The 126,703-nt window shown below is 49.7% G+C and overlaps 5 protein-coding genes across 10 annotated transcripts; 3 read left to right on the top strand and 2 right to left on the bottom strand.

Annotated features, from left to right (window-relative positions):
• Nucleotides 1–7,384: 7,384 nt before the first annotated feature.
• Nucleotides 7,385–15,093, top strand: VPS72 (vacuolar protein sorting 72 homolog). The gene is made up of 6 exons (XM_084823712.1): nucleotides 7,385–7,544; nucleotides 8,421–8,573; nucleotides 8,833–8,944; nucleotides 9,924–10,106; nucleotides 10,978–11,122; nucleotides 13,216–15,093. Exons 1-6 carry the CDS (start codon nucleotides 7,407–7,409, stop codon nucleotides 13,604–13,606), a joined length of 1,122 nt encoding a protein of 373 aa, XP_084679838.1. The 5' UTR covers nucleotides 7,385–7,406; the 3' UTR covers nucleotides 13,607–15,093.
• Nucleotides 15,094–19,098: 4,005 nt separating this feature from the next.
• On the top strand, nucleotides 19,099–53,495 carry TMOD4 (tropomodulin 4). Of its 4 annotated transcripts, none has more exons than XM_084823710.1 (10): nucleotides 19,099–19,219; nucleotides 29,567–29,753; nucleotides 31,816–31,972; nucleotides 41,354–41,476; nucleotides 43,981–44,070; nucleotides 46,223–46,353; nucleotides 48,082–48,189; nucleotides 48,661–48,804; nucleotides 50,047–50,191; nucleotides 52,331–53,495. In XM_084823710.1, exons 2-10 carry the CDS (start codon nucleotides 29,628–29,630, stop codon nucleotides 52,351–52,353), a joined length of 1,047 nt encoding a protein of 348 aa, XP_084679836.1. In that variant the 5' UTR covers nucleotides 19,099–19,219; nucleotides 29,567–29,627; the 3' UTR covers nucleotides 52,354–53,495. The 4 variants fall into 4 exon arrangements, with proteins under 4 accessions (XP_084679836.1, XP_084679834.1, XP_084679837.1 ...); XM_084823711.1 differs by lacking the exon at nucleotides 19,099–19,219 and adding an exon at nucleotides 28,611–28,916; XM_084823708.1 differs by lacking the exon at nucleotides 52,331–53,495 and having other exon boundaries at nucleotides 19,128–19,219; nucleotides 50,047–50,397.
• A 5,375-nt stretch (nucleotides 53,496–58,870) lies between these two features.
• On the bottom strand, nucleotides 58,871–67,695 carry SCNM1 (sodium channel modifier 1). 3 transcript variants are annotated; one of them, XM_084823713.1, is made up of 8 exons: nucleotides 67,410–67,546; nucleotides 66,357–66,427; nucleotides 65,508–65,596; nucleotides 63,976–64,073; nucleotides 63,400–63,500; nucleotides 62,073–62,248; nucleotides 60,797–60,935; nucleotides 58,871–59,812 (listed from the first exon to the last, which is right to left on the bottom strand). In XM_084823713.1, exons 1-8 carry the CDS (start codon nucleotides 67,458–67,460, stop codon nucleotides 59,713–59,715), a joined length of 825 nt encoding a protein of 274 aa, XP_084679839.1. In that variant the 5' UTR covers nucleotides 67,461–67,546; the 3' UTR covers nucleotides 58,871–59,712. The 3 variants fall into 3 exon arrangements, with proteins under 3 accessions (XP_084679839.1, XP_084679842.1, XP_084679841.1); XM_084823716.1 differs by lacking the exon at nucleotides 67,410–67,546 and adding an exon at nucleotides 67,579–67,695 and having other exon boundaries at nucleotides 58,872–59,812; XM_084823715.1 differs by lacking the exon at nucleotides 67,410–67,546 and having other exon boundaries at nucleotides 58,872–59,812; nucleotides 66,357–66,675.
• A 2,540-nt stretch (nucleotides 67,696–70,235) lies between these two features.
• Nucleotides 70,236–79,017, top strand: LYSMD1 (LysM domain containing 1). Its single transcript, XM_084824486.1, has 3 exons — nucleotides 70,236–70,509; nucleotides 75,924–76,237; nucleotides 78,041–79,017. The coding sequence occupies exons 1-3, from the start codon at nucleotides 70,330–70,332 to the stop codon at nucleotides 78,207–78,209; spliced, it is 663 nt and encodes a 220-aa protein (XP_084680612.1). The 5' UTR covers nucleotides 70,236–70,329; the 3' UTR covers nucleotides 78,210–79,017.
• Nucleotides 79,018–80,005: 988 nt separating this feature from the next.
• On the bottom strand, nucleotides 80,006–90,280 carry TIPE2 (TNF alpha induced protein 8 like 2). Its single transcript, XM_084824485.1, has 2 exons — nucleotides 90,123–90,280; nucleotides 80,006–81,604 (listed from the first exon to the last, which is right to left on the bottom strand). The coding sequence occupies exon 2, from the start codon at nucleotides 81,597–81,599 to the stop codon at nucleotides 81,039–81,041; it is 561 nt and encodes a 186-aa protein (XP_084680611.1). The 5' UTR covers nucleotides 81,600–81,604; nucleotides 90,123–90,280; the 3' UTR covers nucleotides 80,006–81,038.
• Nucleotides 90,281–126,703: the final 36,423 nt, after the last annotated feature.

Raw genomic sequence — 126,703 nt, 5'->3', positions numbered from 1 at the left:
AAGGTAAATCCACATCTCCCAGTTTCCCGTTTTCAATGGCAGACAGCCATATGCCTCCGGAAAGCTCGCAAGCAAAGTATGCTGGCAACAGTACCTGGTGTTTTGCTCATGAACCTAGAGGTTCCACTGAGCAATCATGGCTTAGTGGGACAATGAAAAAATGCTCAATTTACCATGAGTGCTCACAATACAAGGGGCTGGAGAAACACAGGCTCTTGTGCTGTGCCTATTGGGTGGCGGAACTGTCAGGGTTGATAAAAATCAGTGATTAAAAAAAAATCAATTGGATTTTTAAAATTTAAATCAGACTTTGAAATTTTCTTAAAGCAATTAGTTAAAAAAAAAACACCCTAGGCCAGAGACATCACATGAATACTAATTACACAACTTCTAATTATATTCTATGGATATGTTAACAGCAGTTTATGGAGATGGGCCCCTTCATGGATCACTGCCTTGTTGTGGCGAAGGGGTTTGCGTAACTCAGTGAAGCCATAAGCTATGTCGTGCAGGGCCACCCAAGACGGACAGGTCATGGCAGAGAGTTCTGACAAAATGTGGTCCACTGGAGAAGGAAATGGCAACCCACTCCAGTATTCTTGCCAAGAAAACCCCATGGAACGTATCACAAGGCTAAAAGATATGACGCTGGAAGATGAGCCCCTCAGATCGGAAGGTGTCCAATATACTACTGGGGAAGAGCAGAGGGTATTTCCAAGTAGCGCCAGAAAGAGTGAAGCGGCTGGGCCAAAGCCGAAAGGACACTCAGCTGTGGATGTGTCTGGTGGTGAAAAGAAAATCCGATGCTGTAAAGAACAATATTGTTTAGGAACCTGGAATGTCAGATCAATGAATCAAGGTAAGCTGGAGGTGGTCAAACATGAGATGGCAAGATTGAACGTCGACATCTTGGGAATCAGCGAACTCAAATGGACAAGCATGGGCGAATTTAATTCAGGTGACCATCATATCTACTATTGTGGGCAAGAATCCCTTAGAAGAAATGGAGTAGCACTCATAGTCAACAAAAGGGTGGGAAAAGCAGTACTGGGGTACAATCTTAAAAACGACAAAATGATCTCAGTACGAATCCAAGGCAAACCATTCAACATCACAGTAATTCAAGTCTATGCCCCAACCACTGATGCTGAAGAAGCGGAGGTTGATCGGTTCTATGAAGACCTACAACACCTTCTAAAACTAACACCAAAAAAAGATGTCCTCTTCATCATAGGGGATTGGAATGCTAAAGTAGGAAGTCAAGAAATCACTGGGATAACAGGCAGGCATGGCCTTGGTGTACAAAATGAAGCAGGACAAAAGCTAATAGAGATTTGCCAAGAGAACACGCTGATCATAGCAAACACTCTTTTCCAACAGCACAGGAGGCGACTCTACACATGGACATCACCAGATGGTCAGTATCAAAATCAGATTGATTATGTCCTTTGCAGCCAAAGATGGAGAAGCTCTATACAGTCAGTCAAAACAAGACCTGGAGCTGACTGTGGCTCAGATCATGAGCTTCTTGTTGCAAAATTTCGGCTTAAATTGAAGAACGTAGGGAAACCACTAAACCATTCAGGTATGACCTAAATCATAACCCTTATGAATATACAGTGGAGGTGAGGAATAGATTTCAGGGATTAGACCTGATAGACAGAGTGCCTGAGAAACTATGGACGGAGGTCCGTAACATTGTTCAGGAGGCAGCAACGAAATCCATCCCAAAGAAAAAGAAATGCAAGAAAGCAAAGTGGCTGTCTGATGAGGCTTTACAAGTAGCTCACGAAAGAAGGGAAGCGAAAAGCAAGGGAGAAAGGGGAAGCTATATCCAACTGAATGCAGAGTTCCAGAGAATAGCAAGGAGAGACAAGAAGGCCTTCTTAAATGAACAATGCAAAGAAATCGAGGAAAACAACAGAATGGGAAAGACTAAAGATCTCTTCAAGAAAATCGGAGATCTCAAGGGAACGTTTTGTGCAAAGACGGGCATGATAAAGGAAAAGAAGGCAGGGACCTAACAGATGCAGATGAGATTAAGAAGAGGTGGCAAGAATACACAGAAGAACTATACAGGAAAGATCTGAATGTCCCTGATAGCCATGATAGTGCGGTCCCTGAACTTGAGCTGGACATCCTAGAGAGTGAAGTCAAGTGGGCCTTAGGAAGCATTACTAACAACAAAGCTAGCTGAGATGACAGTATTCCAGCTGAGCTATTTAAAATCCTAAAAGATGATGCTGTTAAAGTGCTGCATTCAGTATGCCAACAAATTTGGAACACTCAACAATGGCCGCAAGACTGGAAAAGGTCAGTTTACATTCCAATTCCAAAGAAGGGCAACGCCAAAGAGTGTTCAAACTATCGTACAATTGCGCTCATTTCACATGCCAGCAAGGTGATGCTGAAAATCCTACAAGCTAGGCTTCAGCAGTATGCGAACCGAGAACTACCGGAAGTACAAGCTGGGTTTCGAAGAGGCAGAGGAACTTGAGATCAAATCGCCAACATTCATTGGATCATGGAGAAAGCAAGAGAATTCCAGAAAATAGAATTCTATTTCTGCTTCACTGACTACGCTAAAGCCTTTGATTGTGTGGATCACAACAAACTGTGGCAAATTCTTAAAGTGATGGGAGTACCAGACCACCTTACCTGTCTCCTGAGAAACCTGTACCAGGGTCAAGAAGCAACAGTAAGAACCAGACATGGAACAACCGAGTGGTTCAAAATTGGGAAAGGAGTACGACAAGGCTGCATATTGTCACCCTGCTTATTTAACTTATATGCAGAGTACATCATGAGAAACGCCGGGTTGGATGAATCACAGATCGGAATTAAGATTGCTGGGAGAATTATCAACAACCTCCGATATGCAGACGATACCACCCTAATGGCAGAAAGCAAAGAGGATCTAAAGAGCCTCTTGTTGAGAATGAAAGAGGAGAGTGCAAAAGCTGGTTTGAAACTCAACATTAAAAAAACGAAGATCATGGCATCTGGCCCCATCACTTCCTGGCATATAGAAGGGGAAGAAATGGAAGCAGTGACAGATTTTACTTTCTTGGGCTCCAAGATCACTGCAGACGGTGACTGTAGCCATGAAATTAAAAGACGCTTGCTCCTTGGGAGGAAAGCTATGGCATACCTAGACAGCATAGTAAGAAGCAGAGACATCACCTTGCCGACAAAGGTCCGTCTAATCAAAGCTATGGTTTTCCCAGTAGTAATGTATGGCTGTGAGAGCTGGACTATAAGGAAGGCTGAGCGCCGAAGAATTGATGCTTTCGAACTGTGGTGCTGGAGAAGACTCTTACGAGTCCCCTGGACTGCAAGGAGGTCAAATCAGGCAATCCTAAAGGAAATCAACCCTGAGTGCTCATTGGAAGGACAGAGACTGAAGCTGAAGCTCAAATATTTTGGCCACCTAATGCGAAGAGAAAACTCCCTGGAAAAGACCCTGATGCTGGGAAAGACTGAAGGCCAAAGGAGAAGGGGACGGCAGAGGATGAGATGGCTAGATAGCATCACCGATGCAATGAATATGAACTTGAGCACGCTCCGGGAGAGAGCGCAGGACAGGAAGGCCTGGTGTGCTATGGTCTATTGGGTCACGAAGAGTCGGACACGACTGAACGACTGAACAACAACAACAAATGGAGATGGGAAATAACTTGATCAGTCCTATTCTATACACCACTGCAGGTGGTGTACAGAAGTGTATGCTCTTTCACTCTCTCAGGCCTTGCCTCTCTCTATGTGCAAAGATAGAAAAGGTCAATGAACGGAGAATTTGGGGAGATGGTGTAGATCTGAACGAGGAGGAGGAGTCTGGATATAAATGCAAGGGATAAGGGAGGGGAACAGAAAGTGAAAAAAAAGTGAACGGAACTTATTCATGCAGTCCAGACTTCTGCTGCATGTGTCCTCAAAAACCCATGCGTGTGTTTTGTTAATGTTCTTGTTTGTTGAAGAAGAAAACTAACCAGAAGAATAAACAAACTTATTAGTGCAGTTTAAAAGCCTGTTTAGTAGTGGTGATTCTGGCACATCAGGACAAAAATATCATGATTAATTGAATAGTTGGAGCTGGTTCCTCTCCTGAATGACTTCACAAGTTCATTCTTTATTACTAAAACGACCAAATTATCATCCCATTTTTGATGAAAATTAATCTGAAAACAACTCAGAATTGCTTAGTGTGTACCTACCTTCTAATGAAACCCACATCTCTGAATATGTATTAAGGTTATATGAGGCTGCTGGACAACCCATAGGATGTGTTGCACTGGCATTTCTGCCTTCCCCGCCCCAGAATGCCCCCCGGAACGCCCTGTTTTGACTGCTCCACGCTCCTCTTCCGAGCACGGGGCTGTTCTGTGCAGCCTGCGAGGCAGCGCAGAAGGTGGGGAAGATCAGTTCTCTGGGAACTGACCTCAGAGTTCAGGCTCCGAGGTTGGTTCCCAGAAAACCACATATCCTATGGCTGTCTAGGTGCTGACTAGCGGCCATAGGATTGCTCCCTCCAATAATGATTTAAATCAAATCAACCCTGGCCTGTGGCCAATCCAGATTCATGGTGCACTGACCTAAAGAAGCCCTACCACCCCAAGAAAGTGACTGTCCCCTCCATGCCCTGCCTGGGGGTGCCATAAGTCTCTAGCTTTCCACTGCAGGGAACAGAAGGCTGGACCTTGATTGGATCGTGAGAGGCAGTTCTCTACTGCAGATCCTATTCGAAGCCAGGCACTCATTGATTCCAATGGGTCTGGAGGGCTGTGCGTTCTCTACCTTTGGAGGGCTGTGCGTTCTTCTGTTCAAATCATCCGGGTGGAAGGGCACCAGTTCCTCTTTCTTCCCAGATGCAATTCTGAAGAACCCACTGACGCACCCCAGGAGAGGAAGACTCGCATCGCTTCCGTGAAGCGGCTCCCGTTTCAGTTGCAGCTGTTGTCAGGAAGATAACAATCAAAAGGCAAAGTCTGCAGCAACAACGGACAAAGCTGACCGCAGCAGGTCACACAAGTGCGGTCAGGATAATTAGGCAGCAGGCCAAGATCACTTTCGATAAAAGCGTGGAAAAAAACCCAGCTTCCGTTGGCCAGAGTCCCACAGAGGGTGCAAAGTTCAGGCAAACCTAAGCAGAGTTCCCTGCTCCCTGCTCGCCAGTTTTCAGAGCCCTGGAGCCAGAAGCGTGATCATCTTAAAACACAGAGGTCACCAGCAAATAAGTACATAAACACAAATACAATCAAATGCTAAATATTGTATTTGGGGAAGTTACAATGAACGTGGCTGGAGCTTTGGATTGCGCTACTAAGATGGTTCTTCAGTTCTGTTTGATTGGCTAGAAACACGATAAAAATGACAGAACCACAGAAGGGAAATGGATCACAAAAGCTCCAGAGTTGGACCGTTGATCTAGCCTCGCACAGACCACACAGTGACATCCAGAGCACAAATAATGGCTTCTACTTCTCAGATTCACTGCCATTATCTTCTTGTTGTTGTTGTTCAGTCGTTAAGTCGTGTCCGACTCTTCGTGACCTCATGGACCATAGCACACCAGGCCCTCCTGTCCTCCACTCTCTCCTGGAGTGTGCTCAAGTCCACATTCATTGCATCGGTGATGCTATCTAGCCATCTCATCCTCTGCCGTCCCCTTCTCCTTTTGCATTCAATCTTTCCCAGCATCAGGGTCTTTTCCAGGGAGTTTTCTCTTCGCATTAAGTGGCCAAAATATTTGAGCTTCAGCTTCAGTATCTGTCCTTCCAATGAGATGTTTTTTAAAAAACGGTTCAGACGTATTCAGAGACTAGGAGAGGTCTATCAACAGCTATTAGACAGTCTGATGTAGAGGTTAGAGGGTTGGACTGGGGAAACCTGGGTTCAAGTCATGAAGCTCTTTGGGCAACTTTGGGTCAGTCACCGACTCTCAGCCTAACCTACCTCATAGGATTGTTGTGAGGATAAAATGGAGAGGAGGATCATGTGTGTTGCCTCGGGCTCCTTGGAGGAAAAGTTGGGTATAAATGAAACAAATCAATCAATTAGCCCTCTAAAGCTAAACGGAACTTCCAAACACAGGGGAAGTTAAATCTCTAGATAGCAGCCACTGGGAAGCAACCAGTGGGAAGAGGAAGCTGCCTTCCATGCCATTTGTAAGCTTCCCAAAAGCATCTGGTTGGCCACTGTTGGAAACAAGATGGTGGATCAGAATTATTTATTGATTTATTGAAAGTGTTTTTATCCTGCTCCTCAGCAAAAGTCTCCTAAACAAAACCGTCCATGCCCACAGGCGTACACTCTTAAAAGACATGACACACAAGGAAAAGGGGAAAGGGAGGGCAGAGGGGAAAAGCAAGTGGTCTTTCAAGAGGGCTGCTGCAATGGTTCTACTTCCCCACTCACCTTCTACTGTGCAGCTTGCTGGAACAGCTGCTGGTGGGGTGACAGTTGAGGGAAGAACTTTCTTTTAGAATCTAGACCTTTTAAATCTGGTATACTTCCATGGATTCACCAGCAAATTTTAGCCATGAAAAGTAAATGAAACCTCCATGTAGAGAAGCAGTGTACCTTTGAGTACTAGGTGAGACAAAGAAAGAGAGGAGAGCTGTTTCCTTCAAACCTTGCATGTGGGCTCCCTAGAAGCATAGGAACATTGGGGGCCACCCAAGTCGGATCTTTGGTCCATCTAGTCCAGTATTGCCGGCGGTGACTGGCAGCAATGGCTCATAGGGGTTTTTCCAGCACTACCTGGAGATGCTGGGGACTGAACTTGGGGTCTTCTGCACGCAAGCAGGGGCTCAACCACCAAGCTACAGCCCCTCTCACTGGCTGTGTTGCAAACAGGATGCTGGATTGGACGGACCTTTGGTCTGATACATCAAAGATCCTCTTATATATTGTTGTTATTATGGCACCATCTGTACACACTGTTTTGCAAAGAACAGGCCTGGCATGTTAAAAGCGGATTAGACAAATTCATGGAGGGCAGGTCTCTCAGCACACGACAGCTAAGTGAAACCTCCATGTCCAGAGGCAGCCTATCTCTAAACTGCGGTTTCTACGGGGCACTAATAAACGAGGCACTGTTTGTAGCGGCCCCCTGGAAGCACCTCGTCGTCCGCTGCTGGAAACAGGAGGGTTGCCGCTGCATCCTTTGGCCTTGATGCAGGAAGGACTCGGCTTTCTCGGCGTTCGACCCGCTCCCTCCCACTCGCCACGTCGGCGCTCGATCGATGGCGCCTAGCCACCCTCGGCATCCGTTTGCTCGGCGCTCGATTGCTTCGGCGCTCCTCCCTCCCCAGCAAAGGCCGCTCGGCGCGTCTGCGAGCAGCCTCCGCCTAGGTCGCGCGGTTGCGCGCTGAGCGCATCGATCGCCGCTCCCCGGAGAAACAAACATGGCGTCGGCGGCGTCCGCTTCGACGGGGCTGGCCGGAGGCCGAGCGCCGCGGCGCACGGCGGGGAACCGGCTCTCGGGGCTGCTCGAGGCGGAGGAGGACGAGTTTTACCAGACTACGTACGGGGGCTTCACCGAGGTAGGGGGCGGGGCCGGGCTGAGGGGGAAACCGGCGGGGGCGGGGCCAGGCCCGGGGCGGGGCTTCGAGCGCACCGCCGGGGTGGAGCTTGCCGCCGATTGGTCGGAAGAAGTGGGCGGGGCCACAAAGGACTGCGCCGGTTAACCAGCGGCCTCCAACCTAGTGGCAGTTCGGACTACAGCCCCCATCATCCCCTCGGGGTAGTGGATGATGGGAAGTGTAGTCCAAAGCATCTTGGGGGCGCTAGGTTAGGGAAGTCTGGGTAAGCTAGCGACCTTCTCCAATCTGGGGCCCTCTGGATGTGTTGGACTACAACCCCCATCATCCAACCGCCATTTATTTGTTGCATTTATATCCCCGTGTTTTCCTCTTGCAAGGAACCCAAGGCGGCTTAAACATCCTCCTCGCCTCCATTCTATGCTCACAACCACCCTGTGAGGTAGGTTAGGCTGAGAGTCAGTACCTGGCCCAAAGTTACCTAGTGAGCGTCATGTCCGAGTGTGGGCTTGGACCCGGGTCTCCCCAGTTCCAGTCTAACCGCTTCACCACACCGGGTCTCTTTTTGGAGAAGCGAGATTTGAAAGAGAGGCTGCCGGAGCAAAGGTGTTTTCCTCAACCTGGTGCAATAGGAGCCTCTTTTGGCTGAAGAGTGGGGTGAAAATACTGTAAACAAAGAAATGCAGTTGTAGTTCAACACATCTGGATGGCACCAGGTTGGTCTACAGAGTGTGGCGTGGGAATGGGGTGAACCTTGGAGAAGGGTGGATCCCAACAGAACCTTCCCTTGTGTGGCTGATGATTTGAGCCTCTGTCACTGAGGTTTGGAAGGATGGCCACCCCCCCCCCCATCTAACAGTTTTCTTGGGTGGTTTGCAGGAATCGGGAGATGACGAATACAAAGGTGACCAGTCGGACAGTGACGACGAAGTGGATTCAGACTTTGATATTGATGAGGGAGATGAGCCCAGCAGCGATCAGGATGATGATGAGCCCAAGAGGAAGCGCAGGGTCGTCACCAAAGCCTACAAGGTAAGAGGCAGAGCTCAACACCTGCATGCACTCGGGTAAATCTTTGATATCCTAGAATACTAGTGGATCTTGGACTTGTTCGATCTTTTTTTTTTTTTTGAAGTCATGCGGGCTGTGACATGTTACTATAATTGTTTGATCATGTATCAGTATTTTAAGATCCCCAAATTGGATGATTGGCAAAATGTGAAAGTTGGGTTTTTTGTCCTTTTAGTGACCCATAGTCCTTCCTGGATTCCGTTGTTTGATTTTTCTGTAGGAGCCCATCAAGAGCCTGAGGCCCAAGAAACCGGATGCTCCAGCCAGTGGCTCTCAGAAAGCGAGAGAGGAAAGATTGGTACCGGCAGAGCTCCTGGATGACGTGGTAGACAGTAAGCATCAGTACAGGGGCTTGTGAACGTGACCAGCATCCAGGGGCGGCATGGTCAGGCAACTGCCAAGGGTCCCCGCACTAGTAGAGTCCCACTGACAAGAGCTCCCCAGACTTACTGGTCTTCCCCTTCGCAACCTGCTCGTTCCCCTGCCTCTTGGTCTGGCCCTGACAATGGTGTGGTGGGAAGGAGGAGCAGGAGATGCCACGGCCTCCTTGCTCCCTGCCTCCAAGCAACTAGGTTGTAGCAACAACGAGGAAGAGGATGAAGAGCAAGAGCAGCTGGTCACAGTGGGAGTGAGAAAGTAGACTCCCTGAGGGCCCTCAAAAATCTGGAGCTAGGACTGTGAGTAAAGTAAACAAATAAAGGCAGCCATGTTGGCTATAAGAGAAATCTCAATATCTTTGTTGAGCAAAGATCACAAAAATGTGTAGACTTTCGAGATCTCCAGATCTCTTTGTCTGGTAAGATGTTACAAAAAGCAGGTGGTCAGTATGGGAGGGAAGAAAAGGCTGGGTGGATATTGGGATGTCCGCATAGTCAGAGCCTTGAAGCGATATGGAGGAGGAGGGTTTGCGGACATTCAGATTGAGCTCTGCCAGGTGATAGGATGGTTTCACTGCTGCCAGGACCACTGGGAAAAAGAAGGTAGCAGGCAATTGTTGGCCCTCCAACTTTAAAAATATAAAATCCAGCTGTTAACTCAAAACTGTTTATCCTGGGAAAACCAGACACGTTTCTTGGTTGGTGGAAAACAGAAGTAGAGATCGACTAGGCAGCCTTCATATTAACAAAGCTTGAGATCAATTTAGATGAAGTGCTAGGTTAAAATAAAGGATGGTGGAAGGGAGTCAGTAGAAGCCAAATTGTGTAGTTTTACCTATTAGTTGGAAGTTGCTATTCTTTTTAAAGCCTTAATTGGAGACTCCCTCCTGCCCCCCACTTCAAATACTTTTGTCCTCGTGCTCCCACTGTCCAGGCCGCAAGCACATGCGCCAGTCAACGACAGAGCACACCCGCCAGACCTTTCTGCGTGTTCAGGAGCGCCAGGTTCAGTCGAAACGCAAGAAAGGGGCAGGTCCCAGCTACGAGAGGCCACTGACCCAGGAAGAGCTGCTGAAGGAGGCCAAGATAACAGAGGAGCTCAACCTGCGCTCTCTGGGTGAGTTAGCCTTACAAATGTGTTGCCTTGCAAAGGAGTCTAAGAAAGTGAGTAGTCCACAAGAAAGTGTGGACTACGTTTCTTCTTTCTTTAAAGAAAAAGATAGATTATTAATCAACTTAAAATTCTTTAACGTTAACAGTTTTTCATGGATTTTATTGGATGGGGCGGGTTGTGTATTGTCTGTGTTACAGGTTGGTGTTTTATGGAGAAAAGTTGTGCTGAGGCTTATGGGAACATGGGAGATGTAAATGGAAAGGCACAAATGGCTTAGGCTCGCCAGTATGTTTCCCATGAGGATGATCGTGTTTGGGGCCGGCCCTCTCGCGATTTGACTAATGTGTTCGACCGCTCTGCTTTCCAAGGGAGGGGCTTGGCTGAAAGATGGTGCTGGGCAAGTGGGAACACCTTGGTGGCATGGGGCTCCACATGCCTGGGTTTTATGTGGGCACCAGCACCTACGTGTGCAGCATAGGTACACCAGCAGGGCATAATCACAGCCACCAGATCCCTGGGGTGCTAACATGGCGCACAGAGGCAGGCCTGAGGTGGCGCAAATGTGGCCCCTCTCCATGTCGCAGGGGCAGAAAAGGGCATCCAAAGTGATCTGGAGGCTGAACTGTTTGGGGCTTCTTGGTTTAGAACAGCCTTCTCCAACCTTGCAGAATCCTCCAGCCATACTGCAAGTCGTGGAAAGGCTGCTATCCTCTCATACAACCGTCACAGTTCTGGGGTGTTTCTCTGTGAAGCCCCCCCCATGCCCCCCCTTAGAAAATGGAGCCCCCCTCATGTCCCCCGCCTTGTAGGGGGCAGCACACCTCTGTCGAAATACTGGCTGGTCAGGAGCTTGGCTTCCCTCCTTTCTCTGCAGAGACCTACGAGCGTTTAGAAGCAGACAAGAAGCGCCAGGTGCAAAAGAAGCGGAAGTGTGTGGGGCCGACAATCCGCTACTATTCTGGGACCATGCCCCTCATCTCTGACCTGGGCTTCAAGGAAGAGAATGTGGATGTTGAGGGGTAAGTTCCATCTGCTGCTGGGTTGGATTAAGCTAGATGCTGATTTTTTTCATTAAAAAATTGGCCAACATTATTAATGCATAAGAATTTTTCAGAGGAACCCACCATCCGACACGTGACCACTCATGTTGTTTATGGTATGCTGGTGGGCTAAACCAGGGGGTTCCCCTACCTTTTTGATCTGGAATTTTGAAAGTGTGTCATGGGTGCTTTCACAAAATGTCTGCCACAGGTGAAGTGGGGTGCTTGCCCATTCATAAAATGGCTGCCATAGTGGGCATGACTGGCCACAAAGCACTTGTTTCCCAGAAGGCAACTGGTAAGATGAAAAGAAAAGTAACTTGCCCAGGAGCCTGAGGACAAGGCAGAGGCAGGGTCTGAGCTCTAAAACACAAAAGCGCTTCTTTGGAACCCAAATAAAGATGGTGCTGAAGGGCAACACTTTGCTTTGCAGCATGCCAGCCTCCCCATTAAAAGAATTGTTTAACATTTTTTTAAAAAATCTTAAATAAAATAAAAATCAGGAGAGGTAGGGAGTCTGGCAGGCACTGAGAGGTGTCTGCAGGCACCACATTGGAGATCTCAGACCTAAAACTACCAGCTGGAATGGAAACCATTTGGGTAGCCCGATGGAATGGCTGCTGGCTAGGTGAAGAGGGAGAGCCAAGGGCAACCGGTGTCTCAGCAGAGGCAATGGAACGGCTGCGCCTCTGTTCTCTCTCTCTCTACTTTGTGTTTTGATGGAATGACCACCACTAGGCGACCGTGAGCCCCTGTGATGTTAGCACCAGCGCCGTGCACTTCGATGGCACTGTCTAAATAATAGGACTAGATTGCTAGCTAGCTGCCTGGGCCTGCCTCCCTTTCTGGATCTCCTCTGTCATTTTCCAGCTCTTAGATGACTGGCTGTAGCAGTTGACCCAACAACTTAAGTTAAGAATCTTGACGGTTCAGTCCTAGGCTTATTTACTCAGAAGTACCTTCTGCTGTGTTCAGTGGGAATTACTTCTGGAGAGGTGCACGTAGGGTTTCAGCCATGCTCCCCAAAGTGCTCTGGGTCTCCGGTGACCAGTCCACATTGTATTTTTCTCTCTGTTGTGCTACTATCTATCTCAAGCTGTCTGAAATAATTTCTAGGCCGCCTTTAAGAATGGAACCTTCTGCCGCCTTTCCCAACCTGGAGCTCTTCAGATGTGTGGGACAGCAACTTTCATTGCAATGGGACTGCAGCTCTCGTTGGCCATGCTGGCTGGGAATGATGGGACTTGCAGTCCCAACACATTTGGAGGGATCCAGGTTGGGAAAGGCTCTGGTACCGAACACTGTTTTGAGACAGAAATATGTCCCAAGATGGCAATCTGGGATGGATAAGGGGGAGAAGTTGTTTGATGGTTGTTTTCATCTTGCATATTCTGAAGCCGCTTCCCTGCTCTATATTGTGTCCCTATGGGATTGGTACTGTGTCTTTACCATCCTCTACTTCTGATAGAGTCAAGCAGATGCTTAAAAGAAAAAAAATCTTTTCTCTAAGTGGTTGGATCTGGTGACAATCTCACAGATATCTTATTCTTGTTGGTACCCATTATATAAGATGTCATTAGGTCTGGAGAGCTACTTTATAACTCTTACTGTGGTCCCCTTAAGAAAATCTTTCACAGCATTACACTTTCAGTGTATGCCTTCAGCCTTTCTGGAGGGAAGATTTGATCATACTCCAGTCCATCAAATATTCTGTATTTGTGGGTCTGAGGAGGTTGAGGATATTTCCCTCTGTTTACGAACATGTTCCCTCTATGACCACCCTAGGCATAAATTTCTTGCTATTCTCTGGTCCCTGTCAAACAGACCCCTCTTAGACCAGATATGTGCTCTTCTTATGTTTTTCCCACTGTCCAGGTAGCAAAATTTGCCTTGGCAGCAAGGAAAATACATGCCAAATCTCAAACAGCTTAGTGGGGAGCTTTCTGTTGGCTGTGTGTGTGTGTGTGTGTGTATATGTGGTTGTACTGTTCCTTTTCTTTTTATGTATATTGTGGTGGCCTATGGCTCCAAGCAATAAGGTGGACCATAACGCTCCCCTGCTCTGTCCTCAGTTTGGACCAGGAAATGCAGCTGCCCACAGAGGCCCTGCCGGCCTCTTCCACCCCGGTCGCCAAATGCTCCCGCACCTTCCTCACCTTCAGCGACGATGAGACCTTTGAGCGTGTCTTCCCGAGGTCCCGGGCCCCCAAGCTCCCCGTGAAGGAGATCTGTCCTGTCACCCACAAGGCTGCCATTTACCGGGACCCCATCACCGACATCCCCTACTCCAACATCCGGGCCTTCAAGATCATCCGCGAGGCCTACAAGAAGTACATCACAGCTCACGGCCTTCCCAACGCCGCTGCCTCGGCCGCTCTCGTCGCTGGCTCACCCGCAGCTGACTCCGGTGTCCGAGCCGCCAGGCAGAAGATTATCATCAAACAGAGTGTCCCTGCCATGTAGGCCGCGGGCCTGTCCCCCCCTTCCCGCCCTGTTGACACTGCTCCCGTTTCTATTTTCAGAAGCATGTTTGCGATGCTTGCAAATATGGAAAATAAGGAGACGTGACTTTAAGACAAGATCTCGAGAGATGAAAGGAGAGCTTTTTACAAGAACCGTGTGCACGTTTTCTTGATTTCTCACAGGGACCAGTTTCTGTTCAGTTCAGCGTTGGGCACCAGCTAAAATGTCCAGGCAAATCTTGTCATGGTGGCATAATTCCAGTCCAATGATGTATGCAAGAATCTCTTGTGTCAGACGATTCATTTTTGCCTTCCCAGAGGTAAACAGAATAAGGGCGCTGTCCCATGTGTGTTTAGACAGGAAAGTGGCCTACAACTCCCATCATGTCCTGGCCGTCATAGCTGGCTGGGCCATGCTGGGAGTTGTAGGATACTTTTCTATCTAAGCATGCATAGAATGGCACCCTAAATTGAAAGTCTGTGGAAGTTTCCCTTCAGTTGTTGGCAAGTCAAATTCTTCCTGCAATGAACAAATGGGAGTTGGAATCCAGCAACTTCTGGAGGGCAAACAACTTCCTCATCCCAGCTTTGCAGCAATTTTACGAGAGTGGCCCTATTTTAAGGTGCTCAGTTTGAGGATCTCTGGCTGGTAAACCTTTTCAAAAGTACCGATGGCACAAATGGGAGGTGGTTATGCACCCAGCCGGACGCAAAATAGAGCTGGGGGTGGGGGGAGAGTCTGGCACACAGTTTGCTGCAGTAGAATGAGGTTTTTCGGAGCCCCCCCCCCCCCCAATCAGGGCACGGCAGATGCCCCCTTTTTCACATTTGGGGCTCTTTCTGTTTGAGTGGAAAAGCTTTGCGTTTGAGGGATGCTACGCATCGGGGCCGTAATCTGCCCCGGGCACAGGCACTCGGACGCAGGGGCTTGCTTCAGCTCAGCGGCCAGTGACATTTTGAGGCGAAGGTAGCCGAGGTGGGTGCCAATTTATGTGTTTTCCTTTCCTTTCCTTTTTTTTTTTTTTTTACAGTTTAAATCAGGCTTTTCAAAATGTCGTTTGAGTTACAAGTCAGTCTCTTGATGAATAAATGGCTTTTAAAATGAAATCTGCATTCTCAGTAGAAGCCAACACACAAAAGCTTTGAAGGATCCCTCCCCTTGAATCTGTTGCTCTCGGTCATACACACTGACATGGCAATCTGACACGGCAATCTTATGTGTGTTTCTTCGGAAGCAAATCCCATTCAGTGGGACTTACTTTGAGGGAACTGGGGATAGGATTGTAGCCTAAGTTAAAGACTGATTTGTTATATATTGGAAGAGAAAGTACAGTGGGGAGAAACGTCTGATTTTTCAAAATATTTTTGTTTTTTGAAGGGTTTTAAAAATATATCTGAGGCAAAGGAAGTTAAATAAGGCTTTGGGGAGTAACTCCTTGACTTAGTGTCACAAGAAAAGGGAGAATAAAAACTAATTGGGATATTCGTAATAAACATAATTGGTCCCCTGTTTCTGTCCTGGGTTTCAGATGGAAGATAGTAAAAAGGACAGTGTGACCGCATGGCAATTTGGTGGACTTTGTATGCCTTTCCAGGCAAGGGTGGTGAATTTGATTGCAAACGCTACAGACAAAAATACGTTTGCATTGTGGTGTATTACATGTTCCGTCTGGAGAATAGTGACAAAAGCAGGACCAAGAAACGCTTGGTGGTTTGCGAGGCCTAGCAAGACAATATATGAACCACTGTTAAAGGGAGGTAGTCACTCCCTCTGTTTCTGATGTTCAGAGGTGAGTGCCGTTGATTTTATGTAGCCAAAACATCCCCGTTTGCAAGAAGGAGCTATCGGCAGGGCTGGGGAAGGTCCAAACTATGGGGAAGTTTTTTGTTGTTTTAAAGGGCCAAATCCTGTCCAAGTGCACATTTCATAAGACTGTGCTTGCGATGAAGGAGAGGGAAGGAAGACTGTAGAATGAAGAAAGGGTGGTGGATTTCTTCACAGCTCTACTTGTGTGGACTGAATCAATTTAGGGCACAGTCCTATGCGTGTTTAGACAGAAAAAAAGTCCTACACTTCCCAGCGTGGCTGGCTGGGGAATGCTGGGAGGTGCAGGACTTTTTTGAGCATGGCTTTTTTTTGGTAGGACTTTTTTGAGCATGGCTAGCTGGGGAATGCTGGGGGTTGTAGGACTTTTTTCTCTCTAAACAGGCATAGGGCTGTGCCCTAAATCACCTGTCATGCGACGCCTTGAGCACAGTTTCTTAACAGGGGACAAGAGGCCAGGGCCTTTTCTTTCCCGCACTTTTTAACGTTCCCCTCGAGAGATCTACTGGAGGGTGGGGTGAGAGATACTTGGAATCTTGTGGGGAGATGTTCTGTTCACTCCTCAGGTATGGGGCAGAAGCTCAAGGGTCCTAGGTATGGGATGAAAATTGTGGCTCCTGAGCACAAGGGGGTGAAACGGCGGCCAAGACTTGGGCTGTTTGCAAGGGAAGAAGTGGCCGGCCATGGGGGTTTTGGGAACCCACAGGTGCACCTGGGTGGATAAAGCAACCTCAAGCCTGACCCCTTGCAGTCCTCAATTGAAGAACCCTGTGGGATGTCCCTCCCAACCACCCTGACATCTGGGATTCAAAGTGGCCCCTGAGTGATCACGTCTGTTCACCACAGCCCAGCAAGGTGCAGCCTTCCCCCAACCTCGTGCCCTCCAGAGGTGTGGGACTGCAACTCCCATCATTCCCAGCCAGGTTGCGGGGGGAGGGAGCAGGGAGCTGTTCTCGCAGAACTGCCTGTAGGTTTCAGTTTTGCATGTTCTGTATCAGTGGGCGAGAGAGATGGCCGAGGCGAAGTAGCAGGCCTCCATTGTGGGCAGCCTGTGGCCATCCCAAAGTTTTGGCCTGCAAGTCCCACGATGCCTCACTTTTAGCTACGCTGGCTCGGGCTGATGGGAGTTGTAGGCCAAAACCTGGGGAGGGCCCACCTCTGGTGGAAAGGTACCAGGGCTGTGTCACTGTAGGCTCGGAGAGGCTAAGTCTATGCAGTCCTCTCTTTCTCACTCCATGGCCTCTCTGCTTCCACTGACCGCATGTAGGCCCAGTTGCTCCATCTTCCTTCCCATCTCCCAGTGACCTCAAGGTGACCATGACCAGTTCCAGGGGGTGGGGGGAGAAGCCCCCTCCGCAAAGGCATCTCTGGAATCGGTGCTCACTGAAGCAGTGGATTAATCCCTAGCCAGGTGTGCCTAACTTCGCCACCACCGAGCAGGCCTGGAAGATGCAGAAGGAGCATTTCATGCCCCAGAGCACGCACAGAGTGCTTTTTCCTGGATGCAGACCAACCCTAACCAGCTCATGCGCAGCAGGGGCCGGGTAGGAGAAAGATCTTTCCGGGGCATGCTCAGGGGCACTCTTCATACCAAGGCAGATGATACCGAATTTGGGCATGGCTTTCAAAACGTGGTCTAACTCTTGGTGCAATCTTCCAGCTGATGCTGACATCACCATCATTATTATTTCATGTGTAGCCTACATTTTAAACAAAAAGTACACAAGGCAGCTTACATAAAATCAGCATAATACAACAGAAGATTAAAAAATGCAACCTAAAACCAACAACAAACTAACAAGCAAAGCCAAGACGGTTGTCGAGGTTTTTCTCAGGGGCTGGAGAGTTCTCCCACAGTTTGACTACGTGCTGTGTAAAGAGTCCTTTCTGGCTGTCCGGAACAGGTTGGCCATGTGTCCTGCTTTACAGAGGACCACCCTCCACTAGAAATAGGTCAGTCCTGTATGAGAAGGGTGTTCAAGTGCAAGCCCAGTTTATTGATCGAAAACCCTAAAAATGGAGCGCAGGGGTGCTTTCCCTGAAGGGTGACCCAGCCAGCAGGGTGTGCAGTTTCACTGTTGACTGATATTGTATTGTGCTGTTTTCTTGCTATATTTATTGCCATTTGGATGCTGTTGCGTTTTATGTTCACCGCATTGATGCCTTTGCGGAAAGCGGTGTATCAATTTTGAGTAATGAATAAAATAAAGAATAAATAACAGGGCCACCGCATTGCACACCGCAAACTCCAGATCGTGGATGAACGAGTTGGCAATGCTCAAATGGCCATTCAGACACGGAGTAAACATGCTTTGGATTGTCATGTTAGTCAATTAGGAGATTGTTTGCATGGTGCTGTTTTTTTGTCTGTAACCCAAAACATTAAAACTGGATTGCAGCTCTCCCCTGCCTGGTGCCTTCCAGATGTGTTGGACTACAAATCCCATGAGCCCCAGTGGCTTGAGGCCACCAGGTTGGGGAAGTTGTATTCAGTGGAATGTACCTCCCCCTCCCCCAAAATGTTTTCTTTTGCCTCCATGGGCGCACAGACATTCATTTTTGTCTTCAAGGGCCTTGGAGAGTAAGTCTGTCAATGGCTACTAGAGTCCTGATGGCTGTGTGGAACTTCCAGGATCAGAAGCAGTTTACTTGTGGGTGCCAAGTGCTGGGGACAAGCGACAGGTACAGGCTGTTACCAGGTGTGGTGCCAGGGTCTTTGGTGCCCCTCCTAACACCAACCGGGCCAAAATTTAAAGGGAAAAACCATCTGTGCCTTGGCTTCTTCCATCATGTAGCTGCTGCAGACCAGGAAGGAACTCCCAGCATCTGAGTGTCATTTCCAAAATTGCACATCTGCAAAGCTTTTCCCCTGTGGGATGGCTCCGCCCCCTGGTGACCCCTTGGCTCTGCCCCCTGGTGACCTGTCCCCTGCCCCACAAGCCACAGTGGCCACCAGCCGCCACTGGCTGTTACCTTCCTGTCCCTCTTGCGGGCATCTGCTTGACCGCTGGGGAGACGGAGTTGGCAGGGTAGACACTCGCGCGTAGCCGAAAAAGGAGGACACCGATTTGCATCACCTTTGCATATGTTAATATACTGCTATGGATGCAAATTTAGAAAGAGTAGTAGAAATGCAAGTAGAAATAGCGGCGAAGGCTGATGAGGCGAGCTGTGTATCTGTTCAGGTGCCAATCGTGGGCGGGCGAAACTTCCAGGTTCTGCCTTCCCTTCTTCGGGTTCTTTGACTTCAAACCAGGCTTGGACCGAACAGCCTTTCGAATGGAGGACGCCTTGGTCAATCAGACGTTTGTCCTCTGACAGCTGTCCAAAGAGAGGACCACCCTCTGTAAAGTTGGCCACCTGCCCACCCTGGATGCAAAAAGGCTTTGCTCTGAGCCAGCACAGCACTTCTTAAGCTCTTCCATGTTTAAAACAATGGCCTTCAAATGAAGGCCTGGATCGGTGACTTCAAGTATTTGTTTGCTTGTTTATTTAAAAGAGAAGCATCTTCCCAATTCCACCGGTCCTTTTGGGCTGGCAATTCTCCATTGCAGCCACTGGAGGTCTAGGCAGGTTTGCAGAGTGACTGATAGCGGAGTCTGTATATGTGATCTCTCTCTCTCTCCCTCTCCCTCTCCCTCCTCCCCACCCCGCCTGTCTGCCCGGCTGGAAAGCTAAAATAATAAAATGCTGATCTCACACACTTCTCCGGCTGCCTTGCCACTACCCCGCCTGCTGGGTTCACACCGCTCGGGAAAACAGGCGGAGGCCGACGCAGCCCGCCCAAAGGTAAGCCCAGGTTCTTTTGCTTCTCTCTCTCTTTTGTGGGCGCAGCCTCTGGATTTTTTGAGCCAAGGAGATGGTGAGAATATTGTACTAACCAGGGTGTAAGGCGGGGTGATTGTGGATGTCTGTGTCTGAGCTAAGTCCTTGTGTGGGGTGGGAAGCGTTACTGAAGGTAAGCGAACAGCTGTTGTACTATATATATATAGTACACGTACAAACCCAAACAGAGGCCCAGTTTCTATATGCAGCAAAACGAGATGGTATAATCCCGATGTGTTAGAGAGGGCTGTATCGCCATTTGGGAGAGCGGTATGGGCTGTGCCATTTGGGAAAGCTCCCTCGGGTCAAATAAAATAAATCCCTCTGTAAGTAGCAAACTAGGACCTCAGGATGAAAGGCTCCCTCCTAAGCCCAGGCCTTTTAGGGTTCAGCTAGTTTTCGACTGGAAAGGATTTGGTTTCGTGAACTCTTCCCCAGCTGCTGTAGACTGAAGCGGTATAGTTCATTCTACCACGCAGGACTATACCACCTCATTCAGCTGCGTGTGTAGAGCAGGCCACACCCATGACTGGAGGAGGGGGCATAGGTGTCCCAAGATTGGGTTGTCCCTTGCTACTAAAGATTTGGGAGAGTGGAGGGGGTGGGAATGACATAAGATCCCTTTATGGGATTAGTTTATGCTTTAACCCTGGATAGAGCACTTCAACATAGGATATTGGGACTAGCGTGAAGATGGTCTAATCCAGGTGCAGGCAGACTGCAGACTGTTTTTTTGTCTTTTTCTAGAACCTTAAGGTCCACCAGCAGGAGCCAGGCACAAAATAGTGTCTCGAGTGTATGTGTGGGGGTGACCTCCTCCTCGTAGAATTAAGGAACAAGGGTGCCTCTGAGCACATGCTCATCCCAAGAAAACTCAGTTTTCAGTACCAGAACTGAGCTCACACCCCAAAATCCGCTCCTGCTTCCCCCCCCCAAGTTTTCTTCGCATCTCAGTAGCATAATTTAGAAGGCGGGGGGGGGGGTCTTTTTTTTTTTGGTCATTGCTGTTAAAACAATTGGGAGTCAGAAACTCTTGCAAATCACCCAGAGATCTCTCGGTGGGTCTCGACCTACTGTCTGCTGCTCATCCCAGCCATCATCCACAGGAAGCAAGTGTGAGAATGGAAGGAAGGGTGGGTGGATGTCGAGTTAATTCAGAATAAAAGGAGCAGAGGGTTGTGGTATTCGGTTGCCCTTTGACCCTCCAAACATTTGTTCCACGGCCCCCTCCCCAATACGCTGCAGGAAACTATGCCTTGGATCCATGGCTGTTCTCACTGATATAATGTAGGCAGCCCTTGACAGGGTGATGTAGCAAAAGCGCACGAGAAAGGTTACCTGCCCCGAGGCGCTTACAGTAGAAGGAAGCAATAGAGGGATCAGTTGGGCCTACTCTGGTTCCGTTTGAGTGGTGGGTGAAGGCCAAGGTGTCACGCCATGGAGAAGGGCGGACTGAAAGGAAGCGGGGAGAGGGCACGGATTTGGGGAGGGGACTGCAGGCAGAGGGGGCAGCCAAGGAGAAAGGGAGGAGTGATTTACGGAGGAGATTTGGGTGGGTGGGGATGATGGTGGCTGAGAGTGGCAGAACTGGAGGAGCTGAGGTTTCAGCCGTCTAAGACATCCTCGCTCACAGAGGTCTGTTGGAAGGAGCGTTCTCCTGTGTTCCCCCCAGACTGGAACATGCTCCCCTTTGGGGTTGTGACTGCTCCCCTTCGGAGCTGGGACTGCTGTCTTTCTCTCCCTCTGCGTTCAAGAAGAGGGTCTTTTACGTGGCGTTTAAAACTCTTATTTCGGTTTTTAAGATGGTTGGTTTGGGTTTTTTAAAACGTTTTGCTATGTTTTTGTTTGATCCTGGTTGTTATTTTCTGACCTTTTTGTCAGCCGCCTTGGCTGCTTTCGGAAAGGTGGTATCTGCACAAAGAAACAAACAAACGAAGCTGGACTTGAGTGCAAATCAGACAAGGAGGGGTGAATTCCTGGTAAAAGACGGCAATGGCGGGTGGGGCAGTGCCTGCTTGACTGCTTGATTGATCTGCTGGACATTTGTGCATTGGGTGATCCCTCTTCCTGCGGCCGTTTGCACCCTGTGAAATTGCGTACCCCCTGTGGTGTCCTCAGTCCAGCGCCAAGTCAGTTTACTCTGGAGTATGTCACACCGATTTCAAGGGAGCTGCCCAGCATGTCTGCCCGCCTCACTTGCACCCAGTTCTAGGTGCATTCACCGCACGGCGTTGCATTTTAGCAGGATTTACGCTGAAACTCACAAGGGTAGCTCAGTGGTAGAGCATTTCCTTTGCATGTAGAAGGTCCCAGGTTCAATCCCCAGAATCTCCAGGTAGGGCTGGAAAAACTGCTGCCTGAAACCCTGGAGGGTCACTGCTGCCAGTCAGTGTCGACAATACTGGGCTAGATGGACCAAGGCTCTGACTCAGTATAAGGCAGCTTCCAATGTTCCTATTTAAATCAACCCTTTATTCAAAACCATGAGGACTAGAATCTTCATTTTGATGGAAAAGGCATTGCTGCCAGTCAGCGTCGACAATACTGGGCTAGATGGACCAAGGGTCTGACTCAATATAAGGCAGCTGCCAATGTTCCTTCTTAAATCAACCCTTTATTTAAAACCATGAGGACTAGAATCTTCATTTTGCTGGAAAAGGCATTGCTGCCAGTCAGTGTCGACAGTACTGGGCTAGATGGACCAAGGCTCTGACTCAGTATAAGGCAGCTTCCAATGTTCCTATTTAAATCAACCCTTTATTCAAAACCGTGAGGACTAGAATCTTCATTTGCTGGAAAAGGCATTGCTGCCAGTCAGTGTCGACAATACTGGGCTAGATGGACCAAGGCTCTGACTGAGTATAAGGTAGCTTCTAATGTTCCTATTTAAATCAACTATTCAGAACCACGAGGGCTAGAATCTTAATTTTTCGGGAAAGGGCATCACTGCCAGTTAGTGTTAACAATACCGGGTTAGATGGACCAAGGGTCTGACCTGGTAGATGGCAGCTTCTCAGGTTCCTATTTAAATCAACCATTTATTCAGAACCATGAGGACTGGAATCTTTACTTTGAGGAAAAGGGCCTTACCTGAATGGTAGAGCATTTGCTTTATATGCAGAAGGTTCCAGGCTCAATCCCCAGCAGGTTCAGTACTGGCCTAGATGGAGCAGTGGCCCAACTTAGAATGAGGCAGTTCTGCATGTTCATGTGATGGATCATGCAACCTTATTGTCACAACAACCTTGCAAGGTTGCATAGGTGAGTAGGGATTCTAATCCGGCTCTCTTGACCTCACATTGTCTCTAAACTGCTGTTGAGATCATTTAGCAAGGGATTTCATTTGTTGTAGATCTAAGATTGTTGTGGAAACAGCCCGGGAAATCAAAATGCAGACGCACACCGTAATGAAAAGAGAGGCGAATGAATAAAGTCATCAAGAATATCTGCAGTTTAACAGAAGAACGAGCCCATTTTGCTATCTCAGAAACGTGGGAGGGGTGGGATGTTTTTGTTTTCTTTACAAACCTATTTGTCCAACTGACTCAGTATCGATCACGGTTGGTTCCAAGCAGCCATTTGCTTTTTTGTTTTCCAGTCTTTCCTTGCACTGCCTGCCCAGACACTCCGTTGCGACTGCTTCTGAGGCGCAGTGCAATTGCTGATTGACACTTAACCCCCCCCCGGGGCTTAGGGCAGGGAGAGAAGCCGGTGGGGAAGTTCCGAGCCGGCGAAGGGAACCATGATTTGGCCAGGGCTTAGGGCCTTTCCCTCACCCGTTGGCATGCCTCTATTGACAGCATCTGGAATGCCTTCTTAACAATGTACCGGGTGCCTTACAATTTGGAAGGGTGTCCCCTCGCTCAATGACAGCGGCAGCGTAACGCCCTCTGGTACCGCATTAGAGACAGGCTCCGTTGACAGCAGAGGGGGAGAAACAGTGCCGCACCGAACGCAGCCGTGATGTGGCTGGTGTCCCGGAGTGCTCTGAGTGGCCGTGCCCTTGCTTTCTACTTGGAAATCCAGCTAAGCTCTCCTTCCCATTAATGGCCGGACAATGACGCTGGAGCAAATTCCCCAAACTCGGATGGGTGTGAAGCGTGTAAACCTTCCCTACCCCAAATGCTGAAAGAGGTTGGGCTTTTTTGGTTTCGGGGAAAAAGGAAAGATGACTAAGGGTGCAACCATATGCACGTTTAGACAGAAAAAAGTCTTACAACTCCCAGCATTCCCCAGCCAGCACAGCTCACTGGGGAATGCTGTGTTTTAGGGCTTTTTTCTGTCTAAACATGCATAGGATTCCATCCTAAGGGACGTCTGGATAAAGATCCGTTTCAGCCTTCCCCAGCCGGGTGCTCTCCAGATCTTTGGGACAACAACTCCCAACATTCCTGCTCATTGGCCATGCTGCCTGAGGCTGCTGGGAGTTGAAGTCCAAAACATCTGGAGGGCACCAGGTTGGGGAAGGCTGATCTAGCAAATCAATGCCAAGAGAGCGAAACTTATTCGCCACCTCTCTCATATAATGCTAGAATTATGCCGTCTGCTTTCTTGGAAGGCTGTGTGTTTTGTAAACCTGTTACTGAGGGTATTGGCCATTTTGTCACCCAGCGTCCTCTTTATAAGGATCCACGTGAAAAGCATTCCTCTTGAGTTTAGGCTCAGGAAGAATTTTGTTACACTTAGTTGAAATCTCTTCTCAGTCATCCCAGACACGGAATGGGCTCAAGTGAAAGGAAGCCAGATTCCGGCTGAACATTAGGGAAAACCTCCTGACTGTTAGAGCAATATGACAGTGGAACCAGTGACCTAGGGAGGCGGTGGGCTCTCCCACACCGGAGGCATTCAAGAGGAGGCTGGACAGCCATCTGTCGGGGATGCTCTGACTTGGATTCCTGCATTAAGCAGGGGGTTGGACTCGACGGTCTTGTAGGCCCCTTCCAACCCTACTATTCTAGGAGTCTGTGATTCTATGAAATGTGTTCTGTTTTCTGTTGTTTGAGAATCAAAAGGATGTCCCCTCTGTGCGTGTCCTGATTTGTGCTGGCAGCCAAGTAATGGAGGGCTTGATTCGTTGCTCAACGTCCCTCTGTTTTTGTCAGGTCTTACAGCTAAGCAATAAAATGTTCACTACTATTCAGTACTAGAATTTGGGGTCAATTGGTGAGATGGAATGGCAGGACAGATGAAAGACCTTCTCACAACATGGCAAATTAGATAAATTTGGCAGAACAGAGAAATCATGCAGATGTGCATCATAAACTTATAAAATGTTGTGTGGTGGCACACAGACCTTTAAAAAAATAACCTCTTGATTTTGCCAGTCGCCCATTTAATCAACATCAGTTGGCCATTTAATCAGCATCAATTGGCCATGTGAATTTGCAGGTTCCGCTGCATTTCCAGGGAGTTTGGCCACACTTTGAATCAGACCTCAGATATGATCTTGAAGTCATGAGAGGGCAGATATGGGAAACAGCTCCAGGACGGTGACGATAATGATGATGAAGAACAAAAAGCAGTGCCCGTAGGCATGTTTAGAGTGCATTTCTCTCTGCACTGAATAATCAGAACCTGGCTTAAAAAAATATATATATATATGGCATGTTTTCAAGGACAGGGGGTTAACCAGAGACCCTTTTTAGAAAATAACTGTTATATATGCAAAAATAATTTTGAAAATTAGATGTTTCACCTAACAGCTTGCTCAGTCGTTACAGTGAATATCAGTAAGAGTTACATGGTCAACTCCTTTAGACAGGCAGAATGGAAAAGGCAGTCATCATCATGACTTGATCCCTGATACGGGATGCTTCCTGTGGCAGTTCAGTGCTGGATCCTATCACTGGATTTGCCCCTTACCAGAAAAGGCCCAGCTGGAGTGTACCACTTTGTTCCCCAGGAAAAGAGGCGGTGAGGGCAATTCATGGGTAAAATTCCGTTGGTCCTCCTGGGTAGAAAAAAAATTGCCCAAAGCGGCTTTAGTTTTTGGAAAAAGGTCTCATCTCCCATCTTCCTTCACTCGGTGCAAGGGTGTATGGGCGGCTTTGGGGCCATGCAAAGACGAATGGTGGTAGTTTAATTTCCTTCATCGTGGTCTTTACATGAACGGTGCACATCTCAAACCCTTGCCTGGTGAAGTTAAGAGAAGCACAGCTGTTTGGACAGGTTTGGACTTCACGCTTGTTCACATTGGCACTTTTCTTTGCCTGGCATCGTTCCTCTGTTTTTCAACAGCTGGACACCCCTTCTTTTCACCGCAAACAGCTCCGCCTGTTGAATATTCACCCGCTAGGCGATGGCTAATACAGAGGCAGGAAATGGAGCAAGTGAAAAGATGCCAACCCAAGCTTCTCCAGTTCAATGTGTTTCCTGGTCACAGCGCAAGACACTAGCCGGAAAAATTAATATGGCCGACCTGCACAACAGGCAGAAATTCAGTCAGTAAAGCTTTCCCGCATGGTTGAGTTTCTACCTGTTGGTGGCTGTGAAATACACAAGAAGGTTGGGGGAGTGGGAGGAAGAAGCTGCAATTTGACACTAACCTAACCCATTTCGGGGACACAAATAAGTTCATTTAGTTTAGCCCAGAAAAAGTCTGGCGAAGCTCCTTTCTCTTATCTCTACCCACACAGGCCTTCTTTTTGCGCTAAGGCCTCCTGAATGCCGAGAGCAAACAAGAACTCTTTTATTCCAAAGATGTGGAGTCTAGATAGCAGAGCAGGAGGGTCCCCGCCCTCTACAAAAACTTCTGTTTCAGAAAGCATCTTATCTCCAGGGGAAATGTCAGGAGGACATAAGGGGGAGAAGAGCAGCTCAGATCGCCAAAGTAGGTCAGGCCAGGAAGCCTACTTATTTGAACGAGACGGGATAGTGTGTTGTAGTGGTTACTGCTGGGCTAGCGGTGGAGAGGTCTGTATTCAAATCCTCACTCAGCTGCAGCGCTCCCTGGCTGTTCACCTTGGGCCATCACTCACACTCCCTTTCTCCTTCTCAGTCTGACAGCCTCACAGGATTGGCGTGAAGTTAAAATGGGAGTGACGGAACCAAGTACTTGGCTTGAGCTCTTGGGAGGAAAGGCGGGAAAAAAACAAAACAATAAACAAAATAATCAGTCCGTCAAATAAAAGCGGGGGTCTTCTGGGCAATTCTTTTTTAACCAGGAATGTACAGGACAACCAGTAATTTTGGTTTACTGGGAATTTTGGTTAAACCAGGAACCAGTAATTTTCATTTAGCATTTGTTTGTTTGGAAATTTGTACCCTATCCTTCAGTGCTTCCACTCCCAGGACAGCTAGAAGATAATACTGAGATAATACTGGATCTGTAGCTCTGTGGTGGAGTCCCTGCTTTGCACGTAGAAGGTCCCAGGTTCAGTCCCCGTTGTCTCCAAGTAGGGCTGGAGAAAGACCCCCTGCCTGAAACCCTGGAGAGCCACTGCTGCCAGATGGTGCTGGCAAAACTGAGCTAGATGGACCAGGGGTCTCACTCGGAATAGGGCAGCTTCCTATGATCCTATTTAAATCAATCCTTTATTCAGCACCATGAGGACTAGAATCTTTATTTTTAAGGAAAGACCCATAGCTCGTGGCAGAGCCTCTGCTTTGCATGCAGAAGGTCCCACATTCAAACTCCGGCATCTCCAGGCAAGGTGAGGAACGCGCCTCAGTCTGAAGCCTTGCAGAGCCTCTGCCAGCCAGTATAAATGGGAGTATGAGCCTTTATAGACGAGGCTTTTATTGGACGCTCGTGATTGCTCACTCATGGTAGTTTGTAGGTCCTCCATATGACGTTGTCATCCCCAGGGCCCCTCCTGCTCTTTGGAACCGATTCCCCCAACTTGTTTTAGATCGAGGAAAGGGTGGTAGTATTTAGAAATGGTGGAATGAGACTGCATGTAATTGTGCAATTCTGCTATGCCACAGCGCCATCTAGTGGTTGTGTAATGGAACATATAGGAAGGCAGAGAAAGAAACCCCCGGGGAAAAAAAACCACGTGTAAAGGAGCCAATCTTAATCCTGCGAAGAATCCGGAAGCAGAAGCTTCGGTAAAGGTGCTAGTTAAAAGCCTCCTGTAGAAGAGCCCTGAATGGGAGTTGCAGTCCAACAACGTCTAGAGGGTTTACACTCATCCCTGGCGTAAACATTACTGAGCTAGATGGACCAAGAGTCTGACTTGGTATAAGGTGGCTTCCCATGGTCCTAGAGAAATAAACGGAGGCAACCCCCCCCCCCCGAAAATCAGCATCAAAACAGCACATTGAAACATATTAAAAGGTAAAAACAAAATGCAGCAGCAGCATAACTTAAATGAACGCACCATATAACCCAACTCAATATTTAAAAGTGTCTATTAAGGGTTTTGAGTGTTTGGAGCAACACCCATCATTCCCAAGCTGGATGAGGAATGATGGGAGTTGTAGTCCCAACACTTCCGGAGGGCGCCAGCCTGGGATGGTTTTCAAAGCGTTTTCAGTTTTAAAAAGTGCCCCCTTGAGCAGCTTTAAATGGGAAACATTTCATTTCCGTGTCATTTGTGTGCCGCCTTTCTGCAAATGGTGCTCAAAGCGGCTCACAACGCCAGAGCAATGCAAACACAAGGATGCCTGCCAGTCTATCAATTGCAATAGTTCATCATTACGACAATAAAGAACGCAAATCATTCATTTCGCTAATACCAGCATCATAACGTTGAAAATTAATGACAAAATAAGTAACAACAATTACAACACAATCTCAATGATGATTTGTCAGTAAGACGTAAACCAGAGCCAAATAAAGGAAACTTTTCCAACAACGTGGCTGCAAAAGAGGCCAATGCTCTTTTGGGCTGCATTCATAGAAGCATAGCTTCCAAATCCCGGGAAGTACTAGTTCCCCTCTACTCAGCACTGGTTAGGCCTCATCTGGAGTACTGTGTCCAGTTCTGGGCACCGCACTTTAAGAAGGATGCAGACAAGCTGGAGACGGTCCAGAGGAGGGCAACGAGGATGATCAGGGGACTGGAAACAAAGCCCAATGAGGAGAGACTGGAAGAACTGGGAATGTTTAGCCTTGAGAAGAGAAGACTGAGGGGAGATACGATAGCACTCTTCAAGTACTTGAAAGGTTGTCCCAGAGAGGAAGGCCAGGATCTCTTCTCCATCATCCCGGAGTGCAGGACACGGAATCATGGGCTCAAGTGACAGGAAGCCAGATTCCGGCTGAACATCAGGAGAAACTTCCTGACTGTTAGAGCAATATGACAATGGAACCAATGACCTAGGGAGGCGGTGGGCTCTCCCACGCTGGAGGCATCAAGACGAGGCTGGACAGCCACCTGATTCTTGAGCAGGAGTCACTGAGCAGGGGGTTGGACTCGATGGTCTTATAGGCCCCTTCCAACCCTACTATTCTGTGATTCTATGATTAACAAATGATGCAACCCTCAAACAGCGCCCCAAAAGTACTGAATGCAGGAAATAGGAACCGGATTTCTTACAGCCTGCAGCAGCTGATCCTCTCTCATGCCCGACTTTCTCATTCTGGTGCTTACAAAAACTGCGGATGGAAGGCACCGTCTCAACACACTCATTCCCTCCAGTGTAAGATGAATGGAAATGCTGCTTCTATGATGGTGCTTGTTATCAGTGCCCCACCTGTGCATCATCTAAAAACCAGGCAAGTATGTTTCCCCCCCCTTTTAAAGCAGGGAAGCAGAACCTCCGGCCTGCAGGCTTAATATGGCCCACGGAGGTTCTGAATCTGGCCTGCAGAGCAGGGTCGGCCCAAGGCACTTTGTGGCCCGAGGCACGTCACGCACTTACCCAGGTCGGAGTGCATAGTATCCAAAGCCAGCCAGGTTATTTTGGTCAATCAGGCAGAAACTCCCATAAGACCCTCTCCCCATCCCCAGCAGTAGAAATACAATAAAAGCAAATTAAATAACAAACAATTTGCTGCCCTTTCAGGACACCCCAAATCTGCTGCCTGAGGCAACTGCCTCATTCTACCTTATGGTAGGGCCGGCCCTGCCGCAGAGCCTCCTTGGGGAGTGGAGATAACATCAGGGATATGCAGATTCAATCAATTAATTAAATAGCAGTCAACGAAACTCAATACAGTTAATCAACTAAAATCTCTTTAATCGCGTGATGGTAATAATAATGTGAAGTTAACATGGTAGAACATTCAGACAATCATGAGGCAGGGAGTTCCATTGGTTTGTTCCAACCGTATCCCACACTGTTCTGTAAAGATTTTACAATGGGCCTTTAGTGCTATCTTCTGTTTGGAGTTACTCACTGGACTGTCTCTCCCCACCTCCCCAGCTTCAGCCGCCTTGTCCTACATCGCAAGGGAGACGCCACGTTCACATAAGCTGTGCCAACCATGACGACTTCATACCAGAAAGAGCTGGAGAAATATCGAGATATCGATGAAGACAAGATCCTGAAAGAGCTGTCGCCGGAAGAGCTGGCCCAGCTGGATCTAGAACTGCAGGAAATGGATCCCGAGGTGAGATCAAGGGAAGCTCTGGGGATGGCGGCTGCGAGGTGGGTGGCGGGCAGGCAGGATTCCTACAAAGAGAGACAGAAACCTAACAGGTTAGAGGCAGCACCAGAGCGAAATGCTACGTTGGTTTGAAAGCTGGCAACCTTCCTGAAATTGGAAATATTAAAATTCAACACTTAAGGGATAACAAGTAGGACGGGATGCTAAATGTTACGGTGTGGAGTGCTGCTAATCCAGGGGCCGGCCAGCAAGGCATGCCCTCTCCAGGATACTCTCCAATACATCTCCCCCCACCCCCTGCCAAAATTTTCCATTTTCTTTTTTGCCCACTAACACACTGAGGCTCTTTGGGTCGGGGTGTGTGTGCCTCCTTAGTGTCTCCCCCCCACCCAAGAGTTCCTATATTTCTGCAAATCTGGGTGCTCCATGGCACCCCCTGATACCTGCCTGTCATGCCATTTGGGCTTCATATGTATCCACAGCCACAGAATGAGTCCACTATAGGCATATAGCAGCTTTCCCCAACTTGGTACCCTCCAGATGTGTTGGACTACAGCTCCCATCATACACAGTCAGCATTGCCAGTGGCTAGCGGGTGATGGGAGTTGTATTCCAAGACATCCGGAGGGCAACAGGTTGGGGAAGGTTACCCCACCACCGCCATTTCAGGGCACAATCCTTTGCATGTTTAGACAGGAAAAAGGCCTGCAACTCCCAGCATTCCCTCTGTAAACATACATGGGATTGCACCCTTAATCCTTTAAGTCTTCATTTAGACCTTTTATTCTAATGTGTATTTTTAAAAATGCCCCTCCAAATGTGTTATTGTGCTTATTCCAAAAGGCCTTCCTTGCACAACCAGCCGTGGTTTGTTAAATTCGACTTCGCTGGGGTTTGTCTTTTTAAAAAACGTTTTAACTCTTTTAACCTGTTGTTTTATTCTTTTATCATGTTGCTCACCACTCCGAAATCTTCTGATGTGGAGCGGTATAGAATTAATTAATTAATTAATTAATTGAAAGTCAAAATGGCAAATCAGTGGTAAGGTTTGGGAAGAAACCCTGTTAGAAGAAGAAGGGTTTGGGTTTTTTGCATGTATGCTCAGATTCGGAATACTTCCTTGCCGGGCTGTGGAGGGGTGTGTGCGTGTTCAGTGGGTCCGAGTATCCAGACTCCCAGGTTTTATTCCCATATCTAAGCAGGAGGTCCAGAGTGGGGATACAGTTGCTACCCTTTTCCCACCAAGGCTCGCATGCATTTAAACAACCGCACAACAGGCAGTTGTCCAGCAGGTGAAGTCTGACAGGGAGACAGAGGGACGTCTAAAGCAGGGGTGGGCAACTTATGATCCAGCAGATGTTCTGGTCTACAACTACAGGGGCTGTAGCTCAGTGTGACAGAGCACTGCTTTGCATGCAGGAGGTCCCAGGTTCGATCCCCGGCTTCTCCAGGCAGGGCAGAGAAAGAATCCTACATGAAACCCTGATTGTGCAGTCCGTGTTGACAATACTGGGCTAGATGGACCAAGCGTCTGACTCAGTATAAGGCAGCTTCCCATGTTCCTGTGTTCTTCTGACAACGTCCCTCTCCGCTGGCTATGCTAGGGGTACAGACCCCTGGCCCCCGGGCTGGTCCGGCCTGCTGAGCTCCCCAACCTGACCCAGAGAGCCTCCGTGGGTCTGCTGTCCCCCTGGAGAGATCCCTGCTCTTATCTCTGATCCGATTCCCCCGCATGCTGCTTCCTGTTTCCAGCTGGGGCACGTTGAAAGGCGTGCGGAGAGGGATCCTGACGTAATCTTGCCCACGGTCGAAATCTGTGCGGCACCATTTGCTCCCCTCCCCGAAGATTGATTCTGCAACCCTGGGCTGTGCTAGCTGAGCCTGATGGGAGTTGTAGGCCCAAACGTCGAAGGGGTGCAGGTGGCCAGCCCCCAGCCTAAAGCTTCTCTGCTGCATTTACAATAGCTAGACTTCCCTCTCCCTCAACCAGCAAGAGCCCCTTCCCTGCTAAGGCCAGGAGACACAAGGCACCCCCCACTCAGCCCGATTCTGCTCCTCCGCCCAGAACGTTATGCTCCCGGCTGGGTTCCGACAACGAGACCAGACCAAGAAGAGCCCCACCGGGCCGCTGGATCGGGACGCCCTCATGCAACATCTGGAGAAGCAGGCACTGGAGGTGAAGGAACGGGAAGACCTGGTGCCCTTCACTGGGGAGAAGAAAGGTAACAGGCTGCACACAGATGCAATGGCCAGGAGTCGTTTCCAGAGGCCGTGAGGTCCAGGCAGGGTTGCCAACTTTTCCGCTGCCCTCCGTGGCTGTGCCATTAACAGTGGCCTGATGGGCTCCTCTCTGTGGCTTGCGCCTGCTGGTTTGGGCCACCTCCAGCTGCTGTGAAAAGGCAGAGGAGCGGGGTCTGTTTTTCAAATGTCCGGTCAGTTGGCCACCCTGAATTCGGGCCTTTTCTGCCCTTTTCCCAACTCTACAGTATCCTTTTGTAGGTGTGGTGACCAGAACCCCGACACAGTATTCCAAAAGCGGTCGCAGCATAGATTTGTATAAGGTTTGATTTGTATATGATTTGTATATGAGCACCTAAAACAGGTACAATTTTCTAAGCCCTGACAGATAAGACAGACCCTGCCCACAGACTCACAATGCCATTGACATGGTACGAAAAGAAAAAGGAACGGGGAAGGAAGAGGATGACTCGGGGTGCAATCCTATGCATGCTTAGACAGAAAAAAAGGCCTACAACTCCCAGCATGCCCCAGCCAGCATGGCTGGCTGGGGCATGCTGGGAGTTGTAGGCCTTTTTTTTCCTTTTTAAGCATGCCTAGAACGGCACCCTCGACTGGCACATCATGGTTTATTATGATCTGCCCCAGAAACCAGAGTTTGATGGGTCTGCAAACCATGGGGTTGCACTAACTATGGTTTTCTGTGATGTCTGAATTGCCAAGCCCTAAAGCAGTGCCTGTTTGCTGTGCTGCTGGAAGCTCAGACCACAGACGGGGTTCTAAACTTTGGTTAGCACAACACGTGCTCCCTTTGGGGATATGCTAGGATATTTTAGCCAGAGACCAGCGTTGCTTTGGTCCCGTGCATACATAAAAACTCTTGCCGGCGCTTCCAGTCGAACCACCACGTTTCCAAATGGAGAAATGGTCAGGGCTGCCGCCTTGAGCGAGGCAAGAGACTCCAGGGGCGTGTGCAGAAGGACGTCAACAAAAACACAGCCCCTGGCTGGTGTTTGCAACCAGCTCTGTCCCAGCCTGGCGATGGGTGAGAGCCACTCGGGGGGAGGTTGCCGGAATCCCCCTGAGCGTCAGGCCTGGACCTGGGCCGGCATCGAGAGGAAGGGTTATATTTAGCTCAGCCTGGAGCGTGGTGAGGATCCAAAATAGCCCGGTGTGGAGCTCAGATGTCCTGGCCCAGGACGGGAGTCTCATCCCTCCCGGTAAAGGCTTGCTCAGTCTCTTGGAACCGGAGCCCGCCTCTCGGCGTCACACCTGACCATCAGGTTTGCAGCCTGGTCCCCTGGACACCGGTGCTGCGGGCTTCTCCCTCCTGCCGTACGTTATCTTCCTCCTTCACCATATTTGCCTGTGACTGCGTGACTTAAGGAGATCCACTTGCGAGACCTTAGAACTGAGCTGTCTCGCGCAGCCTTCCCTCACCCAGATGGGTCAAACTACAGACCCCATCAACCCTGTTGGGTTGGAGAAGGCGATGCCAGTGGAGGTCTTCCCTTGGGCTCCGCTTTGTCCTGACAGTGCCGATTTTGCAGGGCCGGTTCAGTTGAGTTTGCTGAGGTGCTTTCTGAGCATGTGGAAAGTGACATTCCTTTTTTTGCTGAGCAACCTTGTTCAGCCACTGCACATTTAGGATTTAGGAATGGAATGTCTAGGTTTAGGATGGGTCTTTGTTGACCTGGAAACTCTTCTCTCAAAGAACACAGACGTGGCTGCTGGTTTTATTTTTGAGTTTAATTATATCTAAAACAGCGTTCCCCCAAGCTGATGCCCTCCAGATCCATTGGACCACAAGTCCTATCATTCCCAGCCAGCATGGTGAGGTTGGGTGGGGATGATAGGAGTTGCAGTCCAGCACATCTGGAGGGAAGGCTGTTCTAAAAGATTCCCCCCCACCCATCTTTGAGTTTGTTCGCATCCCCAAAGGAAGCTGGTCCAACGGTTGTGCCTACTCACTGGTGGAGACAGTATACTCTGCACGTGAACAGAGGCACACTATTCCATTATGTCTTCTGAGGCTAAACCACAGCATAGGCATAGATTCCAGGATAATCTCCCTTGCTTGCTTGTCACTTTTTTGTTATTTTCCAAGGCCTGCTTCAGTGCTAAGTTTCTCTAAACAGATCTTCTTGTAAGACCTTAGATCTGAGCCGCCTGTATTACCTTTTCAGTTCCACTCTTAACCAGGACAACGGGCCCCCAAGATATCAGAATCCAGATTGAACTATCATGCAAACAGAAAAGAAGAGAAGGTCCCTCGCCCCTTCCCAGTGTCAGGAGAAACTTCCTCCGCTTGATTTTGGCATGCCAGGCGGCTGTTAAATATTTCCTTCCCAAGGAAACTGAGCCTTGGCCTCCAGCACTTTCTGTTTTAGAAATTGATTGCTGGCCTTTTGCCATCCATCTGAAGAGACGGAGGGTGCAACATCCCCCTGCTGCTGTCAGGCTCCTGTGCTTTTAAGGGCAGCGCAACAGGCAGAAATTCAACCAGGGCAGCTCCCCTATGGAGAAGGCAGAGTGACGGAGAAACACTTTCCCTGTTGAATTTCCACCTCCTGCATTCGTATCCCACACCTTTCCCCCAAGGAGTGTTAGGTGGGCCTTTCCCTGTGTTATCTTCACAACAACCTGGTGCGGTAGATCAGGCTGAGAGACAGCAAGCAGCTTGTCCGGCCAGTCCGGGGGACTTCATGGCCAAAGGAAGGATTTGAACTTGTGTCTCCTTGGTCAAAGTCTGACATCTTCCCCCCAGTAGTCTGCACGTGGTGGGTGACCGGGATGCACCATGGGCATTGCAGGTGGTGATCTCAGGTGGTCCATGACAGCAGCACTTCTGCCACACCAGTGTGCTGTGATGGTTAGAGTGTTGGATTGGAACTGGGGAGACTTGGGTTCAAGTCCCCGCTCGGGAATGAAGCTCCCTGGGTGACATTGAGCCAGTCACTGACTCTTGGCCTAGCCTACCTCACAGGGTTGGTGTGGGGATGGAATGGAGAGGAGGAGGACCGTGTAAGCTGCCTTGGGCTCCTTATAGATACAAATGTATATATATATATCGTACCACATTAAGAAATGGGCCCCCAAAGGCATTTGGGGGCCAAAGTGTGTGTGTACGTCCTGAGCTGAAATAGATAGAAGCCGGCATCACAGTGCTTTTTTCTGGCGGTTACGACGCTGCGAAAGACACAGGAAGCCGTGCCCCAAAGGGAATTCAGGAACTCCAAGAAGGGGAAATCTCCTTCTCGGAAATTTTGCAGCCCAAAGAACCTACGGCTGCCCTGAACTTTGCCGGAGCCGCGGCCGTTCCCCCTCTGGTCAGAGCTTCTGAGCGCCGCTGATAAAGGACAACAGGTGGACCGGGCCAGCAGATGGGACGACGGTGGCTGTCTCAGGTTCAGCGCTATTGCCCCTCTCATCCCTGGGTTCCCACGCTAATTTACTTCTCCCCGTGCTCGAATGACGGGAAGGTCCAGGGCTGAAAGATGAACAAAGGGTAACATGGGCTCCCCTTCCCCTGTCTCTCGAGGCACCGAGGCACGCAGGCTGAAAGTGAGATTTCCCCGAAGGTCAGCAGCAGCACCGGCGTGGCTCCCTCTCTTCCCCACTCTCTTTTATATCATTTCTTTAAAATGAGAAAACCAGAATGTTCTGTACAAAATGTTTAAGAAACACGGTTAGCAGTTATAACACATATCGTAATGTTTCTAATCCCAGCGTCGAATCGTCAAATCGTCGCCTCCGTTCAGCCTGATGGATCACATCTCTTCCCACCCGTATTTAATTACCGCCTGCTATTTTTACTTCCAACATGGGAAAAACGTGTTTAAAAACAAATCCAAATTTCTAGTCTTCTTTATTCCCTATTCTCTAAATCTCACAAAGTATGTTAGTTGGGGCGGTTTTAAGCCGCTTGTAAGGGCTCAGCCTTGATGTCCCCACATTTTAACAGATCCACGCCCTCCCTGTCACTTTCTTCTTCCAGTCCTGAGTGATAAAGCATTTGTCTGCTATTAATAAATCTGTAACTTCCTCTCTGTAGCCAAGACAAATGAAGGCCATTTGGGGGGCACGACAGAGGGGCTACATCCGGGCAGCATGGAACAGAACCATCTTTCCTCTGGAATCCCGACAACTTTAATCTTGGATTTTTAGAAATCAACCGCAACAAATGAGCAGCGCAAGTTTCTAGACCTCAGTGTGTCGGAGAAGCCATTTCCAAACTGTATGCCATGGCCCCACGAGTGATCCGCAAGAGGACTGCTTGTGTGCCCGGGATGGTGGTGATTTAGAAGTGAAATAATGAAAGGATCCTGTGTATCCACAAAGGAGGCGATCCTTTGAAACCCTGGATGAGTCACTGTCCTGAGCCTCTGTTGGGGATTGGCAGTTCTGATGCATCTCTAGAATCATAGAATAGTAGGGTTGGAAGGGGCCTACATTGAGTCCAAACCCCTGCTCAATGCAGGAATCCAAATCAGAGCATCCCTGTCAGATGGCTGTCCAGCCTCATCTTGAATGCCTCCAGTGTGGGAGAGCCCCCCACCTCCCTAGGTCATTGGTCCCATTGTCGTATTGCTCTAACAGTCAGGAGGTTTTTCCTGATGTTCAGCCGGAATCCAGCTTCCTGTAACTTGAGCCCATTCTTCCGTATCCTGCACTCCGGGATGATCGAGAAGAGATCCTGGCCTTCCTCCCTGGGACAGCCTTTCAAGGACTTGAAGAGCGCTACCCTATCTCCCCTCAGTCTTCTCTTCTCAAGGCTAAACATGCCCAGTTCTTTCCGTCTCTCCTCACAGGGCTTTGTTTCCAAAGATCACCTTTGTTGCCCTCCTCTGAACCCTGTCCAGCTTGTCTGCATCCTTCTTAAAGTGCGGTGCCCAGAACTGGACACAGTACTCCAGATGAGGCCTAACCAGTGCTGAGTAGAGGGGAACTAGGACTTCCCGGGATTTGGAAGCTATGCTTCTATGAATGCAGCCCAAAATGGCATTTGCCTTGTTTGCAGCCACATCACATTATTGGCTCATATTCAGCTTGTGATGGACAACAATTCCAAGATCCTTCTCGCTTGCAGTGTTGTTGAGCCACGTATCCCCCATCTTGTAACTGTGCATTTGGTTTCTTTTTCCTAGGTGCAGAACTTGGCATTGATCCCTCTTAAATGTCATTCTGTTGTTTTCTGCCCAGCGCTCCAGGCTATCAAGATCACTTTGAATTTTCTTTCTGTCTTCCAAGGTATTAGCTATCCTGCCCAATTTTGTGTCATCTGCAAATCTGATCAGCATCCCCTGCACCTCCTCCTCCAAGTCATTCATGAAAATGTTGAAGAGCACTGGGCCCAGGACTGAGCCCTGCGGTACCCCGCTCGTTGCCTCTCCCCAGTTTGAGAAGATCCCATTGATAAGCACTCTTTGAGTCCGATCCTGTAGCCAACTGTGGATCCACCGGATCGTTGTTTCATCTAGCCCACTTTGCGCTAGTTTGCTCATCAGGCGATCATGGGGCACTTTGTCAAAAGCTTTGCTGAAGTCGAGGTATATGATGTCTACAGCATTCCCTCAGTCCACAAGGGAGGTTACCTGATCAAGAAATGAGATCAGATTCGTCTGGCAGGATTTGTTCTTGACAAATCCATGTTGGCTTCGAGTCATCACTGCATTGTGATTGGACTCTAGGAATTGATCACTCTGTCACTCACCCAGTGAAATGCGACAGCAACTTCCTCTGCTATGATGTGGCAGAATCACCTGTCTCTGGCGCCTTTCTTTCCTTCCTGCACTATTTTAAAAGACACAACACTGCCTGTTCGTTCCATAAAATGGGTCTTTGGAAGGCGCTCAGTCCTTTGTTGCAAACAGTTTGAAGTGACCCTAGCAGCATGGCTTTTGTTGTTGTTGTTGTTCAGTCGTTCAGTCGTGTCCGACTCTTCGTGACCCCATGGACCATAGCACGCCAGGCCTTCCTGTCCCGCTCTTTCTCCCGGAGCGTGCTCAAGTTCATATTCATTGCATCGGTGATGCTATCTAGCCATCTCATCCTCTGCCGTCCCATTCTCCTTTGGCCTTCAGTCTTTCCCAGCATCAGGGTCTTTTCCAGAGAGTTTTGTCTTCGCATTAGGTGGCCAAAATATTTGAGCTTCAGCTTCAGTATCTGTCCTTCCAATGAGCACTCAGGGTTGATTTCCTTGAGGATGGACTGATTTTACCTCCTTGCAGTCCAGGGGACTCGTAAGAGTCTTCTCCAGCACCACAGTTCGAAAGCATCAATTCTTCGGCGCTCAGCCTTCCTTATAGTCCAGCTCTCACAGCCATACGTTGCTACCGGGAAAACCATAGCTTTGATTAGACGGACCTTTGTCGGCAAGGTGATGTCTCTGCTTCTTACTATGCTGTCTAGGTTTGCCATAGCTTTCCTCCCAAGGAGCAAGCGTCTTTTAATTTCATGGCTACAGTCACCGTCTGCGGTGATCTTGGAGCCCAAGAAAATAAAATCTGTCACTGCTTCCTTTTCTTCCCCTTCTATATGCCAGGAAGTGATGGGGCCAGATGCCATGATCTTCGTTTTTTTAATGTTGAGTTTCAAACCAGCTTTTGCACTCTCCTCTTTCACCCTCAACAAGAGGCTCTTTAGATCCTCTTTGCTTTCTGCCATTAGGGTGGTATCGTCTGCGTATCGGAGGTTGTTGATAATTCTCCCGGCAATCTTAATTCCGACCTGTGATTCATCCAACCCGGCGTTTCTCATGATGTACTCTGCTTATAAGTTAAATAAGCAGGGTGACAATATGCAGGCTTGCCGTACTCCTTTCCCAATTTTGAACCAATCTGTTGTTCCATGTCTGGTTCTTACTGTTGCTTCTTGACCCTCGTACAGGTTTCTCAGGAGACAGGTAAGGTGGTCTGGTACTCCCATCACTTTAAGAATTTGCCACAGTTTGTTGTGATCCACACAATCAAAGGCTTTAGTGTAGTCAATGAAGCAGAAATAGACGTTTTTCTGGAATTCTCTTGCTTTCTCCATGATCCAGCGAAAGTTGGCGATTTGCTCTCTAGTTCCTCTGCCTCTTCGAAACCCAGCTTGTACTTCCGGTAGTTCTCGGTTCGCATATTGCTGAAGCCTAGCTTGTAGGATTTTGAGCATCACCTTGCTGGCATGTGAAATGAGTGCAATTGTGCGGTAGTTTGAACACTCTTTGGCGTTGCCCTTCTTTGGAATTGGAATGTAAACTGACCTTTTCCAGTCTTGCGGCCATTGTTGAGTGTTCCAAATTTGTTGGCATATTGCGTGCAGCACTTGTAACAGCATCATCTTTTAGGATTTTAAATAGCTCAGCTGGAATACTGTCATCTCAGCTAGCTTTGTTGTTAGTAATGCTTCCTAAGGCCCACTTGACTTCACTCTCTAGGATGTCCGGCTCAAGTTCAGGGACCGCACTATCATGGCTATCAGGGACATTAAGATCTTTCCTGTATAGTTCTTCTGTGTATTCTTGCCACCTCTTCTTAATCTCATCTGCTTCTGTTAGGTCCCTGCCTTCTTTGTCCTTTATCATGCCCGTCTTTGCACAAAACGTTCCCTTGAGATCTCCAATTTTCTTGAAGAGATCTCTAGTCTTTCCCATTCTGTTGTTTTCCTCGATTTCTTTGCATTGTTCATTTAAGAAGGCCTTCTTGTCTCTCCTGCATTCAGTTGGGTATATCTTCCCCTTTCTCCCTTGCTTTTCGCTTCCCTTCTTTCCTCAGCTACTTGTAAAGCCTCATCAGACAGCCACTTTGCTTTCTTGCATTTCTTTTTCTTTGGGATGGATTGAGTTGCTGCCTCCTGAACAATGTTACGGACCTCCGTCCATAGTTCCTCAGGCACTCTGTCTATCAGGTCTAATCCCTGAAATCTATTCCTCACCTCCACTGTATATTCATCAGGGATATGATTTAGGTCATACCTGAATGGTTTAGTGGTTTTCCCGACGTTCTTCAATTTAAGCCGAAATTTTGCAAGAAGCAGCTCATGATCTGAGCCACAGTCAGCTCCAGGTCTTGTTTTGACTGACTGTATGGAGCTTCTCCATCTTTGGCTGCAAAGGACATAATCAATCTGATTTCGATATTGACCATCTGGTGACGTCCATGTGTAGAGTCGCCTCTTGTGCTGTTGGAAAAGAGTGTTTGCTCTGATCAGCATGTTCTCTTGGCAAAACTCTATTAGCTTTTGTCTGGCTTCATTTTGTACACCAAGGCCATGCCTGCCTGTTATCCCGGTGATTTCTTGACTTCCTACTTTAGCATTCCAATCCCCTATGATGAAGAGGACATCTTTTTTTGGTGTTAGTTCTAGAAGGTGTTGTAGGTCTTCATAGAACCGATCAACCTCCGCTTCTTCGGCCTCAGTGGTTGGGGCATAGACTTGAATTACTGTGATGTTGAATGGTTTGCCTTGGATTCGTACTGAGATCATTCTATCATTTTTAAGATTGTACCCCAGTACTGCTTTTCCCACCCTTTTGTTGACTATGAGTGCTACTCCATTTCTTCTAAGGGGTTCTTGCCCACAATAGTAGATATGATGGTCACCTGAATTAAATTCGCCCATGCCTGTCCATTTGAGTTCGCTGATTCCCAAGATGTCGATGTTCAATCTTGCCATCTCATGTTTGACCACCTCCAGCTTACCTTGATTCATTGATCTGACATTCCAGGTTCCTAAACAATATTGTTCTTTACAGCATCGGATTTTCTTTTCACCACCAGACACATCCACAGCTGAGTGTCCTTTCGGCTTTGGCCCAGCCGCTTCACTCTTTCTGGCACTACTTGGAAATGCCCTCTGCTCTTCCCCAGTAGCATATTGGACACCTTCCGACCTGAGGGGCTCATCTTCCGGCATCATCTCTTTTAGCCTTGTGATACGTTCCATGGGGTTTTCTTGGCAAGAGTACTGGAGTGGGTTGCCATTTCCTTCTCCAGTGGACCACATTTTGTCAGAACTCTCTGCCATGACCTGTCCGTCTTGGGTGGCCCTGCACGGCACAGCTTATGGCTTCACTGAGTTACGCAAGCCCCTTCACCACAACAAGGCAGTGATCCATGAAGGGGAAAAAGGGTGGTATAGAAATATTATTATTATTGAATTATTATTATTATTATTATTATTATTATTAATAATAATAATACATTTTCCCAGAATCTGGCAGGTTTTCATTCAGAGCAGGGGGATCAAGGGGAAGTCAGTCTAGAGAAATTTCACACCAAAGACAATCCTTTGATTCCCAGGCACGCTTGCTGTCCTAATACTGATTTTGTTTCTTTTGTTTCCCCGTCTCCCAACCTCCCACCAACCCCTTGAAATGCCAGGGAAGCCTTTTATTCCAAAGAATCCCAAGAGAGAGATCCCCAAAGAAGAGCAGATCACGTTGGAACCGGAACTGGAAGAGGCCTTAGCGAATGCCACCGATGCGGAAATGTGCGATATTGCAGGTAAAAAGGGAGCTGTGTGTGCGTGTGTGTGCAGCAGGTCGGGAGAAGACTGCGGATCTAAATTCATAGAGGAAGAGAAGTCTGTGTGTTGCTATTGGCCAATGGATCTTCCATCTACAGTGGTAGTCTAGCTCTAGCCACATATCTGTCACGGATAAACTTCTCGTGGCCTGCAAGAAAGAATTTTATGCAATCCTTGCAGGCCGCTCTGAGATGAGGTTGCTCGCTGTGCCTCTGCGTGAGTTCTATTGGTGCTACTAACGGCTGCTTCCCCCCTGGGCGGATTAGCAGCTTCGGGAGAGCAATATTTGACAGGTCCATGGCACAGAGGGCGGGAGGTGGGGCAGGAAGGCTTAAGTTCCCCTCCCCGAGTCCCACAGTCCGGAAGCGCCCCCCACTCCACCCCACCCCACCCCACCCACCCAGGCTGCTTAAACACAGAAACCAACCGATGCATGAAATGCAAGTTCGTGTATTGCAGGGGTGATGAACCTCTTTCAGCCTGATGGCCGAATCCAGTTTTGGGGAAGCTCTCGGGAGCCGCAGTCTAGCAGTGGGCGGGGCCGAGGACAAAAGGGGCGGAGTAAAAAACGCCCGCATATTTCAGCTTAAAGCTCTGACTGCCAGTAGCTAAGCTTTAGGAGGGCATTTCAGCCTCTTAGAATGGGGAGAAAACCGCACCAAAGCCAGGAAGCTACCAGACAATCAGCGGTTAGGGGAAAGGGGGAGCAGCCGTCTGGGAAACTCCGGAGACTGGGATTTGGCCCCCAGGGGCCCGAGGTTCGGAGTTCCTGATATAGTGCCTAGCTGGGCTCTCGGTGTGTGTATATGTATGGTCCCGCTCTTACACCCTCTCAAAACACTGGCTTAGATATGAGTCGGCCGAGGTGGGGGGCCTTCCATATTCAGAGGCAGTTGCTGTGGTTGGTGGGGGTGCCTGCCCTATTTGGGATGGAGGACTGAATAGCGCTTCTCACATTTTTCTGAGTGGAGGGGACAGAAATGGTCCTCAGCTCTGTGAATTGGGGGACATAACCCCCACAATGCATAGGGGGACAGAATCCTAGCCATCCCAGTCCAATTTCCTCCAGCAGCGTTGTACAAGGGGGTGGGTGGGTGGGTGGTGGGTTGCCCCACGTTGGTGGTGAGTGGCCAAACAACGGGAAAGTCTTTTGATCTCACCTCCCGGCCAATGCCCAACGTATTTTTATTGCCGTACCAGCTCTCCTGCAAGTGTAAGCTGATAGCACGGGCAACCGGAGGTTTCTGGTTTTAGTCTCTGCCTGGTGCCGAGCCAGGCCTCCGCTCTGCTAGCTGCTGAACTTTGGGAATCAGAGCTGGACGTGGCTCGGACAGGCCAGAGCGGAAACCTCCCCTCTTTTGCCAGTGGCGGAGTTGGGCCTGCTGTCGAAACAGACCTGGTGCACAGGGGGTGGGGGGCTCTTTGCTCCTCATCCTCTCTCCCGTCAAACCTGTTCCCGGTGTCACCTGGATTTCTGAAGAGTATTTTATAAGAAGTCTGAGCCATTGCTCACCTTCTGTTGCCTACAGAAGGTGAAATATCTGGAGCAGGACATTTCTCCCTGACATTCTAGCTTTCTATGCGCAGGGGATATTTTTGCATGGATGGGCATTTTAAATCCCACTTATGGTCTGCGGCAGCCTTCCCTAACCCGGCGCCCTTGAGATGGGTTGGACTACTGCTCCCATCATCCCCCAGCTAGCATAGCCATGCTGGCTGGGGCTGATGGGAGTGGTAGTACAAGCCATCTTGAGAGCGCCGGGTTAGGAAAGGCGAGTTTGAAGAATGCTTCTCTGGACCCGGGGGGGGGGGGGATGTTCAAAAATCCCTCGCAAGTAGAAAACAAGCACATCAGAGGTTCCAGCTGAAGTCTTCTCCCTGATGTGCTACTTTGCTACATGCGGGGAATACTTTGGTGTGAAGGAGTTGTGTCATTACATAAGTCTCCATCTGCACTCTGAAGGAGGCACGGCCCAGACACAGGTCTACCACAACGGCAAGAAATGGGCCTTGACGTTCCAGTGATCAGGGAGTGTGTCATCTGTGCCCTGTACCCGGGGTGTTGAACTTCTTTCAGCTGAGGCCCAGCTTCCGTTTTGGACAGGCTCTCAACAGCCACATACCATGGCTGGGCAGGGCCGAGGGCCAAAGGGCCGGGGCCAAAGGCAAAGGGGCGGGGCGAAAGACCAGCACATGGTAGCTTAAATTCCTTGCCACAAGTAACTAAGACTTAGGAGAGGCATTTCAACGCTGTAGAATGGAGGGTGGGGGCATGGCCACTGTAAGGGGCGGGGCCCTCTGGGGAGCCCAGGAGAACCAGATTAGAATTCCAGGCGGCTGGATTTGTCCCGGCCCTGACATTCTGCACCCCTGCCCGACACAGCTCCTTGCGCAAACCAGAATAAACATAAAAGATAAGAGCGTAGTTCTTTTGGAAAAAAGAAAAAAGGGTCCTGCCTGTTTTTCCTCTGCTTCCTTGCAGCCATCCTGGGCATGTATACCCTCATGAGCAGCAAGCAGTATTACGACGCCATTTGCAGCGGCAACATCAGCAACACAGAAGGGATAAACAGTGAGTGAGCCCCTCTCCGCGTTGCGTTGAAGTGAGGGGGTGGCGGCGGCCAACGGAGGGCTTAGGAGATTGTGGCCCGTGTTTTCTCATCCATTCCATTTCAGGTTTCTAGCTCTCATGACAAGCACTTTTCTGTAGCCCAGGCTCTCTGTGTCACGCAGTCGGGGAAGCCTCCTCCCCTGGGTTCAGCGCTAGTTTCTTCCGGCAGGGCTCCTCCAAGACTCTACGAAAGGCAGAAACGTTGACTGGTTTGGTGGGTTTTCCTTGCCTCCATCTCACGGCATTGCCACTCTGCGAAAAAGCTTTGGATTTCTACCTGCCATGCAACTTTTACAGAGACGCGGGCGCTCTGCCAGGAAAAGCTGGCTCTCCCTGTGAGTGCCATGATATTCTGGCCACACAAGGGCTGAATGGCCCCATCTCTCCTCTTTCCTTTCTCATCATCAGTGACATTGAAAGCTGGACATGCCGGCTGGGGCTGATTGGAGTCACAGCCTTGCTCTATGCCACAGAATTCCCTTCTGGCTTCTGATGTTAGGGCCTGAGACACCTTAAAGCATGTTGGGTTTTGTGAACCACATTGTTGCGTATCACCATTATGACCCTCTTGGGATGACTCTTTTCTGCCCGTTATGACCGGCACCTTCTTTCTTCTCCCAGCTTTCCTAACCTGGCACCCTCCATATCTGTTGGACTGCACGTCCCATCATGCCGGACTGGGAATGATGGGATCTGTAGCCCAAGCCATCTGGAGAGCTCCAGGTTGGGAACATCTGTCCTATTGGATGAAATAGTCAGGTGCCTATGATGCTTGACTTTCTCCTCGCTCCTCTGGAAGCTTTGGGGGAAGTGGTTTTGAAAATGGTCAGGGAGAAAGGGTTAAAGACACCTCCCTTTCACCCCGTGCTCCCCATGATTGCTTTTAGGCATCAAGACATCAGGAAAGCTAAAAAAAAAAACCAAAGATAAAGTTTTAATAGATTTTCATCCTGCCCTTCCAATAACATTTATCAGGAATGCGTACATGCAATGAAAATACAATGTGCATGAGCATTTTGCACTGAAGCACTGTCCTGGTCACCAGAGGTGACCGAGAATTGAATGCAGGTGAGTGAGTGGGTTGGTGGAGGAGAGATGGAGTGCTCTATCCCACCTCTTTGGCCAGTGACGAAAGCAAGTGGGCTGCCAGAGGAAGGAAGCCCCCTCCTTTGTGCTCAGCATAGAAACACAGCGGGCTACTGTGGTGGGCTACTCCGCTGGCCCCCAGCATGAAGAAGGCAAATGCTCTTTAGGGCTGCATGAAGAGAAGCATAGCTTCCAAATCCCGGGAAGTACTAGTTCCCCTCCACTCAGCACTGGTTAGGCCTCATCTGGAGTACTGTGTCCAGTTCTGGGCACCACACTTTAAGAAGGATGCAGACAAGCTGGAGAGGGTTCAGAGGAGGGCAGCGAAGATGACCAGGGGACGGAAACAAAGCCCTGTGAAGAGAGACGGAAAGAACTGGGCATGTTTAGCCTCGAGAAGAGAAGACTGAGGGGGGACAGGATAGCGCTCTTCAAGTACTCGAAAGGTTGTCACAGAGAGGAAGGCCAGGATCTCTTCTCCATCATCCCAGAGTGCAGGACACGGAATCATGAGCTCAAGTGACAGGAAGCCAGATTCCGTCTGGCCATCAGGAAAAACTTCCTGACTGTTAGAGCAATATGACAATGGAACCAGTTCACTAGGGAGGTGGTGGGCTCTCCCACGCTGGAGGTCTTCAAGACGAGGCTGGACAAGCCACCTGTCAGGGATGCTCTGACTTGGATTCCTGCAGTGAGCAGGGGGTTGGACCCGATGGCCTTGTAGGCCCCTTCCAACCCTACTATTCTATGATTCTTGTTGTTGTTGTTGTTCAGTCGTTCAGTCGTGTCCGACTCTTCGTGACGCCATGGACCATAGCACGCCAGGCCTTCCTATGATTCTATATACCTATATATCTATTTGCAAGCTAGTAACTTTGTGGTGTTGGTACAGCCAGAGAATGGAAGTTAAGTTTCTGGGGGGATTTGCCAGGAGTCTGTAACAGCAAGGGTGACGTGGCGTGCTGTTTTCTTCTTGTGTGTTCCGACGTGGCCTACCGTGCTTTGTCTCCCTCTCTCTTTCTGACAGGTGTGGTGAAGCCAGATTCTTATAAACCTGTCCCAGATGAGCCGCCCAACCCCACCAACGTGGAAGAGACCTTGACGAAAATCCAAAGCAACGACAAGGATCTCAAGGAGGTGAACCTTAATAACATCAAGGTCAGTGCCTGGGAAGAATCATAGAATCATAGAATAGTAGGGTTGGAAGGGGCCTACAAGGATGCAGAGACGTGCCAGTTGCTGAGGTGGGGATGAACAAAATGACCTCCCTTTGGGGACCGTCGTTTGGCAATGCAGCTCATGCTCCGAATGCAGATAGGGTCAGGCACACCCTGTTTTGGAAAAGGATCTGGAAGAGCTGCTGAAAGAAGACCAGTCTTCCCCAACCTGGTGCCCTATGGATGTGATGGATGTAAACTTCCATCATCCCCAGCCCACGTGGCCAGTGGCTTTGCTGGCTGGGAGTGATGGGAACTGTAGTCCACATTCTCCAGTTTGGGGAAAGCTGCACCAGAAGAAATGCCAGGGCAATATTAAAGAGAAAGTCACAGTTCGGTTGACCCAACTTCTCAGAAAGCAGGAGCAGCGACAAAAATGTAAATGAATTAAAGATGCCAAAATAATAGGTGCATTAATGATTTTAAAATGCACAATTAAAAAGCTGTTTAGAGCAATTGCATAATAAGGGTTGCAATATTTTATAATGATGTTGATGGCGATGATTATAGAACAAAGATTGTCCAGTAAAGATGGTTATTATTCTATAATAAAGGATTGTAATGTTGCATGTATTGTTATTATTGATTATTCTTAAATGGTAAAGAGTTGCAAAGTTTAATTAATCCGTCAGTTAGATTGCTCAATTTAAACATTTTAATCAACTACAAAGGCACCCTCTTATTAATTCGGTAACACTTTTTGAAACAAAAATTGAATTATTCTTAATATAAGTGCTTCCCAAGTGTACAGAAGGCTGGCACCATCTTAGAAGAGATGTTCCCTGGGTGTGCTCTCTCTCTCATGGAACAGAATGCCTCTTCTAATGCTCTTTCAGAAGAGGCTTCCCCCTTCCTTTCGCACACAGGAGGGAACACCTCTTCTAAGATGGCATCTGCGCAACATCTGAAAACCACACAGCTATGCTTTTCCCTTTGCCACTGCTGTTTCATTCACTTGCGAATTAATGCAGATAGACTCAATCCATCAACTAAACCTCAGAGATCAACCAACTTTAAGATGGATGCAGACAAACTGGAGAGGGTTCAGAGGAGGGCAACTAAGATGATCAGGGGACTGGAAACAAAGCCCTATGAGGAGAGATTGAAAGAACTGGGCCTGTTTAGCCTTGAGAAGAGAAGACTGAGGGGAGATATGATAGCACTCTTCAAGTTGAAAGGTTGTCACAGAGAGGAAGGCCAGGATCTCTTCTTGATCATCCCAGAGTGCAGGACACGGAATAATGGGCTCAAGTGACAGGAAGCCAGATTCCGGCTGAACATCAGGAGAAACTTCCTGACTGTTAGAGCATTACGACAATGGAACCAATTACCTGGGGAGGTGGTGGGCTCTCCCACACTGGAGGCGTTCAAGACGAGGCTGGACAGCCATCTGTCAGGGATGCTCTGACCTGGATTCCTGCACTGAGCAGGGGGTTGGACTCGATGGCCTTGCAGGCCCCTTCCAACCCTGCTATTCTATGATTCTATCATTCGACGAAATACTTTTTTAAACTTGTGGTGATGATGATAATTGCCATATGGGTGTCACCATCATGAGTGGTTTTAAACTGAGGGTGTTGAGGCTTTGCACCCCTACTTTAAACAATCATGCAGGTGGATAGCTCCTCTGAAGATTAAGATGTGCAGCCGTCTCTCTCCCTTTTGCCAGGACATCCCTGTTCAGACACTGAAAGAAATGTGCGAAGCTATGAAAGCCAACACCCATGTGACAAAGCTCAGCCTGGTGGCAACCCGGAGTAACGACCCAGTGGCACACGTAAGCTTTTGGTTTGCTCCTCCAAAAACGTCCTCTTCCCGGGGGCTCCTAAAGGAAGTCTTATAGCTCGACCGGGAGCTGAAGCCCTGGTGGGGGTAGGTGCCGGGATTCAAGAGCACTAGTCTAATGGTGGGCCACTTGGCGCCCCTCCATGTGTTTTTGCCTACAACTCCCATCAGACCTAGCAAGCATAGCCAATGATGAGGCATTATGGGGGTTTTAGGGCCACAGGTTGCCCACCCTTTAGACAGATTGCAGAAGGGACCTTACGGATTGGCTGGCTGCATTCACCCATGGAAGCTTCCAGAACTAGGGTTGACCCAGCTTGGAAGAAGTTAACGTAGGGTTCTCGGCCAATCCCAGACAAGAGTGAGCAGAACCAGAACCAGAAGTCAGGACCCCCATTTAGTCTCCACTGGGGCCATTCCTGACAGACTGCGATGCCGATGCCACTCTTGCCTGTTTTTCCAGGCCATAGCCGAAATGTTGAAGGAGAACAAGATCCTCCAGAGCCTTAATATCGAATCCAACTTCATCACCAGCGCTGGGATGATGGAAGTGATTAAAGCCATGAAGGCGAACACCACGCTGAGTGAGCTCAAGGTGGACAACCAGGTTAGGTGACCTCCATTTCGGGGTGGGGTGGGGTGCTGGGAGCCAGTTGTGCTTTCTACGTGGTGCCTCCTGTGGTTACCATGCAAGTCTCAGTGGCAGCCTACACAGTTCGGGTCCTACATAACTTATGGGAACAGTGGTGAGCCCGACCTCCACAGCGTTAATAATTGTAAACTTCTTTCATGGCCTTTGCTTAGGCTGCAGTCCTGAACACCCTTGCCTGGGAATGAGCCCCCTTGAGCTCTTTGGAACTTACTCCTGAGTAAACCTGCTCCAAACTCTTCAGCCTTTCCTCTTGGGAAGCCATTCTGGTTCCTTCATCAGTCTGGGTTCTCTTCCCTGTCCCCTCCTCGGGCTCTGTGATGATACCCTTTTTTGAGCTGGTGCAATCAGAGGTGTTCTCTAAGTCAGCCTGTATTGAACAACTTGCCTGCTCACCATGGGCGAACACGAATTCCACACAGGCGAGTGAGCGGGATCGTGGAAGAGGACGGATTGGTCCATCTCTCCCCTCCTCTGGCAGCGCATTTGCTGGAAGGCTTCTTTCTGTTCTTTTATTTTTTTTTTAACTAGCCTGCCAAGAGGCTAGAAGCCTGTGTTTCCATGCAGAAGGATGGGGCTTCCTGTCAACCTCAGCCAGCGTGGAAATGCAAGCTACTAGTCTCATAGCTACTACATTTCCTTTTCAGTCTAGTAACTTTTGTGGGCTTATTAACTAGCAGTAAGACATTTAAGCTAAAATATGCTGGTATTTCGGACGCTGCCCCCTTTTGCCTTTGGCCCCGCCAACCACTGGAATGGAGAGCTTCTGGGAAATGGAATTCAACCTTTGGGCTGAAAGAGATTGCCATCCCACCGCACCGATCAGGCCCCTGTTAACTCCAGCAAGGTGGCCACATCCCGTACCTTCCGGCCCTGCCCTGGGACACAAATATATTCTCAAAGTTCGGTCCGGAGCATCCTCCTCTCTCCTTGACCCAGAGGCATCTTTTAAAATAAAAGCGATGACATAGGAAGCTGCCTGAGTCAGGTCCATCTGGCCTGGTATTGTTGACATGGATTGGCAGCAGCGGCTCTCCAGGGTTTCAGGCAGGAGTTGTTCCAGCCCTACCTGGAGATGCGGGGGATCGAACCTGGGACCGTCTGCCTGCAAAGCAGGGGCTCTACCACTGAGCAATGGCGCTTCCTTGTCGTCAGTCTCCTCCTTGCTCCCATCACACTTCCCTCTCTTCCTCCTCGCAGCGCCAGCGCCTGGGGGACTCAGTGGAGATGGAGATGGCTGCCATGCTGGAAAACTGTCCTTCCATTATCCGCTTTGGTTATCATTTTACACAGCAGGGACCAAGGGCTAGAGCGTCCATCGCGATCACCAGGAACAACGAATTACGTAAGTGCCGCGGGTTGGCTGTGCTGAGGGTGCGTCCTAATCCTTTAATTGGGCAGAAGTCCGGTTGGGATCTACTGGTTTGCAACAGGTCAGCAGAGGTTTCTGACTCCCAGTGACTTAGCGACAACCAAACAACCTTTTCCACCTAACTTGGGCTGCTGAAATGAAGTAAGTGTAGGGGAACCAGGTGGGACTTTTGTGTGAAACATACCTGTGAGCTCTGCTCAGTTCTAGCCCTCGGAACAAATCCCTCAGCTCAGAATGTGCTCAGCTGCGCCCTGATCTTGAATTCTGGGTGTACATCTTTTGCTTCTGGCTCTGGTTGATGGATTTGGGGTTCCAGTGTAAAAAACAACAACCAACAAGGTAGATCCGACAAGCCCGACATCTCTCTGCCCCTGTTATTTGGTTGTCCCATAAAAAACAAGGGTCATGGTTACGGCTGGCAATGGCTGAGCCAGCTGTGAGGGAAATTCTGGTGCGTGCCACCAGCGGAGGATGAGCTGAAAAATTATTGTTTATTTGTAAATAAACTGCAAAAAGAAAGGTACAAATGGTGAGGAGGCCAGGCCATTCCAAGACTTTAGGGTGGCCTGAGACAAAAAACCCCAATGGCGCCTGCTTCCCTAGGATAATAATACATAGTATTATATTATTTAATTATAATAAATGAAATACCTGACAGCTTGCCACCCTTTCACAGCAACCAGAAGCCTCTTCCTGATGGCGTTTACCTCTCAGCCTAATGGTAGTGCCGTGGACCCTTTGGTGCTGGTGGGAGGGGACGGAATATGGGGTGGACCGTGCAAAACTGGGGGCAATGTAGGACAGGCAATTATGAGACAAGGAACAGACATGAGGGGATTACCGTGCGGAATGGGCTTCCAAAGAGTCAGGAAGGAGCTGAGAGCCAGACCCCTGGAGGAACACAGTAAAAGATAACACACATCTTGTATGGGAACCACAGTTACATCTGGGCTAGTATTGCCCGGGCTGCACTGCTGTTAGGTGACTCTGCGGTGGATGTCTTTACCATCACTTGCTATCTTTTAACTGGAGACTCCTGGGATCAAATATGGGACCTTCTGTGTCCTCTGCCACTGAGTTGTAGGCCCTTCCTAGCACATGGAGTGGCCACGGAGACCAGCGGTGGGCAACCTACAGCTCTTGGACTAATTTCAAAAGCCCTCTGCAAGCAATTAGTTCAGACCTCTGGCAAGAGCACTCTGTCTCTCCCCTGGCAGTGGTGAGGAAGAAGGAGGGAGCAAGAGAGAGAAGGGGGTATCCAGGAGAGAGAAAAAGGGTGTGTGTGAGAGAGAAAGTGTGTATGAGAGAGTGTGTGTGTGTGTGTGTGTGTGTGAGAGAGAGAGAGAGAGAGAGAAGGGTGCGTGTGTGTGTGAGAGAGAAGGGGGTGTTAGAAAGTGAGAGAGAGAAAAGGGGTGTTAGAGAGGGAGAGAGGAAAAAGGGGGTGTCAGAGAGAGAGAGAAAGGGGATGATAAAAAGAGAGGGAGGGAGGGAGAGAGAGAACATGGGTTGGCAGAAGACAGAAAGAAAATGGAGCAGCTGCATGCCCTTTTGGCTGACCTTGCCCATCATTAGCCAGTGCGCCTGACAAATTACTACTGAGAAAATGGGGCCATGACAGAAAAAACGTTCCCAAATCCTGACATAGAGAGTCTGTCTTACGCAGTGTTGTCTACTATCAGGGGTAGGCCACCTGGGGCCTTCCAGATGTTTTTGACTACAGCTCCTATCAGCGCCAGCCAGCAGGGCCAATGGTCAGGAATTATGGAGAGCGGTAACCCCATCTGGAGGACATCAGGTTGCTTTGACCTGTTCTACTTTGACAGGCAGAGGCTTCCCAGGTTCTTAGGAAGGGGCCTTTGCCAGGGGACTCCTTCAATGCCCAGGATTGAACCTGTGGCCTTCTGCCTGCAGAGGACGTGCTCCACCACCCTCTCAAATAATTCAGTCTCTTTAGCCTGGTCCATAATCGAAAAGCATCCATAATAGGTGTTCTTTAACAGCTGTTGAGGGGCCTTTCCCCCCACAAGTTTGGAGGCCCATCTGAACACCTGGCTGGGGTGTTCTGGAGTTTCCCATGCTGCTTCTCACTTCTGTTCTTCTCTCCTTTTGCAGGCCGGAAGCAGAAGAAAACATAATAACCCCGCAACTGACTCCAGACTGCCCTTAGCTCCCTCACGTGCCTAAAAACAATCTCCCTTAATTGAGGCTCCATCTGTCTCCCAAAGCCAGGGCTTGAAAGCAGCCAGATTTTATTTTTAAAAAAAGTTTTCTTGGGAGAAATTTGCCCTGCTGCTCTCCTCTCTGACTGACACTCCAGCTCTCTCTTGCAATCTCAGGTTCTTTCTTCCTCTGAATCCAAGTGCCCCCATCCCATCTTTTGATTACCTCTGTAAATAAAGAGATCTCGGAGAGATACTTCCGGGGGGCCAAACTGACTTTGTTCTTCCCTGTGGACCAAAGACAGTTGCAATCCTCCCATCTTTCCTAGATTAGCTACTATTATTAAATGATTAGGCACTTAAGTACCTGAAAAAAATCTATCTATCTATCTATCTATCTATCTATCTATCTATCTATCTATCTATCTATCTATCTATCTATCTATCTAATCTATCTAATTCTTTGGTACCAAGATGCAATTTCTAGGGGACTAGGGTAGTCTGGCATGTTCAATGCTGCCTGGAAGCACATCGATACTCCCCAACATTTCCAAATATAAATTCACTCACCCATTTTTTTCTGTGCCTGCAAAATAGGGTTTCATAATTTCTCCAGTTGTTGTTAATAATGATTAGCATTTTAGCACTTTAAGCATGTTCAAAACACTTTGTGTCCATTCTCTCAGGAATCCTGGCAACCCCTCTGCAACGTAGGCCAGGATTATGATCATCCCCATCACGCAAGAGGTGAAGCAAAGGCTAAATGAGAGTGGCTACGGCTGCCTTCCCCAATCTGGTGCCCTCCAGATGTGTTGGACTATGACTCCCATAAGCCCTGACTGTTGGCCACGCCAGCTGGGACTGATAGGAGCTGTAGTCCAAAACACCTGGTTGGAAAAGGCTGGGTTGCGATAATATTTGGACTGCAGACTTCTGGATTTGTAGCTCACATTCTTAAACACTACACTAGCTCTTTGTTATGATTCAAATAGAGACACCCGCACCCCACCCCAAAGAGAACAACTTATGTCCCATGCTTTGGTGTAATTATTTTATTTATTTGAAGGCAACAAACTAAAAACATGTTGAAATACACCAGCTGTTGCTGCTGCCATCTTGAATTGTCCAGAACTTGAATTTATCTCCATGGACAGGCCCGCGGATGTGTTGAGGCCTATTGGAGCCCTTTCCACAGTCCTTTCCACCACCCCTGCTCCTTTTGGCGTGGGTCACAGTGGTGGCCAGCCCCTGTCCCAGAAGCCATCTTGCCACATGATTCTGCGCATAAACAAACATGGAAGTCGGGGCTGCTGACTTCCATCACAAGTCAGGGAATGGCCTCTGGTTATGGGCCAGACAAATCGGCTCGACTGAATTGATTTTGGCCTGGAGCCAACAAAATCTTCAGGGAAGATGCGGACATCTCCCCACACTTCAAGTCCATGGCTGCCTATGTCTCTTCAGTTCGATCTAGGCCATTGCTCCCCTCCTCTACAAAGGGAAAACTCACTGCAGGGATGTAAACTGAGGTAGTGGGGAAAGAGCACAAGCAGAGAGGAGCCTAAAGATTTTCCAGCGCCATCTTCCCAACCTTTTTGGCCAACGGCAGCCTCGCCCGCGGGTCTCTGTTGGCTAATATCTGCCACCAGATGCCATGTGGGGTGGGGAAACCAGCATCTTGAGAGACGTCTCCATTCTGCGAAATGTCATTTAGGCATTTTATGAGGGTGGGCAAAGAAAAAAAAAATATACACACACACACACACACACACACAATATTTCTCCTGTGGAAACAAAACACCAAACAAGCCCAAGCACGGGAAGGATCAAGTTCGCTTTCCCCAGCGGTGTTGGGTGCGTACGTGTACATGGAAATATGGAAACTGAGGGCACCCACTTGGGCCCGGGGAGTCAACACATACTCTTATTTTGGCAACAGCACAGGCCAGCTGGCCTTTCTTCAGAGGGCCCACAGGCCAAAGGGATGATCGGTTTTATGGGCGCAACGGGGGTGTTAGTCACAAAGGCATTTAAGAGGGCCTGAGGGCATCATAAACAAATGGTTGCCCTGCTCCGTTGGGATCTGTTGCGTGGCATGCCTTTGGAAGGGGCCCGCCAGACACTGACGAGGCCTGCAGCCCGGCAACTGCAAGAAGGTCGCCTTGACGACGGCCGCCATCTTTTAGGTGGAAGCCATCGTTCATCATTCCCTTGGCACCACTAGGGGGCAGCCTATGGAGAACCATCTTTTGCCATTCAAGGTCATCTTTGCTCCCCTGCCTTTTCCGGAACATTCTGATGGTTCTCGACCAGTATTACCGAATTAAACGGCGCAAACATGCTACTTTGGGAAAAAAGAAAGAAAAGAGGGATGTTGGGGAGCAATAGAGAGACAGGCATGAAAAGAAGCCGCTTTATTTATTTATTTATTTATTTATATAAAAGCGATGCTGAGCATGGCATACGCAGAGATCACACTCTCACAACAACCCTGTGAGGCAGGCTGGGCTGAGAACGGCCCAAGGTCACCCAGTGCACTTTGTGATTGGGGGGGGGGGAATTCAGCTCCCCCCCCCCCAGTGCCACTGTTATCCATCACATCACATGGGCTCTCTTGTTCCAGGCATGACTAGGGACACACACACACACCCTAGAGAGGACCAGCACAAGATGAGCTTTAACAGAGAGGAAGAAGCAAGGAAGGATAAGATAAATGTGGAGAAGGGATTGAATTAAGGGCACTTAAGTGGAAAATTTAAAAGTGTGTTCCAAGACCAACCCACAGCAGAAAAGGTCAGCTTTGGCATTTTTAAAAAAGCAAGTTTCTAGTCCTCATGCCTGAAAAACAGCCAGAAATGGCAGGGGCAATCCCAGTGGCTGGCAGGATGGGATCACAGAATAGGATTCCTGTTGTCTTTTTTGAGTGGTGGAGGGGGGAAGATTCAGGCTCTCATCATCCCCTCCCCATGAGAGACAGCATGACGGCATGATTAGAGCAAACCTCCCCAAGCTGGTGCCCTCCAGATGCTTTGGACGTCAACTCCCATCAGCCCCAGTATTGGGCGAAGACTGGGAAGGCCAGATTCCACTCCCCATCACCCTCTCAGCCATGAAGCTCAATGGGAAACCTTGGGCCATTCACTCCCGCTCTCTCCCCCAGCCTGACCTACCTCACAGGGTTGTTGTGGGGATAAAAGAGGTTGGGGAAGGGAAGAATCACATACTCCACACGCCTTGGGGGGACAGGCGAGACAGAAATATATGCATGTTGCAATCCTGTAGACACTTGCCTGGAAGCAAGTGTCGTTGAACTCAATGGGACTCAGTAGGACTGCACCGTAAGTAAATCGAGAGCTTTGGCTATTGGGCGGTATAGAAATGATATAAATAAATAAAATAAAATAAAATCAACCGCCAGCAGCAGAAAGAATAAATGATTCAAAGCATATGCGAATGCGGCACCTGTTACTCACATCAGAATTCCTCTTTCCCCCCATATGGTACTCCATTTGGTGTTTTTAATTTAAAATAATATGCTAATAATAGTGCTCCAGGGCTTGAACAGCTTTGAAATTATAGGAATATGGACCACGTCAAGACATGGCTTTGCTAGGAATCTCGGAAGAAGCTGCCACTGCAGAGAATTATTCCAAGCAGGTGGTGTGGAGGGGAGGGGGGGCAGAAGAGAAGAATCCCCCTCCTCCCAATGTATTTATACCCCCCGCGGGGATCAGCAGACGAAACGGAGCCCAAAAAGGTCGGGTTGCACGAAATCTTGGAATGGCTCCCATGAGGAGGAGGGAGGGGGGAAGGAATCCCGGCCTTCAGTATGGCCCTCCTTTCTCCTTCCTCCTCTGCCCCATTTCTGTTTGGGCCCAAGGTGTCACATATGTGCGGTCAGCCCTCCCTGCACGCCACGCGGGTCGGAGGACAGCGCCTGTCACATCGGCAGCAGGCCTCCCCTTTCCATCCGCTCGCTGCTTTCCCTGGTTGACACTGACAGCTGGTGAAAGGGAAAAAAAAGGGAGAGGAAAAGCCATGAGCCCTGCAGACGACAAGCGGAAAGGCCGCGGTGAGCGTCAGAGTCGCCGGCCAGGGAAGAGCTGTGGTGTTTGACCGGTGTGCCCGCTGGCCTGTACCACCCATCATGCACTGCAGGGGTACCGCCACGTTGCGATGAGTTGCCCAAGCGCGTTCCGCCAACTTTTTATCAGCTCAGGCTGGTATACCAACTGCGCCCTGATCTGGACAGAGAGAGCCTAGCTACGGTTCTCCTTGCTCTGAGGACATCTCGTCTGGATCGCTGCAATGCGCTATATGTGGGGCTGCCCTTGAAAACGGTCCGGAAACTTCAGCTGGTCCAAAATAGGGCAGCGAGACTGTTAACAGGGACTGGCCAGCAAGCTCATATTACGCCGGTACTTTTCCAGCTGCACTGGCTGCCAGTCCATTTCCAGGCCCGATTCAAAGCACTGGTATAACATTCAAAGCCCTTAATGGCTTGGGGACAGGTTATCTGAAGGGTCTCCTCCTCCCATATGTGCCTGCCCAGACCTTAAGATCGTCCTCAGCGGCCCTCCTCTGGGAGCCTCTGCCAAAGGAAGAGGGGCGGGTGGCTACTAGGAGGAGGGCCTTTTCTGCTGTGGCACCCGGTTGTGGAATGAGCTCCCTAGTGAGGTTCGCCTGGCACCTCCGTTATATTCCTTTCGGCACCGGGTGGAGACCTTTCAATTTTCCCAGGCATTTTAGCTTCCTAGGTTTTTTTTAAGCTTTTTTGTTTAAATCTGTGTTTTAAATCTGCATTGCTGCTAGGTTTTATTCTGGTTGTATTGTTATATTGTGGTTTTAATGCTTTTATATTTTATATTGTTTTATTGTGTGCTTTCTGGTTTTATTTTCTGTGAAGCACCCAGAGAGCTTCGGCTATTGGGCAGTATAGAAATGAAATAAAGAAATAATAAATAAACTAGAAAAACCAGCTGTAGGCCAAAGACGGGGACTGACTGGGGACGGGGAGGTTGGTGTACACGAGGGTGGGGGTGGCGGGAAGGAGCTTGGGGGTGTTTGGCATAGAACCATGGAATAGTAGGGTTGGAAGGGGCCCACAAGACCATCGAGTCCAACCCCCTGCTCAAGGCAGGAATTTCTGCTAGTCCGCTGAAAATTCCTTCCACTTTTTTTTCAGTGTTGAAATTCTCATTCAATTTGATAGAAGAGAAATTGCTTCCAAAAAGAAATTCAATACTGAAGAAATTTCGGAGAAATTCTCAAGTGTTGGGTTTGAGTTTCTTGGGCATGCCCCCAAAAGAAATCCAGCATATAGACTGTCCTGACTATGAGGCAGAACCATGGAAGCCCCTTTCATGGGGGAAGAAAACTTTCAGGAACTTGGAGGGCAGTTTTTTGTTGTTGTTCAGTCGTGTCCGACTCTTCGTGACCCCACGGACCATCGCATGCCAGACCTTCCTGTCCTGCGCTCTCTCCCGGAGCGTGCTCAAGTCCATATTCATTGCATCAGTGATGCTATCTAGCCATCTCATCCTCTGCCGTCCCCTTCTCCTTTTGCCTTCAGTCTTTCCCAGCATCAGGGTCTTTTCCAGGGAGTTTTCTCTTGGCAAAGAACTAACTCCACCTCATCCCTGGAGCTGGATGCAACACTGCTCCCCCTGCCACACGCCTGCATTGTGGTGGATGCAAAGTGGGGGCCTCCACAGTGGATGCTGTTGCAGCAGGAAAACCCCCAAAACCATTAAAGAAGAAGCTGTGCTACAAGCCCTGCCAATGGGGAGCCCTACCTTGGAGAAACTGCTGAGAACAAGCAAAGGGCTGGATGCGCCTGATCTCGGAAGCTAAGCAGGGTCAGGGCCAGCCCTGGTTAGTAATTGGATGGGAGACTGCCTGAGAATCGGGCTTCCTGCACTGAGCAAGGGGGTTGGACTCGATGGTCTCGTAGGCCCCTTCCCACCCTATGATTCTATGATACTTTCTATGATACTTTCTTCTTCCCCTGGAGAAATTCGGTGAACTTGCCTCCCAAATTTCTCTGCCCCCAAATAAGGTGGAGAATTTCAAGAGGCCATCTGAGTACAGCTCTAATCTCTGCACTTCGCCCACTGTCGTTGCCCCGTCCTCTGCATAGGGAAGACTGTCTCCTCAGCTTTGCACAGAGTCAAAGGCAGGCCCAAACTGGGCTTGCTGAAAACCGGTATGCCAGGGTTACAGAACCTCCAGCCCGTGGGCCAAACCTGGCCTGCCGAGAGTCCCCAGGTGACCATGCCCCTTTTCTCTGACCACCGATTTCCTGGCTTTTGTGCAGTTTTTTCTCCCTTCTAAAAGGTTGAAATGCCTCTCCTAAGACTTAGTGACTGGCAGGAAGATCTCAAGCTAAAATAGGTGGCATCCCCCCCCCCCCGACCCCCGTTTGCCTTTGGCACTGCTCACCACCGAAATGCGGTCCCGGAGGGCTTCTCCAAAAAGGAAGTCAGAAGCGCGGTAGCAGTTTTACAAAGTTTTTAAAAAATTTCTTTAGTTAAAACATTTGTTGACTTGCCCTTCCACCCCAAGGCTTCTAGGGCGGTGTTACAAAAGTCTGAATTCAGGCAGACAGATAAATACAATGTAATCAAAACAAATAATTATAACAGAAACCAACATGACAATTAAACAGGTTTTTAAAAAAATAGAAATACAGATTTAATCGCATCAACACAAACAGAATGCAACTGCATCGAAACGCCCTGGGCAAACAGGAAGATCTCAGCCTGGTGTTGAAAACAGATTGCCAGCCCCAGGCGAGCCTTTTTGCAGGGTGCATTCCAGAGAAAGCCCCTCTGGCCTAACCCATATCTGCTAAAGAGATTTGGAGAGCTTAAGAAGTGGGCAAGCTGGTATGGGAAGAGTTTCAGACAAAGGTCTTTCCCAGTTTGACCTGGAGATGCTGGGACTGAACCACTTTGCAAAGCAGGGGCATTACCAGTGAACTGCAGCTCAGTGACTGCACCTACTCACCCCAGATCAATTAGCATCGTTCAGAGGCCCAACGGAGAACCACGGCTTGAATCCATGTCCCCCCTTCCTTCCATTCCTGATTCTGCACTCCCAAAATGCACCTGGGTGGTGTCCCCACACCCATGCTAATCTTAAGATATACAGCCGGTACCAAACCGAGGAAGCGGAACCAGCGTTTTCAAAACTGACACGTCGGCACGCCTTCCTACATCTTTGACTGTTTGATCACATTACAGAATCTTTGTTCTCCATGCCCAGCTGGCAACACGTTTGCGCAGAGCGCCATCTGCGGAGAAGCTTGAGACCACTGCATCCGGTGTTGCGCCATCAAGACGGAGTCAGTGTCGGTGGTTCTTCTTCGTCGGAGTCAAATTCCACGTTCTCGTCCTTAACCCACTTGCCGGAGCCATCTTGGACCCAACCAGAGCTACCGGGCAAGCGAGGGAAAAACACAAAACTTATTTATTTTATTTATTTTTAAAATTTATAAACCACCCTTCATCCACAAAGGATTCAAGGGTGGCGTACTCGGCACTAAAAGCAAACAAACAAACCTGATATAAAAGACAAATGAAATCAGCTCTTCAACCAGCAAACCAAACAAAAACACAACAATTCAGTTTTAAAATGAATTAAATTGTAACATTCTAAAATATTAACATGTTCAAATGCTTGAACTAGATGTTAAACTTAGAAGGGGTTACTTTTTTCCTGGAATAACTGGTTGTGTGAATAAAGTCGCTTCCACACTAGAGTCTTTTAGTGCCACTGAGGCATAGCTTTTCTCCAAATAATCTGGAAAAGAAGTAAAAAATGGAGGATCCACACAGCACTTAATAGAGCAAAATATTAACTAGCACTCACCTACTCAACACCTGAAATCTTTCTCTAATTTTACCCACAAGTAAGCCTTTCTTAGTAGAGGTCCCCTGCAAGATTAAAAGCTTCCTCTTAGGGACATATGAAGCTGCCTAACATCAAGTCAGTCCAGGCTACACTGACTGGCAATGGCTCCCCAGGAAGTTAGACAGGAGTCTTTTCCACCCCTATCTTGGAGATGTCAGAAACTTTTGCATTCAATACATGCAAGTTACAGCCCCTTCCCAAACCATTTAACAGTTTTATTGCTTCCTGTTCAGCATGGCTGGAGGAGGAGGGATTCCTGATGAATTACACTTTAATTTGTCATCATCATCTGTTCCTCACAGGTGGGTTGGGGGAGGCTTTACATGATAATTATTAATTGAATTCCCTATATAGCAAGACAGCAGTATAACAAGCCACTTCATCACACAGAGGCGCAACCACATTTTCTGCCTTAGAAAATGCTGGGATGCAACCATTTGACAATGACTTTGTCTGGGTTCCCAATCAAAAGTGAATGAACAATGGATGACATTGATCCACCTACCTTTTCAGCTTCAGATAGTGTTCTAGAGCCTGTCGCTTCTCTGGGGTGAGATTACTGGGCCCGGAAGGAAGCGTCTCCACAGGAAGGCCTTTCTTTTTGTGGCTGTGCTTCTTCCCTGGGGCAGGTTTTTTCAGGGAACCTGGAACCAAGGGATGGATGCTTAGGACCAGCTTCTCCCTGCTCACTGGATACAGCAACAGTGCTGCTTAAGGGAGACCGCAGAGCCTCTGTGACATCCGCTGCCATGACACACCCCAATCCCTGCTTTCACCTCAGACCTATTTGCATGGCTAGCAACCAATGCGCCTCACCTGAAAGGAAAGGGGCAAAGGCAAGAACGAAGGTGGGAATCCAGGATCCCCTGCGTACACTCACGCGCCATTTTGGGAGCCTTGCAGCTTTGGTGGGTTATTTCAAACCAATGTGCAAGAATACACTTCTGTGCCTTCCCCCAGGCTCCTGTGTCCTTGACCTCCTTGCTCCCCGGACCACAGGGTGGCTGACTCTCCCTGCTGAACATCTGGCTGTTATTCAGGCCCAGTAAATTGAATCCAGCACCTCCCCACCTTTCCATAATCCTCCTGAGAACTAGTGCAGTCGCTTGTGTCCCTTGGACCTGAGCGAGGCGTCTTCCCTCCTCGCCAGCCCCGTCCTCTGTGCTCCCTTTGCTGCCTTTGAAGCCCACTCTCTCTCCCTGCAACCGTCTCTTGTCCTTGGGCCCCATGTGAGGGCTCCCCGCCCATGCTTCCCAAACTCTATTTCCCTTCCAACATGCAGCTCTTTGGGTCCCTCGGTCTGACACAAGGCTCCCTCTCATTTCCCCCAGAACTCCTTCTTGCTAGCTTCAGCCTCCGAGGGGACTGAGCTGGCCCAAGACATTTTGCTGCCAGAAGCAAAGAACCAGGTGGTGCTCCCATGCCACGCACAAAAGCCAACTGGGCTGGCCAATGAGTCTGTCTTCGCCAATGAGTCTGTCTTCAACTCTGAAGATGGGATAGTGTCCTGTACCACACCCTGGTCTCTCCAACACCTTGCCACCACCTCCCAGCATTTGCTGCCTGAGGCGGCTGCTTCATTCTGCCCAATGGTAGGGCCGGCCCTGCTAGGCAAAGTAAACTAATTCTCATCACATTGTAGTGAAGAACATTTTTACAAGATCGCTGGACCTAGAGAATGGACCTAGGTTTTCTTGTTAATTAAAAAAAAAGCGTGGCAGCAAAGGGGCTGATGGAAGGGTTGCAGCCCCCGACCCAACTGTTTCCAAACAGTTCGCTACCTGCTGTTATGTTCACAGACCCAGGCAAATGGGTGGTTGAAGTGCCTTCCACCCCAACAGGCCTATCTTCACCCGTCCGTGTAGAATTCCGGGGTTTTGACACCACCTCTTCCTCGGGGTCTCTGGAGCCAGGACTCATCCTCGAGGGACTGGGGCCAAGGTCACTTCCGGCCTCCCTGTACCAAATAATACAAGGGTGTTGAACCTCAGGCCTGTGGGCCAAATCTGGCCCTCCAGGGATTCTCAGATGGCTAAGCCCTCTTCCCCCTTTCCCCTAACCACCTCTTTTGACGGTTTCCCGTCTTTTGCAGATTTCCCCCCATTAAGAACATCAGAAGAGCTGTGCTGGATCAGACTAAGGGTCCATCTAGTCCAGCATTTTGTTCACACAGTGGCCAACCAGCTGCACACAAGCAGGACATGAGTGCAACAGCGCCCTCCCACCCATGTTCCCCAGCAACTGTTGTTCACGGGTATACTGCCTTTGACACTGGAGGTAGCACATACCCATCAGGACTAGTAGCCATTAATAGCCTTTTCCTCCAGAAATTTGTCCAACCCCCTTTTAAAGCCATCCAAATTGGTGGCTATCACTGAGGGGAGATAGGATAGCGCTCTTCAAGTCCTTGAAAGGTTGTCCCAGAGAGGGAGGCCGGGCTCTCTTCTCTATCATCCCAGAGTGCAGGACACGGAATCATGGGCTCAAGTGACAGGAAGCCAGATTCCGGCTGAACATCAGGAAAAACCTCCTGACTGTTGGAGCAATACGACAGTGGAACCAGTTCCCTAGGGAGGTGGTGGGCTCTCCCACGCTGGAGGCATCAAGACGAGGCTGGACAGCCATCTGTCGGGGATGCTCTGACTTGGATTCCTGCGTTGAGCAGGGGGTTGGACTCGATGGCCTTGTAGGCCCCTTCCAACCCTACTGTTCTAGGATTCTATGATCTCCCACCAATCAGCTTCATGGCATGACCCCACTGGGTTCTAGTATTTTGAGAAAAATGTCTCCCTATCCACATTCCCCACACTATGCATCCTTTTGGACCCCTCCATCGTGTCTGCCCTTACCCTCCATTCTAAAAGCTTGAAATGCCTCTCCTAAGGCTTAGCTATTGGCAGGGAAGCTTCTCCAAAAGGGAATTTGGCCCTCAGAGCAAAAGAGGTTTGAGACACCTGAAACAACAGGACATACAAGGCCTCGTAGCAGTGCAACCATGGAAACAGCCGTCTTCCTAGCAATCTACCCCGCGCCACTCCCAAGACAACGAAGAGAAATGGACATGATCCGTATCCGTGTTCAAGACATACTTTTCAGCGATGAAGTTACCTGCTCCGCCGACAGCAGCTGTTGTAAGGAGTCGCTTTCAGCAAAGCGTTCTGGGCAATTTTCCGGGTTTGCACAAGTAAAGGAGCAGGGCCTGGTGTCGCCTAAAGAAGCAAAACATAGAGGCCACGATCCATTAAGCATGCTGAAATTGGGTCGGCCTAAGCATGCTAACTTCTGTGTTGGATTGGGGCCGGACTCTATCAAAATAAAACGGCACCGGAGAGTTACCGGTCTCCACCCCTGCAACTCTATCGTGAAATCTCATATACATTGGTTGCCACCTAGACGCCCACCCTGATTTGGAAACAGGAGTGTCCATGACAGGAAAAGCTTTGCTTGGTGAGTTCAGGCTGTTACACAGCCGTTAAAAGCACAGAAGAGCTCTCAGGAAAAAAATGTTGACAACCCCCGTGGTTTCCCTGATGCCATGAACTATGGCGTAAGTCCCACGCAACTCAGTGGGGCTCATTTCTGAACACACATGCACGAGATTGCGCCGTAAGGAAAGCCAGCAGACGCGGAGGCTGCCGTTGCAGCAAGAGCCATTAGGAGGTGACAAAGAGCACCCGGCCCAACCTGGGCGCCAGCTTCTTCTTCCCGGAGGTATGCCTGGTGGCGCCGTTTCTGAACTTCATTCTCGAGCGAATGCTTCTTCCCGTAGAACTTCTGCAAACCTATGACAGAGAGAGGGAGAGAAATTCCAGAGTGGGGCGGTGAATAAAAAGTTGCTCTCGGAGAACAATAGGTTCTACACACCCCTTTGGTAGCCTTGGAGAAGTGAGATCTCTCTCGCTATGCCTCGGTCTTCCTCATCTGTAAAATGGGACTACCTTACTTGACGGTTGCGAGGATGAATGAAGCCACTTGGCATGTTAAAAAGTGCTACAGATTTATAGAACGAGAACTAGCAACTGCCAGGCCAAGAGGCTGGCCATATTCATTTTCAGCCACTCCAGTCTCATCCGCCTTCTGTGCACTCAACAGCACAGCCTCTCTCCTTGCCTACACAGCTTCTCTGCCCCCTCAGCATTTGCACCATCATTTTTCCTAGCCAGGCTGATCTTTTATCTCTCACCTAGACCGCAGTCAAGACCTCCTCCTCTCAGCAGTCGAGACCATCATGAGCGTTCTGTGACATCACAGAAGCCCAGCCAATCAGGGCGGGCTTCTCAGACAGACACTGGTTAAAGAACAACAGGTTTTGCCTGTCGTAATTACTCTGTTCAACATCATAAAGTGGGGAGGGGCTGTAACAGAGATAGCACACACTCTTCTCCCAATACTGGTGGATCGATAATCATCATCGTCTACTAAAACAAAAACCAATGTAATGCAGTAACAGAAAAATGAACTAAATTTTATTCAGTTAAATTTATTTCACTTTTCTGTTACTGCATTACAGAATCATCATGACTCTAAAATTAAATTCCTTTACAAATTCAGTATTTTTGTAACGCAATATAATTCTGGCAAGTTTGTGATTTTGTTATGTATTAACAGAAAACAGGAAATCAATATGTTACATTAAAATACTCGTTAATAATTTGATCATCATCATTTTCCATAGGAATTATTGAGAGTTTTAAGAACTTCAAAGACATAAATACAGTAATCCTGCACAACCCCCTTGTAAGGTAGGTTCTGTATGCTCATACTGCAGATGGAGACACTGAGGCTGAGAGATTGTGGCTTGCCTATGGCAACTTGGCGAGTCTCTGGCAGGGATGAGATTCGAACCAGAGACCTTCCTGGTTCACAGCTTAGCCAATAGGATATGCTCCCTTGTAAAGCTATTCAAGAGAGTCACTCCTGGGCCATCCGTGGCTGCGCTCGCGAAGCAAACCACACGACTAACGGCTCGCGTTCCATCTCCAATCAGACATTCTTATTACCCGGAGCAACCAATCAGGCAGCGCTCGCAAGACAGCCAATCACAATGCGGACACACCGCCAGTTTTCCTGCTGTGATGCTCAAAACTATGCTGCCCTTAGCAACAGGGCACACCTTTGCTTATATCTGTCCGGGGTGCTCTGAATGTCGTAGAAGCAAGTTTGAGGCCTGAGTCCCAGGCACGCTGAGGATCCAAGCGGAGTCTTGGCTCACTTACTGGCTAAGTGCTTCTTCCCAGAACGGTGGACTGTGAGCATGTCAAGAGTGTCGAAAACCGGCCTATGGAAGCACACTGTGCAGGCGTATCTGCAATGAGCAAAGAGCATTTAATGAGGACTTAGTAGCCATATAGCAATTCAGACCATCTTTGTCCATCCCCTGCTCCCTGCTCCTGTTTTTTAACTGGGAGGGTCAGGGATTGAACCTGAGACCTTCTGCATGTAAAAGCATAGACTCTACCACTGTGGTACAGTCTCAGACCTTTCTGAGTACACCCAGCACAAAGCGATTAGCTGGATCAGTGAAAGCAACCACTGAGCTGTGGGACTATAAGCAAAGGGTACCCATAAAGCTCGGTCAATTCTGGTGTGTGTCTGTCCTAGGGAATGAAGTGGGTGCAGGAGAAAAAAGTTAAAAATGGCACTTGATCACATACTTCCATCAACATCTCAAAAGGGCGCCACTCCCTCCCTCTCTCTTTTTCCAATATGCACATTTATTTAAATTTAATTTGGCAATATGCACATTTTATTTAAATGGATTTAAATTAATTTTAAGCCCTAAAAGGCAGGCCATTCAGCCACTAAAATTATTTAATCAGTGTACTGAGTCCTAGAAGGAAAGTAATCTTATAAGGGCTGACAATACAGTCCCGGTCCTTAACGCATCTAATTCTTGATTTCGTTATGATAATTATTTTATCATGCCAACGGTCTGTACTGGCAAATGTGTTGGACTATGACTCCTATCATCCCCTGCCAGCATGACCATTGCAGTCTATCTAGGTATCTATCCATTTCTGTCTTTGCAACAGCAGTAATTGTACTCAGTGCTCCGTAGCTCTGACCTGCCGTCTCTCAGTAGCATGGCTTCATCTTCAGGAATATAATTAGCCAAAAGGTCTGCGACTCTCCTTTTCTGGTGGTGGGACACAAAAAGAAAACAAGAAGCAGAGCATACGCTGATCGCTGTGCGCAAGTGAACAAAGCAGAAGCACAGGAACGACACTTCTAGGGTGCTGCTGCTCGGATCTGAGCAAGCGCGTAAACAAGTTCCACACTTTGTATCGGCCACGGGCATGCCTCTAGGCACATGGCTCTCCCGGGAAGCAAATATATTAAACCATCAGCCAGAAAACCCAAACATCTGAACGGAGAGATGCTCGAACCCCAGGACCGTTTTTTTTGTAATGCTCGGCAAAGCAACCATAGCAGACTGGCACAGCGGAGCACCTGAGGGTGCACAGAGTGCAGGGCTTTCTCCTGTGTATTGCTGACCACACGAGCACTCAGCAACCCAACTGCGTTATGTCCAACGCGCTTTACGTATCCCGTGGGCTGGATCTGGAGGAGGGATTTGACGTCGGCCGTGTGTTCCGGGGAGGGGCATGAAAATGGCATTCTGGAGCAGGGAGCATGTGCAGAGCACACTGGAACACGGGGCAGGGCGCATGAGAGCCAGCGTGGCGTAGTGGCAAGAATGCTGGACTGGGAGCCGGGAGATCCGGGTTCTAGTCCCCACTCGGCCATGGAAGCTCACTGGGTGACTTTGGGCCAGTCACAGACTCTCAGCCCAGCCCACCTCACAGGGTTGTTGTTGTGAGGATGAAATGGAGAGGAGGGGGATAATGTAGGCCGCCTTGGGTTCCTTGCAAGAGGGAAAAAAGGTGGGGTATAAATGCAATAAATAAATAAATAAACGTGCAGAGTGCTCGCCTTGCCGTAGGGCTGAGAGCATGTGCAGGGTGCACGTGGGGAACCCGGTGCGGATGGCGTAGCAGCCCATTGACCCCAGCAGCTTTCCAAGCAACGCAGCCCTGGCAAGGTGCTATGTGTGGGGGGCCGGGGGCAGGGATGCCCCCGCCTCCTGCTCCCTCTCCAGGGCTGCCCCCTCCACTCACCTTGAGCACATTGAGCTGACTGGGGTCGTCTCCCTCCCTCTTGAACGACATGGTCCCCCAAGGCCGGGCTCCCCTCTCCCATGCGCCCCCCAAGCTGCCTCCTCTTCCCCCCTTAACGCTTCCTCCTTGCCACGGCCAGGCCTCGTGGACTGCAAACCCCAGCATGCACCTAGCTTCCAGCTCCTCCTCCTCCCAACCACTCTGGCTGCAGGGACTACGCTTCCCATCAGGCCTGCAAGGCTGGGGGAGGAAACGGCGCAAGGACTGCGTTTCCCAGGATGCGTCTGGGCAAACCCAGGAGGGGGGAATGGACTGCATTTCCCAGCATGCCGCACGGATTCCAGTTCAATAGCTGTAGACAGGTCACCCGGGGTGCAGAGAGCGATTAGAGCAGGTGCGGCCCGAAACGGGTTGCTTTAAGGTTTTGACGTTACAGTTTTGTTGGTCGCTGTTCCAAATATATATATATATATATATATATATACACACACACATATATTTTAAGCGATTAGTTCCATCGTCCTGGGATCATTTTCACAATTATTTTTTTTTCTTGTGAAACGTCAGCAGAACAAAACGAGGAGCAGCTACACGGATGTGAATGTTTCGGCGTCCATGCGTGCCGATGACGTGTCCGTGCGTGCCGATGACGTGTGCGTGCGCGGCTCTCTAAAAATTCTGCACGAACGTCCGTGCAAGCGGGCCAAATGTCCGCACGGGGACCCGCTCGCATCCTTCCGGGGTCCTGAACAAACTGGTCTGAAGCGCGCACGCCCACATCTCACTCGGGGGCTCCTTTCCCACAGGGCTGCTGTTGCGGGACCGTCTGTTTTTTTTTGGGGGGGAGGGGGGCTTTGCAGAATCAAGGGTTCGCTTTCGAAATGAAGGGGGCCGGGGATGCAAAACGTCGGAAGACGTTTAGAACCAGGCCCCTGGAATAAGGGGCGGCTTGAAAAACTAGGTGGCGACAGGCAGCCCGAGTTTTGCAGCATTTGGGGACTACGTTACCCATTTGGGGACTTCGACACCCTCGAATCCGGTCGCCTCTGGGATGGAACATTGTATCTCTCTATATAGATACAGAAATTATATGCACATCTTGCCTGATGAAGAGACCTGGGCATCTCGGAAGCTTGCACAGTATTTTGGGGCGATACTTTGATTGCCCTGATGAGAGGGATTGCGCTAATGGGTCCCCACCCAGTTTTCTATTTATTCGTGTCAGAAGCATCACAATTAAAAACATACTATAACACATGACGTTTAAAATATAAGATGCAGAAGCTAAGATATCTAAGTCAGACAACTCTTGCCCCCAAACTAGCAACATTAATTGCGTTCTGTGGCGCTATCATAAGGTCCTCATGGGTGCATTGGTCGAGGCACAAAGGGCAAGTATACATATGTGGTGTTGTCTGCAAGTCTCCGCAGGCACATAGGGCAGAGATCTCCGGATAGCCCCATTTATTCAGGGTATCTCTAGATCTTGGTGCGCCCGTGCGCTGTCTATTCAATGATTTCCACACTTCCCAGCTTTCATCGGAACCGGGTGCCAGCACCTCTGCTGGTTCCCTCCAGTGTTGATTCTTTGTTGCTTTCCATAAGTCCGTTCTACTGTTGAATTCGTCAAGGTCTTCCGATCCTTTGTTGCTTTCCATAAGTCCGTTCTACTTCTGAATTCGTCGGAGTCCTCCGATCCTTTGTCGCTTTCCATAAGTCCGTTCTACTTTTGAATTTGTCAAAGTCCTCCGATCCTTTGTCGCTTTCCATAAGTCCGTTCTACTTTTGAATTCGTCAAAGTCTTCCATCGATCTGAGGAAGCTTCTCCTGGATTTTAATCTCTGAGGAGCTGGTTGCAGGCCGTAAAGAGGGTACTGAGGACTGAAGCCTCTCTTCGTATGCCGCTGCTTCTCTATGGACACTTCTGTTCCTTGCGTTGCCCAGTTTGTTATGTTTCCAAGGAGGGTGTGCAGGTGCCTGTCCTGTGATCATTAAAGAGGGGTGCCCAATTTAGGGGTGGGAGCTAAGATCTCACCCCGCGGAGAGTTTGCAACAGTTGACGGACGACAAGCCACCACGGCCTGGATCCTCCAAATGCCCCAAATGGGCTTCATTCCCAAAATGCAACCGGGAAGCTCCGCTTCCACGCCCCCCTTTCAGAAAAACCTCATTGGCCAGTGTGTGTTTTTCTTTCTGTCCCTGGTGGGGAAGGAACTACGGCTCCCGTCACCCTTTGGGCGAGGGGTGGAGGATGCTGAGAAATGTAGTCCCTCCTGTGGGGCTCCCTTCCTTCCCAGGGCCTGAGCGGGTGTCTTGTGTCGCGTCTGCATTTGCAGCAGTATATGGAGGTGGTTCCAGAGTGAGCCCAGACAGAGGGATCTTTTCTTTCAGGGCTGCAAAGAGGAGCATTGGTGGAGGAAGCATGAATTGCTCGGCACAGGCAAAGACTACAACTCCCAGAAGGCTTTGCATGGGGGAAGGGCGGGGCCTGGGGGAGGTGGGGTTCTGTTAAACTGCCTGGAACACTTAGCAGACCAGCACTGACAGGTCAGGGGGCTTTCCCTGGAGGGGGATCGTTGGGAGGAAAGCAAGAGTGGAGAGCAATATTAGGAAAGGTCCGTTCTGGGGGCCTGTTTTGGATTTTGGGGGGTGGGAGGAGGAGGAGCCTGGGTTGCAGTGGGAGTTTTGGAAAGCAACAGCTAAGCAGACAGGTGCCGGGAAAGGTTACTTGGGGAATTCGGGACTTGGGCAATGGTGAGCGGCCCCGCAGGTCCTCTGGGTTTCAAGGATTGGTGGCAGAAGTAGGATCCGCTCAGAGGCTCTAGAGGCGTGGAGGTAATCTCCTGGCCTCACGCTGGCGGGCCATCCATCCAGGTAAGGGCCTGTGTTGGGGGGGGTCACCTTTTGGAGTGCGGGGAGGATGGCCTCTCCTTCCAGGCGGGGCCCCCCTGGTGGGGCAGGGCTGCTGCAAGGGAGCCGAACCCGATCCTACGGCAGCCTCGTGAAATCAGTCACCTCACCAGCACGGGAGAGGCGTGTGGAGCATCGACTGGAACCTGGGGACACCCTTCAGGGGCTGGCGGTCAGGTATGGAGTCACGGTAAGTTTGTCCAGCAAGGTGTTTATGTGTCTGTGCGCGTGTGTGTCAGTACTTAATGTGTCATGTAAGTATGCACATGCATGCAATCTATAATATATAAAATAAGTGACAAAGTGCCCTGGAGCAGCCTTGCGTAACAGAAATAGAACCCTGGAATCTGCTTTGCCACATGCTTGTCCTAGAGCTCATCCATTTTGGATGATTTTAAAGAGACAAAAAAAAGGCAGGGATTCTGAGCATGAGCAGAGTTGCTTCTCTTCCCTTGTGACGAAGGAGCCAGGGTTGGGTACGACGCTTCAGGGATTAGAGGCTTGAAGTGCTGGGGCGGGGTGTGTGTGTGCAGATTTGCCATTAACTAAAAAAAGAAGAGCAGAAAAAGGTGTGGGGAGGAGGGTAAATGAACCTAAAGAGAGCCGTGCTCGATCGGGCCAAAAGTTCATCTAGATCTGCTTTCTCCACCTGGGGCATCGTTTTATAAGTGTGAACCCATCATATGGAGATTTATCGAACATTTATGCTTTAAAAAAAATGTATTTGCGTTAAAGAAATATTATAAGAACACAAGAACAGCTGTAGAGGATCAAGCCAACAGCCTGTTGTGTTCCCCAGTGGCCAAGCAGATGCCCCAATGGGAAGTTTTTATTGTAAAATGTCCTTCCCCCAACTTGAGCAGTTCCAGATGTTTTGGACCACAACTGCCATCATCCCCGACCATTGGCCATGTTGGCTGGAGATGCCACTCCTCCAAACATCTGGAGGGACCCAGGTTTTTAAAATTCTTCTTAATTATTATATTTATATCCTGCCTTTTCTCCTCTTCCAAGGAACCCAAGGCAGCTGACATGATCTTCCTCTGCTCCATTTTATCCTCACAACAACCCTGTGAAGTAGGTGAGGCTGAGAGTCTGCCACTGGCCCAAAGTCACCCAGTGAGCTTCATGGCCGAGTGGGGACTCGAACTCAGATCTCCCAAGTCCCCATCCAGCACTCTAACCATGACACCACACTGGCTCTCCCTGGTTGGGGGATGCTTTTCTTCCAAGCTGGCTAAGGATGATGGGAGTTGAAGTCTAACTTATCTGGAGCATGCCAGATTGGGGAAGTCTGCTCCAGGGTGTCACCTTCCATCATCGAACCGAAATCCCAAACCTTCTATGTGCGTTCCGCCGTCACTGTTGCTCTGGAGTTCAGGCAACATGGATCTAGTGGGTACCATCCTGTTTAAAGTAACCTTTTGTCCAGGGGCTGTTTTTCGGAGCAGTAACTCAGTGGTGAGAAAAAAGCATTTTTCAGGTGGTTTGGGACAGAGATTGGGAGAGAAAAGAGAAGAGATTGCTTCAAACTGTGTGCAATTAGCTTGCAAAACTCACTGTTGCGATCTAACCTTTAGCTTTGATCATTTTGACAAAGGGAGGGGAAGTGTGTGGGTATGTGGGGAAGGACTAGACACATTTAGATTAATGGATTCCGACGGATTCCAGAGGGCTCTGGGGGATTTTCCTGCTGGTGTGGCTGGTGCTCCTGTTGAAGCCCAGGTCGCTCTGTGGAATGCAGAGATGACTCGGGCGGTTGACACGATCGCGCCCAAGCGCCCTCTCCCGCTGAGCAGAGCCCGGCCAGCTCCTTGGTATACACCTGAGCTGAGGGCAGTGAAGCAAGAGGGGAGACGGCTAGAACGCAGGTGGAGGAAAACTCGTGCTGAGTCTGACCGAGCACAGGTAAGAGCCCACTATCGAGCCTACTCTGTGGCGGTGAGGGTGGCAAAGAGGCAGTTCTTTTCCACCAGCATTGCATCTTCTCAGTGTCGCCCGGCGGAGCTTTTCCGAGTGGTTCGCGGCCTGTTACATTCTGGGCCAGGGAGAGAGACGGTGGAACCCTCGGTAGCACGCTGTGACGAGTTTGCGCGGCACTTTGAGGATAAAGTCGCTCAGATTCGTCATGAATTGGACACCACCATTACTGCAGTTCCATTGGTAGAGGCGTTCAGAGCACCGTCTGGTCCAGTTTTATTGGATGAGTTTCAGTTACTGAGGCCTGAGGATGCGGACAAGGTGCTTGGCCAAGTCCGATCGACCACTTGTGTGCTTGACCCTTGCCCTTCATGGCTTATTAAATCAAACAAGGAGGGGTTGTCCGGCTGGGTCCAGGAGGTTGTAAATTCCTCCTTGAGAGAGGGAGTGGTGCCTGCTGCTTTAAAAGAGGTGGTAATTAGACCAATCCTGAAAAAGCCTAACCTGGACCCAGAGGATGTTAACAGTTATACGCCACTGGCCAACATCCCCTTCCTGGGCAAGGTGCTTAAGCGGGTGGTTGTAGGACAACTCCAGGCACTGTTGAATGAAACAGATTATCTAGATCCGTTTCTGTCGGGCTTCAGGCTTGGTTTTGGAACGGAAACTGCCTTGGTCGCCCTGTGGGATGACCTCTGCCAGGAGAGGGACAGGGGGAGTGCGACCCTGTTGATTCTCCTGGACCTCTCAGCGGCTTTCGATACCATCGACCATGGTATCCTTCTGGATAGGTTGTCTGGGTTGGGAGTTGGAGGCACTGCACTGCAGTGGTTCTGCTCCTACTTGGATGGCCGATTCCAGAAGGTGGTGCTGGGGGATTATTGCTCTGTGCCATGGCAATTGTGCCATGGGGTTCTACAGGGCTCTATTCTATCCCCCATGCTGTTTAACATCTACATGAAACCGCTGGGGGAGGTTATCCGGAGGTGTGGGCTGAGGTGCCATCAATATGCGGATGACACCCAGCTCTGCCTCTCTTTCTCATCAAAACCAGGTGAGGCAGTGGCTGTTCTGAACCAGTGCCTGGGCACGGCAATGGACTGGATGAGGGCTAATAAATTGAAACTCAATCCAGACAAGACGGAGGTACTGTTAGTGGGTGGTTCGTCTGCCCGGCTAGGTGATATTCAACCTGTTCTGGAGGGGGTTGCACTCCCCCTAAAGGATCAGGTTCGTAGTTTGGGGGTGCTCTTGGATCCAGAACTGTCACTTGAGGCACAGGTGAACTCAGTGGCACGGAGCACTTTTGATCAGTTTAGGCTGGTATACCAACTACGCCCTTATCTGGACAGAGATAGCCTAGCTACAGTTCTCCATGCTCTGATAACTTCTCGTCTGGATTACTGCAATGCGTTATACGTGGGGCTGCCTTTGAAAATGGTCCGGAAACTTCAGCTGGTCCAAAATAGGGCAGCAAGATTGTTAACAGGGACTGGCCTGCGAGCTCATATTACGCCAGTACTTTTCCAGCTGCACTGGCTGCCAGTCCATTTCCGGGCCCGATTCAAAGTGCTGGTGTTAACATTCAAAGCCCTTAACGGCTTGGGGCCAGGTTACCTGAAGGATCGCCTCCTCCCATATGTGCCTGCCCGGGCCTTAAGATCATCCTCAGCGGCCCTTCTCCGTGAGCCCCTGCCAAAGGAAGTGAGGCGGGTGGCTACTAGGAGGAGGGCTTTTTCTGCTGTGGCACCCCGGCTCTGGAATGAGCTCCCTAGTGAGGTTCGCCTGGCGCCTACATTGTACTCCTTTCGGCACCAGGTGAAGACCTTTTTATTTTCCCAGGCATTTTAGCTTTCTAAATTTTTATCTTTGCTGTTTTAAATCTGTATTTTAAACTCCTGTAGTCCTGCTAGGTTTTATTGTGGTTGTATTGTTATATTGTGGTTTTAATGTTCTATATATTTTAAATTGTTTTATTGTGTGTTGTTTGGTTTTAGTTTTTGTGAACCGCCCAGAGAGCTTCGGCTATTGGGCGGTATAGAAATAAATAAATAAATAAATAAATAAATAAATTTACAGACAATTAGGAAATTTATCTAGTTCTTCCTTCTTCTTTTTTTCTGATGATCAAGCCATCTAAACCAGAGGCTGTTATCCTTTCCTGCAGCAGGGAGTTCCACCAGTTAATGGCAGAATGAAGAGCTGCTAGCCATGAGAACTGGTGGGACCTCCACCTATAGTGGCAGTCTACCTCTAAATGCCAGTGCTAGAGGGAAAATAGTACAGGAGGGGTGCAGATGGACCTTTTTAGGTAAGGGACGTAGCTCAGTGGTGGAGACCGTGCTTTGCATGCAGGCAGTCCTAGGTTCAATCCTTGGCATCTCCAGGTTGGGCTTTGAGGTGGGAAAAACCTCCTGTCCGACGCCCCGGAGAGCCACTGGTAGTCGATGTAGTCCAGGGATGGGCCACGAGATTCTTTTGGCCTACAACCCCCATGATCCCTCAGCAGTGGCTAGGCTGCCTGGGGCTGATGGAAGTTGTCAGCCAAAACATCTGGAAGGCCGCATGTGGCCCATCCCTGGTGTAGAGAAACCAGGGCCAAATGGACCAGTGGTTTGACTTGGAAGAAGGTAGCTTCACCACGTGTTCCTTTAAATCAGCCTTTTTTCTTCAGAACCATGAGGACTAGGACCTTTATTTTGAGGGAGAGGGCCATAGCTCAGTGGTGGAGTCCCCTGCTTTGCACACAGAAGGTCCTGGGTTCAAACCCTAGCATCTCCAGGTAGGGCTGGTGTAGCTGAAACCCAAGAGAGCTTCTGCCCATCAGCACATCGCAGAGCTCACATGGACAGAGGATCTTACTCGACAGAAGGCCCTGCTTCTGGTGTTTTTTGGCCTGATCCACAGGGCAATTACTTGCCCGATTGATGGATTCGTACCACTGCTATCCTGCCCTTCAGCCATAAAGGATCCCAGAGAGGCTTACAAAGATCAGAAGCAAGACGGTCTCTGGACACAGGCCTACACTCTAAAAGGCACGGCACAAAAGGAAAGGGGATTGGCAGGGAGGAGGAAAAATGGCAAATTTGGGCACTAGATGCTTCGTTTCAGAGTTCAGCAGTTCATGGAGCTGGATCTAAGCGGAGGAAAGGACCTGCTGCTTCCTCTGCCTCTGGTAGCAGGATGGTGAGGGGCTCTCAGCTGGAGCGGCATGTAGTTGATGGTGTTTAGGAGCAGCCAAGCAACCACGAGAGAGGTCCGTTGTTTTTGTGGGTGTCCTACTTGTGGTTTTCCCAGCTGCTGTGGGAAGTGGGTTGCGGGATTAGAGAGACCTTTGGGTCTGATCCAGCAAGGCATTTCTTACCCACGAGGAGATGTGGAGTCTTGTGTTTGAAATACATTCCTAGTGTTTCGTAGCGCGTGTACACCCTGAACGCTAGATCTCCTAGCTGCCGTGTGCTCTCAGCACCGCAAAATTTAAATCTACGCACGTCTGGGCAATCGGAATTTCATGGAATGCTGTACCCTGCATAAATTACACAAGGTGAGCCGGCTTGTGTAATTTCTTTTGCTTTGCGTAGTTCTGCCTCCATGAGGACTAGCATCTTGCTTTGTTCATTTTAAAAAAGCCTTAAAACTGAGGAGATGCGCAGGCTGCTTAACAGCCCTTTCAATCCATTCCAGATGGAGCAGATCAAGAGGGCCAACCGGCTGTACACCAACGACTCCATCTTCCTCAAGAAGAGTCTTTACATCCCCGTGCCAGTTGAACCCAAGACATTGCCCAATGGGTTAAATCTCGAGGAGGAGGAGGAGGAGGAGGGGAGGAAGGTGGAAGAAGCGGCAGGCGCCAGCCAACCCGAGACCACCAAGAAACAGAAACAGCCGCGGAAAAACGGCTCTGCCCCCAAACACGACCTCTCGGCGACAGACTTCCTCTTCAAGGTGGACTCTGAGATCCGCCGGACCAAGCAAGCCACCAAGAAACTCCGGGAGGTGTGAGTGTCCCCCTTCCTTTCTCGTAGGTCCCAGCTGGGGTTATAGCGTCCGAAGGCTGCCTGGGTGTTCCTGTCCACTGGCTCCCCTTCTCCCTGCTCCCCTGGATCGAGCCGTCTGATGCCACGAGCCCAGAGCAAGCGGTTGCAGCGGAGTGCTGCTTGCAGAGCAACCGGTTCAGGCGGCTTGGTGCAAGTAAGCCAAGCTGCGCGGTGGGAACTGAGCTAACGCAAGCGCTTTGCTTTTTGCGGGTTCTATTCTTGGGATGTTCCTGGCAGAGGATCGAGCTGGGTGTGTGTGTGGAAAAAAACAGCAGCCCCCAAGTAGCTCTTGGGATATTATACTGAGTGCTTTTTGGTTTTAATTTTGTGAACTGCCCAGGGAGCGTCGGCTATTGGGCGGTATAGAAATTAATTAATTAAATAAAATGCTCTCCCCGCCAGAGTTGCAAAGCTCAGTGCTTCCAGGTTGGAGCAAGCTGGACTATAGCCTTTCTAAGCCGGGAGCTGTCACCCGTAACTTGGAATAAGGGGCTGGCTACAGTGCTTTAGTAACAAAAGGTACCCTGTGCATGCTCGGAGGCCTTATTTCTCCCCATGTTCCCAGGCTGAGCCCTGGCATTGGAAAGCCATCGAAGCTGCCCCTGCCGCCGCCCCGGGCATGTTTTTGCCCTGTTAAAGACCCTCAAGGAGGCCGGGGGGGGGGGGGCATGGCTCGCTGTCAGCCACGGTGGCCACTAGAGTGTACTGTTGCTCCAAAGTACCAACATGGGAAGTCCTCGGCCCGCGTGTGCGCGAACCAATTTCTGCAAAAGGCACGCGGCGTGTCACGGGATGAGGGGGTGGGCGTCTGGATGTTGAAGCAGCGGCCCCTCGAGGCGTTGACCCGCTGGGAGGCCAGTGGCGATTCTGCCCCTTCTACGTGGGTGTTCGCCTCGGGCTCCCAGACTCTGCCAATCCGCCGCCTTTTCTGCTCACAAAGGGTGGGCTGATCTGCTGCCAGGAGGCTGGAGGAGGGGAGGGGTGCGCGCCGCCCGCCTGCAGCTGTTGCCTTTTAGCTGTTGATGGACTTCAAGTCCCATCACCTCCAGACTGCATGGCCGATGGTCATAGAATCATAGAATCCTAGAATAGTAGGGTTGGGAGGGGCCTACAAGGCCCTCGAGTCCAACCCCCCGCTCAGTGCAGGATCCAAGTCAGAGCATCCCCGACAGGTGGCTGTCCAGCCTCGTCTTGAACGCCTCCAGTGTGGGAGAGCCCACCATAGAAGTGTGGGAGAGCTCCCCATATAAAACAGGTCAGGAATGCTGGGAGATACAAAACATGAGCTGTTGGGCTATCTCAGCTGACTAGGTCCCCAATGTTCAGCATAGTGTACCCCCAAGGCTCAGCTCTGATATTCAGGGTTGACTACTTCAGCACCTGGAGGTTCAGTTTCACCGTTATGGTCCCCTGCAGACTAGATTAGGAAACCAATTGCCGGTTATCTTCAGGGGACAGCTGGATGCTTCTAGGAAACAGCCCTCCCTGCATTGTTTTGCCCCCAGCTCTTCTACTTGGAAGTTGATTGCCTCTTTACCTGTAATTCCCACCCTGTTTTCTTCTTGTACATGCCCCGCTTGCAGGCTTCTGTGGAGGCCTGCGGCTGACCCACGTTGGGAAGAGGCGACTGGGCACGATGGAGCCTTGATCGGATCCAGCAAGGCTCCTCTTATGAGGGGCACCCCCGTCCCTCGGATCTTCTTTGACTGCAGTTGCAGCAGAAATCTGACAGTTCTCTTTCTCATTTTCTCTTCCCCGTGTCAGGGCGTTTGGGATCGATCCGGAAGCAAGCGATACGCCTTCCTCCACCTCCTATCAGAACGAGCCTTCTCCGCGCACCCAGCAGCGCGCTATCCTCGGCCCCGTGCCCCTCACCAAGATTGCCCGTGCCGACTCCCTCCGCGACCAGGAGGACGAACTCTTCAAGCTCTGATGGCTGCCGCTGCCCTCCTCCTGTTCTGGCCAGCCCGGGACTCTGCTGGCAGCTGAACCGCCATTAGCAAGATCTCCCCCATCCCTGACATTCCCCCTCCTTCCCGCCCCCCCACCCATTACCACCGCCACCCACAAGGGGACCGCCCCTTGGTGAAGAGTCCGGGAGTCGGGAATTCTATCTGGAGGAGGGACAGCGGCGGACCTGAGAGGAGGGACATGTCCCTTCCGGACACCCGTAGATGGGCACTATGGAAGATCCAGGTACACGGTGTTGGAAGTGTTGGGCCGATTCTCATTCTCAACGCCTTGTCCGTCCCTTCCTCCCTCCCCCTGATTTTGAACGGACCCTTTTGTGCGCAGTGGAGAAATTCTTCCATCCATGTTCTATACCTCTTTGCTTCTGGGTGTCTTCTGCTCCCCACTATGTCTGTATTTATTGCCTCAAGTGCTTTCTTGTCCTTATCCATCCTCGAAACCCAAGGAGAAACTTTCCGCCAACCCTCCCAGGTTGACCGGGGGTTGCTCTGGGGCGGCGACCTTGAGCATGGGGGGAAACCCCTCTCTGTTCCGCGTGTCAGTTTTGGGCAGGCTGGTGACGGGCCGACCGCCATGGAATTCCAAGTGTGGCTGGGAGGTGGGCTGCACCTTCTTGCTGTCAAATGGGAGGATGAATGAACTGCCGCAACGCACCTTTCCTGCCTCGAGGCTTCGTGTATTCCCCCCCCCTTTGATCTTGTTGGCAGGAGCCCCTCTAGCGAGGCCTGTACCACCTACCCTGTGATTAAAGAACCGGCAGGTTTGGCTGACTTTCCCTTGCGTGCGTGCTTCTCTGAACTCCTTTCTGCTTGTGGGAACATTTATTATGTTTAAAGATGGAAATTCCTAACGCGTGGCCCGGGTTTGCAGAGTGCCGTGGGGAACTGGTGGACCTGCAGAGAGGAGACTGCGCGCCTGTTTTGCCAGTTTTTTATGTTATTATATATGATGATGATGATTATCAACAACAATAATTATAACCCATGAGCTTAGCCCTTGAAACTTTCCACCTAGTTCTCATTTCACGCACCTCAGTTACTTTCTCTTGCATTACCCAAGAACCACAGAAAGACACTTCAATGGAGATTTTAAGAGTCGAGGCATCGGAAAATGGGAGGGGAAGCAGCAGAGAGGCTTAGTAAGAGCAAAGGGCTCTGCCAAGGCCTCTGCGCCAGTGCATGCTGGGAAGGATGGGGCTGCTGGAGAGACCCTGGCTTGTGTCCCAGCTTTGGAGGAGGTGGCTGGTGGCTACAATAAGAGGGCAAAGGGGTTGGCCAGAGCATCCATTGAGGTCCCTGCTGGGAAGGAGAAGGCGAAAGAGCCCTTTGCTAATGATGTTCGCTTGGAAGGAAGTGGGCAAGGCAAAGGGCTCGGCCAAAGCCTCCAGCTGTCCACTCTAGAGACAAAGAACTTATCGGTGCCTCTGGGGTGTCTCCTCTCATGGGGATGCAAGTCAGTCACAGCAGCCAACATCGCTGGCTCCTTTCCCCATGCAAAATCTCCCCATATAAAAAAGTAGTTGCTGGCCAGCACCGTGAGGTAGCCTTTCCCCAACTGGGTGGCCTCCAGCTGTGCTGGACTACGACTCCCATCATCCAGGCCCAACATGTCTGGAGGCCGCTGAATTGTGGGGAAGCTGCTCCGGATGGAGGGTTGAAGCTGCTGAATCTGTAGCTCCCCCCCAGCGCTGGGGTGCGGCGCCCGGGCGACTGGTCTCTCATGCCAACTAGGCTTAAAGAAACGAGGGAGAGAGCGGGGGGGAGAGAGAAATGTGTTTATTTTCGGTCTCTGCATTCCCTGAGTTGAAACTGTAGGAGAGGAAATGTGGCTGACAGAATTCCCTGAGATCCTTCGCAACTTTCCCCAAGGGCGAGGGAGGACGGCGCTGCAGAGCCGTCTCTGGGAGGGGCCGGAATGGGCGGGGGTGTCGCTGTCCAGGGTGCTAAGCTCATGCTGGTTGCTGGACCACCTCTCCCTGCTGCCCTTCTGCATCCTGCTCCTGATCAGAGTTTCCCTTAAAATGGAATTTAGCCCTGGGGCTGAAAGAGGATCAACCTCCCCCACCTCCCGACTTGCTGAGAAAAGCAAACGAGGGGGGAGATTAACGGCCACCGATCTCTCCCTTTGTCGCCCCCAAACATCGCCCAGTAAACATGATCTGCAAACTATATACAGACATAAAATAATACATTTCTTTTTGTCAATGCCAGCCCAGAAAGATTTAGCATGGAGCTGGGGAGGCAGCTGTATCCCCCCTCCCTCTCCCCCCCACACCCTCCCCCCTCTCTCTCATACACTCCACCTCTCTCTCTCCCCCTCCCTCCCTCTCTCTCCCTCCCTCCCTCACTCACTCACTCTCTCACACACACTTTTAGCATGTTTGAAAATCTCTGCTTTCATTCCCCCCGCAGCCGTTAAGTTTCTAGTCCTCATGGGCCAGAAAGCCGAGCTGCTGAGCATATGCAGGCCATTGCAGACTTGGAACGCAAGCTGAAGCTTGGGTATGGCTTCTGGTGACCAGGGCCACAGCTCCCCCTGCCCCAAATCCAGTGGGGCCTACTGGCCGGTGGGTGGGGCTGTAATCACTGTGGCAGCAGAAGACGCCTGAGAGGCCTCGGCCCACCCAGTAGCTCACGGGTGGTGTCTCGCGTCCTGTTGGCCTTTCGCCAAACCAGCAGGCCTCGGATTGAGGTGTCCACGGCCTACGGAATCTGGCCGTTTTTCTGCGTTGTATGTGGCCCTCGCTCGTTCCCTTCTGTGTTATCCCCCCCCGCCCCACCCCCAGTGGTCTTCACAGCTTCCCATCGTCGATGAGCCGGTTCATCCCCTCGCAGATCTTCTTCCGGTGTGGCTGGTAAGGCTCCCCGGGGCTGTAGAGCTGGGCGAGGAGCTCCACGTCAGCGAAGTGGTCGAAGACGTGGCGGATGCGGCCGTGCGACTTGGGCGTCAGGTGCTTCTCGACCAGCTTCAGCAGCAAGTCCCGGCACTCCTGGAGGATCCGGACCAGGATGGCCTTCTCGAAGGTGAAGTCCACCTCGTGGAAGCTGATGGCCGTCATGGCGCCCTGGTGCAGCTTGCGCTTGAATTCCTCCGCCAGGCCCAGCTCAGCCTCGCTGAAGCGGTTATTCCGATAGAGGACTGAGATCTTGACGGCCACCTTGATGAGGTTCTTGATGACCTTCTGCGATTCGGCCCGGTTCTGGGTGTACTCCTTGGAGATCCGGTAGAGCTCATCCAAGATCTCGCTGCTGGTGTCGTCGATGAACATGTTGGCCATGGACTTGCTGGCCATCCGACTAAGAATCTTCTTCTCGGCCTGCAGGGCCAAGTTACGGGAGCTGAACGTCTCCATCTCGCCTGCGTGGGAAAGGAAGAAGAAATGCGTTTCTTGACGCCCTTTCTCTGGTGGGTCATTTTGGCACCCCACCAGATGTGTTGGATGGACTACAACTCCCATCACCCACAGTCAGCCCGCAGCACTATGGATGGCTGGGGGTCAGGAAGGGGGAGTAGCTGTTATCTACTGGGAGTCCTTGGTCCTCACCAGACTCCCTCTCCGGGAGACCAGGGCTGCTGACTGCATGTACTGGTGGTTGGGCCCGAAGGGCAGTCTGGGGATTCTGCTCATGTACCGCCCATCCTGCTGCACGACGGACTCCCTGGCTGAGGTGCTTGAGGGGGTCTCTGATGTGCGTGTGCAGTCCCCTAAGTTGTTGGTGTTGGGGGACTTCAACGTACATTCGGAGGCCATCCTCATGGGGGCGCCTCGGGATTTCATGGAGACCATGGCTTCCTGGGAGCTGCACCCTTTTCCAACTGGGCCCACCCATGTCGCCGGCCATGCGTTAGACCTTGTGTTTGTTTCCGGAGAGGTGGAGAGTGATCTGGAAATTGGGGGTATATCCACCACCCTCTTGTCATGGTCAGATCACTACCTGGTGGGGTTGGACTTCTTGGTTCCACAACCCCTCCGCAGGGGTAGAGGACCCATTAAGATGGTCCGCCCCAGGCATCTTATGGATCCAGACGGATTCCTGAATGCGCTTGGGGATTCTTTGGAGCACGCAAATGGGCCCTTGGTCAAGACCCTGGTGGATGGCTGGAATGCTGCGGTCACTGGGGCATTGGACCGGGTGGCTCCCAGACGCCCTTTCCCCCTGAACAGGGCTCGGACTGCACCATGGTTCACCCCACGGTTGTGAGCTCTGAAGTGGGAGGCGAGACGGCTAGAGCGCCAGTGGGCGGAAATCTCGCTCCGAAGACGATCGGACACGGGCTAGAGCTTCAGCCTACCACGTGGCGATAAGAGCGGCAAAAAAGAATTTTTATGCTGCCTCTATCGCGTCTGCAGAGTGCTGTCCCAGGAGGCTGTTCCAAGTGGTCCGGAACCTGGTCAGTCCAGTTGTTCCAGATCCAATGGAGCATTCTAAGGCCTCCTGTGATGAGTTTGCAAAGCACTTTGCAGACAAAATCGACTGGATCAGGAGTGCTCTTCCGTGCGCTGTGGATACAGCTGGTGAACAAGGGGCGGCCAGTGGTAGACCGGTTGTGTGGGATCAGTTCCAGCTCCTTCCTTCTGAGGAAGTGGACAAGGTGCTTTCATCTGTAAGGCCGACCACCTGCTTGCTCGATCCTTGCCCATCTTGGCTCATTATGAGCTGCAGGGAGAGGCTCAGGGAGGGGATCAGGGCGCTGGTGGATGCCTCCCTGGAGGAGGGAGTGACGCCATCAGTCCTCAAGGAGGCGGTGATAAGACCGCTCTTAAAGAAGCCCTCCTTGGATCCCCAAGACTTGAACAACTTTCACTGGGCCTCGAATCTGCCGTTTTTGGGCAAGGCGATTGAGCGGGTGGTGGCCTTGCAGTTGCAGGCACGCTTGGAAGAAGCCGATTATCTGGATCCATTTCAATCAGGCTTCAAGGCTGGGCATGGGACAGAAACGGCCCTGGTCGCCTTGGTGGATGATATGGGGAGGGCTCTGGACAGGGGCGAATGCTCCTTCCTTGTTCTCCTCGATCTCTCAGCGGCTTTTGATACCGTCGACCATGGTATCCTTCTGGACCGCCTGGAGGGGTTGGGCACAGGGGACACCATATTATGGTGGTTCTGTTCCTTCCTCTCTGGCAGGTACCAGAGGGCAGCTCTGTGGGAGGAGACTGCAGACCCTTGGCTGCTCACCTGTGGGGTGCCACAGGGTCCTATTCTCTCCCCAATGTTATTTAACATCTATGCGAAGCCGCTGGGGGCTATCATCGGGAGGTTTGGGATGCAGTGTCACCAGTATGCGGATGACACGCAACTCTGCCTCTCATTTAAATCCTTGCCAAGGTTGGCTGTAGAACCTTGTCCAAGCATCTGGAGTCGGTGAGCGGCTGGATGGAAAGGACTAAGCTGAAACTGAATCCCGACAAGACTGAAGTACTTTTGGTGGGAGACAAGGGGAGGTTGGGGGATGTTGATCTGGTTTTCAGTGGGGTGCGGCTGCCCCTGAAGGGCCAGGCCCGCAGCCTGGGGGTCATTTTGGACTCCCAGCTGTCCGTGGAGGCTCAGGTGTCAGCCGTGAGCTGGGTGGCACTGTACCAACTCTGGCTGCGCCCCTCCCTCCCGAGGTATCTGCTCCCATCAGTAGTTCATGCCCTAGTTTCCTCTCGTCTAGACTGCTGTAATGTGCTGTACGTGGGGTTACCCTTGAAGATGGTTCGGAAGTTGCAGCTGGTGCAGAACGCGGCAGCTCGCCTGATTAAAGGCAGCCGCCAGCATGATCACATCACTCCGGTGCTGAAGGAGTTGCACTGGTTACCAGTTGTTTTCCGGGCCCAATTCAAGGTGTTGGCATTGACCTTTAAAACCCTATATGGTTCTGGCCCAGCCTATCTTAAGGAGCACCTCCAACAACACCAGGGAAGCCGCTCAACGAAATCGGCCTTGGTAGGCCTTCTGTCTGCCCCATTGGCCAGGACAGGTAGGCTGGTGAGGACTAGGGAGAGGGCCTTTTCTGTGGTGGCCCCCGCTCTGTGGAATTCCCTCCCTAGTGACCTCCGCCATGCTCCCTCTTTGATGAGCTTCCGCCAGGCTTTGAAAACCTGGCTGTTCAGCCGGGCATTTGGGGTGGGTTAGGGTTTTTGAGAGCAGTGTTCTTTTGTTATGTTTTGTTCAGTTGATTATGTTCATTATTAGTATTGTACGCCGCCTAGAGTGGCTGGGCAGCCGGCCAGATGGGCGGCTAATAAATCCAACGAATAAATAAATAAATATGTATGAAGCTCATCTGCGTGCACAAAATGTGGGGCCTCCCCACACATCATCCTCCAGACACAAACTGGGGGTGATGGGAGTTGTAGTCCGACAGAATGCGAGGGCGCCAGGTTGGAGACGGCTGGTGAGGAGGGGTCAATCCCACCCCAAGATGAGCTATTGTTTTTCTATTAAGATGTAGACCCTCCCCCTCTTCAAGCAAATCCTCCAGGAGGCTTCCAGTAGAATATCTTTGAAAAACTTCGACGAAGACATAAAAACAAGCTAAAAACGGCAAGGTGTTGGTCTCACCTCCCTAAGCTGCCCTTCCCTGACTGGGTGCCCTCCAGTTGTTTTGGACTACAACTCCCTTCATCCCTGGTGGCTGGCTATACTGTCTAGGGCTGATGGGTGCTGCGGTCTGAAGCACTTGGAGGGCGATGCATTGCCGAGCCGTGGACGAAGCCCAGGCTGGTCTCGCCATCCCTCCTCAGTTACAGTCTTTTAATGAAGAAGAAGAAGAAGAAGGGAATTGTGAGACGCTTTGGGGGGGTTTGGGAAAGGGGCGGAGGCGACCTTGCATTTTTCTTGCACACCGCCGAACATGGGACCACAGTGTCCCTTGTGCGTCGTGACCACAACACCATTCCCTCCTCTTCCTCTTTCACAGCAACTTCCCTCCTGTGCTGCTCTCTTTAAAAAAACAGAAGAAGAAAAGAAACAGAAAAGTACACAAAAGTCCGAGCAGGTCTGGGCAGAGCTGCCCTTTTTTTAGACAAGGCTTCAGATTATTTCTTTAAGTCAGTGCTTTCTTCTCTCGCACTCCCCGCCTGCCACCACTACAGATGTGCATTGGGGTTTCCTGTTTTTATCCTTTTGTCATAAAACTACAAACCCCGGTTCTTCCTGAAGTCATTTTTAGGGCTTCAAGGGGATGTGTGTGTGGGGGGGGGGACGGGGGGCGGTGGTGCATCAGTCTGGCCTTTCATGCTGACCCTCTTTTGTGTCTGGCCCCGGTCTGAGCTTAATCTGTTCTTCTTTAAACAACAACAACAGCCGAAAACGGATAGGGTGAACGTCTTGAACAAGGCAATCTCTAGGCCAAAGAAATGGCTGGAGTTCGCTCATGTTTGCTGAAAACACTGTAGAATTGTAAATCCGGGGGGGGGGGAGGCTTAGGGACAAGAGCACCCCTCTTTAGCAGTAGGATGATATAGCCCCTCCAGATCTGCTGGCTCCAGACCGTCTCACCGTGCTTGTAACATCCTTTACGCATCCATAGTATCCTAGAGTTGGAGGCAGGGGTCCTCAAGGCTATCTAGTTGAGCCCCCTAAGGAAGGAAAACTGGCGCTAAGGATGTGCCAACAAGCACTGTTTATGTTCACCCAGATTCTCCAAACATCAGCTTGCAGCTTGGCTCTCCTCGGTTTGCTCTTGTGGTTGTGATTTCTGCCCGTTTTGCACCAATGCAAAAATTGCGCAAACAATGCGATGGAATGTGAAAGTTGTGCAAAAGGCCTCACATTTGTGTAAATTTCCCCATAGGCCAAAGTGTGAAATGACACATTTTTAAAGTGGTGTCACTGTGCTCTTTTTTCCTTGGCAGAATTTGCATACGTTTCGAACATTTGAGAATTTGCAAAGATTTTTGGCGAATGCATTCCCCTGCTCATGCTTGCGTTTGGGGTTGCAAATAGGGCAGATTTGCATGTTTTGCAAGCAGAAATGAAACTAAATTCTCATACACCCATAGCCAGGGCTAGAACATCCCTGAGAGATGGCCCTCCAAGCTCTGCTCGAAGAACTCCAGTGAGGGAGAACCCATAACCACCCGTCCCAGTAACTGGATCCATTGCTGAACTCCATCGAGACGTTTCTCCTAAAGTTCAACCGAAATCTACTCTTCCGTAACTTCAGTCCATCAGATCTCTTCCTGCCCTGAGGAGTAGCAGGAAACAAGTCTTTGCCATTGTCCAACAGCCATTCAGGACTCCATCCTTCGTAAAGTGCAGCACCCAGAACTGAACACAATACTTCAGAGGAGAATGAAGTGGAAACAATTCCCATGAGCTGGAAACCATCACATTAGCCTTTTTTGCAGCCATGCCATGCTGCTTTCTCACTCCCAGCTTGTGGTCAATTACAATCCCATCCTGTGGGCTGGAAATGATCCCCACCCCACCCCTTAGAAATGTAACTTCTGGAGACTGGGCAGGGAGCTGTACCCCAAAGGACAAGAGCGCCAGCGACTCACAATTCTGACAAGGTGCCTGTAAAAGAATTCCCCAGCCGGCAGAACCAAGGGCCCATTCCTGGCAAACGGGTTCAGATGGAGTGCATATATGAACCCCAGCCACTGCCCCCTCCCCCCAAACCAAATACCAACATTGGAAGAGGGATTTTCCCCAGAACTGCAAAGCAGAGGGAGGAAGAAAGGGTTAACCCCGCCCTCCCGGACCTGCTCTGATCCTGTTTACTTTCAGCACACTGACCCCCCCCACTGATGCAATGTGCAGTTAACCCCCCCCCCCTCTTTACGTCAGGGATGAGGAACACAGCCTGTGAGAAGTCCCCATCCTGCCCTCCAGCTTCCCTGCTTTTTCACTGATGGGCATTTCTTTGCTCCTCTGCAAAAGCTGCATTAAGACTTTTAAAAGGCCTCCGTTGGTTCAAAGAAAGAGGCCTCATGGCAGTGATGGGGGCCATTCTGGTGGGGAGGGGACCCCACTGAAAGGCAAGGATGCCCTTCACATGCGGGAGGTGGCCTGGCCCTGTGTCCCTTTGCAGGGCGATCCGTTCCTGCAGACAGAGTTTGCAGGCTGGAGGTGGAGGGCGGACAGTTGCCTCAAGGCTCCCCGGAGAAGGGCCGGCCTCCCCCTTGGCTGTCTCACATGGCATTCTGGTGTGCTTTGCCTGGGAGAGCAGCAGCAGAGCTGCGCACGTGTGCTGTTCAGAGCGCCGCGAGGCGCATGAGGACCTTGCATTTCTCAAGCCATGCCAGAGCTGTCGAGTAAAGAGCGACTGGGGAGCGACAGAGTTTGCTGGGTTCCAGGAAGCAGGTAGACGCTGGATAGGATAGAGTCCAAGAGGGGTGAAGGAAGGGAAGGGCTGGAACATCTGGAGGAGGGAGAACCCCTAAACATGTACATAGTGCCCCCCAATTTGTCGCCACCCAGGTGTCAGGCTTCATCATGCAGCTCCGGGGGGCTACTTGATTCAAACAGCAGCCACTTGGCTGGGACCGACGTGCAAATCACATTTCTCTTGCTGTTTCTAGCCTATCTGCCCCCTGCCCCCGCAGGCCAGACAAGCATCCCAGAATCCCCTGGTGTCCTCTCCAGGTCAAGAAAGCATCCCGGAATCCTTTGGCATCCCTTGCAGACTGAGCAAGCATCCCAGAATCCTCTGAGCCCCCTGCAGGCCAAGCAAGCATCCCAGAATCTTCTCCCCTCCCCACATACTATGCAAGTGTCCCAGAATCCTCTGAGCCCCCTGCACACCATGCAAGCATCCCAGAATCCTCTGGGATGTTGCAGAGGATTGTGGTCGCGCTCTCTGGGGACCGTGTGGGCACCCTCTGGATTTGCCAGGATGGAGACCCCTGTGCCACCCTCCACCCAGGCCTGGAGCGGAGGGATCCGGCGTTCTGCATGAGAGGATGCGGCTTCGGAGCACCCCGCAAGCGCCTCCCATTTGAGAAACCGAGGAAAAGAGACGGGCTGAGCCAGGTGTTGCGGATAAACAATGGCGCTCCGGCAAAGGCATCCCCGTGTGTCACGCATCCTGCGCCTTTTAACGATTGCTCTGTCCCAGCAGGGAGGACGTTAATTAGTGCGCTCACAGGAGGCGCTTTTCTCACTGTTTTTAATGGCTTCCCAGCCCGGAGCCTCATTCCTAGTGAAACGATGGTGAATGCATGGGCCTTACTTGCAGGGGACAGAAACAACAGAAACAAAAACGTGACGGTGTGGATGAGCTGAGAAGTCGAAGCTTTGAGGGCAGATCTTCACGGTGACTCATTTCCTCATTGTTGACGTTTGCTGCCTTTCCTCTCCGTCCCCAGCGGTGCTGCTTTGCTTTGGAGAACGGCACAGCAGGCCAGAATTCATCAGGTGCTTCCCCCTCTTCTTTTAGGCCGGTGCCTTGTGCGTCCCTTCCGCTCTGTGCTGCATCATGCGGTGAGAGGAGCACTATAATAGCGCAAAGCAGGGGTTGCAGGCTCTCAGCAAGTGCCGGATCATGCTGGCCCTGGACGCCAGCCCTGCGAGGGTTGCCGTTCGTGGCTGTTTCTCTCCCTGCCCCGACACACACACAGATTTGAGGTGCGGAAGGAGGATGACAAGACGGCATATGTGTGGCTTGTGCGTTGCTGCTGCACGCTTCCGGCACTGCGGGCAGCGAAAGGGGGAAGTGGAGAGATGGCTAAGGGGAAACACGCCCGGGGTTTTGCAATAACGTGCGCAGCACAGAGAAAGAGAGAGTGGGCAAGGCAGAGAGAGAATTTGGGGTTTGCCGAACAAAGTCTACTGGCAGGAGGTTCAGGAGAGGTGCCAAAGACACACAATGGGCTTCAAGAACCAGAAGCTAGAAGATCGTGTAAATCCATGAAGGAGCATTAGATCTCTGTCCAGCCATCAGGCAGGAGAAGTGAGTAGAGCCTCCACATTTAGGGACTGTCCACCTTTGAATACTAGGTGTACTGAGGACAAATGAGGCCAGGCCGTCATCTTCGCACCCTGCTTGTGAGCTTCCTTGAGAGGCATCTGGCTGTCCACCCTTGGAAACAGAATACTGGGCGGAGGTGGGCTGTTTTTCTGATCTAGCAAGGAAGTCCTTACACTGTTGTTACAAGCCATCCTAACACTGGAAGACTATGGACCAAAGACCCCAGAAAGGTGAAAAGATAATTGACCCCTCACCTGTGCATCTCCTTTGTGCACCTGCATTTTCAAGCCTTGAGGTCTAGCGCCTTGCGCTTCCTTTTTGGCGAAGAAAGCCAGGCATGGAACTCTGCGACCAAGACCGTTTTCTCTGTTTGCATTACAGCACGGCAGAATTGCCCACAGCCCTGGCTGGGTGTGCCCTCTGGTAAATATTTCCTTTCCTACCTTCTGCCCACGCCTCATCCTGTCTTAAGGGATCCGGGCGACACCTACAATTTCTTTTACTAGTGGGCATGCCATGTTTCCAGCAGCACTTAGCTTCCACAAACCAGAGGAGTTGGGGCTTTAAATGTGGCTAAACGCATCCATTCCTTTACGTCCGGTCTTATAAGTTCTAAGGAAGATGCGCTTTGCATATGCCCTGAGCGGGCATGGTTCTCTCCAAAGGCGGTGTGTGGAGCTAAGCCCTTGGAGTGAAAAGGACAGCTTCTGGGGATAAAGACTCAGCCCTGCTTCCCCGATCCTTCCCCGCAGACATGCACTTCCCCGATTCTTTTTGTATCGCCCCAGTGACTCAACCCCATTCGCTTGCCGCAACACGTTCGGAGAGAACATGAATTTGTTTCTTGGGTGTGCGTATGTTTTTTCAAAGGGAAACCAATAAAGAGACCTCTCTCTGCAAACGTAGCAGCCTTGTCTCTCTCCAGATCTCCGGCATACCTCCATCCAGAGCTACCCCGAAAGCGCACATCACTCACCGTAGGCGACTCGTGGTGCATGCGAACTGCCCCTGTGAACGTCTTGGCATCGAGGAAGGAAAGAAGAAGCGGCTCGGAGAGAGCAGCCTGCAGCCCGATGGCCTCCCCGGGACTTCCTTGCGCCGGAGGCCCGCCCCGTCAGCTGATGAGTCTCGACTCGACTCTTCGCAAACCAGAAGGAACAGCTGTTAGCCGGAGATGCTCGGGAGAGGAGCATGGCCGGTGGCCAGCCTGGGCACTCTGCATTTCCCCCTGGGGCCGGACCAGTCTGCTGGCACCCATGCGCTCCCTCGCTAAGGTGGACGCCTTCGCTTTCACACTTGGCCAGACAAGGGCTAACCAAGGTGTCTAAGGGCAGCTTTTATTTCTAAAAGATTTTTGCATCACAGACACCCCTGGGGGGGCGAAGCCAGTGCCACCACTGGCGTGACGCATCTGCAGTCCCGGCGCACTGCAGCGTCAGCAGGCCGCTGATGCGGGGAAGATGCCACCCTTCTGAGTGTCCCTTGAAGTGTCCGAATGTCGGAACGAGCGGGCAGCGGGCTTAGACCCGTTTTAGGGGCTTTGGTTGTGGGCTCCCCTTGCAAACCGAAAATGCGGAGGATGACTATTTTAAAAATCAGTCCAGTCCATCCAAAGGAACCTTCCCACCCCCCGTCCCCCGGATTGATATGATGGATGAGACAGAAAGAGAGATAAAATTGTATTTATTTACAGCATTTTTTATCCTGCTCCTCATCCCCCAAAGCCTCCCAGAACGGCTTGCGAAGGTTAATAATGAGTCAGGCTTGCGAGCTAAAAGACACGACACGAAAGGAAAAAGGGATTGGGAGGGAGGAGGAAAAGAGAGAGAGCAAAGCTCAGGCACCAGTTCTCCGTTTCAAAGTCCTTCTCGGTGTTTGTTCTGGCAGGCAAGGGGGAAACAAGCTCCCTGCTGCCCCTGTATGGGGCTGAGCTGAGCCACCCCTCGCCACGAGGTTCTTCCTAGGAGGCAGCGGGGAGCATCACGAAGGCCTCGTGGGAAAGGTGGGTGAGATGGGACTGGGAGGAAGAGCTGCATGGGCTGGCAGCACTATCCCCCCTCCCCACATATACAGGGCTCCGGTTCCTAGAAGTTGGCGGGGGAGTACTTGGCACATGCCCAGAGGCTACTTTTAAAAGTAGCCATTGTTGTTGTTCAGTTGTTCAGTCGTGTCCGACTCTTTGTGACCCCATGGACCAGAGCACGCCAGGCCTTCCTGTCCTGCGCTCTCTCCCGGAGCGTGCTCAAGTTCATATCCATTGCATCGGTGATGCTATCTAGCCATCTCATCCTCTGCCGTCCCCTTCTCCTTTGGCCTTCAGTCTTTCCCAGCATCAGGGTCTTTTCCAGAGAGTTTTCTCTTCGCATTAGGTGGCCAAAATATTGGAGCTTCAGCTTCAGAATCTGTCCTTCCAATGAGCAGTCAGGGTTGATTTCCTTTAGGATGGACTGATTTGACCTCTTTGCAGTCCAGGGGACTTGCAAGAGTCTTCTCCAGCACCACAGTTTGAAAGCATCGATTCTTCGGCGCTCAGCCTTCCTTATAGTCCAGCTCTCACAGCCATACGTTGCTACTGGGAAAACCAGAGCTTTGATTATGCGGACCTTGGTTGGCAAGGTGATGTCTCTGCTTCTTACTATGCTGTCTAGGTGTGCCATAGCTTTCCTCCCAAGGAGCAAGCGTCTTTTAATTTCATGGCTACAGTCACCGTCTGCAGTGATCTTGGAGCCCAAGAAAATAAAAGTAGCCATGGTGATGTACGAAATGAGGATCGACGTCTTCTGTGGGCGCGCTTGTGTTTTAACGTTTTGCAAAAGGTCGGCCAGCCTGTCATTGGCCTTTTCTGGCAGTGTGAGTGATGGCCTGTTCTTGTCTCATGTGGCTTGGCTCGCTTACTCGAGCTCTTAGGCTCCTCCTCTTTTGCGGCACCTTCTCCCGTGGTATATCGTGCTGTGTCCAGCATTGCATTGCTCTGTTCCATTTCTTTAGACTGGGGGTGGGGGACCCTTTTCGGCTCGAGGGCCAAATGGGCTCCCACCTCTGAGGGGACGGGGCTTTGGGGAGGGGCCTCACTGGAGGCCGTCACGGGCCAGATTTGGTGGCCAAATTTTGTCCACCCAACCATTTTACACACACACACACACACACACACACACACATTCAGAATGACATTTTTGGTCAAATTCATTTACTCTTCCCCACGATTTATTTATTTACTTGCAGGATTTGCATACCACTCTATATCTAACAGATTTCCAAGCAGTGAACAGTAAGAATAAATAAAATAAAAATACAGAAGTACAGAATGAAACTGTAAAAAATCAAATTATACCAGTAAAACCGTGGCTGGCCATCGGGGTCAGCTTTTAAAAGAAAGATGTCTTCAGCAGGCGCTGGAAACAAAACCACTTAAGTGTTTGTGGAATTTTTTTCCTCCTGACTTAGCCCCAGCCCTGTAGGATCAGCAAAACCAGCAGGGCTCATGATATTTCTGAAAGATGCCCCAGCTTAGTTTTTGGCCAGCCTCCTGTAGGAAGGAGGCGCCCCTTTGATCTCTGAACTTGATGCACACGGAGCATTTTCAGGAGGGCAGCCTCAGCAGAGATCGTCACGGGCGCATGGTTTGTGGATGTGTTCCACCTTGTCTGGGTGGCGCGGGGTTTTTGACTCAGGTTGCCATTTCAGCCCTCTTGCTGAAACCAGCGTGCTGCTTGACAACAAAATCCACATGACAATTCTCCTCTTTCCGGTGGAAGTGAAACATCCCATAATCAACAAGTGAAAGGGGTGGGGGACACAAACCCGGAGAAAACGGGAAAGGGGACGGAAACATGCTTTCCCACATTGCATTCAGGTGGGCCCAAAATTGGATTTTCACCCCATGTTGCAGGGCTGTTCACGCCGTTCACCATCTGACCTCAGAGTTGCTGATTTTGCAGTTGGAGGTGGTTTCTTTAGAAACTGGGCCTGAAACCCGAGGGGGGAACTGAACAGAGGAAGAGCTGAGCGAAACCGCAGCCAGCAGGCTGAGAGGAAGCCGCGAGGAGGGGTGAGGGGCAGCTAAGGGCACGGTTCGGCTAGGTGGAGCTCCCCTGGAACGGCTGTTTGGGGGAGCGGGCCCTGTCTTCCTGTCTGGACCTGCTCTCTCCTATCTGTCCAGCTGAACAGCAGGAAACCCAAAGCAGTCTTGGGCTTAGCGTTGCAGACCAGAAGCGGCCCTTTGCTGGGTCTCCGATCCGCAGCCATTTTACCAAGAACGTCCCGGGATGCTCGAACATGGGCCCCTGACTCGCGTGTCACGAAAAGCTCCGCCGTGAGCTGCGAACGGTAAAACAACCATTCATGTAGGGATGTTGCGCCTCAGGCGCTTGGGCTGAATTTGGCCCACCAGCTCTCCGGAGCTCTCCAGGTGGGCATGCCTCCTTCCCCTGGACCGCCCGCCTTCCCCCCAGCCACGACTTACGTGGCGGGTCCCCGCCCCGCCGCTGCCTCCTCTAAAAGGCTGAAAGCTGCCCTTCTGCCCTGCCCACCTCTAGGACGCACCCCTGACAGCTTCTCTGGAATGGAATCCGGCTCTCGGGCTGCAAGAGGCTCAGAGGCCCCATCCGCAAGCAAAGTTCCCCGCTGCACCCCTGCAAGAGTCTGCTCTCTTTGCCACTTCAGCTTCCCATGCAGATCCGTCCGCCACGCACGATTGGGTCACTTCATTACTCCCACTGCAGAACTGAGGCCATCCCTTCCACCCTTTCTGCACTGCCATTTTCTTGTGGGCCTCCGGTGACAACCCATAATACTACTACTACTACTACTACTACTACTAATTTCCATCCTGACTTTCTATGACAGCTTTCCCCAGCCTAGTGTCCTGTAGATATTTTGGATGACAAGTCTGAGCGTTCCTGACCTTTGGCCAGGCTGGCTGGGGCTTATGGGAATTGAAGTCCAAACCGTCTGGAGGCCACCAGGTCGGAGAAGCTTGTTGGGAATGTTGCAGTCTCGTCTGACTGCAAGTGACTGGAAGGGGGCAGCGTTGCAGTTAGTTAGTTCGCGGGAATGTTGACCAAAGCTAGCCTTAGGACTTCTGTAGCCTACAGTGTGGTTTTCTGTGACTTCTTCCTTTTGCTCCTCCCCTCCCTTCCTTCCCTCCCTCCCTCTCTGACCTCCGCCATTTCTGGGAACACGTGTGTTTGCTCCCTCGCTCCTGCCTGTGTAATGGAACACAAAACAGACGGAACAAACTCTTTTTGAAACTCTATGCTGTACCTCCATTTTTATGCAAGAATGTCAGTGAGGAAAGCTGTTTTCGCTCTTTCACTGAAGGAAGGTGTGGTCTCTCCTTTATGGTGCTAGCCTGTGTATGTGTGGGACTGGTAAGCACTCATTCTGTTCTGCCTTTTTTTTTGCTCTGCTAACTGCCTTTCTAACAGGAGGCATCCATGTTAAATAATCCCCATCATGGCTTAGGGTCATAGAAGCCATCACACCTCAGGATGACATAAACGACATCGACAGATAAAACCATCATGTACAGCAAGGAGAAAGTGTATTAAAAATGGTATAAAGTAGCAGATTAGAACAAACCCAGCCAGTCCAACAGCAGCCACAAAACCCAAAATGATGCCTCAACTCTGAAAAGGCCTGCTGCCTGTGCCAAATCATGTTGTGATGGGGCCCAAGTGTATATTTTGGAAGGCTGTTCTTGATCTTGGGTGCCACCATGGAGAAGACCATCTCTGAGGTACCCTCCTGGGAGTATCTGGCCAATGGTGGGGGAAGTCGAAGGAGGGCTTTAGAACTAGAACAGAGTTCTTGGGCTGATCTGTGTGTGTGTGTCGGGGGGGGGGAGTGGGGAGGGGAGAGCAGCAATTCTTGAGATATTCTAGATCCAGGCTATTTAGGGATTTAAAGGTCAGAAGCATTACCTCGAACTGGTAGCCAGTGTATCTGGTAGATAAAGATAATAACCAAGGTGGAAAACGAGGTGAGCAGGATCGTGAGCTTGAGAGATTCTGCCAAATTGCAGGAGCTGCAGCAGAATGCAGCAATAAAGATAAGTTATCAAGAAGAGTTGTCATGAGGTCTAGAAACCTGCCCAGGTGCACTCAGCATGCATCTAAGTCTTATTTTCATGGAGGTGGGAGGGAGAGGGACAAGTCTGGAGGCAGCCTGAGAAGAAGGCAGCTGAGGGCGCGGGGTGTCTCCTTGGCCGCCCTCCGGGTGGAGGATTCTTGCCAGCAGCTCTTTCCTGACAGAGTTCCCCTCTGAGTGGAGATGGCGGGAGCCGGCCAGGCAAAACAGCCAGCCCACTGATCGGTCCAGCGCACCAGGAGACAGAGGGGTGGGATGGTGCTGGGGAGGCGCATCGGTGGAGGGAGCTCGCCCAGCCTGTGATGAGCAGGAGGAGCGGGGTGTGGTGCGCGTGTCTCCTGACCTGGGCCGTGGGGAGGGGGCTGTCTTCCTGCCAGCCCGCCCCTCAGTGTGGCCACCCTCCAGCTGGTCTTCTTCGCCAGTTGCCGGGGAACTGCTGTACCTTCCTCTCCCTTGCTGCCCTCACCTGTCCCATCCCTCCGTTGCCTCCTCTCATTGGTATGCCTGAGACTGTAAGCTGTTTGAGGGCAGAGACCTGCTTTATTTGTGCTTATGCGCAGAATACAGATGATGAGCCTTCTCCCTCCCTCTTTCGTTCCTTTCTGTCTGTCTGTCTGTCTGTCTACTATCGTCTATTGCCTCCCCCCTCCCATGTCTGTCTGTCCGTCCATCTGTCTGTCATCTTCCTTCCTCGTCTGTCTGTCTGTCTGTCAATCACCTTCCTTCTTTCCTTCCCTCCCTCCCTCCCTCCTTCCTTCCTTCCTTCCTTCCTTCCTTCCTTCCTTCCTCGTCTGTCTGTCTGTCTGTCTGTGTCTGTCTGTCTCTCATCTCCCTCCCTCCCTCCCTCGTCCGTCCGTCCGTCCGTCCATCATCATCATCAATATTTCCTAACATTCTCTCTCTTTGCCACCCCTAGAGTCTGTCCAAGAGACACAACTTTGGGAAGCAGTTGTGATGGAAGCTCCCCCCCCCCCCAGTTTTGGAAGAAATGTGTGCATGGGGGGGAAGTGGAGTGGCGTGTTTCTGACACTTCAGCCCCTAAAGCCTGGAGTCTAACCCTGCCTCCTGCAAACACTGCAGCTGCCCCTCCTGGCTGAGTCCTCCAGCCGTCCGCCCCTGAACATTTTGGTTGCCCTTTGGGGTGCCCTTCACCCCCGCAGAATCCCTTTGGAGCTGTGGCCACGAGAACTGGACGGGGCGGTCCAGGTCCGGCGGCACCATCACTTTGCACAAGGGTGTTCCGGCATTCCCAGCCGCTTTCCAAAGGCTTCCTGGGACAAATCGCCTTTCTGCTTCCTCCCTTGGCACAGTTCTCCTTTTTGCCCCTGCCGCCACACCTCTGTGAATCCCTTGAGGATCGAGAAGCATCCAGGCCACATAGAATAAACCTGGCTTGTTCCACCGGAAAACCGGCCAGTCTTTTGAGGTGCCCTTGGACTCGCTGTTTCCACTGCCAGGACATAACAGGGCTCCCGCTCTGAAGTATGGGCCATGGATGTAAGATTAGCCTTACCCATCAAACGAGCCCAGAGCTGCCGGTCTGAACTGAGATCCAGGTACTTCCCTATAAATCCACAATCTCCCAGCCTCTGTTGAGAAATCTAGGCCAGCGGTTGCAGCAGCCCATCTCCTTCGGACATCATGCAAGTGTCTGGCGTTCCCAGGAGACCTGTATTTCTGTTCACGGGCCGACTTGAGGTGCTGAAGGAAAACCTGCGAGGGGCTGGGTTGTAACCTAGGAAAGTGAATCCTCCCTCGATCACCCTTTTGGAGCAAAAAGTGGCTGCCCTTCCTGCTGTGCAACCAGGAAACAAAACGGCCAGCTGGTTAAGTTGGAGGCAACTCTGTATGCGTGAAGATGCAGGAGGTTTGGGGGGTTTGCTGTGTTCTGAGCAAAGCTCTCAATGGATGGCTCTTGGTGCGGTACTTCGGAGTGTGGTGTGCTGATCAAGAGCCTGAGCTCTTAATTTAAAATATGGGGAAAAGGCATCAACTAAAACCGCAAAAATAAAAGGAACTAAATGGCAGCGAACCAGCTGAAAGCCCCGTCAGCAGGAAGCCAGCTTGGAGAGCAACCCCATGGTCTCGGGAGACCATTCCAGGGGCTTCATTGTAACTCCCTCTTCGAGGCCATAGACGCTGCTACAACCTCGGAAGGGGGGGGGTCCAGTATCCGAGCCCTCTCTCCCCACCCCTTCACAGCAGCTGGGGAAAGAACGTGCCAGCTGCTTTCCGAACTTGAAAGCCACCCCAGAGAGGTCTGAAAAGGGGCATGCTGGTGGGCGGGGAGGTGTGGGAAGAGGCCAGGATACGAAGAATCCTACGATCTCTTCAGCCATACTCCCGCCAGTGTGCCCCCTTCAGACAGGCTCGGAGGCCCGCCTCAAGTAAAACCAGAACAGCAGGAGTGCAGAGAGGCGCAGATTACCCCTGCCTCGGTGGCTCTGGATCCATGGAAGCCTCAGAGTCCGGAGGCACAACCCGGAAGACTGCACCCTGGGGCGGCCCATTGGTATATTTTTCTGTAAGAATTCTGAGTGGGAATATTCCTGCACAGGCTCAGCAAAGGAGTGAAAGAGGGTCACCATTTTTGGCAGCTCCCCAAACGCAATTTGGAAGAGGCTTACTGTCTCCTCGCTGTAAGACCCTGAGCCCTTGAGACAGGGCTGTTGAGCACGTTGTTCCTGCATTGCTGGATCCTGGTCCAGTTTGAGAAGACTGCCGCAAGAGCGGGAGTGAACTGAGCAGAGGCTGTTTTCTCCCTTCAGCCAGCAGAAAACTCAGGCTTCAGAGAGAAGCTTCGTTTCTATTTTTGTGGACTCAGGCTAAAAGACGGAACTTTGGGAGGGCTGTGCTCTGTTTTACTGTTTGTGGTGATAAGCATATTGTTATGCATGTAAAATTATTACATGTGCATTATTATTGGTTTTACTGGAGAAATTAAAATGGTATATGTTAATTGTCCTTGTACAAGGCCTTTGCTGTGAGTCCGTTTAGAGATCCTGAAGAAAAGTGTTAAACTTGCACATCGAAGGCCTGCCTGAATAGAAATGGCTTTGCCTGCCAGTGGAAGGATGGCAGGGAAGGGACCACCCTAATCTCTCCCACTGAAGGTGCCTCCAATTAGGGTGGGGCTCAGACAAGGGTGACTGAACACTGTGTCATTCTGACAGACGTCCAAAGGTGGTCTCATCCAACGTGGAGAGACTTCCAGATCTCTCCGTATCAGAAGCTTCTCGATCTGTGAGCAGCTCCCTCACGTGGTGGACCCCTGAAGCTCAGCTTCATGGAGCTTCTCTTCATGGAGCTTCTCTTTCATGGAGCTTCTCCTTCATGGAACTTCTCCTTCATGGAGCTTCACTTCATGGAGCTTCTCTTTCATGGAGCTTCTCTTCATGGAGCTTCTCTTTCAGGTGGCAGCTTCTCCATGAAGGACCTCACAGCTCCAGATGGACAGGAAGTAGTCTAGAGGGCTTCCAGTTGAACCTTGCTCAAGCAACAAAGACTTATTGAGCTCTCTTGCATTTCTGTATCCTTGGTTATATTCATAAGAACATAGGAGCGTAAGAAGAGCCATGTTGGATCAGACCAAGGGTCCATCTGAGAGAGAGAGAGAGAGAGAGAGGACGACCCTGATGGCTGATCCCTCAGTACTGCACAACAGAGACAGAAAACCTCATGCAGTGCAATCTCATGCATGTTTACTTGGATGTAAGTCCCACTGCATTTCATAGGGCTTGTTCCTGAGTAAGTGTGTGTTCATGCTTGCAACCTAAAGAGTAGTCTTTCCATCAGTTTCATGACTGCAAGACTTTATACACTGATAGCGTATAAAGGGAACTGCACTGGCTGCCTATTTGCTACCAAGCCAGATTTAACAACTCAACTTGGGACCAGGATACCTGAGAGAGCGCCTCCTCCCTTACCAATCTGCCCAGTCCCTGAGGTCATCAGAGGGCTTGTGCCTGGTGGTTCCATGTGGACCTATGGCCCAATTGGAGTCCACCAGGAGCAGAGCCTTCAGTGTGGTGGCCCCCTTTCTTTGGAACTCCCTGCCCCTGGAGGACAGGCAGGCACCAACACTGTGCTGTTTCCGGTGCCTCCTGAAAACAGCAGTGTTCCAGGAGGCACTCCTTAATTGACCAATCACGGTTTCTATTGGTATTCTGTTTTTTAAACAGCATAATTTTAATCTGGTGTTTTAATCTTTTTATCCTTTTACTGTTTCATCTTCTTGTGTTCACCGCGCTGAAATCTGTTCTAGATCTGTTCTACAAATACTGTAAATAAATAAATAAACAGCGAAAAGAGTTTCCAAAGCTTTGTCTGCGATGCTCTGCCCCTACTCAAGCCATGTTATTCATATGCACCTTTAAACAGAAGAAGACTTGGGGGTTTACCTCTCACGGGAGTAGGACAGGTAACAGCCATGTTACAGGTTTCTTGTTTGGGTTGCACTGAGGGAGGTGGGGATGAATTAAAGAGGAATGAGGACAGAGAATAATCATCAGCAAAGGTGGGTGCTATGTTGCAATGAAGCTTTAATGCAGGGATGGGAAGCGTTCATCCCGTGGGCCGAATCTGGCCCAGCAGCTTTTATCCACATCTAAGGCCATCCTCCAGCTGCCTACACTGAGGGAAGCTTGGAAGATGGCAACAAGGGAGAGGGCCTTTTCGGTGGTGGCCCCCAAATTTTGGAATGATCTCCCTGACAAGGCCCGCCTGGCACCAACATGGTTATCTTTTGGGGGCCAGGTTAAGACCTTTCTCTTCTCCCAGGCGTTTGGCAGCATATGATAAGTTTTAATTGATCCTGTAATGTCTTATGGTTATGGTTGTTTGTTTTTGAGACTGTTTGAAGCTGTTTTAGATACATGTTTCTTTTGTGCATATTGTCTGTTCGTGTGTTTTTTATGTAAATGGTTTTCAATCTTTGTATCTTGTAATTTTAATGTTTTTAATCTTTGTAAACTTCCCAGAGAGCTCCTGCTATTGGGCAGTATAGAAATGTAACAAATAATTATAATAACAACAACAACAATAACATCCCAGGCCCCACCCCTTCTCCCCATAGGCCCATCCCCATCAGGTTTGCCCAGCTTAGCGCAGCAGTACAGAGAGGGCTCAGCTTTTGACGTTTCCTTGATTCTTACTGCAGGGGTGAAGGCTCCTTTGGCATAAATGCAAAACAGGTTGGGACTTCACAGAGACATACAGTGAATATGTTATTATACACTGTGTTCTTTGGATTTTATCCTTTCTTGGTATACTGCTTTGGGATTCCTTCTGGTGGAGTATAGGGTGGGTAAACGAGTGATGTCCGAGATGGCTAGGTTTCTGCAAACCTCGTCTTGTTGCTTGCCTCATGCCTGACTCCCATTCGTGTTTGCAGTTCACTCTGCATGACTGGGAGAAATGTGCAAACTGAGCGGCAATCAAACGGGAGATTTCTGCAAATTTCCCCAAATTTGCACAAATTTCCTAATTTCCTCACCTTTCTGCCATAGAGGAAAGTGGATCTGGTTCAGTCTATGTGGGACATTTGTGCAAATCAAAGTGGGAATCGGGAATGAGATGAATGTGAACACATGTTTGCCAATTTATGAATATTTTTGGTGGACGTGTGTGTGCGATCACATTTGGGGCTTTCAGCAATGCACACTCACATGTTTTATGAGCAAAAGCAATATTCCCATTCCTCCCTAGCTATGTGAAGTAATATATATGCTTAATTAATGAAATAAAACCAAATTCCAGTGGTGGTGAGTCCTCTCGCATCAAATGACTCCTGAGGGAAGGAAGAGAGCATTGGTTCTGGAAAAGTGAAAAGAACAAGAGACAGTTTATTGCTGTCCTTGATGGTGAGGTCTGACCCATGGCCGTGGGTTGAAAGCTGAGGGGCTGAGATCATTGGGTGAGTTGTAACCATCCCCTGGAGAGGACATTGTGACAAGGAGTCTGAAACAATAAATATGGGGATCAAAAGTTAAGGAATCTGAGGGAACAGAGGGACAAGTGCAGTCTGACTGACCCCGTCGTGGCAGAGGAGCTCTGTTGCCATGGATGGTGATGGAGAGAAGGCTATGAAAGGCTATTAGTCATGAGAGCTATATTATGTATGTATGTATGTATGTATTTATTACATTTCTATACCACCCTGTAACTGAAGCTCTCTGGGCAGTCCACAACTAGGGCTATGCACCACTTCTGTCCAAAGCCCAAATAATGAGGCGAAGCAGGCTGATTCGGAGGTGCCTCGACATGATCAGAAGCAGATCAGAATAGCACTAAGGAGCCCCCGAAGCAAAGCGGCTCATCACCGAGGCGCCTTGGCGATTCTTAGCTCTTCTGATGCCTTCTGAGCAGCCCAGACAGGCTGTCTCCAAAATGTATCAACTTGTGAAAGATCACGCAGAGGGAGAGAGGGAGGGGGGAAGAGGAGAGGAAGCGGAGGTGCCAAATGTATCAATTTGGGAGAGAGCTGGCCACTGGGAGGGGCAGAAGATGAGGAGGGTGGGGGGAAGGGGAGAGGAGGAGGAGAGAGTGAGCTTTGCTGTGAGTCAGCCTCCGTTTGCTCATTGTGAGAGAGGTGGTGTTACTGGAAAGGAGAGGACTGTCTGAATGTTATTTGGCTAGAGCCGTGGCCTCCAAAGTGGGGTGCACACACCCCAGGGGCTTTGCAAGGTGTGTGAGCTGCCTGATAATTGCACAGCCCCCTGCTGCCCTGACAAGCTGCCATTGTCAATGATGGTGGGGGCAGAGGCAGTAGGATGGGATGGGAGCTGAGAGGGAAGCTCCGTGTTATTTCTTTCTAGGCTCCAATCCCATCCTGCTTCTGCTGCGGCCACCGAGAGCGACTGCGCCAGTCTCTGCCAGGCATGGCTGAGGAAGCCACAGCACTGGAGCAACTGCCATCCTGCCAAAGGAGAGCAGGAAGGAGATGAGCCCTTCCCACTCTCCTTTGGCAGAACAAAGCCGAGAAGAAAATGTGTGCTATGGCAGCTATGTTATTCTTCAAAGAAACCTGCAGCAGAGTTTAGGGACAGTGACCTCCTCGCCTCTTCAACACCTGACTTGATTATCCTTTTATGAACTTTGGTTTGAGTTTCTGAGGACAGCACAATTTACCTGCACCTCGCACAAAACCTAGTGGGCCGAACTGCCTGAGGTTTGGCAGGTGGGGTGCCCTCCAAGGGGGCTGTGTGTTCCCCAACTTCCTGTCATGGTCCCAGGGGTCCTGCCGCCACCAGAGTTGTCCTCAGAGGGGGAGTCAGAACCGACAGTGCCAGTTGGCCTCTCAGGAGACCCTGGTACTAGCCAGGAGCGTCCGGGACCCTCAGAAGTGATGCCTTTGAGTCTGCCTCCTAGAGAGGTGGAGAGTTTGGCTTCTGAGGCAGAGGAAGAGGCTGAGCTACCACCTAGTGTCCGAGAACACCAGCGCCTTAAGGTCCATGATAGGATGGTGGCCAGGTGAAGGAGTGCTCGCTCACTGGAGAGGACTACCCATGAGCTGGGCCCTCCTCATGAGGAGGACATCTGACAAGCCTCTATCAGAAAGCAGCTGAACACTGGGTGGGGTTCTAGTCGCTCCAGCTCTCTCAGCTGTCACTGGCAACAATGGCTCTGCTAGACCCAGGAACTGCCGCCTTGTCTCCTGTGCCTTGTTTTGTGCGGGATGCTCTGTGCCACTGACCCTGGACTGTTTCTGGACCCTGCTTCTGAAGCCAGTGTAGTGTAGTGGCAAGAGTGTTGGACTAGGAGCTGGGAGATCCGGGTTCTAGTCCCCACTCGGCCATGGAAGCTCACTGGGTGACTTTGGGCCAGTCACAGACTCTCAGCCCAGCCCACCTCACAGGGTTGTTGTTGTGAGGATAAAATGGAGAGGAGGAGGATAATGTAAGCCGCCTTGGGTTCCTTGCAAGAGGAAAAAAGGCGGGGTATAAATGCAATAAATAAATAAACTCAGTAACATACCTGACTGATTTAGTACGTTTGACCTGGGCATGGTTAGCCTGGAGAAGAGAAGACTGAGGGGAGATAGGATAGCGCTCTTCAAGTCCTTGAAAGGTTGTCCCAGAGAGGAAGGCCAGGATCTCTCGATCATCCCAGAGTGCAGGACACGGAATCATGGGCTCAAGTGACAGGAAGCCAGATCCCGGCTGAACATCAGGAGAAACTTCCTGACTGTTAGAGCAATACGACAACGGAACCAGTTCCCTAGGGTGGGCTCTCCCACCCTGGAGGTCTTCAAGATGAGGCTGGACAAGCCACCTGTCAGGGATGCTCTGACTTGGATTCCTGCATTGAGCAGGGGGTTGGACTCGATGGTCTTGTAGGCCCCTTCCAATCCTACTATTCTATGATACTATGGCCCTTACCTGTTACCTTGACCACTCCTGCAGTTGCCTGATCCTTGTTGTCTGCCTGCCTGCCTGCCTGCCTGTGTTCTGACCTCTGCTTGGATTTTGATTATTCTATTGCATTGCTCCCAGTATTTGCCTGCCAAGAGCCAAGGCTCAGTCTAGAGCAGGACACTTCCATGCACTTCTGTGCAAACAGTGGAAAGTTACTGCTCTTTGCTTCTGAGAGTTTTTGTGCAATAAATCAAATTTCACCTGCACCTAGCACAAAAACTACTGGGCCAGATTTTCTGAAATTCAGCACCTGGACACCTCTCTAGGGGGGCTGAGAGCCTCCCAAATGTCATGCATGTACAATGAAAACTGGAAAAGTTATGGCTGTTTGTGTTTTCCCATGCAAATCAATGGAAAAATGCCCCAAACGCATGATTTGGATGTTCAAATCTCGCTTCGGATTCAGACTTGAGTAAAAGCGGATGGGGTCCAAATTGGTCCGAAGCATAGCAGGGCCACCTCAGAAGGTCCGACGCAGCATCCGAAGGGAACCAGGGAGACTATGCACAGCCCTAATTAAGATAATTAAATACACGATAAAATACAATATAAAATGAAAAAGCTTACAACTACAATATAAGAACATCAGAGGAGCCCAGCTGGATCAGACCGAGGGTCCATCTAGTCGAGCATTCTGTTCACACAGTGGCCAACCAGCTGTCGACCCGGAACCCACACGCAGGGCACGATTGGAAAAGGTGAACCCCCCTCATCCCATTTCACCACCCTACCCCACCTATGCATTTATTTACAACTTGTTTATACCTCTCCACATCTAGGCAGATTCCGGAGTAGTGAACAATACAAGACAGAATGACAACTGACCCTCTAGAAAATGGCCAAGTAATGCCTCCCGCCACAACAACGCCCCTGGGAATGCAGCAATGTCTCGAGGTGGCGTGATTCCCGGGGGTCACTCTGTCCCACAGGGAGGAGCGGCTGAAAGGCTGTGTGTGTCCATGAGAGGGAATACAAGCGAAACTGCGGCAAGAAGCAGAGAGGAGGCTGAGCTGGGGGCTGAAGGCATGGAGGGGGAGCGCACTTTGTTGGGACCTGCAGAGCCCGTATCCTCAGAACAGGCGTCCACCAAGACACCAGCCCTTCATAGAATCATAGAATAGTAGGGTTGGAAGGGGCCTGTAAGGCCATCGAGTCCAACCCCCTGCTCAATGCAGGAATCCAAGTCAGAGCATCCCTGACAGATGGCCGTCCAGCCTCGTCTTGAACGCCTCCAGCGTGGGAGAGCCCACCGCCTCCCTAGGTACTCCATTGTCGTGTTGCTGTGACAGTCAGGAAGTGTTTCCTTAGGTTCAGCCGGAATCTGGCTTCCTGTAACTTGAGCCCATTATTCCGCGTCCTTCCCCACCAAAGATCTAGATTCCCCTGTCTGCCCATCCGTGCAGCCAACGACCTTGGAGAGAACGGTCAGAGAGGAGGGTGGGTGGGCTCCCATGCAGAAGCTGGCCCCCTCAGGAAGGGAGGTCCGGGGGGGCCATCTAGCCCTGGGGCCAGACAAGGCTTCCGTCCAGCCCTAGGCTTTGTTGGAGCAAGATTCTCACGTGCAGCTCTCTGCGCTGCTGGACTCCCACCCTGCCTGGCTGTCTTTCCTCAACTTCTCCCAGCTCAGGACTGGACAGCAGGCGGAGGCAGAGAGATGGGATGCCAGACAACCTCAACAGCAAAAGAAAAAAAAGAGACAAACATCTGGCAATGCTAACCGATGTGGAGACTTTCCACAGATCCTCACCTTTTCTGATCGCTCTAAGGTGTCATCACACGATGCAGAAATCCCACAGCTGTACCGGGGCTTTCAGCCTCCGTTCCTTTGCAGGATCATGACATGTTCCATTTCCCCTTTCCCCCCTCCCTTTTCTCCCTGCATCTGGGACTTCTATATGTTCCATTTATGCAGCCACGAGATGGCGCCATGGACGAGCTCTTACTGCTTTTTTTTTCATGGAAAAATCAAAACACATCTGTTTATTACTAGTATATTTCTGTTTACAATTAACCCATGAAATTGCTTGGAAAGAACAAAAGAGGTGCTGGAGGCTGACGATGTCATGTACAGGACCCACAAACTTCCATCAGTGAGCAATCTCAGTAGCAGAATAAATGCCCCGTGTGATGACGCCCTAAATCTCTGAGCTACAGAATAGAATAGAAGTAGGTACAGATGGGTGCCGAGTGAGATGTGCAGCAGACTGGGTGGGAAAAGGCCCATATTTGTAACCCCTCAGCACTTGCTGTCTAGCAAAGTTTTGAAACATTTGGACCAGGTGCTGAAAAAGTTTGGTTCTGGCTTCTTAAAATGAATGTTGTCATTGTCTCAGAACCCAAATGAGTTAAGAAAGGGTTTCTTCAACTCGAAGAAGAAAGAGTCGGCACTGATGGCTAATCCCTTGGAACTGCATTTTGTGCATTCCCTTCCCTTCTTTTTGGTTTTATTTCGTGATTTTATTACGCCTTTGTGGCAGGGACCTGCTGTTTTATTCTTATTATGTACAGTGCCATGCGCATCAATGGCACTATGTTATTATGCGTCTCAATGTATTTCATGGTCAACAAAGGATATAGTAGCCTCCTTAATTTTAGATGTGTCTGAATATATCTCCTGTCACATTAGATTATCTGCAACAGCAGCTAAGAAAATTTCAGCAAGGATTGTGAAGAAAGTGTCAGTGGATTGTAAAGGCGATTCTCTAATCCAAGCAAGTTGAGCCAAAGAAATTATTAGAAGTGTTTTTTTTAATGGAGGATAGGTTTTAGTTATTTTTTATGTTTAAAAGTGTGTGTGTGTGTGTGTATACATATATATTCTTTGCTTTTGTACTATTTGCATTAGTCTATGGCTATAAGCAATAAATATTTTGCTATACTTGTTAAGTTTCTAATATTTAAGAATTACTATATATTCTTTGTTTCTGTACTGTTCTTTGATTTATTTTTTAAACAAATTCTTAAGGATGTAAAAGCTAACTTCCACGTTTTATATCCTGTGCTTTCAAAAGCATTCATTTTTCAAACTTCTAATTCAGACTTTGGTGTGTGAGTGCCCTCTCCTTTTGTCTGTGGTTCGCATTAGCTTTTAGTTTAAATGTTGTTTGTCATGATGTCATGGTAATGATCATTGTAACATCATGTTTATATAATTTTTGCAATGCACTCAACATTTTTTTTAAATCCAATTAAGGAAAGAAATAATGGCAGATGAGAGAGCAAAAATAAGAGTTGGGCAGCCATTGCACTTGGAAATGGTGATCACCTGGAAAACTCCTGACATTGTAGTTATCGTCATTCTCATTGTCTTGGCAGACGCTCTGCATTTTTGACGATCAGGCCCACAAAATCACCAACTCTAAATCCTAATGTCACTTAGCTGTGTATCTGCATCTTGATTGGGGGCATTTAGAACCTCCTTAAAACCCCCAAAAGTGCATGCCTCACTTGTGCCACATCCAAAATAGTAATAAGATGAAGTTCATCCTCACAACCCCAGGAAGTGTATCTCCTGATGTGCGTTGGCTTACTTGTCACAGTGAGACTTATTCACAACAGTGTCACAGATATGGAGAGAGGCTGTATTTCTGTTTTCGAGGGTGGTGTTACGAAGGATACTTTAATTTACATGGATGTGCATAGCACATGCATGTAAACCAAACACATACCTGAGGGACCTTTTGGCATTGAACTCTGGGCACTTAGGAAAGCCTGATGCCCCCCAGAAGCTCGGAGAGTCAGAGACCACAACAAGGTCTTTGAAAGCAATTCTTTGTTTTACTAAAGAAGAATTTAGAGCCAGCGTGGTGTAGTGGCAAGAGTGCTGGACTAGGAGCCTGGAGATCCGAGTTCTGGTCCCCACTCGGCCATGGAAGCTCACTGGGTGCCTTTGGGCCAGTCACAGACTCTCAGCCCAACGTACCTCACAGGGTTGTTGTTGTGAGGATAAAATGGAGAGGAGGAGGAGGAGAATGTCAGCTGCCTTGGGTTGCTTGCAAGAGGAAAAAAGGTGGGATATAAATGCAATAAATAAATAGATAGATAGATAGATAGATAGATAATTTAAGTTAAATTAAAATCATACATCAGGGGAATTAGAACTATACATACATTTGGGGAGTTGGTATCATACATGAACACTCAGAAAGTTAAAGATAAGCATTTAAAGTCAATAAATTTTTCCCTTCTCCACATGAACTGAACTTAAGCCTGGAGCAATTTTCTGAGTTTGGGATGAACCAAATTTAAGATTGAAAAAATGAGAGCTGCAAGAAACCAACATCGATAGATCCATCCCTTCCCAAAGCTGCAATTCCTTTTGGAAGCCTGACAGTTCCTGTTAATCGGATAGTGCTGACATCCCTTTTGTCATCCCCCCCGCCCCCCGGCATCATAATAATCACAATTCAGCCTTTGTGACTGGAGTGAAGTGCCTGGTCTTTGCCAATGAACCCTTTTCTTGCCCATTGCTTCAGTATAGAGCATACCTACTCTGTGGCACTAGGTGTGCTGTGCATGCACGCGTGTGTGTATGGGGGGGTGTGCCAGTAGGTGGTGGAGGAGGAAGGGTTGTTTAGCCCATGCAAATGAACCAATGCACCACATTCCGTCTTTCAGGGCAGGTGAGAAGGCATGGGGCGCATTTGCAGCACTCATACTTGACGGACACAGAGTTCCTCTCCCTTGCTGATTGGGGCAAGGAGTGGGAGAAGAAAACTCCTGGAAATCTGTTCTTCCTCTGTGGAGGCAGCTTCTTTCTTTTCTTGCTGCAACAAGAAACCCTGCACATGTTTGATGCTGCATCTTCCCCTAACCCCCCTTCCAAAAACCAATTAAAAGTAAACCCCATGGCTGGAACAGATCTCTGGCCAGCTCCAGGTTTTCTCCAAGAATGCTCCTGGGGGCATAACTGAAAACAGGCCCAGTTCTGGCAAACCAATAATTCTGGGAGTGGATCAGTACAGCGGCAGCTCTATCTGGCAAACATATCTCAGGTCTGGATGTGGTTCACTCATGGGTGAGAATTTCAGTTCAGTTCATGTTTGATAAGAATTTGCAAAAATTCACAGTGTTCTCCATATCTGGGACAAAAAGAAGTTAAGGATGAAAAGCTGTGAATGTGGGAGAAACTGAAATTGCAGACTCATCCATCCCAGGGCTTTGAGTGCCTTGCGCTTAAAAGTCTGGCTTTGGATCCCTGTGTATTCAACCATATTCATGCTGAATTAGAGTCGCCACCTCTTTTTTTCTGACGGACTCCTCATTTTTAATGGCTATGTGACAGGCAGGTACCACTGAATTTGGGCGACACGTTTTGTGCCCGCTCATTTTTTTTCCGTGCACCTCGGTGTTCAGTCATGCTGGCCACATGACCACGGAAGCGTCTTCGGACAGCGCTGGCTCTTCGGCTTAGAAATGGGGATGAGCACCGCACCCTAGAGTCGGACACGACTGGTTGGGGACACCTTTTTACCCAAATTACCTGTAGTGTAGAGAGAGCTAACCCAGATGGATGTAAGGTTTAACTCGCTAGAATACAGCTTCCTCTGTACTTTCTTATGGAGTATGCTTTAATTTACATGGACGTGCAAAATTACATACATGTGAACCAAACACATACCTGAGGGATCTTTTGGCATTGAACTCTGGGCACTTAGGAAAACCTGATATCCCCAGAAGCTCAGAGAGTCAGAGACCACAACAAGGTCTTTGAAAGCAATTCTTTGTTTTATTAAAGAAGAATGTAAAATGAACTAAAATCACACATCAGGGGAATTAGAACCATACATCCATCTGGGGAATTAGAATCATACATAAACACTCAGAAGGTTAGATGATCAAGCATTTAAAGTCAATAGTGAAGCTAGGTGCACTGGGGTGCATAGAAAATCATTGTGTGTGTGTGTGTGTTCAAAAGAGAACAGTTTAAATTTGTAGTAAGGTGTGCGTGCGTGCGTGCACACGTGTGTGTGTGCATGTGTTTAAAAGACGTTTGATAGAAGTGAAGCACCTCAAAGAACAGTTTGTACTCCTAGCAAGGTTCTTATATAATGGATTTAATAGGTTTTTATTTTTGTGAACCGCCCAGAGAGCTTCAGCTATGGGGCAGAATGGTAATATAATTGTCAAGGAGAAGGAGGGGAAGGAGAATCCCAGCTGCTGGGACCGGCCCCAACCTCCCTGCGAGGGAGGACCGCCCAGCACCCGATCCCAGGGTCCCCTTCCCAAAAACAGGACTGGCCAAACTCGGCCTTCCATTCCCCCAAAATACCCAGTAGCCACCCTCGTAAGCCAAGTTACACAGGAAGTTACACAGAGGGTACAAAGCTAAATCACTTAACTATATACAGATTGCTTCATGAACGCACACCCAAGCAAAATAATGGCCTATCCTTGCATACCTAAGCATGGATCTCCCTGGATAGCAACCAGCTGTCTGCAGGTCGAGCACCACCAGGATGAAGGGAGACCCCATGCCTCGACCCCGACCCACTTTTAAAGCCCAGCCCTGGCAACCCAGGGCAGATCTGGCTCAGTCGCTGGGTGGGCCGCCCTGGCCTCCGAGAGGCTAGGACCCCCCCCCCCAACTCCAGCTGTTGGCACTTCCTAGGTAGCAGGAGCTGTGCCTGGCCTGGGGCAAAGGGCCCAGGGGCCTCCAGACTACAAACCATTCCAGGTGGTTACATCTGACGTGACAGCCTGATCCAATCTTATAGCGGAAAGCAGGCCGTTATCCTTGACAATAATAAATGAACATGAAATGAAGGTTTAAGTGTGTGTGTGTGTGTGTGTGTCAGAGAGAGAGAGAGAGAGAGAGAGAAGCTGATCATGAAGGAAGGGGGGAAAAGTGGTGGGAAAGAAAGACGTTTCAGCTCGGGATAATTTGAATGGGAGAGAAACAGACTATTCTGGGAAATTGTGAAAGAATTTAGAGGAGGGGTCAGAGCAAATGCAGAGGTTTGGGAAGAAAGTGGATGGAGAGGCATACAAGAGCAACAGGGAGTCCCCAAAGCCAAGGGCTTTTGAAGTTTGAATTTGATGGAATATTAGGGAAAAGGGAGGAAAGGAGAATAATTGGGATACAGACGGCTTAGAAGGAAAACAGAAGATAATGCAAAGATTTACTTCTCCATATCTGCTGACTTGTGATGTGTTGGGAAGCTCTCTTGAGCTCCTTCTCCGGAAAAGAAAGGGAGACAGAGGGGTTCATCACGGGGGGCAGAAATCTGCATCAAGGCCCGGGCGTTCTCTGTCCAGTTTCATCATGGGATTGGACCAGGCTCCTTTACACAGTTGTTTCTATCTCGTTCTGTTCTGTTCCTTACCATTTCATGGGGTGGCTACTTTTCTGCGAAAAGCCGTTACACACACTGGGGGCGTCGCGAAAATTCCTCCCTGGTTCTTACCCTTTCCCTCCCCGGTTCCTGCCCCTTCCCTCCCCGTGCAAATGACTGGTGGTTTGGTTGTGACTGCCATGCAATGTGGGTGGACGGCAACCTCCATCGAACTGCCCAAACCCCTCCCCTGCAGGCAGCGGCTTCCTGGTGAACTGCCGGCCTGCCAGCAATTCTGCGTTGTGGAGTAAGCAGCTGAAGTCGAGAGCAAAAGTCAGTGCATTGCATTCAGCCACAGCATGGCAGCAAGCCGGCAGGTCAGTATCCCGACACGCCCAACCCCCGACGTCTCTGCCATTGTCATCATGACTGCACCTCCAACAAACCAAATCAACCCCCCAGGCCGTGCACACACAGCAGTTTCTTCATACCGTGGGATTAATACGTAGGGAGGCCATGGCGCTCCTGTTGCGCAGGCTGAAAAAATACTGCATTTTTCCCCCATTTGGGGATAACACAGGATAGGCAGGGGCAGGGGCATCATTAGATGAGGGCTCACCTGGGCATGGGCCCGGGACTTTTTTTGAGCTGTGCCCCGGATCTTTTGAGCTGTCCTAATTTCCTTTTTTTTGTTTACATTTTCACATTGACTTGCATCGGAAAACAAAAACGGCTATAACGTTTTGGGTTTGTATGATAAATACATGACATTTGGAGGCTTGGTAGCCCCCATGGAGCTGAGTGAATATGCCAAATTTAAGGCAGTTAGGTCTAGTGGGTTTCATGCTAATCACAGGTAAAATTGGCTATTTTCAAGAAAAAGTGTCAAAGCAAAGAGCTGTATTTTTGTTGTGCTTCCACACACATGCATGGAATTTGAGGACCTGGCAGCCCCTATAGAGATGACTGAGCCTGCCAAACTCCAGACAGTTAGGTCCAGTGGCTTTTATGCTAGCCACAGGTGAAATTTGCTTTTTCCAAGAAAATCTGTCAAAGTAAAGAGCTATAATTTTTTTGTGCTTCCACAATATGGATCCTCAGCCAGGTCACTTCCATCCAGAGGGGTTGTAAGCAGGGCATGTTATGTGGAAACCTCCTCCGCACTCTGTTTTCAGGACATTGGAGAATCCTGTCTGGAGCATGAAATGGGCCTAGCTTTCCACAGCTCACACCCTCGGTCACCAAATCACCAGCCTGCAGACCTACCCAACTTGATCTGTGGGGGTCAGGCCAGCTTGTGGACTTCCACTTTAATTTTCTTCTGTAAAAATGGCAAGATATGCCGATTGTGACCGTGATTTGCATTACTTGGCCAAATTACAGCCATAATTACCATAATTTCCACAAATTGTGGCCATGAAATGCTTAGTTATGTGCAAATTACACTTCGCCCTCTCACATCTAAATGGCTGTTCCGAGGAAGGTAGCAGGCTGGCAGTGTATTCAAACTCTGGTTCATGCCCAGCAGAACAATCTTGACCAGCGTCAGAATGAATAATGCCCTGAATGTTCTCCTCGGAGATGACTTTGTTCAAGTGTGGTGTGCGACTGGAGTCAGTACAGCACCAGGGTTGAAGGCCATTGAAGAAGACGCCCTCCGTTGCCCCCTTCCCCCCGCATGTTTTCCTTCTCACCGCCGTTGCCCCAGGCAGGCACTCTCGTTCCTCACCCGTTTCCTCTTCATATCCCCCACTGGAAAGGGGGATATCCATATCCTGTTTTTCTTCCCCCTGGAAATCATCTACAAGGGAGTAGGGGAGTCAACTGTCGCACCCCCATGTGGAAACAAGGTTCACACAAGCCACACCACCGCTGCTGCCCACTCCTCACCCTCCCCGTTATTCTCATTCTTCGCTCATTCCCTGCCGGTCGGAATGGCTGGTGTATGGATTGTTCCTGCGTGGGAGGGGACGGGGACAGGAGGACAGGAGTGCGCCATGACGCAGATGCACAGCCTGCGCAGGGTGAAGGCAAGGGCTGCAATGCAGGCTCTGCTCCAGCCTCGGCCTGTTTCGTCTCCGAGCGCCAGCGAGGGCTGCCACTGGAACTCCGAGAGGCGGTTTGGAGCACGTGTGCGCAGGGAAGGCTTGGGCTGCTTTGGGCAGCTCGAGAGGATGTTGCAGAGCTGGGAAGTCTGCAGAAAAGGGCAACTGAAACGATGAAGGGGCTGGAGCATCCTGGCTCCCATCACGGAGGCGGCACGCAGTGGGCACTGGTAGCCTCGTCCTCCACGAACTTGTCCAATCCCCTTTTACACCCCTCCAGCAGTGGCAACCTGAGTTTGCTATGTTATTGGGGCAGGAGAGAAAAATAAGCAAATTGCTGCACATTCAGGCTCACTCAGAGTGCTTCAGCAATCCAGATGCAGGTTGGCTGGGTTTTCATGCCAAACTTTTTTGAGATCCACTTCCTTTCTTGTATTGGAACGCCCCGCGCTCCTAGTCCTTCCAAGGAGCTTGAAGTGGCGTTTCCATTATGGCTCCACTTGAGAGGCCAGACTGTTCTGCAGGACGAAGATGATTAAAGGTCTGTGCATCGCTTGTGCGCCGCCCCGCCGCCCCGGTCTCGCCTCCTCTGCAGTCAGGACTGGTGCGTTCGGCGCCAAAGGCCTGTGTAGCTGGGAGGGTGGTGAGAATGTCGTTTCAAAAGGGAGGGAAGGAAAACAACATCCCAGACCAAAGGGCAGGGAGAGGGGGACTTTCTTAATAATCTAAAATGAAAGGGTGAGACTCGGAATATAGAGCATGGGAGCTCACAGCGCTGGACATCAAAAACAGCATAATGGGCACACAGGGCACCTTCAGCCTTGGCTCCCCTGATCGCTTTCAGCCCACAGGGCTCCTGACTCAAGATGGGATGCTGCAGAGGAGGCGGATCAAAGGGACTCAGCATTGGCATCTCTGCCAGCAACTTCTTGGAACAGGCCTTGCCGTACGTTCCGTGTCTGTCCTTGGCAACACGGCATTTCCCAAACAGACGTGCCCGGAAGGGATTCAGGGAACCAGAGCCGCGTCTTGGGCACTGGAGAGCCTGCTTTCACAGCTACGTTGTGACTTGTGACACTTCGTTGGCTCGCATGTTACAGACACGCGCGTGAGACCGCCAGCAAAACAGCCCCTTCCCATGTGCTCAGTTCGGGGGTGCAGTTTAAAGTTGCAACTTTGCAACCCAGGGGGTTAGGGGGGAAATGGTGACCAGGGTAAATGACCACAGACTCAAGATTTTGACTGAATGAAATCACATGCTTTACGAATATATACAGTGCCTGAAAATGCTATGACCATCGGTTGGGAATGACTCTGTTAAATTTTGCTCTCTAGTAGCCCTTTGGCCATCATAGTATGAGAAGATAAAACTTGCCATTTGTCGTTGTTGTTGTTGGTAATGGTGGTGGTGATGAATGGCATAAGAAAACGATCAGTAAAATAACAAAAAACACAATATCACTGGTGAAATATTGAAGAGCCAGATTTAGCATTTTATATCCTGTTTCTTTAAAACCTTTACATTTCAGGCACTGAGTTAGATTTTCACAGATGTGAACATTTTCCAGGTGTCCATTACCTGGAAAATGTTGACATTTTCCATTTTCAATATTTCACCGGTGCTGTCCTATGAATGTTTAAACAGAATTAATGCCACAGTGTTCAATGGGATTTAGTCCCTGGTGAGTGTGCATAGGACTGAGGACTATATACCTTTAAAAACCCCGCGAATACAAAGAAGTAGAATATAATCATGGTATACCACAACATTTGTTAAAGCCATACAGCTGGTATACAGAGGTGTAGAAGCTCTGATCCTGGAGGTCATATGTCGCCCCCATGCCTAGTAGCCCTTCCTATCCTTCTCTCCACCATGTTCCCTGGCGACAGAGCTCCCCTGCCATGACGGGTCAGTCTGAAAGCCCAACACCTCTCCTCAATTCCCTCAGACTTTTTAAGTGTTGATCCACATTTGTTGTTTCAGATTCCTTCCCAGAATGTCGAGCCCAGGGTATGTTATGTACTCAGCCAATTGCCTAAGAGGGTATCTCAGCTTTCAACCCATGGTCGTGGTTCAGAACTCATCTTCGGAAGGAATTGTAATCCAACCCCTGCCTATTGTGGTGATACTCCACAATAGGGAGCATAGCTTCCAAATCCCGGGAAGTACTAGTTCCCCTCTACTCAGCACTGGTTAGGCCTCATCTGGAGTACTGTGTCCAGTTCTGGGCACCACACTTTAAGAAGGATGCAGACACACTGGAGAGGGTTCAGAGGAGGGCAACAAAGATGATCAGGGGACTGGAAACAAAGCCCTATGAGGAGAGACTGAAAGAAATGGGAATGTTTAGCCTCGAGAAGAGAAGACTGAGGGGAGATATGATAGCGTTCTTTAAGTATTTGAAAGGCTGTCCCAGACAGGAAGGCCAGGATCTCTTCTTGATCATCCCAGAGTGCAGGACACTGAATAATGGGCTCAAGTTACAGGGAACCAGATTCCGGCTGAACATCAGGAAAAACTTCCTGACTGTTAGAGCAATATGACAATGGAACCAATGACCTAGGGAGGCGGTGGGCTCTCCCACGCCGGAGGCGTTCAAGACAAGGCTGGACAGCCATCTGTCAGGGATGCTGTGACTTGGATTCCTGAATTGAGCAGGGGGTTGGACTCGATGGCCTTGTAGGCCCCTTCCAACCCTACTATTCTATGATTCTACGATTCTACGATTCTATGATTCTACTCCCAGGACCAAGATATCCAGGGCGCTTTTACCCCGTTTCTACTGTGCCCCTGAGATGATCATGGCAGATGATGCATGCTTCTCTCTGTAGCAGGTGTGGGTTTTCAAATAATACTTAAAGGCATACCAATGTACTGAGAATTGCCCCATGTTGTCCTGGTCCTGAGTTGCCTTCCGAAGCATCTAAGCCTTAATGTATTGCTTGAGGAATGCTCCCAGGAGCTTAGCCATACATGTTTTCCAGTTCCATGTGTAGTTGGATGGGTGGGTTAAACAGGGAGAGGTACGCTTCTTCTCACTGTAAGGGTAGATCCTCAGCCAGGTCACTTCCATCCAGAGGGTTTGTAAGCAGGGCATGTTATGTGGAAACCTCCTCCACACTCTGTTTTCAAGACGTTGGAGGATTCCATCTGAAGCGTGACATCAGCCCAGCTTTCCACAGCTCACACCCTCGGTCCCTGACTCACCAGCCTGCAGACCCACCCAACTCGATCTGTCCTGGGGACACATTTGACTACACTCGGCTTTTGCTTCCTTTAGAACCAAGAACTCAAGTATAACATGGTCGCTTTCCCCCAGAGTTTCTGTAACTGCTACTTTAGCCACTAAGTCATCTCTGGTGGTTAGGATCAAGTCAAGGATAGCCGATCCTCTAGTTCCTTCCTCTACTTTCTGTAAGAGGAAGTTATCCGCCACACAAGTCAGGAATTTCCCGGAGGGGCCATGTTTTGCAGAATTTGTCTCCCAACAAATATTGGGGAAATTGAAGTCCCCCATTACTACTACATCATGCTTCCTTGAAACACTGCACTGTCCCCTAATGCTTCTACTCCATGTTGTTCTTTTTGTAAGGAAGGGCGAGCGGGATGTTTAAAGGTGTTGGTCTGCGCACTGTTGAGCTGGTGATTTAATAAGAACCCAAGTCACAGACGTCTGTATCTGATTATGCTTCCTCTACTAAGACATCTTCCTAGGCAATTTTCTGAAGACCTGGCATTGTTCTGCTTCATCCTATAGCACCGAGTGGGTCACATATTTTTCCATTGCAAATTAGGATATATATATATATATATACATATATATATATATATATATATATAGAGAGAGAGAGAGAGAGAGAGAGAGCCTCCTTCTAAAAACCATTTGTTTTCATCTATTTGTCCTTAATTGTTTGCATTTGATGGTTGTACCAGAATTCCTATCAGTCGGTGACTGAAATCATCCATCCATCCATCCATCCATCCATCCATCCATCCATCCACACAATAGAAATTCACATGATTCTACCATGTTCAAGCAAGATGTAAGTTGATTTTATTCAGGAATTTGCCCCGCCCAGATAATTTTCCCAGAAAAACAAAGATTTTTAGGGAAGAGAATGAGGAAAGAAAGTGTCATAGAAAACAACTTCGAATCCATAAGACAAAGGTAGACAGAGGTGCCAGATAAGGAGGTTGGATGGCTTCTTGGTATTCCAGCCTTCCACAGACAGAGGATTCTCCCCAGGCAATGTCTCCCCCACACGAACTGGCTCATGTGTAGAAGCATGGAGAAGTGATCACAGGAGATGCATCACAGCTGTCAGAGTCACAGTGCTGGGTGCTGAAAGCTGGGGTGGGGGGAAACAGAGTGGACTTGTAGCAGCCATATCGGGGGTCAGACTAAGTAGCCTCATGCAGTCTCATGCTTCATGTTCTTGCTGAGCTCTTTCTCCCTTGAATATATTGTTGTAAGCTGACGAGACACAGGAATTCCTTATCTTGTCAAAGGTCATACAATTGTATATCTTGTTCTCTGCTGTTCTCTTCTGTTCTCTGCTTATCACGGCTACCCTATAACCCAGTTCTTGTATTATAAACAATGGTGCTGGGAGGAGAAATGTTGAGGACTGCAACCCCACGCGGGAGGGGGAGGAGGAGCCGTTTCCTATGTGTCACAATGTCTATAAAACCAATGTGCTGATGTATTTCGGGGCTTCTGGCTCTTTGGAAGTGATTCCAGCCTTAAGCCCGCGCGTTAAATAAAGAATCTCTTTTTCCTTCACTCCGTGGTCTCTCTGACTCTGGGTTCTGCAACATAAATGGTGCCGTGACTCGGATGTGGCAGGCTCTGAGCCAGACAGGTGGCAGTTGCCTGCTCTTGATCGCCGCACCAGGAAGACGAGCTCGGCGCATGCCTCCCTTTCTTGGCGCCACCGACCTTTTTGTCGAGTGAATGGGAGAAAGCCTGCACCGGGATCGCCCAAACGGCAGCGAGCAGCAAGAGTTTCCTTGGGAAACGGAGGAAGGAACTTGAGCCCTGCCTGTATCGCAGCTGCAATTGAGTGGAAACCCACATTGGAAGCCTTCAGAAAAAGAGGGAAAAAGAGGGCCCCGCCTTTAGGGAGAAAGGCCACTGGGCAGAAAAAAAAGGGCCCCGCCTTATGAAGAAGGTCAGTGTTGGTGGTATACGTATACCAAAAGAACCTACTCCTTGCGGGTAGAAGGGGGGCCTGATCACACCCCCGAGTGGGCGCCAGTACCCAGCACGCCAGTACTCAGTAGGAAGCTGGGGAAGCCGCTTTCCGCTCTGGTAAAAAGTGGGAAAAGTGGGTGGCAGGGACATATGGATGCAGTGGAGAGATTGATGATTGTGTGAGTGGCTACTGCGGTTTCTGACGCATACCGTTGACCGTCCGGGTGCCCAGGCCAGTAGCAAAGTGCGTGGTGTGTAAAATCCTCTTGTGTCGGCCAGTGAGACCCCTTACTCACTGACCAATCCCCATTCCCTAATTGTATCTGTCTTCAATTTAGGAGGGAGGCTATGGGTGGTGGGGGAAGCAAACCTTGCACCCCCTTGGGATGTATGCTAGCAAATTTTAAGAAAGGTTTTAGTAGAGATTATGGGGACCCCCCCCATGAATCCTCAATGGTTGCAGACTTTGTGTGAAATAGAGTGGCCGTCTTTTGGTGTAGGATGGCCTACTAAAGGCTCTTTAGAGCCCAGCAAAATCAGCCGTGTATATGCCATTGTGGTTGGGAGACCTGGGCACCCCGACCAATTTCCCTACATAAACTCGTGAGATTCCATAGTCCGCGCTTCTCCTCCATGGCTAAAGAAATGCCTAGAATCCCAGGCAAAAGTTTTGGTGCTCAGAAAAGAAAAATTGGCCAAAAAGAAATTACAACCAGTGTTAGAAGCCCCGTGTGAAGATCTGGCAGAGCTAACGGCGTTTCCACCTGCTTATGCCCTGCTTCCACCACAGGCCCATGTTACTGTGAGACCGCCCCGTCGAGATCCAGATCCGGTGGCTCCTGAGCCCCTGCCATCCCCCCTAGAGGCATTGCCCCTCGCTTTGACTTAGGACTGTCGCCATCAGTTTCAAGCCCCACCGGCAGTAATTCGCCGATTTCAGCTACGGTCCTCAACTCCCAGATATTGTCTGCCGAGACTTCCATCTCTACGGGATCGGGAGGTTCCCCTCTTACACCTCAATCAGCATTAATAAAAGAAACTGAAGAACTGAAGTGTTGGGCAGAAGATTTAATAAAATCGGCAGTGACCCTTAAAAAGATGTGTTCTCACAAAAAAGAGGAGGCGAGCTCGTCTACTGCTCAAGACTTGCACCCCCTTGAGATGTATGTCAAACAAAGGAGGAAAAGGGTTTTTTTTTTAAATATATGTGATATTTGCAGATTAGTGTTAGTTGCAACTCCAAATAATACTAAGTGTGGTTCCCAATGGATGACAAGGAGAAAAGACAAAGTCAAGTAGAGAAAGACAGAAGCAAGTAGAAAAGAAGGAATAGAGAAAGTAGAAGACAGATAGAGAAGGGAGAAAAAAAGAAGAAAGAAAGGCAAGAAGCAAAAAGAAAGAACATTTATAAAGAAGAAGCGTGGCCATAGTTGCCCCCAGGGTAAATTAAAAGCAGCTGATTGTGCCTGGAGCTTATTACCTGGGGTAAAGTAGCCACAATAATGTAATAGTTCTTTAAAATGAAGAAAATGTAACTAGAAGGAGAAGAAGAGCCTATCCCAAATTTGTGTCATTGGGACTAGTGTAAGGCAGAAAGGTTTAAGTAAGTTTAACTTGAAAAAGACAAATAAAGAGACAAGGCTGGTGCATGGAGCAGAAAGTTTTATGTAAAAAGTTTGAAACATGATCTGCAATACAGGCAGATCAGCAAAGAAAAAGAAAGCAAAAGAAAGAGAAAAAATTTATCTTCCCATACTAATAAATAAAAGTGTTATCAAGCACTTTGGGAAGCGAAGTTGTTTACAGGAAGCTGTGCCTGAGAACCAAACACTTCTAGCCTATGCTGAAAATGCTTGCTAGTGTTGTGCTGCCTCATGGGTAACATGTATGGTATAAAACCCATTTAGCCCAATAGCTCGTGGTTCAGAGAAGCTGTCTGATCCAACCATTAAGTACGCCTGTGTGCTGTAAGTTACCCAATAAAGTCTCCTTGTAAGTAACCCCCCACGCTGGAATCCCAAAACACAAGTGGGGCTAGAGCGCCTCACCCAGTATCAAACCCTGCTGTTAGAAGCCATGAAAGCAGGTATGAAGAAGTAAATTAATATGACCAAAGTGTCTAAAGTGCTGCAAGGTGCCACCGAGGCCCCAGAGCGTCCTTGGAGAGTCTTTCAGATGCCTATCGCCAGTACACCCCCCTCGACCCAGAGGCCCAAGAAAACGTAGACGAAAGAAGAAAAGAAGAAGACCCGGCAGAGGCAAAAGATTCTTAAAAAAGAACCAGTGTGCCCAGTGTGGACAAGATGGACATTAGTGGCAGGAATGCCCAAATAAAATAAATCAAATACACAAAGGAAAAAAACAAAGGGGCCAGAATGGGCGAAGAGGGAGACAGCTTGAGAGGGGCCGTGACATGGGCTGTGAGGGGCCGTGACATTGACTTCATGATTGACACTGGAGCGGCATCAAGAGCAAGCAAACATTAGCCTTAAACAAGAAGTCCAAACACTGAGCAAAGTTCTTCAAGCCCAGCGTCGCTTTGTCTTAGAAAATAAGCCATTCCCATCACAGAAGTTCATCCTTTCCAACCAAGAGTTAAAGTATGAGTTAAAGAGGGAAAAATAACCCTTTGACTCCCAGATGGAGAGGACTGAAAACTGTCATACTTTCCACCCCCGCAGCTATGAAAGCAGCTGGAGTTAAACCCTGGATACATTGGACACGAGTCAAGAGAGCGAGAGGGGGAGAGTAGACTGTAAACAGAAATCCTGAAAATCCTTTAAAAATCATTCTGAAAAAGCAGTAAGAAGACTCAGGCTAGACCTTACTGTGGACACACCGGGAGACTGTCCCGCTGCGTACGGTCAGACCTGCAACTGGAGAATTGAAGAAGGGGACTAGACCCTACTGCAGCTTGCCAGGTGAATAGCTGCCCGGCGTACGGTCAGATCCCAAAGAAGATCAAACATGCGTGTTGTAGTGTTAGTAGTGTTGCATTGTGTCTCCTTAATAAGGTGCAAAAAGGGGGGTCTGCCCCTGGAAGGAGAAGTTTGTCCCAGTGATTTGCTGATAATTACTGGCTTCACCTGGCTAACATCACGAGAATAAAACATTTTTGTTTGCCAAGAGGTATACCTGCAAACAGGCTTATTAGCTCTTGCCTAATACCTGTCTGTAGACATCCTGGGAAAATTCAAAAAGATATCATGTTAAGAGTTTATGGTGTAAGTTTAACTTATTCCCAAAATGCTAATTGGGGCGTGGTTGCAAAGTTCCTACCCCCTACAGAGTTCACTCTACGCACCCCCATCATTGCTGAAACAAATGCTACATGTGCACGAATGCTTAATTGTCAAATTTTTTTCCAGAAAATATAAAGCTATCCCTGGCCCCCTTCCACTGTAATAAAATTCAAAACATATCTTTTAATGATGCCCACATGCTTTTGCCTCATGGATGGTTTTAGACAGGTAGTTCCCGCACTTGGTCATTCATTCCTGCCAACTTGTCTAATAACCACCCATGTTGCCTCAGCTGCCAATTGAACTGGTGCCAATTCTTCCCCTGTGGCCCGAGAAAATCCGTCGACGGCAGCCTCGAGCACTCCAACTAACTAAAAATTGTAATAGTCACGTGCAGTTATATTCTGACTCAGAAAAATTGGCCTTAGCAATGTCACTGGTTAGAGTTCCAGGTTTAGCCTTAGCTGATGGTCTAGAGATCAACCGGTTAGCTTGCAGCTTAGCCAAAAGCATAAATGCCACCTCACGAGCATTGTCATTGTTAAATAAAGAGTTGCGTGATCTAAGAGGTGCAGTTCTAGAAAACAGAGCTGGTATAGATTACCTCTTCCTTCTTCATCATTTAAGTTGTGAGACACACCAAAAGCTCTGTTGTTTTAACTTAACTGATAATGGCAATGCTGTAGATAAACAAATCAACAAGCTGCACAATATAGTAGCTAACAAAACAATAAGACAAAACAATTAGCTAAATTAGTTAACCCCGTGGCTTCCAGATCTTAGCTGGCTTGAAGCATTGTTCATCCTAATTCTACCAGTGTTGTTCATAAAAGTTCTGTTATGTCTCTGCATTCCTTGTCTTGTGCGCTGTTTAACCAATCTGTTTTATGTCTCAGCTAGTAAAACTGCTGCCCTCTACGCTCTAATAGCCCAACAAGAGGCTAAGTAATATGTAATATGTATGTCACAAAAAGCTTTGTATGGTTATCAGAAATGCTATAATTGTAATGAAATTATGCATTTAAGGGGGGAATGTAGCAGCCATATCGGGGGTCAGACTAAGTAGCCTCATGCAGTCTCATGCTTCATGTTCTTGCTGAGCTCTTTCTCCCTTGAATATATTGTTGTAAGCTGACGAGACACAGGAATTCCTTGTCTTGTCAAAGGTCATACAACTGTATATCTTGTTCTCTGCTGTTCTCTTCTGTTCTCTGCTTATCACGGCTACCCTATAACCCAGTTCTTGTATTATAAACAATGGTGCTGGGAGGAGAAATGTTGAGGACTGCAACCCCACGCGGGAGGGGGAGGAGGAGCCGTTTCATATGTGTCACAATGTCTATAAAAACAATGTGCTGATGTATTTCGGGGCTTCTGGCTCTTTGGAAATGATTCCAGCCTTAAGCCCGCGCGTTAAATAAAGAATCTCTTTTTCCTTCACTCCGTGGTCTCTCTGACTCTGGGTTCTGCAGCAGACTGAGTTAAAGAAACACGGAAGGCTGTAATTGAGGGTACCAAGCAGGGCCTACAACTAGGGTTGTACAGATGTAGTTCAATCTGTTCCATCTGTGGTTTGTGGATTGTGGACGCCTAGTCTTTGGTTCTATTGTCCACTTATTGACGGAATCAGATATTTTTAAGGTTGAAGAATGAGATAGGAGTAAGATGGGGTTCACCTGGAGCATTCCATGGTGAAAGACTTCAAAGGCATTACAATTGGATGGTGAGGCATTTCCTTTAGTATCGGAAAGAAAGTGGATAAAAAGAGGCACTGCCCCTGACTTTTCCAGCAGCGCCTTGTGCCTTTGCCTTCTGACGCTTGAGATCGTCTCCATCGGTAAGTCCTCTGATGAAAACTTTTCCTAGAATAAGGAAGGAAGGAATTGCTTTGACTTTGGACCAGATGTGTTGAAGACTTTGTTCCCGAACGAAGGTTGCTTATGAATGAAGGCCTGGCGTGCTATGATCCATGGGGTCACGAAGAGTCGGACACGACTGAACAACAACAACAAAAGTGGAGGGGGAGAAAGACGTTTGTGGAGGCTGATTGCATCCTTTGCTGAACTGAAGCTACTCAACTTCGGCAGAAGCCAAAGGTTCCAGTCTGGGGCGGTAAAGTCAGATGCTGTGTGAAATACCAGAATTCCACATGGAGCTTTTTCTTCCCTTCCAGCTCCCTCTTCAAATTTGGATTGCAGGCAAGCTCCCAACAGTGGGCATGTAAGAGCAGAAAAGGAGGGGGAGAGAGGTGTTTGCACCTCAAAAAAACCCTACACCAGGGATTAGGGATAGTGACCTCCTAATGGTCACCTTAAAAACCTTCTGCTTAGGCTCTCTAATCCCCTGGGAGGCTTGACAGTTTTCACGTTTTGTTTTAGTCTTTGAGAAAATGAAAATTTACACATGGCTAGCACAAAAGCCGCTGGACCTCACTGTCTGAAAGTTGGCAGGTTCAGAGAGCTCCGTAGGGGCTGCCAGGTCCCCAAATTGCATACACTTCTGGAAGAACAGAAACATTATAGCTCTTTGCTTTGGCACATTGTCTTGAATAAAGCAAATTTTACCTGTGGCTAGCACAAAAGCCACTAGGCCTGACTGTCTGAAATTCGGCAGATTCAGTCAGCTCTATAGGGGCTGCCTGGTTGCCAAACTTGATGCACTTATGTGGAAGCACAAAAAAAATTAGAGCTCTTTGCTTTGACATATTTTCCGGAAAATAGCAGATTTTACCTGTGACTAGCACAAGGGCCATGGGACCTACCTGCCTGAAATTGGGCAGGCTCAACCAGCTCCATGGGGGCTCCCAGGCCTCCAAATCTCGTGTATCTATCATCAAACTAAAACCGTTATGTCCGTTTCTGTTTTTCAATGCAAGTCAGTGGGGAAATGTAAAACAAAAAAAGGCAATTGGGACTAGATTGCCTACGTGCAGGCAATCTAGGGAGATCAGCCATTAAATGTAGAGGTGCGTCCGCCTACACAAGCGCATGTGCGCGCGCGCGCACACACACACACACACACACACACTTTGAAGTTTCAGTATTAGAGTGTTGTTCACTATGGGGAAGGAAGTACATCATAACTCTGGTCTGAGCGAGACAGCTTAATTATTTATTTAACGCAAAGGCACCCATTGAAAGTTCCAAGGAAGGAAGCCGTCTTGTGGGGCCAGGACGCAGCTCTTTCTCCTGTTACCTGGCCGGCGGCCATCCCCGGAGACTGTTCTATTGAGCAGGCAGTTATCAATGGATTATGCCAGGTGAATTATGCTAAACCACAACCTGCAAGATTCCCAGTTGAAGGAGAACGCCTTGTACCAAATGACATAGGAGTCAGATGGGGTTCACCTGGCGCAGTCCGTGGCGAGAGACTTCAAAGGCATTACAATTGGAGGGTGAGGCATTTCCTTCAGTATCGGAAAGAAAGCGGATAAAAAGAGGCACTGCCCCTGACTTTTCCAGCAGCGCCTTGTGCCTTTGCCTTCTGACGCTCGATCTCGTCTCGATCGGTAAGTCCTCTGATGAAACCTTTTCCTAGCCCAAGAAAGGAAGGAATTGCATTGACTTTGGACCAGATGTGTTGAAGACTTTGTTCCCGAATGAAGGTTGCTTATTCACAGGCAGGCATTGGTCTGGGGAAGAGGGCAGGTTCTTTTAGGGATCAGGAACTGGTTAAAGAACAGAGGGCAGAAAGAAATGGTACAGTCTCCCAATGGCGGGAAGGAGATAGCGGGGTCCCGCTCTCCTGATGTTCTTAAAGAAATGTCATTGGCACCGAAGGGATGACAGAATCAATGCCAGGAGAAGTTTCCTCCATCGCTGAATCTCTGCTTTAAACAATGCTAGCCCTCTGGGTTTTTGGCACCTGCTACAAAAAGACTTCTTCCAAGAGGCATTCCCAGCAAAGTAATCCTGCCCTCTTGCTTTGGTAGATCTATTTAAATGTATTGCATATAAGCGATGCATAAGTACTGCCCAGATGTGTGACTGTATATAGAATGTGCTGGGTTCAGAGAATACACCTGGAAAATGTTCACGTCTGTGAAAATCTCACTCAGTGCCTGAAAAGTACAGGTTTTAAAAGAACAGGATATCAAATGCTAAATCTGGCTCTTTAATATTTCACCAGTGCCATCCTATGCGTGTTTAAACAGAATTAATACCACAGTGTTCAATGGGATTTAGTCCCTGGTGAGTGTGGATAGGATTGAGGACTATATACCTTTAAAAACCCCGCGAATACACAAAGAAATAGAATAGAATGGTAGCATACCATAAGATTTGTTGAAGCCATACAGCTGGTATAAAAAGGTGTCCCCAACCAGTCGTGTCCGACTCTAGGGTGCGGTGCTCATCCCCGTTTCTAAGCCGAAGAGCCAGCGCTGTCCGAAGACGCTTCCGTGGCCATGTGGCCGGCATGACTGAACACCGAGGTGCACGGAACGCTGTTACCTTTCCCGCCGAGGCGGTACCTATTTATCTACTTGCAATTTCTTGCTTTCGAACTGCTAGGTTGGCAGAAGCTGGGACTGAAGACGGGAACTCACTCCGTCATGCAGCACACGGGTCTCGAACTGCTGACCTGCCGACCTTCCAGTCTGCAGTTCAGCATCTTAACCACTAAGCCACTGCGCCCCAAGGAAAGGTTCCTCTTGTGCAAGCACCGGTCATTACTGACCCCTAGAGGGACGCCGTTTTTCCTCAGCCTTTTCCTGGCAGATTGTATAGTGGGGTGGTTTGCCATTGCCTTCCCCAGCCCTAACTACCTTTCCCCCAGCAACCTGGGTACTCATTTTACCGACCTTGGAAGGATGGAGGGCTGAGTCAACCTGAGCCGGCTACCTGAAAACCAGCTTCCGCTGGGATCGAACTCAGGTCGTGGGGAAGAGTTTTGGTTGCATTACAGCCGCCTTACCACTCTGCACCACACGGGGCTCACAGCTGGTATACAGAGGTGTAACACAGCAAACACAGCAGCCCCAGACCTGCTTCTCTGCGGCCAAGTGAACCCCCTCTTCCCAAAGACTCGAGTGCGGAGGAGGGGGGAAACCAACCCGCCTGCCTGTTTGTCCAAAGTCAACTACGGTTCAGAGCTTCTCTTGCTCGCCGAAGAGAATTCTCTTCAAGAATTCCCCAAGATATGCTCTGGGTGGAATAAAGAAGAGAAGGAAGGAAGGAAGGAAGGAAGGAAGGAAGGAAGGAAGGACAGGGAAGAAGAAAGGTAGAATGGTGCCTGGAAATGTGCATGGGGTTGGGCGGGTGGAGAGAATTCCCTAAGCCAAGTGGCTCCTTTCAGAGAGG

This window comes from Heloderma suspectum, chromosome 17 (genome assembly GCF_057233095.1).
Source record: "Heloderma suspectum isolate Gila_16-S chromosome 17, 16-S_ref, whole genome shotgun sequence".
NCBI classification, from domain to species: Eukaryota; Metazoa; Chordata; class Lepidosauria; order Squamata; family Helodermatidae; genus Heloderma; species Heloderma suspectum.
Note: the sequence above shows the minus strand (reverse complement) of the source record. Positions and strands in the feature narration are given on the sequence as shown.

Excerpts from the sequence above, each read along its gene's own strand:
- VPS72 (XM_084823712.1), top strand. The coding sequence starts at position 7,407 with ATGGCGTCGGCGGCGTCCGCTTCGACGGGGCTGGCCGGAGGCCGAGCG. Across the intron at positions 8,945-9,923 it reads CCTGGATGACGTGGTAGACA|GCCGCAAGCACATGCGCCAG; the intron begins GTAAGCATCAGT and ends CCCACTGTCCAG. Across the intron at positions 10,107-10,977 it reads GCTCAACCTGCGCTCTCTGG|AGACCTACGAGCGTTTAGAA; the intron begins GTGAGTTAGCCT and ends CTTTCTCTGCAG.
- TMOD4 (XM_084823708.1), top strand. The coding sequence starts at position 29,628 with ATGACGACTTCATACCAGAAAGAGCTGGAGAAATATCGAGATATCGAT. Across the intron at positions 41,477-43,980 it reads GGAAATGTGCGATATTGCAG|CCATCCTGGGCATGTATACC; the intron begins GTAAAAAGGGAG and ends GCTTCCTTGCAG. Across the intron at positions 46,354-48,081 it reads TGAACCTTAATAACATCAAG|GACATCCCTGTTCAGACACT; the intron begins GTCAGTGCCTGG and ends CCCTTTTGCCAG.
- SCNM1 (XM_084823715.1), bottom strand. The coding sequence starts at position 66,589 with ATGCCCGTGGCCGATACAAAGTGTGGAACTTGTTTACGCGCTTGCTCA. Across the intron at positions 64,074-65,507 it reads TGGGAAGAAGCACTTAGCCA|GTTTGCAGAAGTTCTACGGG; the intron begins GTAAGTGAGCCA and ends TCTCTGTCATAG. Across the intron at positions 59,813-60,796 it reads CACTATCTGAAGCTGAAAAG|CTCTGGTTGGGTCCAAGATG; the intron begins GTAGGTGGATCA and ends CTTGCCCGGTAG.
- LYSMD1 (XM_084824486.1), top strand. The coding sequence starts at position 70,330 with ATGGCCTCTCCTTCCAGGCGGGGCCCCCCTGGTGGGGCAGGGCTGCTG. Across the intron at positions 70,510-75,923 it reads CGGTCAGGTATGGAGTCACG|ATGGAGCAGATCAAGAGGGC; the intron begins GTAAGTTTGTCC and ends AATCCATTCCAG. Across the intron at positions 76,238-78,040 it reads ACCAAGAAACTCCGGGAGGT|GGCGTTTGGGATCGATCCGG; the intron begins GTGAGTGTCCCC and ends TCCCCGTGTCAG.
- TIPE2 (XM_084824485.1), bottom strand. The coding sequence starts at position 81,599 with ATGGAGACGTTCAGCTCCCGTAACTTGGCCCTGCAGGCCGAGAAGAAG.